The sequence below is a fragment of the Lepidochelys kempii genome, chromosome 2, assembly GCF_965140285.1.
Source record: "Lepidochelys kempii isolate rLepKem1 chromosome 2, rLepKem1.hap1, whole genome shotgun sequence".
Taxonomy (NCBI): Eukaryota; Metazoa; Chordata; order Testudines; family Cheloniidae; genus Lepidochelys; species Lepidochelys kempii.
The window spans coordinates 212,222,700-212,366,878 of record NC_136381.1 but is presented as its reverse complement, the minus strand read 5'-3'; the positions used below and the strand labels follow the sequence as shown (position 1 = coordinate 212,366,878).

The 144,179-nt window shown below is 43.1% G+C and overlaps 1 protein-coding gene across 1 annotated transcript; it reads right to left on the bottom strand.

Annotated features, from left to right (window-relative positions):
- Positions 1 to 76,998: 76,998 nt before the first annotated feature.
- MACC1 (MET transcriptional regulator MACC1) lies at positions 76,999 to 131,703 on the bottom strand. Its single transcript, XM_073329538.1, has 5 exons — positions 131,627 to 131,703; positions 99,960 to 100,083; positions 96,165 to 98,212; positions 91,549 to 91,737; positions 76,999 to 77,337 (listed from the first exon to the last, which is right to left on the bottom strand). The coding sequence occupies exons 2-5, from the start codon at positions 100,072 to 100,074 to the stop codon at positions 77,125 to 77,127; spliced, it is 2,565 nt and encodes an 854-aa protein (XP_073185639.1). The 5' UTR covers positions 100,075 to 100,083; positions 131,627 to 131,703; the 3' UTR covers positions 76,999 to 77,124.
- Between the last annotated feature and the right edge of the window lie 12,476 nt (positions 131,704 to 144,179).

The following is a 144,179-nucleotide window of genomic DNA, read 5'->3' as shown; positions in this document are numbered from 1 at the left end:
GTTAAGCAGTAACAGACTTTGAGTTTGGAAAGCACTATATCAGTACTAAGTATTACACAAGTTATATTTCAGAGCTGCTTCTGTTGTACCAATAAAATAAAAACCAGCAGGATCTTATTAAAGGGAAAAAGGCAAAATACCACATTTATTGTGAATACAGAAAGAATCATAGTAAGCAGTTAGTTATAGCTATAACATTCCATTCAATCTCATATTTATTCACACATTCATTCATACACACACACACACAGGTTCTGCAAGGTTGTTAGCATAGTTACCAGCCTTAGAGTTGCTCATGCCAAGCCACTGGCCAGGTGGCCTGGACATGAGGAGGGAGCAGGGCCTTGTCAGATGCTCATCTGATGCTCCTGGAAGTTGGTTTGCAGAATCAGACCCCAAAATTCTCACTTTTTAGAGTCTATTTTTATAGGAATTTCTTCCTATGCCAGTCTATGGGAATTGCTTCATCATGCTGTTGCTGAATCAATCAGCAGATAGCACATTCCTGACGGCTCCAAGATGTTATCTTGTTCTTTGGTTCTCCCATTCTTGAGGCTGTTGGGTGGATTCCAGTCTGCCCTCCGGGTGGGGTCCTCTGGTTATTTCCACTTGACACCTTCTTCAGCCGATGGACACTGGATTCTTAGGCTGGCACCTCCCTGATCATTCAGTTATTATCCACACCAAGCATCCATCCACATACATCCTCTATCTCTATTTTAATCACAATTGTTAATACAACAAAAGGGTGGGGAGTCTCTGGGTGCTGTTTCTGTTGTTAGAGTATTGCTTTGAGTCTCTCTCTCTTGTGAATTGCTTTGAGAACAGACTCTGTCTTAGAATGTACTAACACAGTTAGCAGCTTGCAAGTTTCACACATAGAGGGAGAGAAACAGTACCAAAAACCAAGAGACCTCTTAATTAGTAATACCCTGGAATTTAAACTCTGGGGAATCAAACTCATTTGTGATTTTAATACAGAACTTCTTTAATATGATCCAACACTTCTTCAGTCATTTCGTTTTATAGGCAATGCAACCAGGAACATGGCTTGGCTAGCACTGTAATTTCATTTCCAGAAACACAAACTTGGGTGTATGGGTATCTGCGGGGATGAATATCAGTGGGCAACCGTGATTATTTTCTGGACAGTTTCTGGACAGTTCATTGGTGTACTGAAAAAGCCCTTTACCCTTTGTTAACTCCTCCCAAGACATTTTTTTCCCCACATTATTTTGCTGCCTAATGAGTGGTCTGTCTGTTTGGCTGACTGAATTATTTGTTCTAATTTGCTGAGACATTCACTCACTTTGGGCCAGACTGTTAATGCTCCATGTGTGGATGCACAAGGAAATTTAGGCGTGGGATGGAAGAGGGTCTAAAGTGTGTTCTGCACACACTGCCTGAAAGCTATGGATAATCACAGTCCCTGCCCTCAGAAAAGCACAGAAACTGCTTGTGCACTCATGGGAGCAAAACTCACCCCCAGGGAGAGGTTTGAACTGGTAGGGAGGTAGGGCTCTAACTTTGCACCAGGCATCTGCCTTAATTTTGAAATTTCTCGACTCTTGAGCGTGTAATGAGCAATTGTTACATTTGCTTAATGTAGATTATTTTAATGATATAAATATTTTCCACGTTATTATTTTATCACACGTTTCCTGCACAGGTTCACATTAGTGCACCATAACTTTCAAGGACAGGATCTATAAAGAGACATGGTATCAGACATATCATCCATCAGCTAATGCCTATGGATTCATAGTAATGTTGTAAGAAGCATCTGTTTAGCATCTTTCATCTGTTCTGTACATCATATTTTAAATATATACTGACGGAGTCTCGTATATTTATCGCAGGATCTCACGTTCCTCATACCTCAGTAATTCGTACCCCATTAACCTGCAAACTCCACAGTTTGCTCATGAAACTCAGTGGTAATTTTCCACTTCTAAGAAGATTTCAAAGATGAGTGCTGTACTGAGTCTAATATTACTAAGACTTCTTTCATCCCACCAGTTGTAATAGTTAATTTTATTTGTATTAGATTGAATTGGATTACATATTCGGCTTGATTCTGCTTCCATTGAATTTAAAGGAAAAATCCCCACTGACCTGATTTTTCTTTCTTTTCCCATCAACATATTACAACCTAAATTCCACAAAGTAAATTGGGATTTCCAGCAACCCCAGCTGCATTGCAAAGGTTTGAGATTTATTATGTATCTTGACAGTGAATTGGTGTTTACTTTAGATTATGCCTAAACCTCCTGAAGTCAATGGCAGTCTTTCTGTTGATTCTAATGGGCTTGGATCAGGCCCTTAATTTTTAGATAATAAAGGGCTGACTCCCCCTGGGGAAACACGTTAGTTGATTTTGCCAACCAGCCAACTGGGGTGCAGGCATTTGGGCTAAATCTAGATAGGCTCCTATAGAAGTCACCATTAAAGATATTGTCTATAAATGGTTACCGCACTGTGGTATATGAGACATTGCCATTGTTTTCTATTCTAATTACATGGAAACTCTAATGGTATTTCAGAAAAAAGGTGCAGTAATAGCTGGTAAATGTTGAAGTTTTAAGGGTGAATACTATAACTTCATGAAAATCAACCATGCTTTTTGCCTGAACAAAGATTGATTCAGCTGCTGTTTATAAAGTTAGTTCCCAGTCCTGGATAATTTACACGAGCTAAACTTTACACATTTGAGTAGTCCCATTGAAATCAGTAAAATTAAGCAGGTGTGTAAGTCTCTGGAGAATTGGGGCCCTATTTTGAGGATATGTGAAAGCTGCTTCGATTCCTTTTTCTGACCGAAAATCCATGCCTAAGGACAAATCTTTTATCCCAGTTTCTGATGCTCAAGATGGAAAATAGGACTTTAAAGTGCTTTATAGGATTCCATACATACTCCCTCTGCCTGGGTTTCTCTGAAGCTAAACAAGTCACAAGTGCTTATGTGAGGCTAAAGTCATGCTCCTCTTTCTCTCTCTGACACTCACTTAGATTTCATGCTCACAAGTCAAAAGAAGGCAATTACCACCATTGATTGAACGTTACTCTAGTGTGATTTTTTTTTGTGTGTGTGACCACGCAGTTTGATGGCACCATTTCTTTTTAATGCTGCTAAATACCTAGCAGCAGTGGGCTCATGAAGTAAGAGGCTTGAATGCCAGAGTCAGACTCTCTGGTGACTCACTTGGTGCACAAACAGCTTACTGAAAAGCCTGCTCTAGTTTTTAGACATTCATCTCATTTGCTGTAACTCATTCCACAAACAGTCCAGCTGTCCCTCTCCCACTTCCCTGATAGCCACAAAACTTTAAAATGAACATGAAAGAAACACACAGGACAGACAATATGGGCTATGCATCTCAAATTATGTTCTTTAAAATAAGCATTAAAAAGCCTAGGCACTGGGAAATGTATCATCCCTGAGCATGACTTTACACCACATTTAGAGCGATCTACATCTCTGGGGTGGCTTTATGTCTCATATATCACAGAATACTATTTATTTCTTTATTTATGGAGTGCCACAGAACAGCACATCACAAATATGGGGAAGATAGTCTAACATAAATACAGTATATAAGATAATCATCCCAAAGCAAGAAAGCATAGAGAGTCATAGCCTGCTCCAAAGCCACAGGAAATGAGTGTAAAGATTCCCAATGAATTAAATGGACTTTGAATCAGGGCCATAGGAAAGGATAAGATCATGGTTACTAAGTGATGAGATCAAGATTGGAAGGCTATGAAAAAGCATTGGGTTTTAGAGGTTAGTGAGGGAGGTCATTTGGACATTAAGAAGGCGATTCTTCCATGTGTAGAAAGTAGCATGAAAATCAGAATGGAAGGAGAAGACAAAGGGAGTAGTCGCAATGAAACGTAAGTCAGAGCACAGGGAGCACGAAGGGAACTATTTTGTTTGAAGTGGGAAACTGGTAAATAAAAGTAAAAATAAATAAATAAATAAAAGAGTAAAAGCTTTCATGAAAGTCATAAAATCAGGCAGCTTTAACTCTGGCCATTTTATTTAATGCAAGTAATACTCAATTCAACTTTAATCCTGGTCTCAGTGAAAAACCTGTTCGTGAAATGATCCAGAATTCTATGAATGTATTTATTTTAATCTAGTGACCAAATAGTTTGGATGAACAATTTTCAGCCCACGGGTTCTTCACTAAATGTTCACTTTTACCCTTTGCTGTTCATGGTATTGACTGGTGATCTGTATTTCTGCTCCTGACTGGCTAACTGAAACTTTCTAACCTTCCTAAACTCTTTGCCAGAAGATATCATTGAGGCCAAGAGCTTAGCCGCATTCAAAAAGGAAGTAGACCTCTATATGGATAACAAGTTATCCAGAGTTATAATAATAAACATGAATTTACATCCATTTGGCTTGAAGACACTGTTACACTGCCAGAATGGTCTAAAGGGGCCTTAGTGAAAATGAGGCCTCTTAAAAACAATTGAAAGGTACAAATCCTCATGCTTCAAGGTTAGAAGGTAACTTTTGCTGAATCTTCTTCTGAAGTATCTGGTGCTTGTCATTGTCAATCATAGGCTACTAAACTAGATGGTCTACTAGTCATATATAGAATGGCTTTTCCTATGTTCCAGGTGTTAAAGATATGGATTTCTAGACTAATACGCTTCTGTGCTAAAATCTGTGAAACTGGGCAACAACTTCAGAATGTCTGAATATGCTTAAATACTGACAAATAACAAGTATTATAGGCTTATGTGTAAACAACAAATGCAACATTGTCCTTTTCTTCATGAGAATAGTCACAAATCAGTATTTTTACTACCCAGCCAGCTAAATCCAGAGCATATATTCAATTTGCCCTTACAGAAGGAGAACATTTTTCACACAGACCCCTCAGATAAGATACTGTTTTTTCTACTTTGCATTTTTACTTGTTGTCTCCATAATTCTCCCGCCTACACCCAAACCCACACACAGTCCTCAGTGATCTTCTCTGTGAAAGTGAAAATAAGAACGGCCATACTGGGTCAGACCAATGGTCCATCTAGCCCCATATCCTGACTTCTGGCAGTGGCTAATGCCAGGTGCTTCATAGGGAATGAACAGAACAGGTAATCATTGAATGATCCATCCCCTGACATCCACTCCACACTTCTGTGAGTCAGAGGCTAAGGACACCCAGACCATGGTGTTGCATCCTTGACCATCTTGGCTAACAGCCATCAATGGACCTTTCCTCCATGAAAGTGCATTGAAAAGCAACTTGGGAGTTAACAGTAAAGGGGTTAGTATTGTGAGGACTGTTCCCCTGCCAATACAGGCCCTATGGCAGCAGGACTGTTCTGCTAGAAGAGGGGGTGATGTCAAATTTTGGGAGATCACATACCAGGGATGAATGGCACAAACTGCATGGCAGAATGCTCAGCTTGTTCTTTGCACAATAGTGTGCAGATTAGTTTGGGAGCAAGGTAGGGGTTGGGTGGTGCTGAAGTCCCACCAGTCCACAGATCATCTGGTCTTTCCCCATTGCAGGGAGGTGTTTCTAGGGTGATAGAGGCTACTCCAGGCAGTTAGACAGGAATGGACTTTGCAAAGCAGTTCCCCTGATGCTCTGCAACCAGGGAGCGAGGATTCCTATCTCTGCAGTGCCCATGAAGGATACCTCAACTGGATGCTGGGGAGAGGATTTGCCTCTTAATGCTCAGTATAATTATATTTACCTTGGAAACAACTGTGAGCCAGTTGTGTTCTACCAATATTTCCCCTTTCCCCTCCCCCCAGTAATAATTTTTATTTTCTTTGACGCTATATCAGCCTTTTCTGAATCAACCCTCACGTATTCCATCATTCCATGCTCCATTGGGTCTGCATCTGTAGTGAAAATGCAGGCTTGGGGGGGGGGGTGTTATACTTTTAGAATTAAAACAAAAAAGCAAACAGTGTATGAGGTAACTGGTATCCAAATAAGCCCAGCTTTTCTGCTCAGTCTTACTGGCTGCCATCCTTATACCTTTTATGTCTCTCCAAAGAGACCCAAGACTCCAAGAACAACATGCCTTATGTCTGCATTAAAACTTCCTCCTTTCCTGACTCAGCTGAGTTTATGGACCCATTGACCAGTTTTCAAGTTAACCTGTTGATTCTTGTAATGCTCTGTGGAGCTATTTGGGGCTTTTAGGGGCAATTTAGTCAAAGGAATGTATATAATACATTTTATTTTAGTATTTCTCTCGCACTGCTTGTCATAATGTCTGTATACATGTGTATAGGGGATTAAAGGTGACACTGGAGCACATGTATTGAAGTGCAAGTTATTTAAAAACTGTCCTTTTCCCCGCCATGCATGCTGTGATATACTGTGATTTATCATCTCTTTGTGGCTATCCCTTATAAGGCACTACTGGTTTCCTGCGGAAGTGCTGAATGAACTGTTGTCTGATGAAAAATCAATTTAAAATAAATAACAGCATGACAACAAACAGGAGACGCATTATGCTGACAGGATGTAAATGTTATGTATGTCTCATTGGTCAGATCTTCTTGGCATGAGTTTATTGAGAAATGGCCTTTAAAAGGCTCAGCAGAGCAGTTCAGTAGCTGAAGGTGTGGAGGCTGCTTTTTACTATCTTGGGTCTGCAAAACCATGCTAAAAAATATCACTGGAACAGATCCCCTCACTAGATTGCTGGTACTTCCTGCCTCTGGCTGGGACAGAAATTCATGCAGCCTTTCTTATGGTATTTTGGCACTGTAGTCTCTGGTCCTGACTAGAACTTAAGTGTATAGGCATATGAAAATTAGGAAGAGAGCTGAAGCAAACCTCCAAATAAAACTCCCCTGAACTTCAGACATTTGGATCTGGATCTGAACTACACATCTCAGACCTTCTCCAACATATCTGGGAGGAAACAAAAAAGAACAGGTGAGTGCACAAGTTCCATTAGCCTTTGGATGGTGTAGCCCACTCTCCTTGCAGTGTCTGGCCAGCTCCTGCAGCTCATGCAGGAAGTGTAGCATGGCCCCACCTTTTCCTTGTCTCGCCTTTGGGTTGGATATCACCTTCTGGGATACAAAGGGGGAACAGCCCCTTGCGTTCATGAGCATAGGGAGTGTCATTGACCCTAGCCTTTAAGCAGGCTGGGGGTATGTAGGGGAGAAAGACTCCTTGCACCTTCCCCTACACGGACGAAGGCCTGGTGCAATCTGACCCTTAATAATCCCCACCATCCTTCTTGTTCCTTATATGCAATTATTAAGAAATATCATAACCATATGGAACTATCTTTTAGTACCAGTAGCAAAGCTTTTGAAAATGCTATCCCCCAATAGGCCTAAAGAATTACCTTAGGAGAAGAAAACCCAGAATTTAGACCAGATGATATTTCTTTGTGCTTAATTTTACTATACTATTTTTTTGACTTGGTAGCAATGTCGCATATAGAAGCAGTGTACTTCTGTGTCAAGTTTCCTGGCATGTCACAAAAAGTCTGTTTTGTTCAATAGTATATCCCTTAAAATAGAAAGCAACAACATATACATTATATAGGAGACAGAGACCACATATGCTGTTATATATTCATATTTAATTACTGTGAATGCTGGAAGTGTGTGCATGTAAAACAAATGGGAAAATTAGCATGCATGCAAATTAATAACCCAACATTAACCAATATTTTTATACCTCCCCTCCCTTTATGATTTCTGGTTGGAATTTTACAGGGGTAAACACATTTACTATTAGCTTCCCAGCATTTAGATTCTTATTTCAAATAACACCTCTACCAAGTAAGCTCCAATGAAATTTTACACAGTGGATATTTGGGGCCAGATCCTCCTCTGGTGTAAATGGGCACAACTCCATTAAAGTCCACCGAACTTGCACTCTGCACCAGAGGAGGATCGGGCCCTTATAAAATGGCAGTTGTAATAGTCTCCACACTAGGAGTCAGCCCTGCAATCTCTGCATTATGTGAGTAATCACCACTTATGCAAGCAGTTCCTTTGAAACCAGCAAGATGACTCGTGTGTGTACTTAGTACTCAAGTAAGGAAGGCTTTGCAGGATTGGCCCCAGACTTGCAATATCGAACTGTTTACATCAAGAGGTTGCTGAGCAACAGGTTGCAGCTTTGGGCAAGATTCTAAATGGCTGGGGAGGTGGGATTTGGAAAATGCCAGCTTGCGTAATGTTTTATTCATCCTTTCAAAAAGATTGTTTCTCATTATTAGTGGAAGAGAGGTGTAATACCCCCGGGGTTTGTCTTGTTAGTATTCCCCTGCAAAGCCAGATGAGGGCTCATCTAACTAGTCCCACTTCAAACAGTGACTTCAGGAAAAAAGCTGCCCCCAACATCTTTCGGTCGGAGCTCTTGTTTTTGCTCGTTCTCATGAAAAGAAGCCCAGTTGAGGTCATGACACTTTTTGAGCCAGTCAGACACAGGGACTTCCCCAAGAGAGGAGTAAAAGGCTGAGAAGCAGCAATGCTGTGGTTTGGGAGAGTCAGATAAGGATGTCCTTGGGAAATGGATTGCTCAGACAGAGCTCTCAGCTTATCCTCTGCAGATGCATGGAACCCACCATCCCAGGAAATCAGAGAGGTGAGATCCTTAACAAGACAGAGGGACTGCTTGATACTACCCCTTCTCAGAGACACCTTCTCCCAGCCAGGGAGACAGAAATGGTAACTGGAGCTGAGTAACCACCTGCCATGATTCAAAGTAAACTCCACATTCTCAAAATCACAGAGATTCAGTGAGATAACTCTACTGTAATACTGCTTTGTGTACCCTCTTGTCTAGCTGGAGTCCCTAATCTGTGGTAATGGCCCCCTCAGCTACAAGTTAGCCAATATCTGCTGGCATAAGAGGGCTGTGAAATGAAAGGAGCAGATGTAGGGGCATGTCTGAGGAACAGGGAGGGTAATAGAAGCGCATTTGTGCTCCAGCTATTCTCAGCTGCTGTGATGACCCCTTGGGACTCATTGCAGCTGAGTGTAAGTTACAGCAGCTTTCAGGCTGCTCAAGCAAAAACCAGATCAATCTATCACTGACCCCAGACAGCTGCAAAGATGTCAGACAAACCTTTAGGACTTCCCCACACTGCTCCAAGCCTGAGAAATGGGGCCCAAGATGGGGCCTTACCGCATAATGGGCTCACTCCTGAGCTCTGCTTTGGTCCCTTTGTCTGTTCTCCTATTGCAAACAAGGCTGATGGTTGGTGTGGGGGAATCTCTGGCTGTTGGAGGGCTGACATAAAACTTCTTGCAATTGTGTTCCTTCGCACCATCCTCCCCCATTCACTGGATAGAGGAATCACAGCTGGAGTTTAGTGCACTTTAGTGATATTCAGTTGGCAGAGCAGTCCTCTGGGGCCATAACCAACCAGATGTAGCTTACAGTAACCCTGAGGAAGCTCAACATTGCAGCAGGGCAAAAATGTCCCCAAATAGGCTTCAGGATCATCAAGCCACAAACAGCTCCTTGGTGTTCCTCTCTCCTCTGCCGGCGATCCCCCTTCCCCCCCCCCCCCCCGTGCCCAGTTTGAAGCCACTATATTACGAGTTCACTTATGTGTAAGGGAGATCCACTCCATGGGAGTGATTTGGGAGAAAGACTAATAATATAAACCCCACAAATATAACCTATTTCCAACAGACTTTTGCATAGTTTTCTATTTTCAGTTTCTTAGACCTATTTAGTTTTAAAAGACATTTGAGATGGACTGCCCATCTTCTGTGTGGTATGTCACTCACTGTTGTCTAAGCAAATGGTGTGTAACACACTCTGGAAGAGCTCCAATTGACACAAAGCACAGCAGTCTGTCAGTTTAACACATCAGCTCAGTACTCCACTCTACACTGATTCTCCACTGAATTTAGAGTGCAGTACAGGGTCTCTGTCCTGGTATTCAAAGCCCTCTATAATATTGACCCAAACTTATCTGGAAGGCCACCTCTCTCTCCATGGCCATAGCCTCCCATGACAGGTATGTTCTACTGTGTACAGGTTCACGAATGCCCGAGACAGAACTTCTGTCTGCCAATGAGTGCCATTGTCCAGGAGAGACAAAAATGACTATAGATTTCACTGTGTTTGGAACTAAATGCAAAAATTATTTCTTCAGCTTAGCTTTCTCTCAGTAAGTTTTATACAGTACACAGAAATCCAACTATTTATCTTACAGAATGGGAAGGAAAAAAGTGTGTGAGAGGGGGTTGTTAGTTCTATTTTTAATTATTTGAAGTGCTCAGATCCTATAACGACATAGATAAGGTTACTCAGAAAACATAGTATGTGGTATTAGGGTGCAAATCCTAAGAAGAGAAACTATTGTTCTTTCCTGGCATTATTGAAAGGGTCAGATTGGCTTTTGGGCATATTTACTAGTTGTTGACCTTGGTATTGTAGCAATTACATGGAACTTGGAGAGAAGAGCACAGGTTGCAAGAGAGAAGAGTTTGGAGGAAGCACCAGGAAGTCAGTCTGTGTGGACATGGCTAGAATGCTAGCTACAGTTGCATCATCTCTGTAAATAGTTCTCTTAATAAAGAGCTAGTTTAGTTTTACAAGCATGGAATCCTTCCATGTGTTACCCAGCATGAGATTCAGAAAGATTCCACCTAACCTGACTAGCTACAAGTGTAGTGGTCATTTTGGTTGTGATTGTTATTTTCATTACAAAAATTCTCTTAAGACTTCCTTGTTGTGGATAGGTTTATTTTATGGATGTCCATCGGAGGAGACTTCTAATTGAAATAATGCTGAATGGCACAGTATGTGTTTAAAGGAAACCATAGTTGATGAGATGTCTGTCAATTATTTGCATGTGATAGGGATTTTATTCAGTTTCTTAAAAAAATATTAATGTAACACTTTTTCACCATAGAGGTTACATGTCCAAATCAATTTGCGGGTGAAAACAATAAAACATTTTCCCATGTTTTTTCTCTTAAGCTATTTTAGTTCATTCTTATGACAGAAATGATTTTCAGATTGTCAGGTTAAAGAACAAATAAGAAAATGATTATGTATCAGTTTTAAATAAGTGCAAATATGCATAGAATGGCTGTGCACTCTTCATTGTAGGTGGCATGAGAATGTCATCTTTTTGCTCAGCATCGTGTGCTTAATCAGAGAATAATTGAGTCCAACAATTCCGTTCTGCATAATGGTAACCCCTGGAAACAAATCAGTGACACACAGTTTATCAGATTGTTTAGGAGCTGCTGAAATGGTACAAAATATGCATGAACCATACTATGTGCTCCACTTGGAGTGGTCTGCTTCTGGTCTTCCAGAACAGTTGTTATAAACATGAAAGTTAGAAGATACCAGGTTGACTTTAAGCCAAACTCTGCATCAGCTATTCAGATGACTGATGGATAGTTTAGTGGATTGACAAAGGGTGTAGTGCCCTTCACTTGATTTAGGTCCAAGGTGAATGAAAATTATTACTCTCCAATGGACAATGGGTGAATTATTTGAAACAAATGGATGATGTGATCAGTCCAGGTTCCAAGGAGCAAGTGTCTACATCAAAAAAGGCACCATCGATATTATCACCATTGTTGACCCTTTCAGTAGAGAGGCCAAAATCTGAATAGGACTAGAGACTGAGCTACTCTCTCAGCTCCAGAGACAACTCCTCCTGAACTGGCATGAGCCACTTTAGGAACTTTTGAAAATTTTACCCAAAGTGACTTTTGACCCTAAGTCCCATTTTCAAAAGTGGCTTATGCTCTTTGGAGCCTAATTCTCATTCAAAGTTATGACCTGTACGCTCATAAGTGCCCAAGTCGCTTCTGAAAATGGGACTTGGGTGCTTTTGAAAAAATTATCCTATATTATTATTTTGTTAGTTTGGTTCTGAAAAACTGGCTTGAAACTGTCCAAGGCAGAAGATAAAAGACTGTCACTGCTTCAAATAGCATGTAATCTAACAGAAAGGCATAGATGACAAGAGTCATTAGGAAGACCAGAAGAGAGAATAAATTACTTTGAGGAGGCATCTTTCCCAGACTCCTCTAAAATAAAGTCTACATGCTATGTACAGTAAAAACTTACAGCTTTCAAGGGTCTGGCTTTATTAACCAAGACTGTAATAATAAGAATTCAAACTTTAGTTCAAATCTTCTCCCCAAACCTGACCTTCTAGGATCCTACCCCAGGTCCATGCAGCTCATACCCTAGATCCTCTCTCTCTAGAGAAAGACTCCCATTTCCTCTATATACAGTTGGGATAATGAGCCCTCTGCCTCAGTGAGTCAGCAGAACCCACGGTCCCTTTTCACAACAGAGCGAGGTGCCTCAGGCATGCACTTCCAGCCTGAAATAGTCACATTTTGGAAATGCACAACCTGTGGGCATGATAAAGAGAAGTTAGGTTTTAGGAAAATTGAAATTAGGAGAGGATGGTGGCTTGGGAAACAAGGTTTGGGAGGTCACTTCTTGCCTGGGGTAGCACAGAAAAGGGCACAGAGACAGGAATCGGAGAAGGAAGTGAATGGGGCATCAAGAGAGGTCTCATTGGAGAGGCCTTGGAGATGTGATGAGATAAGACCTACCATGTAATTTAGGACAGTAGGGCACGATGGGCAAACTTGCACTACAACTGCTCATGTAGTATCTGTTCTGCTGTCTCAAACAAGAGTACATCTGCACTAGGTCTGCTGCATTCAGGGCCCTCTGGGTCGAGAGAGAAAGAGAGAGAGCAGGGCTGTCAGAATTACCTTTGGACAAGAACTTCTTACGATAAAGGATGAAGCCAGAGTGGAGGCCGGTGAAGTACTCACTGGCATCTATGCTTGTCAACAGAGATTGGAGAGGCAACATTTTCATACAAGGAAACAAAACTACCATGGTCAACATGAGAAATATGATGATTCCTTATTAGAGCATTTCAATTTGCTGTGTGAGAAAAAACTCATAAAAGAGGCTCCTTGCTAATTGTGATTGGCTTCACTTTTAATATTGCTCTACAAAAGCACATTACACCAGAGAACCCAGATCACCCTCCTTCTGGATTCATTTTATAATGCACTGAATCAAACTGACTGGCTTTATAGACAAACTTACTCAATGTCCCACATCAACCCCTGGCTTCAGGGGGCTGTGTCTACACTACGTAATTTTACCAAAACTTCACCTCCAAATAGCACCAACACATTAATTGACAGAGCTGCATTGATGCTAACCCTACAGGTGGACACGGGTGAGCCAGGATTGTCTTGACTGAACTAAATCAAGCTTAATCCCTGGATTAGTTCCTCTGGTACATGCACTCACCCTCGTCTATGTTTAAGGGTCAGCACTTCTGCAGCTAGTTACACAGATTGCTGAATTGGGGCCATAGGCGCTGACTCCGTGGGTGCTCCCCCAGGGCCAGAGAACCCATGGGAAAAAATTAGTGGGTGCTTAGCACCCACTGGCAGCCAAGCTCCTCCCCTCCCCCCAGCGCCTCCTGCCCATCAGTGGGAGGCGGGGCAGGGTGGGACCTTGGGGAAAGGAGTGGAGTGGGAGAGAGGCCAGGGGAGAGGTGGGGTAGGTGTGGGGGCTTGGAGGAAGGGGTAGAGTTAAGGCGGGGTTGAGGCGGGGGTCAAGCAGCCCCCCCCGTATAGAGAGAAAGTCGGTGCCTATGCATCAAAGTGCACTACAGAACTTGTATTGCATGGCAGCATGGGCCACATGACAACTTAGTGCACGGCAAACTAACGTGCTATAGATTTACACCCCCATTTGCTGCGTGCTAAGGCTCAGTATAGACAACCTCTTAGTCTCTTTCTTTCCTCGTACCTTTCAGAAATGCTAAATTCAATTCAGCCCTTTAAAATATTTAAGAGGCTTAGCAGAGATTTCAGACACTCTTGATAAACTGAATTTCTGATCTACACGGATCCATTTAATTAAAATGGTGTATTAGGTAAGTAGGAAGATCAGCCAGCAGGAGACATCCAAAGAAGCTACATCTTCAGTGCCTTGGGAAAACTTATCAGAGGGCAGGGGAATGCAAACAGTTACTCCAGTCCTCAAGCCAGTGAAATATTTTTCAAGGCATCATAAAAATCTCTTAGACTAATATTTTAAAAAGTGATTAACAAGGCAAAAGTGTTTCTCGGTTTTTGTATCTACAAAGATAAGTAATGAGAATTTCTAACGGCAGAGTGAACAAGTGAGGAGTTCAGATATACACCTGCCTCCTGGAATAACTTCCACAGTCTGCTGAGTCAGCTGAAGTTCCTGTTGCCACAGTGAATTCTATTTTTAGAAATGTTCAGCACATTCTGCAAACCATTTTGTGAGTTCATTTCACCTGTGATGCTAAAGCAACAACTGGCCTGACCCTGGGCAGTTCTGCACACCAGATAACTAATGTTTTAGCAATAGTTATATGGTGGAAGATGCTTTAAGTCTTTTAAAAATAGGAGCAAGTATACTGTAGTCAAGGAGACAGTAATCTCATACGATGCAGAAATGGAAGTGCAGTTTTTAAGTGTCTCCTTACAGGCAACACATAGGCTATGCCACTGAATTTTTAATGATGTTACTCTTTTTCCTCTTTTTAATTCTTGGTTTGGGTTCTATGGCATGCATTGGTGCTGATGTATTTATTCCTTATATTTGATTTTCTGTACAGAGCCTGCCTGGAGTGCCTTGAGGGAGTGTGGGAAGAGGTGCTTTACAAATAATATTAGCATCAAATTAGTCATTAGTCAACAACATCTCATAAATGTGTTGACCCTTTTAGTAAATTAAACAGCTCTAATCCAAATGAGAAAATTAAAGTGAATACACAAATGCTGTAGAAATGAACTAGTAAAACAAGAATCAAGTATTTCAATGAATTACTTGAATCAGTATCTCACTATTGGGAGTTATAATAATTCTTCTAAACAAAACCTCTTTGGACAGTGATTTTGGAAAACAGTTGTAGAGAATTCATTGCATTGACTCTCTTGTGTGTGTTGTCCAAGGGCATTCATTATTGGCTAGCTGAGGCCCTGATTTGATCAGCCAGATACATAAGCACATGCTTAACTGGGAGCATATAAGTATTCCCATCAGCTTTAAAGGTACTACTCATGTACTTAAAGCTAGGCTTGTGCTTAGGTGCCTTGCTGTACTGGGATCTTTGGCCCAGATCCACAAAGATATTTATCCATCTAACTCCTAGATTTAGGTGCCTACATCTCTTTTTAGGCACCACTGTGATCCACAACACTCTTGCTCATCTGCCACGTAACCCTGTAGGTTCATAAACATACTTCGTTCTAAGGTTTTGCAGTAAAAATTCCCTAGGCATTCATGTTTCTGCCCCAGGCCTGTGCGCTGACACCTATCTTGTGTCTACGCTCCAGCACGGTCCACAAGCCAGGGGAGATGGGTGCTCCTCCATCTAACTCACATGCAGGGCCTGATCCAACCGGCATGCTCAGAGGCCACCTAGATTTATAAAACTGATGTTGTGGGGGAATCCTCCCCTAATCTTTAGTGCAGCGGTTATGGTACTCACTCAGGAGCTGGGAGGCCCCCACTTCAAGTTCCATCTCTGCCAGACAAGAGATTTGAAGGAGGATCAGTGGTTTGAGCATTGGCCTGCTAAACTCAGGGTTGTGAGTTCAATCCTTAAGGGGGCCATTTAGGGATCTGGGGCAAAAATTGGGGGATTGGTCCTGCTTTGAGCAGGGGTTGGACTAGATGACCTCCTGAGGTCCCTTCCAACCTTGATATTCTATGATTCTATGATCTGCTATGGATATTTCTCAATTTCACCAATTGGATTTGTTCTACTTTAAATTAATTAAATATTAATAGGGCCAGAGACAGCATGAATGACTATGGTGAAGGCAATCACCTGAGAGATGGCAGCTCCCTGTTCAAATCCCTTCTCATTAGGCAGAGGGTGGACTCGAACCAGGGATCTCCCACAGCCTGGATATGTACTCCTGCCAGTGAGCTAAAAGTTATAAAGTAGCATCTGATGGTCTCTGAGCACACCTACAGGATCCGGCCCTGATGATGAGGATAGGGTGACCAGATGTCCCAATTTTATAGGGACTGTCCTGATATTTGGGGACTTTTCTTACATAGGTGCCTATTACCCCCCACACTCTGTCCTGATTTTTCATACTTGCTATCTGGTCACCCTAGATGAGGAGCACCTATCTTCCCTCAGCTTGTGGATCACTAGCAGAAATAGGCTCCTCCCTGCAGCCTGGACTCCATGAAAGGGCCAAGATTTAGCACACACCCCTCTTGTCAACATCTCCCATTGGCTAGTGTGGGCTGCTCTCCACCTCACTTGCTGGCTTTTGTGATTCACATTTTAAGGTGCCTCTCTCTCCCATTCATTTTATAGGAGCTGTCATTGTTCCTGTGATTTTTCTAGGTGCCTAAAAAGTTAGTCATTGTAACACTGAGCATTGTAACACCTACGTTCATCTATGATCTGGGTCTTTGTGCCTAAATCCTGTGATTCGTATTTTTTCTCTCATGTGTCTAATGTATTTTCAGCTTGTGAAGCATACTGAATAGACACCTCAATACCGGTGCACAGGTAATGTACAGCATAGGAAACAGCAGTACAGGCTTTCTTGTATCTCTATGCCATGCTTCTGACAGTAAGACAGTAGCTCACTCTCCAGACCCATTTAAACCTTTGCTGCCACTGAGATTGCCAATCAATGGTGGTTATGGTTATTAATTTTACCCAAACGATAGAAAAAGTAAATACTGCCACCTTAAGAATTAGAGGCTGATTCTCCTCTCACACTGGTTTAAATCCAGAGTAACAACAGCAGAGTTACACTGGTATAAAACCATTGCAAAGGAGAGGAGAATCAGGACCATAACTTTCTTGCAGAGGGTGTATAATTCTTGGAAGTAGATAACTGTAGCTACAGTGGAACTATATAAGGTCCTCAAATTTATGTAGTAATTAAGTAACTAGTTCTGCTAGGATCTGATCCAGCTCACAGATGAAATCAATGAGAATCTTATCAAGTTTAATAGGAGTTGGACAGGGCTGTTAGGGAATTTCTTTAGATAAAGGCAAATGAAAGTTTAACCCTTGCTTTGTTACCAGTGGATTGAAGAAGCACCACATTACTAAGGAAATCATTAAATTTCTTGTGCTTGCAGTCAAAGATTGAAAAAACTCTAAATATAAGAGCTAAATTTAAAACAGGAGCAAGATTGTTATAAGGACTAGGTAGAGAGTGTTAAGAACACAGGGACGATTTTGAGCTGTGGTTATTTACAGCAGCTGAGAATCTGGCCCATAAATATGTTTTCTTAAGAGCTATGTTAAAGCTGAGTAATAACAAAGTCTACCTCCCTAAAACAGCTCTGTACAAACTTGTATGCTTATACTTTATTACTTCAATTATCAAGTGGCACATGTGGCACAGTGTTACAGGCAAGAGCACTGTAAATCCAGTCGGAGCACAGAGCATCTCTTGTGCATTTACTGAAAACCATTCCATTCCATCAGACCAGCATATTCACAATGCTAAATAAAATCATCCATGGTCTGTAAACCACCAACGCATTTGGAGAGCAGCAAGTAAAATCAGTGCAACACAACTGAGAGTGTCTTAGCCATAGTGTCCCCATTTTAAATCTAGAATGCGTCTGGCATATTTATTCCCAAACAGTTTTATTTGCATATCCCCTCCTCTACAAAACCAACCGGCTGTATTAATTAGCTGATTCAAAAAACAAACAGAAACTTAACATGGGAGCATAATGAGCACAAATTAATAGCACCATAATAAAAAAAAAACATGAAGTGTTCGTTTCAACAGACAGCTGCAAGAGCAAAGGAGTCCACTTGTTTTGAAATTCTTCCTGAACATTGTGACTCATCTCCCCAATCTATCTCAGGGACAACCATATGTGTGTTTGTGTCTGAGGTCAAGAGCCAGTGGCTAATCCATATGACTGAAACAGTGTGATGTGTTCAAAGGAATAGGCTATCATAGGGACTAGCTATGTGAAAATGTCTTTTTTTCTTTTCATCATGTGTCTCTTGTAAAGAGAGGCAGACAATAATCCTCTCTGACTACAGTCTCTTGAATCTTTTTTCTTCTGGTGGAGGCAGCTTCATATTCCTGATCCAGATACCAAATCTGACCTGCTGTCTTCATTCTGTGAAAAGAGCATGTAACAAAAAACTAGTAGACAGCGCGCCTCGCAGACCAGCTACCCTTTCTGACATGGAAAATAATACTACTGATTTCCACACATGCCTTGCATGCTAAGACTGCTATGTATCTCAAGGCGTTTTAAACAGTTGACTGTGCAGTAACTAAAGATACAGGCCCTGATTCAGGAAAATGCTCTTACTGAGGAAAACACTTAAGCATTTGCTTAACTCCTTTCCTGAATAGGCATGGACTTAGTCCTCAGTCCTGCAGGCTGCTGAGTTCTGCTAAGAGAAACACAGAGAGGCAAACAATTCATCCTCTAGGCAAAGAGGCTTCCATTTTGTGCATGCTCATTCACACAAGATGCTGACTCCCCTCTGAGAGGTGTTGAGCACACTGTTCAAGGTATGTGAGTGCACCTCTCTGAAATGAATCCTGGTGACTAACAGGGAAGTGGACATTTTAGTGGATAGAGAGCGGGGATAGCCAGGGTATAGCTGCAAAACAAATTATGTGCATATCATGCATTTTTAGGATTTTCCTTCTGCCAAAAAAGAACAGTGGCTCACTTGAATGTGGGACGCATTTAGAAGAAATTGGTGATAGCAGAGGTAGCCATGACAGTCAGCCACTGGTGCAGAAATGCACCTATTGTTTCGACTGAGAAAACAGTATCTGGGTAGAGGTGCACCAATCACCACACACCTGAACCCTTTCTGACTGCATAGGTTCAGAGTTCAGGGAGTTTAACATTGCCCTAGTAACTTTGCTCATGTGAATGCAGGTATCATGATATTTTGGTCTATACAATTCAATGAAACGTTCTGAGACAGCCTGTGTTTCAAAGCAATCTTATTTTGCAGTTCTTGGGTGCTGCTTGGTGGGGCAAAGTGCTACGGCTTTGTAACCAACTTATGATGGGTGAACCTTAACAAACTGAGAGCTCAGGTTGAGTTTGGATAAACACCTAGAAGTTTTGGACACTGATTCAAAGCTTAGTCTCACAATCTTGGGTCCACTATGTGGGGCTGAAAACCGCACCTTTCCAGTTCTCTCCTCTTCCTTTCGGCTGTGAATATCACAAGATTTGCCTCTTCTTGTTCTATTTCAGTGCAGGAGCTTCCACTTTCAGACAAATCAAGAAAGATGCAAAAATGAAAAATGATGGTGTCAAGGTAAGTAATTTACCTGATTTTTTTTTTAACAAAAACTCATATTCAGGTTTAACTTGAGTTTTGGGACAACAGTTTAAGACTGTTCTTGTTATTGTATCACAAAACTGTAGGATAACTATGACTAGCTATGGCTGTTTATGAAAGGAAATATGTTCTAGTAGGTGAAGCGTATGACTGGACATTACAATAATAATTACAAGGTGTGGGTTCTAGTCCCAGCTTTGCCACAGATGTCTAGTTATGATATGGGAAAACCTATAACCTTTTTTTAAATCCTAACCTACTCAGTTGTAAAATGAAGATACTACTACTTACCTGCTTCACAGATACGATAAGACCTGATCAAATGCCCCCTGAAGTCAATGGGAGTCTTTCCATTAACTTCATTGGGCTTTGACTCGAGCCCATAATGCTTACCTCCCTCTCTGAAAAGTAGTGTATTTATTTCATTAGTATTTGGGAATATTTGTATGATAGATAATACCCCTTTCTATAGCACCTTGTTATCTATTATTGTTGGAAGCTACTGAAGTTCCCAAGTTTGTGCAGTAAGTAAGAATCTATTGAGTGCCACCAGAAGATTAAAAGGTATAGGTTCTTGCAGAACCACTGGCTGTCAGTTAATAAGGTCATTTTTCTTTCCAGGGAATATAGATTTTCATCCAGTAAAGATTGGTTTTTTTTTATTTCCTCACAATGTGCTGTAGTGTGAACTACTTGGAAGGGACAGAACTGGAACTTACAAGAGTCTGTATTTTATGCACTTCTTAAAAATTAAAATGGCTGCTGTAACAAGAATAATGTTTAGTTCATTTTCCACATGATTTGATTTGAGGAAATCTAACTTGTATGAACTTGTTATATGACTGTGAATCATAACAGAATCCCTTTCCTTTCTTCTATTTTATCTCCAAATTGACACTCATCCCCACTTTCCCAATGATAAATCAGGTCAGCTTTTCGTTCTGTGGCCTTCTATCATCATTGCCCTTCCTTGTTTCTGCCATTCTTAGCAGGTCACCTCCAAAAGACAGACCTTGGTACCCTCCGATGAAGTGAGCTGTAGCTCACGAAAGCTTATGCTCAAATAAATTGGTTAGTCTCTAAGGTGCCACAAGTACTCCTTTTCTTTTTGTGAATACAGACTAACACGGCTGTTACTCTGAAACCTGTCAATATTTAGTGTTTAACTCCATTCCCCTGCTCCTGAATTTGAGTGATGTGGGAATCGAGGCTTTCATTTTAAAGTCTCTAGTGCTCATGACTACAAAGAAAAGCATGAAAATCTGACCTAAGTGCAGCATAGGGTTTTCAAGGGACTCAGGCACCTAACCCCCAGACTTAGGTGCTTAAGTCTCAGGTTGAGCACCTAAGTCCCAGTTTTGGCTCCACCGCCATCCACAAAACTCCTGCACATCCACAACCTGTAGGTGCCTAAATTCACTTAGCACGTAAGTTTTTAGGGTGAGAGTTACCTCAGTACCTAAGTTTGTTCTGCCACTGGGCATATACTGCTGCCTCACTCTAGGTATCTGGACACCAAAGTGATCCACAAACCAGTTGGAAGATAAGTGCTCCCCATCCTGAGTCATGTGTGGAGCCTGATTTAATAGGTGTGCTAAGAGACTGCCTGCCAAGATGCAGCCCTCATCACAGGAAAGCTGAGAGAGTAACGACTCAGATTGTGGGGTCATGTGAGATGAGATGCATGTCAGAGAGTACAAGATTTAGTAGACATGAGACAAAGACTACGAGGAAGATCCGGGGGGGGGGCGGGGGGGCGGGGGGAAATGTGGTTTGAAATGCAGAAGGAGTCCGTGAAGAAGGTTGGTGTCAGCTTAGAAGATGCACTTGACAAGAATGCTTGGAGATGAAGAACAAGAGCTGCTGATCCCAACTAATGGGACAAGATGATGGTGCAGAAGAAGCTGGCCTTTGTAATATTGAAAAGGAGAAATCTGTGCATGGAGGGAAACTCTGATTGTGCACTGAGTCCACCCATAGAGCCCTATATAAACTAGTTTTCTATTCACTGTATAAAAGGATGCAAGTGATGGAAAACATCCTGATGTTCAGAAATCCCACAAACATAATACATCAGGGATAGCTCAGTGGTTTGAGCATTGGCCTGCTAAACCCAGGGTTGTGAGTTCAATCCTTGAGAGGGCCATTTAGGGATCTGGTGCAAAAATTGGGGATTGATCCTGCTTTGAGCAGGGGGTTGGACTAGATGACCTCCTGAGGTCCCTTCCAACCATGAGATTCTATTTGCTATACTTTAGTTTGGATTTGCTGCATAAACAGTCCTTAGTCCTGGGGCAACAAACCAGATTTGCACTAAACAGAACTAGTCAATCACTGAATGCCCGCTAGATGTTATACCATGCTAGCAACTCTCTACATCATATGAGTGATTGAAATAATCCAAAATAAATAAGGATTGCACTAGATATAAGTGTATTTTGGAATTTGGTTATGGTACATACTGCATATAACTCCTGTGATATAGGAAAGAAGCTGAAGGAAAGTGGAGGACTTAATTTGTTAACATGCCCACAACATTCTTATTTTATTATCTAAATCATTTAGTTACACTTAAGCGAGCACACAAAGGCAAAGAAAAATAGCTAAGGAGAACAGATTTGTAGTTTCCCTCATCTGTATTGTTACTGAACTTGACAGAAGAAACAAGGGTGAGTTAAGGCCCATCTTCATTAGTGACTTACCATTTGCCTTAAATACTGTGGTAAGTAGTTGAATAACTTTATCTCCAGTATTTTAGATATTCTCTATAGTATAGTTTAGATAATATTGAGATAAACATATTTATCTGACGAAAAATTGAGGGTCCAATGACGAGGTAACATTCTTCCAGGGCTTGTAGCATTGTTCCATAATATGGCCAAAAAAAGAAACAATCCATGGGTAAAATCAGTGGAATTAATTCTGCAGCATTAATTCCTATCTTCACTCTTGGCTCCTGCATGGAGTAGAGGAGCACCGCACTAGGCCATGAGACAATGGCAGCATGGCTGCTGATCCAGCTGTGCTTCCATGGCATTGTACAAACACCTATTTAGAGCCTATCCATGCCCTGAAGAACCTACAGTCTAAATCAGGGGTTCTCAAACTGTGGGTCGGGTCAGGACCCCAAAGTGGGTCATGATCCCTTTTTAATGGGGTCACCAGGGCTGGCGTTAGACTTGCTGGGGCTTGGGGCTGAAGGTGAAGCCCAAACCCCACCACCTGGGGTCAAAGCCCAAGCCCCACCACCTGAGGCTGAAGTCAAAGCCAGAGGCTTCATCTCTGGGTGACACGGCTCAGGTTGCAGGCCCCCCACCTGGGGCTGAAGCCCTTGGACTTTGGCTCCCATGCCCTAGGGTGATGGGGCTTGGGCTTTGCCCCCTGAATCCCTGCCCAAGCTGGCAGGGCTCAGATGGGCTCAAGCTTTGGTCACCCCTTCCTGGGGTTGTGTAGTAATTTTTGTTGTCAGACAGGGCTTGTGGTGAAATGAAGTTTGAGAACCACTGGTCAAATCAATGAGTCAAAGAGTGGGAGGGGAATCAGAGGCACAGAGAAGTGCTGTGATTTTCCCAGTAGGTCAACGGGACAGATAATAACACCAAGTTCTCGTGAGTCCTAGGGCCAGTGGCTGATACACTGGAACACACAGCCTATCCAGAAGCAGTCATGTTGTTAGTATATAGCACAGAGATGGTCTAAAGCCACAAAAAGCAACTTAGAATCCAAACTTCATCAAAATTCAGAAGGATTCAGGTTCAGGATTCTGGTTTGGATCACTCACTACTCCATTATTCACAAATACAAATTGAATTTAAGGATTTGATCCACAGCTCATTGAAGCTAATAGAAGTCTTTGGGTCAGGCCCTTACACTAAATTACATACCTTTTGTGGTAGCTCTATACATTTATATTGTACTTAATTTTATGAGGCTGGTGTTCAGGACATTTGTTCAAGGCTAAGTGATGATTGATTATGGCTTGGGTCATCAAGGCAAACAGAGGAAGATTTGGTAAGAGGTTAAAAAACTGAAAGGTGAGACAGAATCCTGAACAAGGATTCTGATTTTGTCATCCCCTTCTCTCATGACTTCTTATTCCACTGAAAGATTGCACATGCTGATGATTCCCCATCTTCCCATTCTGTATTTACTCCTTGTAACAGGTTCCATTCACCTCTGGAGCACCTTCACCTGGCTGCTTTGGGGATTAACTCCTTGCAGGTCCACCACCCCTTTCTGCCACTCATTTGCATGCCCTGCTGCTTCTCTCTCTCTGCAGCTCAGATGCTGGCTCTTTGTGGATTGGCCCTCCAGTCAGGTCACTATAGTGCACCCCTTCCAGAGTATCAAACTTCTATCAGATGATTGTCCCACTGTCTGGTCTGCACTACTTCCCTCAGTAGCGTGTAGGGGAACCCAGGCCCACCCACTATTCCAGGTTCCAGTCCAGAGAGCCTAGGTCTAGCAAATGGGGTCTACTTTCTCCCAGACCCTGTTGCTCTTTCCCTAGACTCCTTCATACATCTTCTAACTCCCCCCTCTCTGGGTTTAGCACCCCAAACTCCCTTTACCCATAGAGTAACTGCAGGCTGCTTCACTCTATAGCCCCAAACACATCTTTCTTTTCCCAGGGAGTGACTGCAGACTACTTCCCCTCAACCCCCTTCTTAATGCCAACTTCCTGGCTTTAGACCAGCCCCACCTGTTCCTTCTCTGCTAGGCTCTATCTTCAGTCAGACTTTCAATCCCTGAATCAGGAGCAGCTGACTCTCTTACATTGACTTCTACCTTTCCCAAGCACCCGTTTGTTGTCCAATTTACTCTTTCTTCTCATGTTTCCTTCATTCTGTTCCTGATCCACTACTTCCCATCCCTCTGGTGAGCCAAGCTTTGATTGTCCAATAAGAATTATTCTTGGAATAAGACACTATAGTGAAGATAAGCTTGGGCTTAAGGGAGATGGGCTTACTCACCATTTAAGAAAAGAAAACAGCCAGGAACCAGACAGACCACCTGGGATTCTGTAAATAATTAATGTGCTAATAGACATGACTGGGAGAAGTAATGTTTGTTCAAACAGCACCCAGGAGGACCTATGCCTTTTGAGATACTAGCACAAGGTGATAACAACACACCAATTCAGAAGGAGTCTCTGAAATAACGAGGTAAGCAGAAGGAAATTAAAATGTTCCATCTGAAGGGATACTGACCTTAGGGAAGAAAAGGGGAAAGTACACTGGAAGACAATTTGTTGCTGGAAATGGGTAAGGGTAAGCTCATGTTAGGTGGGTAAGGGTAAGCTCATGTCCTATGAAAACTTTAATACCCTGTCAGGAGACAGAACAAACGACTAGCCCCTACTGCCATTCATTCTCTCACTCATGCCAGCTGAAGTAGTGCTCCTAAGCCTGGCCGCAGGCAGTAAGCAAGATTCCCAGCTATTCTCAAGGCTTCTAGGCCTGGCAGCCAATACTCCCATACTGTCTCCCCTTTTCATTGTTTCCTCATTCTGATGTGACTCACAGTGAAGCACAGAGGGAGAAATAGGAGGCAAGCACTACTGCTTCATAGCTCTGAATAGTAATACCTTCTCTCCTGGCAGGGAGCCTTGGTATCTGGGAGACAGAACTAAAGGGGTTACAGAGAAAATGCTGAGGGGGAGAGAGAGAGATGCTCCTGAGCAAAGAATGAAACAACGCTGAAGTGGGAATGAGAGAGGGAAAGGTAGGGGGGGAAATGCTGCAAGTACAAAAAAGGAGAGGAATGGTCTTATGCTTAATGCATGTGACTGAGGCCATGTCTACACTACAAAATTATGTTGACCTCACTTGTGTCAGCATACTCAGCCCCTGGTGTCAGTGGTGCATGTATTCACTAGAAGCACTTGTGTCAATTGTACTGTCAGTGTGGATGGCTTCTGAAAGCCAGTATCAGTTGACATAAGTAGATCCCTGTGCGGATACAAAATGTATATCCACGGACATAAAGCAGATAACTGTGGAGTTGCAGGGCTCTAGTGACAGCGGCAAAAGCAGCAGCATGTCGGGCCACTGCTTGCAGGAGCCAGTGCCCAGCCCAGGCAGCTCCTCTGGTGTGGCTATACCGCCCTGAGCCATGCCCACTGGGTGGGCACCAGGTTCACAGGGGACTCCTGTCCGGGAGCGTGCAAGCTGATCGCACACACTAGCATGACCAGTGAGCCTGGTGCCCACCCCAGTGGGCAGGGCAGGGGGCAGTACAGCCAAGCTGGAGGAGCTGCCCAGACTAGGCGCTGGTTCTATGCTTCCTAGCCCAGTCACTGTCCATGGCATTGCTGGTCTTGCTCGTTGTCGCTAGAGCCCTGAGACTCCACGGATATAAATTGTGTATCCGCGCAGGGCTCTAGACATAAGCAACACAGTGTTTACACTGATGCTGCCTCAACCTAATTACATTGACTGTGACTGTATGCTGCTCGGGCAGGTGGTGTCACTAAATCAGTGTAAAGAGGCACTTATGTCAGCGGGAGCCAAATTTAAGTGAAGACACTTCCATGGCTAAGTCGATGTAGGGCAACTTACATCAACCTAACCGTGTAGTGTAGACCAGGCCAGGGAATCAGGACTCCATCACAGCTCTGGCACTGACTTGCTGTGCAACAATGGATAAACTGAGTAAACACAACCTTCCCCATCTTTAAAATGGAGATAATATTGACCTGCCTCACAGGTAACTGAACATGCCTATTCCTTGGTTGGAAGTATTAGCGTTAAATCATCAGTATTGAATAGGAAGAGGCTTATTCGCTTCACATGCTCAGATCCACAGATGTCACTTGAGGGGCTAAAATTTGGCAACTATGCACAAGTATGCACCCATCTGCCATTGAAAGCAAATTGCTAGCCTGCCTCACATTTTTAGCTGAATCTCTCCCCATAGTTAGAAGTAAATTAGGGGTGGGTTTGGCTGTCTAGAAGATTTCCCTATTTCTGGTGGAGTTCATCCCTATCTGACCTAAAACCAAACCATCCATGACAGGGTTATTTTTATCACTGATAACTTTTATCCCAGGCTCACAAAGGTACTTCTGAAGAGCAAAACTGTCTTTGCTAAATAATTGCTATCTGATTAAACCAGCTGCAAACTGTTCATGGGGAAGGATACCTTTTTCAAAAAGGCTTTATTCCCCTCCTTCTATACTAACAAATTGCTGCATTCATGCACTGCATCCCAAATTCTCTTCTTCATTAAACCAGTGCAAATTCACAGTATTTCTAGTAATGTCAGTGGAGTTAGACCTGTGTAAATCTGGAGTATCTGAGATCAAAATCAGGCCTTATGTGTTCTTTTAAATATTTGACACTGGCTTTTTATTTCCAAAAAACACCTAACTAGATCACGTATGCATGGATTCTAAAAAATTAGTTATTTTGTTAAGTGTTTTCCTAGAAGTCAAATAGAATTGATACCAAAATGAGGTTCCACCACTTGTGTGAAATGTTTGCAAAAATACACTTGTGCCTAACGGGCCTATTTCCTAGATCACTTTGGCAGGTCTGTATTCTTTAAACATCTTATGATAAGCCTATGTAAAGCTTCATTCTGTAATAGTTAAGAACTCCAGGAAGAACCTAGATGTAAAGGTGACAAAAATGCATAAGTGTCTGTGAGGACAGGAAAAAAGAACATCCCATTAAAAAACCCCGAGGCAACTGCTGAAAATGCTGCCCGTTAAAGACACTGTTACCTGGGAGATAATTTTGCAGAGCTTGACATCCAGGAGCCTTAGATTACCATACAAAGAGACAGGTTTCAGAGTAGCAGCAGTGTTAGTCTGTATCCGCAAAAAGAACAGGAGTACTTGTGGCACCTTAGAGACTAACAAATTTATTTGAGCATAAGCTTTCGTGGGCTATAGCCCACTTCATCAGATGCATAGAATGGAACATATAGTAAGAAGATATATATACATACAGAGAACATGAAAAGGTGGAAGTTGCCATACCAACTCTAAGAGGCTAATTAATTAAGATGAGCTACTATCAGGAGGAGGGGGGAAAAATGTTTGTAGTGATAATCAAGATGGCCCATTTCAGACAGTTGACAAGAAGTGAGGATACTTAACATGGGGAAATAGATTCAATTTGTGTAATGAACCAGCCACTCTATTCAAGCCCAAGTTAATGGCATCTAGTTTGCAAATTAATTCCAGTTCAGCAGTTTCTCATTGGAGTTTGTTTTTGAAGCTTTTCTGTTGCAAAATTGCCACCTTTAAGTCTGTTACTGAGTGTCCAGAGAGGTTGAAGTGTTCTCCTACTGGTTTTTGAATGTTATGTTTCCTGATGTCAGATTTGTGACCATTTATTCTTTTGTGTAGAGACTGTCTGATTTGGCCAATGTACATGGCAGAGGGGCATTGCTGGCACATATCACATTGGTAGATGTGCAGGTGAACGAGCCCCTGATGGTGTGGCTGATGTGATAGGTCCTATGATGGTGTCACTTGAATAGTTATGTGGACAGAGTTAGCATCGGGCTTTGTTGCAAGGATAGGTTCCTGGGTTAGTGTTTTTGTTGTGTGGTGTGAACAACGCTTCCTTAGCTCTTGTCCCTTCTTGCCCCTACTCTACTTGCGCTCCATTGATGACATCTTCATCATCTGGACCCATGGAAAAGAAGCCCTTGAGGAATTCCACCATAATTTCAACACTTTTCATCCCACCATCAACCTTAGCCTGGACCAATCCATACAAGCAGTCCATTTCCTGGACACTACTTTGCTAATAAGCGATGGTCACATAAACACCACCCTGTACCAGAAACCTAGTGACCGCTATACTTACCTACATGCCTCCAGCTTCCATCCAGGACACACCACACAATCCATTGTCTACAGCCAAGCTGTAAGATACAACTGCATTTGCTCCAATCCCTCAGACAGAGACAAACACCTACAAGATCTCTATCAAGCATTCTTAAAACTACAATACCCACCTGCTGAAGTAAAGAAACAGATTGATAGAGCCAGAAGAGTTCCCAGAAGTTACCTACTACAGGACAGGCCTAACAAAGAAAATAACAGAACGCCTCTAGCCGTCACCTTCAGCCCCCAACTAAAACCTCTCCAGCGTATCATCAAAGATCTACAACCTATCCTGAAAGATGATCCCTCACTCTAGACAGACCAGTCCTTGCTTACAGACAGCCCCCCAACCTGAAGCAAATACTCACCAGCAACCACACACCACACAACAAAAACACTAACCTAGGAACCTATCCTTGCAACAAAGCCCGATGCCAACTCTATCCACATATCTACTCAAGTGACACCATCATAGGATATAATCACATCAGCCACGCCATCAGGGGCTCATTCACCTGCACATCTACCAATGTGATATATGCCGTTATGTGCCAGCAATGCCCCTCTGCCGCGTACATTGGCCAAACCGGACAGTCTCTACACAAAAGAATAAATGGACACAAATCTGACATCAGGAATCATAACATTCAAAAACCAGTAGGAGAACACTTCAACCTCTCTGGTCACTCAGTAACAGACTTAAAGGTGGCAATTTTGCAACAGAAAAGCTTCAAAAACAGACTCCAATGAGAAACTGCTGAATTGGAATTAATTTGCAAACTAGATACCATTAACTTGGGCTTGAATAGAGACTGGGAGTGGCTGGGTCATTACACAAATTGAATCTATTTCCCTATATTAAGTGTCCTCACACCTTCTTGTCAACTGTCTGAAATAAGCCATCTTGATTATCACTACAAAAGTTTTTTCCCCTCCTGCAGATAATAGCTCATCTTAATTAATTAGCCTCTTAGAGTTGGTATGGCACCTTTTCATGTTCTCTGTATGTATATATATATATCTTCTTACTATATGTTCCATTCTATGCATCTGATGAAGTGGGCTGTAGCCCACGAAAGCTTATGCTCAAATAAATTTGTTAGTCTCTAAGGTGCCTCCAGTTCTTCATACAAAGAGAAATAGGGGCTAGGAGTTGAGAAAGGAGTGGATCTCTAGCACCCCAGCCTGGTGTGTTGTTTTAGAACTACAATCTCTCCTGCCCCTGCCCAAGCCCCTTAGAAATCAATTATGAAACTGTTTCAAATCGGGGGGAAAAAAAATCAGTGACATGTCACTGGTAATTGGTACCAGGTCATGTATTTTGAATAGTCTTTCAGGAAAGCCATTTTTAAAGCAAAAGTAACAATAGAGGGAGGGCAGAGGGATGTTTAGCATAGTTGCCAAACAGGGTGTTCTAACTTTGTATGTATGAGACGGCTTCATGGAACCTTTGCATGAAATTTCAAAAGTTATAGTGATATTTATACTGCCATTGTCTTTGAACATATACTTTTAATCCTCTGATTTACAGATGACCTGACTCTGCTGCTGTTTACATAACCACTGTAGAATAAAACTTGGCATACAGAGCACCAGGCCAGCATTGATTTCTCTCTGGATTCCACAGAGCCTTATTCCATTGCTGATAGCTTAAATTTCATTCTGCTTCTGTCCTCATGCCTCATCCTTTCATTGTTTGGATCATAAATTTATTATAGTCAAAGTTCCATCTTTGCGAAGGAGGACAGAGACGGGAACTAGATGCCTGATCTAAATGACACGTAAGTAAGTCAGGAATCATTCCATGAAAATCAGTGGAATTACACTTGTTATAATCTGGGGTAAGAGAGAGGGTTAGGCCTTAGGGACCAGGCCATAGTTCCACAGATATCGAAAGGGAGTTTCGTCATTGAGTGCAATAAGACCAGGATTTGGCCTTTTGTAGAGTGCTGTGTATATTTGATCATTCTATATATGACCCTATATGAATTATATAAATGCTTTGCACTTCTGTAGCACCTTCCATGGAAGGATCACAAAGCTCCTTCTAATATCTCAGAATTTCTCCATTTCCTTCACTTAGCACTAGAAAACACAGAGTTACTTTGTGAATAAAAGACTGAGAGAAGGTGAACAGGTAAACGGAGCCTTCACTTCTCTACCCCTGACTCATGAAGCACCTTCGCTTAGACTATGGGAAATTCAGAAACTGACTCAGTGATAAATTACATGGTATCTTACCATTTTATTTGAGTATTTTAAAATACGTCTTCAGTCCTAGCATATCTCATGCACAGGGTTGCACTCTGGAGCAGCTTGGGATAGGAAACTTGCACTGTGAATGTAAAGTTCTGTTTGCCAAACCAGACATTAAGAAAAGGTGACTAACAGGAAGGATTTAGGAGTATTTGTGGCACCTTAGAAACTAACAAATTTATTTGAGCATAAGCTTTCATGAGCTACAGCTCACTTCATCGGATGCATCCAGTGGAAAATACAGTGGGGAGATTTTATATGCACAGAGAACATGAAACAATGGGTGTTACCATACACACTGTAACGAGAGTGATCAGGTAAGGTGAGCTATTACCAGCAGGAGAGAGAAAAAAAACCTTTTGTAGTGATAATCAAGGGGGGCCATTTCTAGCAGTTGACAAGAACGTGTGAGGAAGAGTGGAGGGGGGTGGAGGAATAAACATGGGGAAATAGTTGCAAATTAATTCCAATTGTATGTTTTTTTAGTCTGTGTATATAGTGATTTCCCTTTGCACGAGGTAGCCAACTTTAGGATTAGCAGAGGGTCATTTTCAGTTGGAATCAAAATTTGACAGACTTCTAATGCAATTTACTTATTTATGAAATGTACACATGTCCTATTCACTTTGACCAGAGGGGACTAAAAAGCCCACAGGCAACCCCACTTACAGAAACCTTGGCCAGGGTACTGCCTCCAGTCCTGTTGCCGAGAAACGGGTCCCTTCTCCCACACACAGCGTCAGATTGTGCTGTGCCTTTTTGAGACTCTAAAAGGGGATATTCACAATACTTATTTCTGAAGGTCGTTCACTTTAAAATATTTCTAAAAGCTCCAGTAGTAAAGGTTGCTGATCTTACTATTGATCAGCCTAGTTTTAACTAGGTTTGCAGAAATATCCATCAGGTAAATCAACAAACATGAACAGTATACAAGATTTTTGTTTTGTCTTATATTATATCTTATAGCATGGTTTAATATGAATTGGTAACATGGGCTGAGCAAAGTACTTACTATTTATGGGGTGGGATAATTTAGCAGCATAGGGTCCAGTATCAGCACAGTAAAGGATACTTCTGAAATAGCCGCTTAGCATTATCTCAGCGAGAACTGACAGTTTTATAGACTTCTAGAAAACACACCTTTACTTCTTTGCCCAGCAGCACTACAGAGCCTTCATAGATCAACAGGCTAGAAAGAAAATGTGAACGAGAGTGTTTTGGCTAAACAAGAAAAAAAAAATTGTGCAACCAAAACCAATAGGAATAAAACAACACATCTTACTTTGACAACAATGTATTGCTTAATATTACTGTAAATTCACATATACATAAAGTCTAGGAGTTTTTCCCTTTGTGCCTATGTACATTAATAATCAACATTTATATTATAGTAATCACAGAAGACTGGGGTTCCATTAGGTTAGGCTCTGTACAAACACAGATAAAGAGATTTGAATATTACAGAAATGTGTATAATAGGTCAGTATACAAATCTTTTAAATTTCATGGAGTTACTGCATCTTTTCACTGATCAGACTGTAGCCCAAGGAATGTGTTGTTTAGGAGGAAGGTATGTCGAGTCTTACTAACAAAGATCTATGGGGTGGAAGAAGGGAAAGTGAGGCACGTTCTGTTGTATTATACCAAATTGCTTTTAACAGCATTAGGGATAAAACAGTAATCATAATTTACAGTTGTCTATAGCACCTTTCAATCCAGGATCTCAGAGCACTTGAATTTATAGATGTTTTAGGAAGAAAGGACAAGTAGGATCCTCTATTCTGATCTCCTGCATAACACAGACCATAGAATATCACCCAGTGATTCTTGCACTGAACCCAGTAATTTGTTGCAGACATAACAGATCCTCACAAGATCCCTGTGAGACAAGTAATGTCACCCGCATTTTATAAATAAGGAAATTTAGGTACAGAACCTTGACTTGTTTGCTCAAAACATTCTGCAAGCCAACTGAAGAGACAGAAAAAGAACCCAAAACTCTTGGATCCTAGTCCTATGCCTTAGCAACTAGACCCTGCATGTGGACACCATTACATTTTCATGCTATACAATGTAGTTTGATTTAGTCCCAGAAAATTGTTTCCTTGTTTTACCTGCTCCAGTGCTAGAAGTTATCATTTGCAGTGTTGTTGTAACTATGTTGGTCCCATGATATTTCTCATTCACTTTCTTGGGACACAAGATAACCTGAGACACTGATGTGATGAGGAGAAATGCATTTCTCAAATGTGCTCATGCCCTTGACATATTTAAATGTGACGGGTACATTGGAATGGGAGGTCCGGACACTCTACTGTGCGTGAACCTTTATTCTGATTTCTGTTTTGAATACTGCATAATCCTAGTCGTTCTCTGAATACAGAATGCTCAGACAGCTGAAACATGCCAGAAAGAGATGGAAAGGGAGAGAGTTTTCTATTCGTGCCTTGGAGAAATGAGAGTATTAAGGAATTGTGAGGGAGAAGAATCTCACGGTTGAGCTGTGAGAGCTGAAATATGTACTCAGTGTTAAATGTTTGCAGTCACGGCTAGTCACTTCCCACCATCTGCTTAGAAGGTTCTGTTGTTCATCTCCACAGACCACTAACAAGCCAGTGATGAAGAAGGTGAGCCCGCAGGATGGCACAGGGGAGGGACAATTGTATGCTGAGTACATTCTTTCCTGGTCTTATGATTTAATAATGCTCTCTGCATCACCGGGCAAAAATAACAAGGCACAAATAAAGAGAGGACAAGTCAAAGAGCAGCAACAATAAAGTGAGATAAAATGAGGATTCAAATAATAATGGGACACTTTTCTTTTGAGCATCACTCCCTAGTTTATCAATCTCTCTATAGTACTGTTGGCAGTACTGCTTCTAGGACCAGTGAAACACCCGTAGCACTTCCAGTGAGGGCTAAGCTGAATGTAGTTATTACATGTTAGTGTGGGTAACAACAAGCAATGGGGTGGGGGAGGGAATCCTATTAAAATTTAATTCAAATTATTTATATTTTAGAATAAGTTTTTGTGTCCATCACATAATAGCCCTAAAAAATAAAGTTTCCTAATCTGCGTCATAGCAAGGGGTCCTTGTGGCATGCTTCTGGATGGTCCTTCTTGAAGTTTTTTGGCTTGGAAATGTATATTTAATTAAGTTAATTTGCTGTTATCACTATGTCAAAATGCCAACATGTTTAAAAAATCCGAATCTGGAGAAAAGCTTAGGGATTTGCAGAAGACTTTGCTCTTCTATGAAAGATTGCACAAAATTAGGAGAACTGGAAAATAAGGCCAAGTTGTGTCACTTAGTTAAGCAGGGTAACAAAGGAAAACGTCATTTTGCCCTCTGAAGACATATAAGGTCCTTGTTCCTACAGAAGTCAGTGAAAACACTCCCACTGAGTTCATCGGGCTTTGAATCAGGCCCAGAGTGTATAGATGTAATATCTGTGTCCCATTCACACACTTCTTTATGCATAATGTTGAACAGCTGATGAACCATCAGAGCAAGCCTTTAAATGTGTATTATGCCAACATTCATCCAGCCCCTCAAATTCTTGAGAAACCCCTATTGTAAGCATGAGTGAAGACAGACTGGTGAAAATAGATCTGTGTCGAATTTCTCTGAAACCACCAAATGGGGAAAAGTAGGAAATAAGTCTATGGGTTTATTCATCACTTCACACATTTCTAGTCACTTGAGGTGAGACTGCTGAACTTTTTGGTATAATGTGATTATGTGTGAATGATTTCTATACTATTATTGTTCAAGCTAGAATATAACTATATCATTGATTTTTTAAATGCAAAGACATCCTGTCATAAATATAAAGGGAAGGGTAAACCCCTTTGAAATCCCTCCTGGCCAGGGGAAAGCTCCTCTCACCTGTAAAGGGTTAAGAAGCTAAAGGTAACCTTGCTGGCACCTGACCAAAATGACCAATGAGGAGACAAGATACTTTCAAAAGCTGGGAGGAGGGAGAGAAACAAGGGGTCTGCGTGTCTGTCTATATGCTGGTCTTTACCGGGGATAGACCAGGAATGGAGTCTTAGAACTTTTAGTAAGTAATCTAGCTAGGTATGTGTTAGATTATGATTTCTTTAAATGGCTGAGAAAAGAATTGTGCTGAATAGAATAACTATTTCTGTCTGTGTATCTTTTTTGTAACTTAAGGTTTTGCCTAGAGGGGTTCTCTATGTTTTTGAATCTAATTACCCTGCAAGATATCTACCATCCTGATTTTACAGGGGGGATTTCTTTATTTCTATTTACTTCTATTTTTATTAAAAGTCTTCTTGTAAGAAAACTGAATGCTTTTTCATTTTTCTCAGATCCAAGGATTTGGGTCTGTGATCACCTATGCAAATTGGTGAGGTTTTTTACCAAACCTTGTCCAGGAAGTGGGGTGCAAGGTTTTGGGAAGTATTTTGGGGGGAAGGACGCGTCCAAACAGCTCTTTCCCAGTAACCAGTTTTAGTTTGGTGGTGGTAGCGGCCAGTCCAAGGACAACGGGTGGAATATTTTGTACCTTGGGGATGTTTTGACCTAAGCTGGTAAAGATAAGCTAAGGAGGTTTTTCATGCAGGTCCCCACATCTGTACCCTGGAGTTCAGAGTGGGGGAGGAACCTTGACATGGTGGCATAGTGGTGGGATTAACCTGAAATCATTTTGAGATCCAGTTGAGATTTTTTGAACTAGAAATACAGATTTTAAAAAGGAAATTTTTTTTCCTTTGGAAAGGAAGTCCAGAAAGCAGCTGAAACTGAAAGCAGCTTGTTTTTTCTCTGCTTTGTGGCCAAGCAGAGACAAAAGGGGATTATCTTTGTGAACTGCAGGTTTTCTTTGCCTGGAGGCAGGGTACTTAACTCCTGCAGGGAAATTCACAGTCTTCCAACCCAGAGTTTTTTTTTTTCTTTTCTTCCTAAAAGTAAATAGGGGGTGTGTGTTCTACCCATTTGCTTTTTCTTTGGGCTGGGTTTCCAAGTAGTTGGAGGTTTTTTGCTTTAATTTGGGCCCAGAGCAGAGACAAGGGAATTGTCTTTTTCAGTAGGCTGACAATCACTATCAGAGAATAGGTATTCTATTCCAGCACAGCAAAATTTTACAGCCAAGTTTTGTTTGTTTATTTCTAAACCTCGGGTGTAAAGTTAGTTAAAAACAGAGAGGTTAGAATGACCAAATCCGCAGCTCGACTACAGCTGGAATTAGCCAAATTTCAGGCTGAGGAAAAATAAAGAGAACATGAAAGACAGATAGAACTCATGCGGCTGAAGAAGGAGGAGAAGGAAGAAGAGAGGAAGCATGTGAAGGAGGAGAAGGAAAAAGAGAGGAAGCATGTGGAGGAGGTGGAGAGGATAAAGGCCCAGCAGAATGTACCAACAAACCCTAGCAATCCTTCTCCAGGTACCACTTCCCATCCCAGAAAGTTCCCCACCTACAAGGCAGGTGATGATACTGAGGCCTTCTTAGAAAACTTCGAAAGGGCCTGCCTTGGGTACAACATCTCTACTGACCAATACATGGTAGAGCTGAGGCCGCAGCTCAGTGGACCCTTAGCTGAGGTGGCAGCTGAAATGCCTAAAGAACACATGAACAAGTATGAACTGTTTAAATCCAAGGTGAGAGTCAGAATGGGGATAACACCCGAGCAGTCTCGTCGGAGGTTCAGAGCCCTAAGGTGGAAACCAGACATGTCATTTACCCGACATGCCTACCACATTGTGAAACATTGGGATGCCTGGATATCAGGAGCAAGTGTTGAATCTCCAGTAAATTTGCCCTTCCTAATGCAAATGGAACAATTCTTAGAGGGTGTTCCTGAGGAAATAGAAAGATACATCCTAGATGGGAAGCCCAAAACTGTAATCGAAGCAGGAGAGATTGGAGCCAGATGGGTGGAGGTGGCAGAGAAGAAGAGAACTGGTCGCAGTTGGAGCGGAGACCAGAAGGGACCACCCCAGACCACACCCTATTACCGGGGGCCGCCCAAAGCCCCACCTACCTCCCAAAGAACCCTCCAGACACCTTACCGTCCCACCACCCTGTTCTCCAGCAACCCTCCTTGCCCCAGTGACCCGTCAGCTGGACGATATTTTAAATGTAACGAGCTGGGGCATGTAAAGGCCAACTGCCCCAAGAACCCCAACAGATTACAGTTCATTGCACCGGAATCACACCAGAGGTCCACAGGCCCAGATACCTCCCAGATACCCTTGGAGCGGAGGGAAACTGTGAGTGTGGGCGGGAAGAAGGTCACCGCGTGGAGGGACACCGGAGCACAAGTGTCAGCTATCCATGCTTCCTTAGGGGACCCCAATTTAATCAACCCAGAGATCCAAGTGACGATTCAACCCTTCAAGTCCAACTCTTTCCATTTGCCTACAGCCAAGTTGCCTGTCCAGTACAAGGGCTGGTCAGGAACGTGGACTTTTGCAGTTTATGATGATTATCCCATCCCCATGCTGTTGGGGGAAGACTTGGCCCATCATGTGAAGCAGGCCAAGAGGGTGGGAACGGTCACCCGCAGCCAGGCTAAACAAGCCATGAGGCCTAGCTCTGTTCCGGAAACTTCTATCAGGACCCGGTCAGAGGTGATGGACCCGGACCCCAGGCCAATGTCTGCAACAGCAGTAGTGGATCCAGTCCCAGAGACCCAGACGGAACCAGTCCCAGAACCGGAACCAGCCGAACAACCAACACCAGACCCAGTGTCAGCACTGAATCCAGTACTTGCAACCTCAACACCAGAGGGCCCTACTGAACCTGAACTGGCAGCAGCCGATAACCCTACACAAGAGGCTCAGCCGGAGCCTGAATCCCAACATAGTGCACCAGCGGAGAGCGGTTCACAGTCAACAGAAACAGCTCCATCCCCTATATCGCTTCCAGAGGGACCAAGCCTAGGTCCCCAATCCAATGAGGAACTGATGTCTCCAGCATCAAGGGAACAGTTCCAGACTGAACAAGAAGCAGATGAAAGCCTCCAGAGAGCTTGGACGGCGGCACGGAGCAACCCACCGCCTCTCAGCTCTTCTAATTGATCCAGGTTTGTTGTAGAAAGAGGACTTTTATACAAGGAAACTCTTTCTGGGGGACACCAGGAAGACTGGCATCCTCAGAGACAGTTGGTAGTTCCAACTAAATACCGGGCCAACCTCTTGAGCTTAGCCCACGATCACCCTAGTGGCCATGCTGGGGTGAACAGGACCAAAGACCGTTTGGGGGGGTCATTCCATTGGGAGGGAATGGGCAAGGATGTTTCTACCTATGTCCAGTCTTGTGAGCTGTGCCAAAGAGTGGGAAAACCCCAAGACCAGGTCAAAGCCCCTCTCCAGCCACTCCCCATCCTTGAAGTTCCATTTCAGCGAGTAGCTGTGGATATTCTGGGTCCTTTTCCGAAAAAGACACCCAGAGGAAAGCAGTACATACTGACTTTCATGGATTTTGCCACCCGATGGCCGGAAGCAGTAGCTCTAAGCAACACCAGGGCTAAAAGTGTGTGCCAGGCACTAGCAGACATTTTTGCCACGGTAGGTTGGCCCTCCGACATCCTCTCAGATGCAGGGACTAATTTCCTGGCAGGAACTATGAAAAACCTTGGGAAGCTCATGGGGTAAATCACTTGGTTGCCACTCCTTACCACCATCAAACAAATGGCATGGTGGAGAAGTTTAATGGAACTTTGGGGGCCATGATACGTAAATTCGTAAATGAGCACTCCAATGATTGGGACCTAGTGTTGCAGCAGTTGCTCTTTGCCTACAGAGCTGTACCACATCCCAGTTTAGGGTTTTCCCCATTTGAACTTGTATATGGCCGTGAGGTTAAGGGGCCATTGCAGTTGATGAAGCAGCAATGGGAGGGATTTACACCTTCTCCAGGAACTAACATTCTGGACTTTGTAACCAACCTACAAAACACCCTCCGAACCTCTTTAGCCCTTGCTAGAGAGAACTTACAGGATGCTCAAAAAGAGCAAAAAGCCTGGTATGATAAACATGCCAGAGAGCGTTCCTTCAAAGTAGGAGACCAGGTCATGGTCTTAAAGGCGCTCCAGGCCCATAAAATGGAAGCATCGTGGGAAGGGCCATTCACGGTCCAGGAGCGCCTGGGAGCTGTTAATTATCTCATAGCATTCCCCACCTCCAACCGAAAGCCTAAGGTGTACCATATTAATTCTATAAAGCCCTTTTATTCCAGAGAATTAAAGGTTTGTCAGTTTACAGCCCACGGAGGAGACGACGCTGAGTGGCCCGAAGGTGTCTATACGAAGGGAAATGTGGTGGTGGTGTGGAAGAGGTGAACCTCTCCATGACCCTTGGGCGTATGCAGCGACAGCAGATCCAGGAGCTGTGCACTAGCTACACGCCAACGTTCTCAGCCACCCCAGGACTGACTGAACGGGCATACCACTCCATTGACACAGGTAATGCTCACCCAATTAGGGTCCAACCTTACCGGGTGTCTCCTCAAGCTAAAACTGCTATAGAACGGGAGATCCAGGATATGTTACAGATGGGTGTAATCCACCCCTCTGAAAGTGCATGGGCATCTCCAGTGGTTCTAGTTCCCAAACCAGATGGGGAAATACGTTTTTGCGTGGACTACCGTAAGCTAAATGCTGTAACTCGCCCAGACAACTATCCAATGCCACGCACAGATGAACTATTAGAGAAACTGGGACGGGCCCAGTTCATCTCTACCTTGGACTTAACCAAGGGGTACTGGCAGGTACCGCTAGATGAATCTGCCAAGGAAAGGTCAGCCTTCACCACACATCTCGGGCTGTATGAATTTAATGTACTCCCTTTTGGGCTGCGAAATGCACCCGCCACTTTCCAAAGACTTGTAGATGGTCTCCTAGCGGGATTAGGAGAATATGCAGTCGCCTACCTTGACGATGTGGCCATATTTTCGGATTCCTGGGCAGACCACCTGGAACATCTACAAAAAGTCCTTGAGCGCATAAGGGAGGCAGGACTAACTGTTAAGGCTAAGAAGTGTCAAATAGGCCTAAACAGAGGGACTTACCTTGGACACCAGGTGGGTCAAGGAACTATCAGCCCCCTACAGGCCAAAGTGGATGCTATCCAAAAGTGGCCTGTCCCAAAGTCAAAGAAACAGGTTCAATCCTTCTTAGGCTTGGCCGGTTATTACAGACGATTTGTACCGCTCTACAGCCAAATCGCTGCCCCACTGACAGACCTAACCAAAAAGAAACAGCCAAATGCTGTTCAGTGGACCGGAAAGTGTCCGAAGGCCTTTAACAAGCTTAAAGCGACACTCATGTCTGACCCTGTACTAAGGGCCCCAGACTTTGACAAACCGTTCCTAGTAACCACAGATGCGTCCGAGCGTGGTGTGGGAGCAGTTTTAATGCAGAAAGGACCTGATCAAGAATTCCACCCTGTAGTGTTTCTCAGCAAAAAACTGTCTGAGAGGGAAAGCAACTGGTCAGTCACTGAAAAAGAATGTTATGCCATTGTCTACGCTCTGGAAAAGCTACGCCCATATGTTTGGGGACGGCGTTTCCACCTGCAAACCGACCATGCTGCACTGAAGTGGCTTCACACCGTCAAGGAAACTAACAAAAAACTTCTTCGGTGGAGTTTAGCTCTCCAAGATTTTGATTTCGACATCCAACACATCTCAGGAGCTTCTAACAAAGTGGCTGATGCACTCTCCCGTGAAAGTTTCCCAGAATCAACTGGTTAAAATTGTCCTTGAGATGTGGAAAATATTGTTAGTCTTTATGTACTTGGTAGTATATTTAGAGATGCATGTGTCTTATTAACTCTGTTTTTCCTAGAGCTCCAGGAAGAAATCCCAGCCAGTGTTTCACCCTAGCTGAGATTTGGGGGGCGTGTCATAAATATAAAGGGAACAGTAAACCCCTTTGAAATCCCTCCTGGCCAGGGGAAAGCTCCTCTCACCTGTAAAGGGTTAAGAAGCTAAAGGTAACCTTGCTGGCACCTGACCAAAATGACCAATGAGGAGACAAGATACTTTCAAAAGCTGGGAGGAGGGAGAGAAACAAGGGGTCTGCGTGTCTGTCTATATGCTGGTCTTTACCGGGGATAGACCAGGAATGGAGTCTTAGAACTTTTAGTAAGTAATCTAGCTAGGTATGTGTTAGATTATGATTTCTTTAAATGGCTGAGAAAAGAATTGTGCTGAATAGAATAACTATTTCTGTCTGTGTATCTTTTTTGTAACTTAAGGTTTTGCCTAGAGGGGTTCTCTATGTTTTTGAATCTAATTACCCTGCAAGATATCTACCATCCTGATTTTACAGGGGGGATTTCTTTATTTCTATTTACTTCTATTTTTATTAAAAGTCTTCTTGTAAGAAAACTGAATGCTTTTTCATTTTTCTCAGATCCAAGGATTTGGGTCTGTGATCACCTATGCAAATTGGTGAGGCTTTTTATCCAACATTTCCCAGGAAAGGGGGAATGCAAGTGTTGGGAGGATTGTTCATTGTTCTTAAGATCCAAGGGTCTGGGTCTGTAGTCACCTAGGCAAATTGGTGAAGCTTTTTACCAAACCTTGTCCAGGAAGTGGGGTGCAAGGTTTTGGGAAGTATTTTGGGGGGAAGGACGCGTCCAAACAGCTCTTTCCCAGTAACCAGTATTAGTTTGGTGGTGGTAGCGGCCAGTCCAAGGACAACGGGTGGAATATTTTGTACCTTGGGGAAGTTTTGACCTAAGCTGGTAAAGATAAGCTTAGGAGGTTTTTCATGCAGGTCCCCACATCTGTACCCTAGAGTTCAGAGTGGGGGAGGAACCTTGACACATCCCTAGAACAGATTGTTGTCAGAATACAACAGAAGAATGCAATTTATTTGGATGAATTTGTCAGAGGTTAGGTGTTCTAGTCTTGCTCACTTGTCAGCATATCAATCTCAGCGGCTAAGTGACCTGTGATTATGGGCTCATCTTCTATTACTTGAAGGTGAGTGGGGGAGAGGACATAACTTACTGTGTACCACTAATTCCTGTGATGACTAGGATGCAATGTAAATATGAGGGAAGTTGAATCACTCTATGGTTTTTAGATCCAGAGTGATGGCTTCAAAGCTTTGGCTTTATGGCTTCAAAGCCATATCTTCAGATACAAAATGTATGCAAAAAACTCCCCTCCAACTCCAGAAAAACTCCTGAGTTCCAATTCTAGAAACCTTTTTTATTCATATTAGTACTTCCATAGCACCCTAAGCACCTCTTGAAGTCAATGGGTGCTTCATTTTCTCAGCACCTCTAAAAACCAAGCCCTATGTGACTTGCTCCAGGTAGTACTGTGAATAGTAGAGCCAGGAACAGAAGGGGGAAATGGTTTTATTAATTTGTTGGCGTGTTTCTGTTATATGGGATCACATAATAGTCCCGAGTCTGGGCAGAATGGTAGCAGGCAGACTTTGTGTGGCTTTAGGGGATGGGATTGAAGGGAATTATCACAGGTGCAGCTGCTCTGCAGTGCTCCCCTGCAGGGTCAAGTGTGGTACTGCAGGTGCTGCCTTCATCCACAAATTCTGGCTGTCTGCTTGGAGCAGGGTGGTCCATACCATAAACTTAGCGTCAGACTCCACACAGCTGAATAAAAATACCAACCTCAGAACTTGGCTATCCACACCTTAAAATAAACAAATCCTCAAGGGCAAGTGCTTAGCTGCAGCTGATCTGGCCCTGAGGCTCTGGGCTGGCACTGAGCACCTGCTACTCTGTCCCTGAGATGGGGTTGCCAACTTTCTAATCACACAAAACTGAACCCCCTAGCTCCACCCTTTCCCTGAGGCACTGCCCCTCACTCACTGCATTCTCCCTCCCTTGGTGGCTCGCTCTCCCAAACCTCACTCACTTTCACTGGGCTGGGGCAGGGGGTTGGGGTGGGGAGAGGGTGAAGGCTCTAACTGGGAGTGTGGGCTCCAGGTTGGGGCCAGAAGTAAGGAGTTCAGGGTTCAGGAGGGGCTCTGGGTTGGGACAGGGAATTGGGGTGCGGGAGGGCATGAGGGCTCCAGCTGGGGGTGTGGGCTCTGGGGTGGAGCTGGGGATGAGGGGGTTGGGGTGCATGGGGGGCTTCAGGCTGGGGGGTGGGGCTAAGGATTCGGAATGTGGGAGGGGGCTGCGGGTTGAATCAGGGGGTTGGGGTGTGGGAGTGGGCTCCAGGCTGGGGTGGGAAGGGCTCAGGGCTGGGGCAGAGGGTTGGGGCTTGGGATTGGGATTGGGATGTGGGCTTACCTCGGGTAGCTCCCGGTCATAGAATCATAGAATATCAGGGTTGGAAGGGACCCCTGAAGGTCATCTAGTGCAACCCCCTGCTCGAAGCAGGACCAATTCCCAGTTAAATCATCCCAGCCAGGGCTTTGTCAAGCCTGACCTTAAAAACCTCTAAGGAAGGAGATTCTACCACCTCCCTAGGTAACGCATTCCAGTGTTTCACCACCCTCTTAGTGAAAAAGTTTTTCCTAATATCCAATCTAAACCTCCCCCACTGCAACTTGAGACCATTACTCCTCGTTCGGTCATCTGCTACCATTGAGAACAGTCTAGAGCCATCCTCTTTGGAACCCCCTTTCAGGTAGTTGAAAGCAGCTATCAAATCCCCCCTCATTCTTCTCTTCTGCAGGCTAAACAATCCCAGCTCCCTCAGCCTCTCCTCATAACTCATGTGTTCTAGACCCCTAATCATTTTTGTTGCCCTTCGCTGGACTCTCTCCAATTTATCCACATCCTTCTTGTAGTGTGGGGCCCAGAACTGGACACAGTACTCCAGATGAGGCCTCACCAATGTCGAATAGAGGGGAACGATCACGTCCCTCGATCCATTGGCCTTCTTGGCAACAAGGGCACACTGCTGACTGATATCCAGCTTCTCGTCCACTGTCACCCCTAGGTCCTTTTCCGCAGAACTGCTGCCTAGCCATTCGGTCCCTAGTCTGTAGCGGTGCATTGTATTCTTCCATCCTAAGTGCAGGACCCTGCACTTATCCTTATTGAACCTCATCAGATTTCTTTTGGCCCAATCCTCAGTCAGTGGCGTAGCACGGCTAAGGCAGGCTCCCTGCCTGTCCTGGCTCCGCGCTGTGCCCTGGAAGCGGCCAGCAGGTCTGGCTCAGAGGTGCGGGGGAGGGGGGGCAGGAGGCTCTGTCCGGCTCTCACCCCCAGGCACCTGTCCCCCAGCTCCCATTGGCCGCGGTTCCTAGCCAATGGGAATGCAGAGCAGGTGCTCAGGGCTGGGCCAGTGCACAGAGTCCTGTGCCTCACCTCCCCCACCTCTGAGCCAGACCTGCTGGCCACTTCCGGGGTGCAGCGCGGAGCCAGGACACTTAGGGACTAACCTGCCTTAGCCCTGTAGCACCGCTAACCAGACTTTTAATGGCCTGGTTGGTGGTTCTGACCGGAGCCACCAGGTTCCTTTTCAACTGGATGTTCCCATCAAAAAACAGACACCTGGAAACCCTACCCTGAGAAGAAGCTGGCAAGTCTTCTTAACTGGCCTGTTGGCTCCTAACTGGTCACTGGTTGCTCTTGGCCCTTCTAGGCCTCTGGAGGACTAAGTCTTGTTGGGAGTCAGGCCTGAGCAGGGGGTGTCATAGAATCATATCACTGGAAGGGACCTCAAGAGAGGACTAAGGATTGTCTAGACCAGTGGTTCTCAAAGCCGGTCCGCCGCTTGTTCAGGGAAAGCCCCTGGTGCGCCGGACTGGTTTGTTTACCTGCTGCGTCCGCAGGTTCGGCCGATTGTGGCTCCCACTGGCTGCGGTTCGCCGCTCCAGGCCAATGAGGGCTGCGCAAAGTGGCAGCCAGTATGTCCTTTGGCCCGCGCTGCTTCACACAGCCCCCATTGGCCTGGAGCAGTGAACCGCGGCCAGTGGGAGCCGCGATCAGCCGAACCTGCGGACGCAGCAGGTAAACAAACCAGTCCGGCGCACCAGGGGCTTTCCCTGAACAAGTGGCAGACCGGCTTTGAGAACCACTGGTCTAGCCCATCCCTGACAGGTGTTTGTCTAACCTGCTCTTAAAAATCTCCAAAGACGGAGATTCTACAACTTCCCTAGGCAATTTATTTCAGTGCTTAGCCACCCTGACAGGAAATTTTTCCTAATGTCCCACCTAAACATCCCTTGCTGCTATTTAAGCTCATGACTTCTTGTCCCATCCTTAGAGGTTAACAAGAACAATTTTTCTCCCCTCTCCTTGTAGCAACCTTTTATGTACTTGAAAACTATTATCATGTGTGTGTCCCCTCATTCTTCTCTTCTCCAGATTAAACAAGCCCACCTTTTTCAATCTTCCCTCATAGGTCATGTTTTCTAGACCTTCAGTCATTGTTGTTGCTCTTCTCTGGACTTTCTCCAATTTGTCCACATCTTTCCTGAAATGTGGCAACCAGAACTGAACACAGTGCTCCAGTTGTGGTCTAATCATCACAGAGTAGAGCAGAAGAGTTCTTCTTGTGTCTTGCTTACAATACTCCTGCTAATACATCCCAGAATGATATTTGCTTTTTTTGCAATAGTGTTACACTGTTCACTCATATTTAGCTTGTGAACCACTATGCCTTCCCAGATCCCTTTCTGCAGTATTCTTTGCTAGGCAGTCGTTTTCCATTTTGTATGTGTGCAACTGATTGTTCCTTCCTAACGTGGAGTACTTTGCATTTGTCCTTATTGAATTTCATCCTGTTTACTTCAGACCATTTCTCCAGTTTGTCCAGATCATTTTGAATTTAATCCTGTCCTTCAAAGCACTTGCAACTCCTCCCGCAAACTTTATAAGTGTACTCTCTATGAGTGAAAAGAAAAGGAGTACTTGTGGCACCTTAGAGACTGACAAATTTATTTGAGCATAAGATTTCGTGAGCTACAGCTTGCATCCGAAAGCTTATGCTCAAATAAATTTGTCAGTCTCTAAGGTGCCACAAGTACTCCTTTTCTTTTTGCGAATACAGACTAACTCGGCTGCTACTCTGAAACCTCTCTATGAGTGTACTCTCTAAATCATTGATGAAGATATTGAACAGAACCAGACCCAGAACTGATCCCTGCAGGGCCCCACTTGATCTGCCCTTCCAGCTTGACTGTGAACCACTGATAACTACTCTCTGGGAATGGTTTTGCAACCAGTTATGCACCCACCTTACAGTAGTTCCATCTAGGTTGTATTTCCCTAGTTTGTTTATGAGAAGGTCATGTAAGACAGTATCAAAAGCTTTACTAAAGTCAAAATATACCACATCTACCACTTCCCCCCCTCCCCACAAGGCTTATTACCCTGTCAAAGAAAGGTATTAGGTTTGTGTTACATGATTTGTTCTTGACAAATCCATGCTGACTGTTACTGATCACCTTCTTGTCTTCTAGGAGTTTGCAAACTGATTGCTTAATTATTTGCTCCATTATCTTTCTGGGTACTGAAGTTAAGATGACTGGTCTGTAATTCCCTGGGTTGTCCTTATTCCCCTTTTTATAGATTGGCACTATATTTCCCTTTTTCCAGTCCTCTGGAATCTCTCCCGTCTTCCATGACTTTTCAAAGGTAATCACTAATGACTCAGATATCTCTTCAGTCAGCTCTTTGAGTATTCTAGGGTTATTTCATCAGGCCCTGGTGACTAGAAGACATCTAACTTCTCAAAGTAATTTTTAACTTGTTCTTTCCCTATCCTACCTCATTTTCATTGGTGTTCACTATGTTAAGGAACCAATGCCTTCATCAGGGGAGCAGAGAAGGCCTGATAGACCCTGTCACAGGAAGATCTTTCTTAGTTCTTGTTCACATTCACAAGGACCCATGAAAATAGTATATCACTCTATATGGTACTTTTGAGGTGTTGGCATCCGATGTCAGCATACAATCTGTGTGAAAATGGGAAAACACAGAGTAGATATAAACTCTGACATTAGAGGGACTGGAGTGCAGCATCTGTAGAAACAAGAGGACCAGATCCATAGACCTATATTGTGACACTGATGCCCTCAGTTGTGGTGGAGATAGTGCGGAGGGATCATGCTGCAGCTAGAGTCCCCAGAAAGAATTCTGGCTGATCTGGGCCAAGAAGTGAACTTTGCACTTGGTGTGGAAGGAGGGGAGGTTTTGATGGTCCTTATTTTCTGGGAGAAGTTTACTCCACAGCTTTGGGCCGGCCCCCAAGAAAACTATGTCTTCTGCACAGACAAGCTTCACCCTTATTGTAGAAAATTCCAATGTGCCAGAGGAGCAAAGCTTGCAACCCCCTCTTTTACACATTCTTTTAGATATCCTGAGCCCAGACCACTGAATTCTTTGAAGATAAAGACCAAGACCAAGACCTTGAACTTGACTCAATATTTTGTGGGTAGCCAGTAGCAGAGGACAGGTTTGATGTCCTCGCCATAGCCAGTGGTGCTGAGGAGATGCATTGCAGCATTCAATACTAATAGGAGTAAACTGTATGTTGAAGGTTTCACACCTAGGTATATCACATTGCTTGTTGTTCAGTGGGGAGGTGACAAAAGTGTGCATAACTGAGGCCAGATCATCATCCAGCAGGATGGGATGGAGACTAGCAGCCAACCACAGTGGTAGAATGTGTAACTTGTGGATGCTGCTATATGATTGCTGAGCAACTGTGAGAATCCAAAATCACCCTAAGTTTCCTGGCACCCTCTTTCCTTGCATCTCCACTCCAGTCCCAACAAGAATTTGTCCCATGTGCTATGACCGGTAAAGGAGTTACTCAGTGTAAAATGATCATTGGAAAACCTGGATGATTTATTCCTAGCAAGATGGAGGAGAATGTGTAACAATGGAACTAAAAAAAGATATTGATGTGAAAACTGAGGTAGATAATGAAACTACCTTAAAAATACATAAACCTTGCTTAATGATCACATGTATCGCGAAGGAACTGGGCACAGATCCTCAAAAGTATTTAGGTGCCTAGCTCCCATTGATTTTTATGGGTTAGGTGCCTAAATATCTTTGACAATCTGGGCCCTAGTCCACTTTTATCTGCTGTGGCTTGCTGCACTGAGATAAAACAAAAAGAAAAGGAGTACTTGTGGCACCTTAGAGACTAACCAATTTATTTATGCTCAAATAAATTGGTTAGTCTCTAAGGTGCCACAAGTACTCCTTTTCTTTTTGCGAATACAGACTAACACGGCTGTTACTCTGAAACCTGAGATAAAACAGCAGAGAGATTGTGGTATGAAGCAATTTACTAGAAGAGCAAACTCTTTCAAATTACAACATTGATTGAAAGTGACATTTACAAAAACAATGTTTATGTATTTATTTTTAAAAATTTATTACTCCCTGTTTGGATTAGTTGGGAAAGTATGTTTGCTTTCATAAAATTTGTTATGGTCACAGTTTAAACTTTTTAACCACAAGCAGTGAGAAGAGCCAAAAACATTTTCCAAACCACTCTAATTATGTAATGAAAGTTGATGTGATGACTTTGGAAAAGTAAATGTGGTGCTATGTCAGAGGCAGGTGGATGCTCATTCCAAGCCAGATCCTTGAATCAGCTGGATTTAAAATCTAAGCTTTAGCACATGTCCTTTCTAAGTTTCAGGTTCCAGTGAATAGCCCATTGTATGCTGTGGGTGGTACTACTATTCACCAGATAGATTCATGTCTACTGGAGAGACGCTGCTGCTGGTGCCAACACTCAAACCTGAGCACTCTGGCCTTATCCCACCATGGTAAAGGACTGAAACACACTCATTAATATAATACTGAGCACTTACCTGTACATGCTGCATTAACATTAATTCTTGGTTTTCCTAAAAAGTAGTTGAATACTATCCCAGAGGTCAGGGAAACTGAAACAAAGAGATTAAGGGTCCCAGGGCCACTGAAGAAATCAGTATCAAAGTCACTATTACAAGTCAGAAGTCCTGGGCCCCTGTTAGACCATTACTACCACCCTTCTCTATACCTACCATCAGCAGTGCATGAGGGAACTTGAGTTTTCAGTTATTACCGGACAATCTTTCTGCAGTTGGGATGGGTTTCTTTTAGTTCTATTAAATCTGAGTAACTGGATAAGGATTATGCAGCTGCAGGGGTAAAGCTAGGAAAACTCACTCTTTCCATTGTTAAAGGAAGCGATCATATTATAAAAACCATTGGCCAGGGTATTAGCTGTTTCCAGTGTCCCCTGGGTGGAACTAAGGGAGCCTGGCACACAAAGCCGGTTGCAGATCCTCAATTCTGGGGCTATTTCCATGCTAGCTGCTGAAGAGTTTAGAGCAGACTTGGGATTGTTCAAACTATGCTGCCTGTGTATGGCTTCTGAAGCCAAGAATAGTCATAGCCAATTAGTACTCAGGACATGTCACTGCATACCTCGTCACACCTCCTACCACAGGAGCTACATGAAATGGGGATGTGTAGAAGTTGGATTGAGGAGATGTGTCAGTTTTCCGGCTCCTTTGCCAATGTGAATAGAGGGAAAAGAAATCTGTATGGGGGCGGGGGAGGAATGGCAGGGAGCCACAGCATGCTTCTTTCTTCTCAGCCCCCGCACCATGGGGTCAAGACTTTGAGGTCTCGAGCACGGGTGTACCAGGATGGGAGAGGATAGAACCAAAGTGATGGTCAATCTCTGTGGCATTGTACTCACTGACAAACTCACTTATAGACCTGCACAATATTTTACACAGAAGATTTTCTCATCAGAAAATGTTATGAGTTTTTTTTTTTCATTTAAATAAATTTTCCCCAGAAAAGTGTTCTTTTTGATTAATTTTGTCAATTTTCTAACTGGGAGAATCAAAATGAAAAAATCTCAGGGCAAGTCAACATTTCAACATTTTTCCTTTCAACATGTTGAAATGGTTTTGTCCTGATCAAAAATGCCAAACAAAAAATGTTGACATTTCCAATGAGAAATGCTTTGGTAATTTTTGTACTGAAACTTTTCAATATTTCAGCTTTCTGTTCTAATTCAGAACAGAAACTAATTTAAAAATTTTCCATGGACCAAATTCTAATCCCCAACCAACTCTGCTCACTAGTATATCCCATAAGTTCTGCCACTACACTGTAAACCACCTACTCCTCAAGGGCCAGGACAGCTACTTGGGTGAGGCATGGAAGCATGACTCCAGAAAATTCCTGCAGCTGCTGGGGCAGGACCTAGGAAGCACAGCAGAAGAATTAAGCATAGAGACAACTGCACCACCCTGCACAAGAATTCCAAGAAGCTGCAGGATTTCCCTCTGAATATCAGAACCTCTGCATGTTTGAGCCTCACCCCAACTCTGCTCCACTGGGGGAAAACTCACATGCATCTAATAGAACAATAGACAGGAAATTCCACAAGCTGAAATCTGCTGAGTTTCTGTCTCTTATGTGGGTTTTTCCTGCAAATGAATTATTTTGTCCATTGAAAACATTCTAAACCCAATTTTTGGTGTAAATTATCTGACTGTGCCTCTTGTAAATTAACTTCTCTGTGAATCGCTGATTAGTGCAGATTTCTAAACCAGAGAAAGCAAAAAGAGAATAAAGAAAAGGAGTACTTGTGGCACCTTAGAAGCTCATGCTCAAATAAATTGGTTAGTCTCTAAGGTGCCACAAGTACTCCTTTTCTTTTTGCGAATACAGACTAACACGGCTGTTACTCTGAAACCTGTCAAAAAGAGAATAGTGTGTTTTAAGCCTTCTGCTGCTGTTATGAGTATCAGTACAACCAGTATTAATAATAGTCTCTCTAAATTTGAAAATAAAAATAAAGTTTTAAAAAATAATCATAGTTTGTTCACCAACCATATATTTTTCTGAGCACAATATGCCTTTGATAAACATTTCTCCCGCAATTACAACCATCTCAAACCAACAGGAGTAGACAAAGATGTTGATTTTTTTCACAAGTTTTGATGTTGATTCTACCTTTTGACATCCACTCACAAATTTAAAGAATGAAAGCCTAATGGGACATACTAGTTTGACAGCTGATGATTTTTATCAGCCAAAATAGGATTTATGAAATATCATGTATTTTAGTTTTCATAGGTTTTTTTCTGATCCAAAAACAGAGCTTCCATAAGAATCTACTATTGACAGCCTTCAGATAACTTTTAGAGATATGAATTGATTTAATATGAAATAAAATGGTTCTAAATATCATGATGAGGCCTGTCAGGTTAATTATATTTACATAACACCACTATACATGATCAATACAAAGTTCAAATTTAAACGTAGGTCCCAATTTGGCAAAGTATTTAAGGATGCACTTAAGTTCCATAGCTTCCATTGAAGGCAAATCACTTACTTAAGTGCGTTGCTGAATTGTAGTCTAAATCTTCAGAATTTTCTTGTGAGTTAGCTACATATTATACCCATTTCACAGATTGCAAAATGTCTCGCACATGCAGTCCATGCTACCTCTCTAGAATGACAGATGAGAAAGATTTATAGAACAACTGAGGGGGGCGGGAATCAGTAAATTATCTTTAAAAATGAAAAGCTTATATCAAAAATGGCAAAAGCAGGTACCTGGTCTGTCTGATGACAATTGCTAGAATAGTGGGACAGGAAATGCTAATCCAATACCAACAATATGATATAAGGGGAAGTGGTGTATAGAGAAGAAGAACGGTACAGTGGTTAATCTACAAGCCTGGGACTTGAGCTAGATTAAATTCTTTTCTCTATCACAGATTTCCTGGATGACAGTGCACAAGTCACTTAAACTCTCTGTGCCTCATGTCTCCACTTGTAAAATGGGGATAATACTACTTCCTTACCTCATGGGGAGGTGTGAGGTACTCAGATACTAAATGGCCAATACTAGCAATGGAAGTATTATGGATAAGAGAGTCTGTATTGTTTTCCTGGTTAGACCATATCCATGCATAAGTTTTTCCAGGTACCACCTAACTCAGCAAATCATCCTCATGGAATAGCTCTTATTCAAACTGCTGGATAATACAGACAGCATAAGAGACCTCTATACATCTCATATACTGGGGACAGATTTCAGTTTAGAGGAAACTTTTATTACTGTTGTAAGGCCCTGAAAAATGAGTTTCCAATAGAAAGGTTGGCTCAGTGTTAACTTTGTGCTATGAAATCAGTACTGTAATACAAAGCCAATGATGGAGACATCACCTTTCCCAACCATCCCTCGCTACCACAGAATATACTGCACAGCATAAATGTATCATTTACTTTATAAGAAAGATAGTGTTGGAAAAAAATAATTAGATGGAATAGCTACTTTGAATGTGGCTTTTTGTGAAGGGGAAGCAGAGGCACCCTCCATTTGAGGATGGTCTGATCCTCTTCTTCCAACTTAACTGGCCAATGGAATGCTATTCTAGTGATACAAGCCATCTTCTCACCCTTTGTTGCTGAAGTCATCACTTGTGCAATGTTCTGCCAGTCTAGAAGGCAAAGGACTAAGATCAGAATATTAACTTGGAACTCCATGTACCTCTCAGTGGATTGCCTCCAGGCCACTGGGCCAACCAATTGAGTCCCAGTACTTCAGTAGCCTATTTAAAATGATTTGGTGGGTTCTCAGTCCAGTCCCTAGCAGACAACTGAGCCCCATTTTTGACATTCTTGTTGGAGAGCCTAAAGACTATGGAAGGTTGAGCTCTCTTCTTTCCCCTAGAGTTGGGCCCTCTAGGCCAAGGTTGAGGCACCTGGGTGAGGGAGCAGGAGGAAAGCTTCCTGTCTTATCACATGCTTTACGTCTACTGTGAATAAAAAAGATAAAGTCTCTAGAGCTGTCCCACAAATTAATTCAAAATGGTTCTTGAAAATAAGTGTCATGGACCTCACTGAAAAGAGACTGTGCTGACTGGATGACACAGTGGGTCAGAAGGAGAGCCCTTCATGGTGTGATTGCAGCATGGGTGTCCAAACTCTGCCCAGACCAGAGCCATATTGCCAACTTTCCAGGAGCCTTGTAGGAATCTAGTGTGGTCAAGCATAGCAACCAAGAAATAAAGCTCAACCTGTATCATCTTGGACTAATTATTTTCCTTCAGGCTTAGAAGGGTTTGTCTGGAGAGCCATAAGTGGTTGGATGCCTATAAACTAAAGGGATTTTTCATACTGAAATAGGACTAGTGTCTCTGGACACGTACAGAGTACCAGGGGAATTACATTTTCACTAAAAGAACGTGATTACAAAACAGTTGAAGGTTTGTTTGGATGAGTGGCAGCTGAATTAACATGATAAGTCATTACATAAACCTGCACAACCTCTGGGGCAAAATGACTAGTCCATTTCAAACTTCTCCAATACTGTCACTCAATACAGTGCAGGGATACTAAGCACAATTAGAGGGTGCTGCCGAGGGCTAAACTACGCTTAACCCTTTAGGGCTGAAAGCCAGGCTTTCCTCATGCAACTTGTATTAGTATTGCTCGTGCAAGGTCAAGACCCACTATCGTTGAGGTGATTTATAATGTGTTCTTTCCACTGTCAAACCCTTTACTTGATAGAAATAGTGAAAATGAATGGCAACACTGGCAAAATACAGGAAATACACTGGCAATAAAGATGTCATCCTATTAATTAGGAGAGTGGTGCCTCTTTGTTAGACGAGAGGATGTGTTATATTAGCTATAGGAATATTCAAAATTCGCATGACTAATTAAATATACTTCAGTCAGAAAGGCAACTATCTTTCTACAAAGTCTCCATGAACAAATATTGAATTTCTTCCAATAACTGAAAAGGAGTACTTGTATTTCCAAACATTGATATTTCAGCAAATGCTCTTTTTTTGATAGAGCTATTTAAGAAAAGGGAAAAGGGAGTACTCAATGGTTTTATTCACATCATGTCATCAAGAAGTTTTTCTGTATTTCTTTTCACTAAAATTGCAATTTAACTTCTCATCTCTGATATATATTTGTTAAGCTACACTGTGGTTTAATGTCATTTCAATATCAGATAAGTAAATATTAATATAATTCGTTTGACAAATGTCAGTTAAAGAATTTTAAAGTTCTATATGAAATTCATTATGATATACTTAAGGGAAAAACCATTAATCTCAATGGGAATTGTTTTCCTATGTCACTGAGCTGCTTTCAGAAATCCCACCCTTAGGCACCTAAACATAGATTTAAGAGAATAAAGACATATTTGGAGCCTAAAAATAGGCTCTTATTTTTGGCCTACATGTATCATTAATGGTTTAGTAATCATTCTCTTTGCAGTCTCTAATCTCATTAATGAAAACACTTACATTTTCACCGAGATTAGTTTACTAACACTCTTAATCTTTTTGCTTACATTTTCTCTTCTGCTTCCTAAACTGATATGCTCTAGTAATTTAGTATTTAGGTCTAACCCATATTTCTGTATAGCTGACAGAGTGGGTGTTTTATTACACGTAAACCTCTACTTTCTTGCTTATCTTCTGATTCATCAGACAACATTGTTGCATCATGCAATGTATTTTTACATTTTTTTTGTGGTGGTGAATAATATTTTCTTCCTCACAGAGATGTCTTTCTATATTCTCCATGCAAATATTGTCTATGCTTCTTTACTGATTTCAAAGAAAGTTTATAAAATCTTGTCTGAATTTTTTGAACATGCAACTGTGCAGTTTCTTAAACGATTTTCATGATAGAACATAAGTGCAGGCTATTTGGGAAAGCATATTTCTGTTTTGTTTCTATGATGTTCCACAAAGTAACTACCAAAACCTTATGATAAATTTCATTGTATATTATATAATTTAATTAATAAAAAATATCCATTATCATTTTTATTAATCTCAGAGGGTTTGGAAGCATTCGCTCTGTAGCACAACCCTGTTAGGTTTACATAGTACCTGGATTAGGTATTGCCAACCCCAAGGTTCAAAAGCCATGAGTTAGGCCTCAGAAAATCATGAGATTGGTTGAAAAATTGGATTGCTTTATATTTACCTTCTGATTTCTGAACCATTAGCATGCTCTTGACTCATGTTTTCAAGCTCTTCTCTGCAATTATGTGGGTTAGAAATTTACTCATTTAAAAAATGAAATCTGAGATTCTCACCTAATCACATGCCTCCCGGAGCTGGGATGTTACCAAAAAACAAAACCAAATATTTCAAGACTCATGACATAATCGTGAGAGTTGACAACACTATCTCAGCAACAAAGTGAATGCTTCCAAACCCTCTGAGATTAATAAGAATGATAGGAAAGGACTTTTCTCCCACTGTTTGATTCCTACTGTGTTCAGGGATCTGAGTTACTACAGAGAATTCTTTCCTGGGTGTCTGGCTGGTGAGTCTTGCCCACTTGCTCAGGATTTAGCTGATCGCCATATTTGGGGTCGGGAAGGAATTTTCCTCCAGGGCAGATTGGCAGATTTTTCGCCTTCCTCTGCAGCGTGGGGCACAGGTCACTTGCTGGAAGATTCTCTGCACCTTGAAGTCTTTAAACCACGAGTTGAGGACTTCAATGGCTCAGACATAGGTCAGGGGTTTGTTACAGGAGCGGGTGGGTGAGATTCTGTGGCCCTGCGTTGTGCAGGAGGTCAGACTAGATGATCATAATGGTCCCTTCTGACCTTAAAGTGAAACAGGACTTTATGCATAGTCTTTGTAACCAAACAAGATTGTGCCCAAGAAAATACCTCACTCCATTAACAATTTCTCCTCCTAACTGGAATGCCCTGCAACACCCCGAATTTGGCTAATCACAGGGTGCCCTGCTTCAGCAATCGGACACAATTGCCTCTATCAGAGGGTTACAAAAGTGGTTCAGAGGCACATTGCCCCACCCTGTAAGTTTGGACTGAGCCTTTCTTTGCTGCACCTCATGGAGGCACAGCACAGAACCTCAGCCATGATGTATTACGTAGATAACATTTTTGTTACCTCTTTCGACCCATGTGCTTAGCCATGAGTCCTGTTAAGTGGTGCATAGGCATTGTACTGGCTATTTGCACAGGGTAAATTTCATCCCATATACATTTCCCTTTTGCTTTTCTGGCATACTGGATATCCTTTGACCTGTTTTAGACAGCTTTGTTTTATCAAATGAAACAAATGAAGTAATCTCATGACGTGAGTGTCTACTAGACTGAGTTACTAAATGTATGAACTACTCCCATTAATGTGTGAATTTATTTGTAAAGTTGATCATCCAAAAAACTCCAGTGCAGCTTGGATATATACACTAAAATACAAAGTCACTGTACATCAAAACATGCCTTCACTCCTCAGGCCAGACTATGATTCTTGGGGATCACTGTGTATCTGGTTAAGATGGAGTAACACAAAACAATCTGAATCGGCACCAAGATTTGACATTATGTCTCCGGTGATGGAGGAAATGCATGCTTTCATTTCAACATGGCTAGATACAAGATCTTCTCCACTATTTCTTAAGAGGGCCCATAAAGTATTTATGGCCCTAGGCATTTATCAGTGTAATACTTTATTTTGAAATTATCAGAAAAGGAATGCCAGGTTTCCTGGTCTAAGGGAGTTGAGCCTGCAGTAAGGACAATGTTTTGCTCTCTGAAGCAGAAAAAAATCATTGCTTGTTCAAAACTTAGAATATAACTTAAATCACTATTGAGGTCTGTCAGTTCAGCAAGTCTGGCAATGTGCCACTAAACTGGATTGCAAATCTGGGTAATGCGCGAAATATGGTTTATATTCTGGATTGTGAAATTGCCTGGCAGCAAAACAAAAATTCAGTGACAACACGATGCAAAACCGTGAAAAGATAGGTGAGCCACTGAATAAAGTACCAACAAAATTCAAGTTCATCCATCCTGAAATGCAACACAATACACTTGAAACAGCACTGCTACTCTCACTCAATCCCTGCTGGGATTTTTGGTCATATCACAAAACTGTCACACACATTTTCATTCAATCTTGTATACTTGGCAGCCTCTGCTGAGACAAGATTTGGTTAATGCTGAAGTTAGCTTTATAATACATCTCACTTTTGGAGAGAATGCTCCTTTCAAACCAGAAATCAACAAAAGGTTCTTACATTTATGTCCATGATTAGTGTCTGGAAAGTGAGTTTAAAAGACACTTGTCTAAAATAATGAAAACGAATCAATTCATCCCTTGATTCAGAGTCACTCATTAACTTCAATGATTTTTACTTTGCATTATGGCACTGACATCAATGGAGTTACACCACCAATGAATTTGACTCAACATGTCTAATTTACTCGGGTCTTGAAAAATAATCAGATATATGAGCTTGCTGCTAAATATGCATCTGGGTATGTGAATAAACTAGGCTATGGGTGACTGTAATGTAAATACTTCATTTTTTCCATCAATACTTATTTTTCAAAATGAGAGAGTTAATTATGTTCAACTTAGATTTCAAAAACATTTCTGCTCTAAATGATGTATAAGGTGTCATTCAAATGCATCCATTTTTACCCTTTATAAATAATGCATGATTAATTCATGAAGTTTGCCTTCTCAAATATCACCTAATCCAAAATATCACTTACACTTAACTGTGCAAACAAAAAGATGTTTGTTATTTGTGATTAAAAGCAATGAGATAAAGGATTTTTACTGCATTGTATAGATATTATAATGAACATCTCTGCTAAAATTATGGAAGATTGTCTGACATTTAAAAAATTCTGCTAAGTGGGTACTTCTTGGCTGGAACACCCATACTCAGAAAGGCACTGACGCCATCACAGAATATTTTGGCAAGTATGTCAATTCTAGAACTGTAAACTTTATTCATATTCACAGTTCTTGTGAATGTTTTCAAATGCTCTAGTATCTCTTCATTTCTGACAGCAATAGTTCTTCTGTGTGTTTTTTTTTGTTTTGTTTGTTTCTCATAAACAAAGCCAACAAATAGTTTCCATTAGAATGACCTTCATTTTAGATTAAAGCAAGAAAGCCCCCCAAAAAAGAACATTCCCGTGCAAAAGCGCATTGTGTGATTGTCTCTTTTAACAGTCTGCATCACCATGACCACACGGGTGTAATTACAGAGTACGAGAGGGAGAAAGAAATTAAGAGATGAGCTGGGCAAATAATTCACAATGAATTGTCTGCAGATAAATAGACTGAGTGTTTTTTCCAAACTTATGTATTATTAAAAAGTATTCCTTGAATAATTAAATAATTCTAGGTCTCTACAAGTTAGTAGCAGCGAGTTGCTAGTATTCAATACTGGACGTTCAAGCTGTGTTGATTGAACCCAGGTCACTTGCAATGATTTTGCTCCCTGATTGGATGAGCCAGGAATCAGGTTTACAGTGCAAGTATTCATGATTATGAAATTTGAATTAAAAATATATTCTGCAATTTGTGTTTAAAAACTCACTATGTCATTGCTATTAAATCTCCTGCTTTCTGCAAATAAACTAGCCAAACACAAGTAAGATGTGTACATGGTCAAAAGAAATTTGTTAAAAAACTCTATAGATCTCAGAGTTTTGTTTTATTTTTTATGGGATTTGACCAGCTCTAATCATTAAAGGTGTTCTATTGAGAAGGGAAAATATTACAGACATATACAGGGCAGAACAACTTCTCGACTTAATAGTAAGTATTACTGCATAGATGGACAGAGAGTAAATAACATAGGTTGATTTATTATTCTACACACAGGAATGGATGGGTATTTCCAAGACAGAGAATGGGATTTCCCAAGCTGAGTAGAGGTTTGAGACCTGTAGACCCCAATCCCAAGCCGTGCTTAGCATAGCTCAAGGAAGGAAAGGAAAGGAGTAAAGTAGATTTGTGTGGACCACCACGTGGCCCTTGGATTCTGAGGCGGTGTGGAAGCCAGTCTTGTCCTTCGTGCAAGCTAGAACAGCGAAAATAATGCTCTAAATTATGCCTGGCTGTTCTCAATGCCAAGGGAAATAACTGGAATGTAAAGGTGCCCCAGCCATAATACTTTTCTCATAGGAATGCACCTTATACCAGGAGCCAAGAATGGGGGAGGAGGATGGATGGAGAGTCACAGCAATGTAGCTACAATGGTGCAAGAGGTGCAGTCATGCCGAGGCCCACAAGGTTATGGGGGCCCAACAAGATGGAGCAGCAAGCCAGCACTTCACCTGGTTCACGGGGTCACAACATGCCTCACTCAAATTTGGCCCCTCCATCAGACAGAGGGGGTGTCGGGCCAAACCTGAATGGCACTGTAACCCTCTGTGCCAGGTCACAATGCCACTCATCAGTCGAATTTGGCCCATGCTGCGTGAGTGCAAGATGGGAGCAAGTGGAGTGACTGGGCCACCACGATTGAGAAGAGCTGCACTAGCCAAGGACAGCAGCAGAACACTGAGTATGTGTGTGCGCCAGGGAGTGGTCAGTCTGCTTATGCAGTGGTGGGTGAGGGTCTGGGGTAGAAATGTTTGTGGGCTATAGGGCCAGAGATCGGGTTCCCCAACCTGTTCTTTCACCCAGGCCCTCTAGGACCTTTTTACACTAGGGGGGAGTCAAATGGTTCTGTCTACAGCTGGAGCTGGGGGGTGATTCCCAGCTCACATAGACATGCTTGCATTAGCTCTCATCAAGCTAACATGCTAAAAACAGTAGTGTAGCCAGGGGAGCATGGGTAGTGGCTAACCGCGGCCTGGGCTATGTGTGCTGATTACAAGCCCACCTGCTGCTGCTCACCACTACCGGTGCTATCCTGCTTACAGTACTATTCTTAGCACGCTAGATGGATAACAGCTAGCACGAGTATGTCTATGCGAGCTGGGAATCACATGCCCAGCTCCAAGCATTGACCTAGCTACTGGGCCAGCCGCAGGCGCAGACTTTCTTCTGTCTGGATGGGTGCTCCACCCTGCCTCCATCCCAAGACCCCTGCCCCAAGGTCCCATCCTTGCCCCACCTCTTCCCGCCCCCGCTCTGCCCCTCGCCCGAGGGCAACCCACCTTCACTCGGCCTCTTCCCACCCCCGTTCCCCCCAGCACCTCGTGCCCGCTGCCAAACAGCTGATCGGTGGGTGGCTGGTGGGTGTTGAGCACCCACTAGGTTTTTTCGGTGGGTGCTCCAGCCTGCGGAGCACCCACTACAGAGTCAGCGTCTATGGTACCAACTATATGCTACCAAGGATTTTCCTTGCACAAAGGGAATTGACAGGTAGCCACTATGCTGGTTTTCTGCCTGCTTTGCATTGCTGGAGCCAGGATTAGAATCTGGCCCAAGGTAAGGAATCCTCAAACTTCCCCAGGTGGTTCCTGTATAATTATAAAGTTCAGTTTCAGAAAGAAGTGAGCTAAACTAGGTCAGAGAACTTTGGGTCCTTTTCTGGAGAGGTGTTTTTGAGATACACCTGACTGTTCCGATTCTCTCTCTTAATCCTGACTCATTGCTCTGATTAAAGATAGCCAATTCCGAGTCTGGTTTTTATGAAACTCAGCTCATTATTTTGGTCCCATTAGGAAGCTTATGGCATTTAGTGGAAAATGTCAGTGATAATTTTGAAAAACTGAAATTCCTGCAGTACTGCCAGTAGAAGAAATACATCATCTAAAGTGTTCCAGTCTAGTTAAAATATGACTACATCTGTTATATGAGATTATATATGGCTCTGCTCATAGTTTAAAGATATTTATAAGTAGAAAAAGCAGTCTTTATTACACTAGATTCTCTGACAGTCAGTTTTACCATCTGATATGAATTGTACTTGCTGCATAAATCACTGGGATTTTCATAATGTGTTCTCTTTGGGCTGTGTAATTTATACTGGGGATCAGATAAAGCCCCAGTTTTCCTGGGATTGGAGGGCTGCAAAGGTGTCTGAAGGATCCCTTCCCCCAACCCCTGACTTCCAGCCCTGGACTGAGTGTAGCTCAACTGGGCCAGAGAATCTCAACAAAGGGAAACAGGAATGGTTACACTTCAGCTTGTTGGGGCTTAGGGTATACAATTAGAGCTGATCGCAAAATGGATTTTCTGTCTTGCCAAAACTTTCAAGTTTTCAAGCATGTCTCTGCCCCACATCAGGACAAAAAGCCAAAATTTGAAATTGTTCATTAAATGAAATCCTCCTACCGACCCTTCCCCCCCCCCCCAAAAAAAAGCATTTGGGGTCAGTCACAATGTTTGTTTGACAAATTCAAAATGTTTTGTTTTGATTTTTAACCCTTTTTCAGTTTTGAAACATTATTTATTTCAAAAAAGAGATTTGAAACAAAACAGTCATTTCAAAATGAAAAGTCAAAAATTCTCATTTTGAAAACATTGAAAAGGGACATTGTGGAAATACGTTTTTTTTTTCAATTTTTTTCTAAACAAAATTTCATCAAAATCAATACTATTTTGAAAAAAAAATCATTTTAATCAAAACAGCTTTTTCTGACAGAAAACTGGTTTGATTTTTTTTCTGACCAGCTCTCGATACCATTGTCTTTGCCAGGATATGTTGTACACTTTACTGAGACACGAAGCACACATTTCTGCAAAGGAAGAGAGAAACTCCCACTGCTCCTGGGGGGCAGATCTTGGTTACATTCAGACCATGGGAGCTGTCTGGAAAGAAACCCAGGCAGGTAGTTAAGTGGGCTGGCTTCCTGCAGGAGCCTCAGCTGCAGACTCCTTTTTGCCCAGCAGGGGTCAGATCAGCCTTCTTGGCAGAACCAGTCAGCCCTTTGGAAGGGGGCAGGTGGAAGGTTTGCTGAGGCTGTTGCACTTGGCAGCAGCAGACACCACTCTCTGTTCCATCCCCATCAAGCAGCTGGAAGCTGGGACGATTGGAGAGAAGACTTTGGTATCCCCTCTAGGCTGAAAACTGGTGGGGGACCATGTCCCCGAGTCTTCCTCCAGTGAGTGTGACTGTGGTTGTTAATATGGAGACAGAGTTCACAGCTGTAGGCTAGTTACATGCCTTCTCCATTCCTTGGAGTTCTGAAGTTTTCTTGAATCCAACTTTTCCAAAGTAATTTAATTTTTCAGTGATGCATCTTTTCACTGCTATTCTTGACAGTCTTTAACAGGCAGTTTCACACCTTGTGTTTCAAAAAGGCATATAAAGATCCTTGTGCTAGTGAGAGATTTTGTGACCTCCATATGTTGAGAGAGCCTAATATTGCTTGTAGGGAGAAGTGGAACTATATTAGACACAAACTAGCGATGATGACATCTTAAACATGGGGGGTTAAGTTCTGTTCATTGAGTCATAGAGTTTAAGGCCAGAAGGGATCACCAGGTCATCTGATCTGGCCTCCTGTATATCACAGGTCACAAACACTACCGAGCACCTGCACACTAAACCCAATAACTAAAATTAGACCACCAGATAGCCATACAATAGTTTAGATTATGGGGGGAGGGATAGCTCAGTGGTTTGAGCATTGGCCTGCTAAACCCAGGGTTGTGAGTTCAATCCTTGAGGGGGCCATTTAGGGATCTGGGGCAAAAATTGGGGATCAGTCCTGCTTTGAGCAGGGGGTTGGACTAGATGACCTCCTGAGGTCCTTTCCAACCCTGATATTCTATGATTCTGTGTGGAAACAACTCCCTCCCCCCCACACACACCTTATCTAAAACTTGTCTGAATTATTCAACCATGGAAAGTGCCAACCAAGCTCTGGGAGCTTCTGTCCACAAATAGTGCCCTCCTACAGCAAGCCCTATGTTCTCCTATTCTTGTAGTGTTGTCATCTTGTTAGGAGTGCCTACTCTGCTAGCAACAATAGGGATCAGCCTGCTTGATCTATCTCCACCATTCTGATTCACTCTGGTGGCATCTTCTGCAGAAACCAATGCTGCTCCTTCCTCCTCTGGAGCTGAGGAACTCAGTAACCGTTCTGCTGAGCTCCTCTGATCTACCTAGTTAGCATTTAAAAGACTCTACAGTGCACCAGGTGATCTCATCAAATAACTCCTTCCAGTCCCCTGATACTAGCACATAAAAGCAGGAGGATGAGTAGGAATTCTACTCCCAGCTCTGCCAATACAGTGCTGTGAGACCTTGGGAGATCATGTAACTCTTTGAAACCCTGGGATGAAAGATGCAATATTACTGCAAAATGGTAGCTGACAGAAATAATGAATATTAAATAAAAAAGTATTATCACATTCTTTGGCATACATCTTTTAGTGGTAAAAAGAAAAGGAGTACTTGTGGCACCTTAGAGACTAACAAATATATTTGAGCATAAGCTTTTTTTTTTGTGGATACAGACTAACACAGCTGCTTTTCTGAAACTTTTAGTGGTTTAGCCAATGTACATGAAGGGCCTGATTCCCTTCTCGCTTGCATGAGTTTGAGACTGGGATAATTCCGTTGGCCTTGAACCTTGTATAGTCATTGACACCTGTCATAAATATAAAGGGAAGGATAACCACCTTTCTGCATACAGTGCTATAAAAATCCTTCCTGGCCAGAGGCAAAACCCTTTCACCTGGAAAGGGTTAAGAAGCTAGGATAACCTCGCTGGCACCTGACCAAAATGACCAATGAGGAGACAAGTTACTTTCAAAGCTGGAGGGTGGAGGTGGGGGAACAAAGGTTCTGTCTGTGTCTGTGATGTTTTTGCCAGGACCAGAGCAGGAATGCAGGTTAGAATTCCTGTAAAGGGCTAATAAGCAATCTAGTTAGTATGCGTTAGATTCTGTTTTGTTTAAATTGCTGATAAAATAAGTTGTGCTGAATGGAATGTATATTCCTGGTTGTGTGTCTTTTTGTAACTTAAGGTTTTGCCTAGAGGGATTCTCTATGTTTTGAATCTGACTACTCTGTAATGTATTTCCCTTCCTGATTTTACAGAGGTTTTTCTTTTACTTTTTCTTTAATTAAAATTTTCTTTTAAGAACCTGATTGCTTTTTCATTGTTCTTAAGATCCAAGGGTTTGGGTCTGTATTCACCTATGCAGATTGGGGAGGATTTTTATCAAGCCTTCCCCAGGAAAGGGGGTGTCGGCTTGGGGGGATATTTTGGAGGGAAGACATCTCCAAGTGGGCTCTTTCCCTGTTCTTTGTTTAACACGCTTAGTGGTGGCAGCATAAGGTCCAAGGACAAAAGGTAAAAGTTTGTACCTTGGGGAAGTTTTAACGTAAGCTGGTAAAAATAAGCTTAGGGGGTCTTTCATGCAGGTCCCCACATCTGTACCTAGAGTTCAGAGCGGGGAAGGAACCTTGACAACACCTGTGCAAAATCGGTGTAAAATGTTACCATTCTGAGCTGGTAGCATTTGAGATCCACTTTGCAGAGGTACAAATAGTTACAAAAGATTCAAAGCCATGTGGAATCTGGCTCATTGACTTCAGCTGACTTACTCCTGATTTTCACAATTTGGCATAGAGGACCAAATTCTCTGCTGATGTAAATGGGCAAAACGCCACTGAAATTATTTACACCAGCAGAAAACGTGGCCCACCATTTGCAATGTCTACTCTCTGTCCACACAAGTAAAATCCCTATGTCATATGGGCTATTTATAAAAGATATACTGAACTAGGCATTCAATTTTAATTCTGCTGGAACTTCTTACCCACAGCCATATGGTTGCATGCACAATTTAACATCCCTCAGTTGCCTTTAGACTGAACAACTGTTACCATTGTGGTGTGAAACTAAACTATAATTAAATGATCCTAAAGGTTACGCTACACCCCCTCCATATTCAGCACACTGAAAGTATTCTGAAATGTGCATCTTTTATCATTGTCCTTTGTTTCCCTGTAAGGCAATGCTGGGGATTTCTGCATAAGCTCCTATGAGTAATTCTAACTTTTGTCTAATGCCAGGCAAGTATTGATGCACAAAGGAGAGTGAGACCACAAGGATACAACCTAAAATTAGTACTAAAGTAAAAGCTAAGGAAGACATACACCTAGGGTAAAAATCACCCCTGTACCGAAAGTGGAGCACAAGGCTAGGCACCAACCAAAGCCTCAAGATAGGCCTTAAGTAATTGCCTATGTTTTGTGCTTGCCCTCGGCCTGCGGTGAATTTCACCCTTGGTGAAAATGATAGCCTCCATCCTTCATGTAAGGAGAGCAAGTAAATGCCAACATTTTTCATGTTAGTCCTTGTCACAGGGTAGCTGGTCCCTGGGCCTAGACCAAGCCCAGAGCCCCTGGACCAGAGCAAGTGAGCTCAATCCAGCTAATTAAAAGGGCTGAGCTACACCTGAATCTATAAAAGGGCTGCTAGTGGGCAGCTGGAGGAGAAAGAACTGAGAAAGGCTAAGCTCTGGGGAGGGAAAGCCATGCTGGGATGGAGCTAGCTCCTGTATTCAATCCCTGGGGCAAGGAGCCAGGGGCTTAGGGAAGCTGCCCTGTAGCTACTGCTCCAGGAACGGAATAGAGCTGACTGAAGCTAAGGGACTGCCAAGAGCTGGGGTGCCAGAGACCCCTGGCAGGGGTAGCTCTGTGACCAAGGACGAAGTTAAGGCTGTTTTCTATTGGCTTGATAACCTCTGTTAAAGAAATAAACCTCCTTGACTGAGATTGGGCATGGCAGTGCATGCTTTGGAGATGGGGAGAAGCACTGCTCGGTGACTGTCCTAAATGTCGTTCAAGCTAATTTTACGAAACACACCTATAAAAGGAAATTTTAATAGAAATATGAGTAAGATGCAACATGGGAAAAAACAGTCCCCTTGTGTTGGGCTTCAGATCAGAGAATATTTTAGAAAGGAAGGAGTTAACAGCAAAGCAAACTGAATGTTACTGAAAAATGATTAGTGAAGATCGTGTGAGCTCTGCTCTAAGGTGCATTATTTCAAATTGCATCTAAGTGCATTGAGCTCTTGGCCTTCTGCAGCTGACATCAGATGGACATTTTGCAGTTCGTTACCTAGTCTATGTCATAGATGTATGTGTCCTAAAGGAGTCTAGCCACATCCATTCAACTTACCAAAACCAACAAACGAATAATAATGTAGCTGTGAGTATCCGCTGGGGTTTGCAATAAAATTCCAGTGACAATCTCCACAGCTTTAACAATGCTGCAGAGTACACTTCTGTTCTAGGAAGTGGAGTAGGGTGATCATTCTGTTCATGCACTGCTTAAAATAGAAGCATGGCTGCAGCCAGCATCTTCAAACCACAAAAAAGTAAGCCATAAGTCAGCTTAGCTCCATTGAGATAGGCTGATTTACATCAGCTATGGATCTGGCGTACTATTTAATCTTCTGAATAGCCATGTGAGGTTGCTGATTAAACTTTATTATTTTTATTTTAAAGACATACAGTTTAATATTCTCAAAAGTGGCCTCTAACACAAGGGTGCATCCAGGGGTGAGCTGGAGCCGGTTCGCACCAGTTCGCGCAAACCGGTTGTTAAATTTTGAAGCCGTTTTAGAACCGGTTGTTAACCCGCTTCCCTGCAGGGGGCGCTGAGGCTTTGATGGGCTCCGGACTGGAAGTGATGTAATTCCTGCTCCGGCCACCAGGGGCGCTGCGCTGCGGGAGCCATGTGGGCTGCTGCCTGGCCCTGGCACAAGCCCTGTTGCTGCTGCTGCTCCCCTGGCCCAGGGGCTCCCGATGCTGCCTGGTGGGTCCCCGGCTGCTCTGCTGGGCCTGGGCTGCGTCCTGCTGCTCTCCCCATGAGTACCCACCCCCCTGCCCGCAGCCAGCCCCTGCCTCCAGCCACCCCCTGCCCTGCCTCCAGACACCGCCGCACCCCCTGCCTCCAGATACCCCGCCACCTCCGCCCGGCCTGCAGCCAGCCCCTGCCACACTCCCTGCCCTGCCTCCAGCCACCCCCGCACCCCTTGCCTCCAGCCAGCCCCTGTCTCCAGCCACCCCCTACCCTGCCTCCAGACACCCCCGACCCCGCCTGCAGCCAGTCCCAGACACCCCCCCTGCCCTGCCCGCAGCCAGCCCCTGTCTCCAGCCACCCCCGCACCCCCTGCCCTGCCCGCAGCCAGCCCCTGTCTCCAGACAGCGCTGCACCCCCCTGCCCTGTCTCCAGCCAGCCCCACACCCCCTTGCCTCCAGCCAACCCCACACCCTCCTGTCTCAAGTCAGCCCGGCACCCCCTGCCTCCAGCTAGCCCTGCCCCACGCCCCTGTCTGCAGCTGGCCCCACGTCCACTGGTGCCCTGCAGTTCCCAGGGCAGTAACCCTGCACACCTGTTTCAATGAGGGGGGCAGAGAGCAGCTGGGACCCACACATGTGCACACCCTAGGGTGACCAGACAGCAAGTGTGAAAAATCAGGACAGGGGGTGGGGGGGTAATAGGAGTCTATATAAGAAAAAGACCCCAAAATCAGGACTGTCCCTATAAAGTTGGGACATCTGGTCACCCTAACATACCCCCAGGGAGTGGTGGGGACCCACACATGTGAAATGGAGCTCATTTCTAGTTCAGGCCCATCTTTTTAAAAAATAACTTTAGGCAGGGTTAACATACATCCGTATTTTCCCAGACAGGTCAGGCTTTTTGGTTCTTAAATCGCCGTCCAGGAGGAATTTTAAAAATTCCTCCCAGGAAAATACGGATGTATGGTAACCCTGTTGGTACAAAAAATACATACTGGGGCACATCCCTTAAATCAGAACTTTTTATAGGGAACCGGTTGTTAAGATTTTGGCAGCTCAACACTGGGTGCATCTATTTGTGGGTGCCCAACTTTAGACACCTAGGCTAACACTTTCCATTTGGATGCCTAGAGTTAGTTATCTGAATACATATGCTGACACCTAAAGAAGTGGCATTTTTATAGGTACCGAGCACCTGGAGCTCCTGTTGATCACAGGGAGAGCTGTAGGAGCTCAGCCCCTCTGAAAATCAAGCAATGGGTTAAAAAAAAAATCAAGCAGAAGGTTAAAAAAAGTCCACTAACTTTGGGTGCCTGGTTTGAGATAGCTGGGTCAAACTGGGCACACAAAATGAGTGGACACTTTTGGAAAGTATTGTCCTAGGTGTCATGTGCAAAGCCACAGAGGGAATCAGTGTACAGCTGGGAATAGGACTCATGAATCCCCGTCCTAAACCCACTAGATGTCTTTCTCTCTCATATACATACATATACATAATGTGTGCACACATATCCCACTAATCTAAATTAGATTAGAATCAAATCTACAGTGCTCAAATCACTGTTGCAGGATCACTAATGGCTAATGGCAAGGAAATAACACAGTGATGATCTAAAGAAATATGACAGCTGTAAATTAATGGACATCTGTGACCTTTCTGCATAGACAGGGAGAGAGAAACTACTGTAATTTATAGGACACTTTACAGTTGGATTCCATATTTGCTTCAAGGGCTCTTGTCAACTGTATTTCACCCTCAGTTTGTACAGTGCCTAGCATGATGGGACTCTGATTCTGACTGAGGATTCTAATACAAATAACACTAAAGTCCTTTTAAATATTGGTCTAGGTTACCTTTTGACCTTGTACAGCTTTGTTTTTTCAGCAGCTGACTACAAAGCTCAAGAACTAGTTCCTAATGTTCTTTCCCTGTTTAAATCAAAACTGAAGAGGTACTTATTTTTCCTGTGTTTTCAGTTAGTTTGGCATCGCAGCCTGTATTATTCCACTACTTCAAGACATCTTGGGATAAGGTGGCATTATGTAAAAATGCCTAAATAATAATACCTAAGGGCCAGATCCTTTGCTATTATAAATCAGCATAGATCTATTGATTTCAGTAGATTAATTTTAACTAATTTTAACCAGCAGAAAATCTGGCCTTAAATATTTGGGGCATGTCTATTTAAGAAGACTATATTCCTTTGTAAGAAGTTTAGGGGTGTCATATTTTGTATTTTATTTTCAATATTATATTGGCCTTTCTCGCAATCAGCTGCATACACACAAACACAGCCACTGCATGTATCTTCGGTGGTATTTGACAAGGCACTGACTTATTTATTTAGTTTGCAGTAGCCCCCAAATATTTTCTAGATACTTTCCAAACACAGAGCAACGTATTGCCCCCAAGGAGAACACAATCATAGGCAACATGATCACAGTGCTTGTTGCTAGTTTCACGTTTGTTTGCTTGTAATTTAAAAACTCAATTCCCCTCCCCTGCTGGTAACCGAGTCCTTCAGCTTCCCATGTACAACAATCCACAACTTCAGTTCCCGTGTCCAGCCACGCCTTCCTCCCAACTTTCTATCTCCTCCCTCTGCGTAGATGAGCAGTTCACACACATGAAAGTAATAAGTAACTGATTTAGTTTTTTATAAATATCATGGTAAATGTGGGTCTTCAAGATGGAGTTGGACGAGATCCAGAGGGGTGTCCCATGTATTTGGGGTGGTGTGGATGAAAGTGTGGGGATGGCTGTGGGAGAGTAGGGCTAACAGGCCAATGAGACAGCAGCATGCGTGATATGAAGGGGGCAGAAGGGGGTAAGGTGGGGGTGGTACAGAGGACAGTAATTAAAGAAAAAGTTGGATAAGAGGGAGTGGTAGGGTCATGTACTCCATTTATGGTAATAATACAAATCTTGAACTGAATGTTATGGAGAAGAGGGAGCCAGCAGAGGAATTAAAAGAGGGGAGGGACATGACACAGTCAGAATGGTAGACAAGGAAGGAAGTTTGAGATTCATCGTGCTGTCTTTTTAGTGGCTATTGGCTACTGCTCTGTGGGTACTTGCAAAACATGAATAAGACATAAAATCACAAGCAGGATTATGCAAGCTGAAGTCTAAGGTTCCTGCTGGGTTACTGTAACAGCTTATACCAAAGAACAGAGCTAATTGACTTGATTGAAGGGAGTACTAGCCACAGATTAATATTTTACAGAATCATGTGGCAGCCACACAAGGTTAGAAAAAGGTACCTATATTTTTTTCATTACTGCAAGTATGTGTAAAATCCATAGGGTGTCTTCCATTAAGTGACACACAGAAGGAAGAAAATGTCTCCAGTATGATGAAGAGTCAGTCTGGTTCTCCTCATTAATTGGTGATTTCCTAGAGAGAATAAATGTGTCGATGATAATTTCCTCCAAAATCCGGTTGTTTCGCAAATTTCTGGTAAACCATAATAAATCTTTGTCATCTGGGCATCCTGTTTTTACCACCACCATTTTATTTCACTGCCTACTGCCATGCATTAAGAAAAGTGGACTACACTGGCTTCTTTTAAGCATTGGTGTAGATACTTTTCTTATTATTATAAATCTCAGGGATGTGCAGCCAATATTTTAACCAAGCACTCCCACAAAATACTCTCCCTTACTTTGTAATAAATCCTGCATCCCAATGGTGCACAGAAAGGAGGAAAGGAACTGGGGAATACTAAATTCCTTTTAAAAAGAGAGGGAAATGAATGTTTTGAATGTAAGGTTTTTAATTTAGGAGATTTATATGTGCGTGTGTAGGGTTTTTCGTAAGGAATTTAATATTTTGTTAGGAGGCGGAGGATATTGTTCTTAAAGTGCAACCACATACTGTATTTCCTAAACTAGATGCTTGAGTTTAAATTATGTGGTAATAGAAAGGCAGCAGAATACAGGACAATATAGGTGCTGTATTCTTAGAATTTTAATAGATACAGTGAAGTCTCTCATTATATCATTGAGATAATGCAGGGACAGGTCAGCCTTGGCTTATACACATTTCTTCTAATGAGTCCAGTCTACATTCAATGGGAGTGAGCCAGAAGCAATATTCCAAGTTAATGGACAACCCTGAGGCCAGAAATAATTGGAGTTGAGAAAAAATATCTGAAATGCAGCTACCATGGTTGGAGGCCCATGTGTGGGCCCAATGCAGTGTGAGTGCTGTGCTTCAGAAAATGAGATAATGAGGAACTGTAGTTAGCATGTCACTTTGGGGTGTCACTTCCAAAAAGGACAATCTCTGAAAACAATGTTAAAGCATCTTTCCAGTACACCATACCAGCTATAAATATCTTGCTGGTATGGCGGACCGGACCGGACAACCCTACTTGCAGTGCTGCTTATAGAGTCATCGAGTCATGGAGTTTAAGGCCAGAGGGGGACCACTAGATCATCTACTCTGAACTCCGGTATATCGAGGCCACCAGCACCACTCAGCACCCACACACTAAACCCAACAGCCATAATGAGACCAAAGCATCACAGCTCATAATCAGAACTGTTTAAGAACTAGGCTTTCCGATGTGAGATTTCCTTCCAGATTTGTCTCACCGGCTTAGATCTCCCGCATGGAGAACAGCAAATTATGGGGACTCCATAAAGAATGTTCAAAACGATGTGATGCACCTGAATGTATTTCATATTTCATCTTCACCTTTTATCCTGAGTCCACCATACCTCCACCCTGTACAGAAACGGGCTTGTGGAGTGTGTATATATATATAACATAGTACAGTAGTCCTTGTGTTATTTGTTAAATTAAATACTTCACCGCCATTTAGGATTGAAGTGTAGACAAACTTGCTGTATATGTCTGCTAAAATGAACAACAAACTGGTCAAGTAATGACATTTTAAAATTGTCATAATTAGGTTTCAGGGTTGAGCCAGTGCTGCATGAGGCAGTTCACACCACACAGAACTATTGTTTCCTGCACCTTGCAGAGTCAGGAAGACAACACATCTTTGGTTTACACTTTGTTCACATTTGCCGTTATCTTCAAAACCATGTGGACCAGCAACATATATTTGTTAACAAAATCTGAGATTCTAGGGCACAATTCTGTGGTAAAGGTGGATTCCACAGCAAATTCCATGGTAGACACAGAGTCCTGTCTACAATACTACATTTAGTCTATTGTTTCAGAAAGCAGTATTTTTGCTTATAGTCAGAGGTACAAATTATAGTTGTTAACCTAGTAGCAAAAACATTAATATGTGTCACCAACAGAGGTGAAGGTGCAGAGTATTTCCTTTTTTAAAGGATGAAGTATTACTGTCATTCCCCTATTACTAAAAGGGTCTGCAATCTCTCACCCTGTGACTATTTTTTAAACATCCTGTTGATCCAATGCAAAGATTCCAGTGTACGCAGTCATTTTCCCTTGTTTATTAGGTTTAAAAATACATACTGTAATTGTTTTTTTAAAAAAGCTCAGATAAAAAAGAAATGGTTAACGAATACAAAATCACAATTTTTCTGTACTAAGAATGATACCAGAAGGACTTTATTCCTATAATTGGTGCCTATTTTCAGACTCGTACTGACAGCAAGTAAACTATTAGGAAAAAAATGGTTATCATTACTCACATCTGATTAGCACTGGCTTTATGGATCTAAAATTATTGTGAAACTTCTTCAAAGACTCAGATAGCTTGATTCTCCTCTCACACCAGTGAAAATCATGAGTAGCTGCACTGAAGTTAATGGGAGTTAAACTGGCGTGGAAGGAGGAAAACAGGCTCAGAATGTGCATCTGTCACATGCTGTTTGCAATGTTGTTGTAGCTGTGTGGGCCCAGGACAATAGAGGAAAAACGTGCGTGAGGTACATTTCCCACACAAGAAAAAGAGCTCTGTGTAATCTCAAAACCTTGTCTCTTTCACCAGCGGAAGCTAGTCCAATAAAAGATATTTGCTCACCCACCTTGTCTCCCTGGCACATGTTCTATTTTTTAAACCCTATGGGCCTGATTCTCTGTTCACTTGCCCCTTGTGCTGAAATTTATACTGGAGCCAAGTGGATGTAACATTTTACTATAGTGTTTTATTCTCATTTAGCATAAATGTCAGCGACGACACAAGGTGCAAGGCAGCAGAGAACTGGGCTCAGTGAGATTCAGTTAAGAATAGAATATTTACACTGTGACTCTAAACAATTAAATGTTTGTAGTATGGAAGATTTCAGCTGACCTGACAGCTTACTAAGAAGAAGCTCAGAAATATGTAAGAATCAAATAAACCTTATTTGGGGGGTGAGAAGCTTGTGGAGTTTGAGTTTCTATAATCCTCCAGCTTTACTATTCAAACCGTTAAGCTTTTACAATAGGAATTTGCATTATAATGCAAACCCAATACTTTTGGAAAAACCACTCATGCCAAGTCCCACTCACTTGCCTGTCCACATCAGAAAGGAGGGTGGAGGTCCTTGTCCTTTTCTCTTGTCCCCAGAGAGCAGGGATGAAGATGGCTGGGCCCTTAATACTCACCCACATCATACACCTTGCTACTATTCTATTATCTATGCTGTCTTCTGTGGAGTGGCTTGTGGCGTAGTCCCCTCACTTATGTTCTCTTCATGGAGCAATCTGATTTTTCCTCCCTAATCTTCTGCTTTCAGAGGAATCATCAAGGAGGCCTCCCCACCCACTCAAGGAGAACATCTTCTGAGGGTGAATAACTTGTCTTCTGACCGCTTACCTTGTAGCTGCTAGATTGTGAAACACTCCTTCCTGTCCTGCTGCAGAGGCCCATTAAATACTGTGGGGCAGAAATACCTCAGCACTGGCCTAAGGGAATTGACTCCCAGGTTCAGGAGGAAACCTGCTCCTGTGTGAGTCATCTGGGAAGAGTCTCCCTTAGTCCATTGCACTGTGGGAGTGTCTGCCCTATGAAGGGCCACTACAGTAGGACTGATTCCCATTCTAACCCCCAGATAGGGCAGGAGCAGGCCCCCATCTCAATAAGACCCTCTCCTTGCAAAAGGGGGTGGAATATTGAATTCTTTTGCCCAGTGATGAGGGAGGCTAGGTTAAAGCCTCTTTTCCACTGAAGACTATAGAGGTGAAAGGAGTTGGCTAACATTCCCAGACTTCTCATTGCTCAAAGACAATAATGACAACAAAAGAAATGGGGAAAGCTGGGGTCTTTGAAGGATGGTAACTAGGGAGGGGATTTCTTCTCCTCGCCCAGGAGCAGGGAGAGGTTGTTGTTTTCATCCTTCCCCACAGAGACCTAAGAAGGTATGTGAGCTGGCTCATGAGAGAGCAGTTCTCCTCTCCTCTCCTCTCCCCTCCACTCCATTCCCCTCAAGAGAAATCAAGACCAAGAGAGTTTTCACCAGTCATATGCTCCTAACTCTATGCTGCTGCTGCTGAAAGCAGCTGTTTCCACTCTCAGCAGAACTGGCATTTTGTGGTTTAAAATATTTCAGCAATAAAATGTGGAGTTTATTCTGTATTATTTTACACTGAGCGTAGGCTGCTAAAGTAAACAGAAGTATTGCACAAGTGCACATTTCATTCATATGGGGAGAAGTACAAAGCAAAAATGAAAGTGGAATTAGCAAATAAAGGCCACAGCTGCAGGCCCCAGAGCACAACCTAATCGGACAGAATATAAACAAACTTCAAGGGCCAATCACATAATATCACAAACTGAGGAGCTGACTGACTCAATAAGTCAATATTTTGCTAAATAATTTGGGCCAAATTCAACTCTAGTTTGAGAGTGTCACATTTCATTGGTGGTGCAGGGCTAAAATCAGAGGAGATGGTATAGCAATAGTAGGAATAACATCAAAACAAGCCAACCTCCTTAGTGATTTCCTGGTCACTGTGATTTCTCTGTAGCGCAGAGTTGCCCTATCACAGGAACTTTTTTCCCCAGCATGCCTCTTTTTGGGGCTGGCCCTTTAAGCTTGACAGAACCAAGCAGCTGGAACCCTGAAGTGGCCATTTGGTAACTCATAGCTCTGGGCTGCATTTTTCTCTCTTCTAGCTGGGAAGCAACTCTTATGATTTCCTTTTTCATTATTATTATTATTATTATTTATTATTGCTGAGGAAAAAGCAACAGCATTGGCATTAGTGATAAGAAGAAATGCAAAAAATGGCATTGAAATTGGAGATATGTGCAGTGCAGCAGAAGTAGATGTAAGAGGACTTACGTGGTGGTTGCTGCCAGGGGAATAGCAGAGAAGCTGAACAGAGCTTGACATCAAAGAAGGGGTTATGTTCAGGTGGCATATTCATCTCTAGGTGTCAGAAGGCACTGTGAAGTGCAAGGAGTGGTGTGGTTGAGTCAAGTCAGTCTGCTTTTAGGGAGTGTAAGGAGTAGCAAAGTACTTATTCACCCCAATCAGTAGCAAAGACATTGAGCATGGGTCGGTCAACCACGGCACCATAATGAAATCTGCCCTTAGCAGGACTGGCGGTGAGCCATGCTGAAGTAGGAACCCCAGGAGGCATTCTGGGAGATGTAACCAGAATCCTTCCACAATGTAGGAGCCCCTCACTACTCTTTAAGAAGGTACTGTGTGCATTTTCACACACCTCAGCAGTGTAAGAGGGAAAGAGGACATTGGCCATGGCCCGTCCCTTCCTCCCCTCTGCTTAGGGGGTTCATTGCCACCTGTGGTACTAACAGGGAACAATAGCTGGCCCCTGCATAGATGTGCAAGGCAATGGGGAAGCTCTGCAGTACCTTCTATCCCCAATTCCTTGTGCAACTGCACAGAGCCAGCACAGTGTGGGTGTAAATGTCTCTTTGGGACACAGAAGGCTACATTACATAGTCCGTGTATTCAAATTCTATTTTCATTCCTTTGATCACCACAGAAGATGCTTTTTTGCATTAATACTTAGTGAACCCAATTCTTTGCTCACCCTAGTGCAAAGCAGGAGTAACTCTGCTGAAGCCAACTGCATTACATGAGTGCAAAGTCAGTGTAAGAAAGGTAATCAGGCCTTGAGTATTTAGCAAAGGTCTTCTGGGTTTGTGCCCTATCCTCCCATCCAAAGCTCTTCCTACCTAGAGACTGTGCAATGGAACTTGTTAAAGAAAGGCCCAGGAAGAAAAAATGTAAATGTGCTATTTTGTTCTAGACTCATCATGTAGAAGGACGTTACTCTCAAATGAAGCAATTAAAGAACCAGCTGTGCCCTGAGATGTTCATGCACAGCTCTGAGTAGAACTTGGCTTTGTCTCTCCAGCCACCAGCTCTCAGGCTTGCTTTTCAACCAGACCACTGCTGGCAAACAGTGAGTTTGCCAGTTTATCCAAATGAGCCTTCAGGTGCTCCTTTACCAGAGATGCTCTGTGAGTTATTTGCAGGTTGCTTCTGTTTTTACCACTACCTTCCTGCTAACAAAAGTTTGGTTTTTTGTTTGTTTTAAATGCCACCCCATTTACCAGGAATTATTTGGTTGGACTGGGGTTGTTACACAAACCAGTGTTATCCATAAGGTGGTGCCACGTTTACTGCAGCTTGGTTCTGGCCACTGGTCAGACTTCATTTGAGAGTATCTATGCCAGGTTATTTCAGAGCATGTAATCAGTGGAAATCAGGCACGTATGAATTGCTGCAAAAATAAATCATAAATGAACCTAACTGAAACCCTTTTTGTTACCAATAGGACCAGCACATACCTTTCTTGACAAAATACTAGCTGCCTCTCTCTCCCATTTTCCCTCAGTAATGGCACAGATGAGAGTTATGTACAATAATGGCATATACATTCTGTCTCTACCCACCAAGCCACTCTTTTCCATTCAAAATAGCTATATAAGAGGCAGTGGCTTATATACAGGACCATCTGATGTGGCCACCATTCTGATAACTGCTTGGTATGTATCAGCCTTTTTTATCTGATTCCACTCCTTTTGGGGAGCATGCAAAAGAAAGATTAGTAAAATTCCACTGTGCATCATGTATACAGACTTAGTGATACAAAATATAGTGAGCTATTTCTGCATCAATATGCCAATTTTTTCCAGATGTGGCCACCAATTTGGGTGCCCTTCTCTCTGGGTGCCCAATTTAAGACACCCTGGCCTTTACAGAAGTACTGAGCTCCTGTTTAGAGCTGGTTAAAAAAATTCTGACAAAACATTTTTGGCAGAATTTGTCTATTCATCAAAATGGCAGTGTTTTGTGGAAAAGGTTCAATTTTAAGAAACTCCTGATGGATTCCAGGCATCCTGATTTGGGGTGAAAAATTCCAAAAAATGTCATGGAACTAATATTTGGTTTCCCAGCCAGCTCTACTGCCATTGACTTCCATTGGCGTTACAAGAGCTCACCACACCTTCAGTCTGATGTTCAGATATCTTCTTCTGGACACCCCAAACCCAAGAAACTTGTAGTGAGGCCCCCAATACTGCAACTGATTATGAAAAGGCACAGCAGTGTGAACATAAGAACGGCCATACCAGCTCAGACCAAAGGTCCATCTAGCCCAGTATCTTCTCTTCTGACAGTGGCCAATGCCAAGTGCCCCAGAGGGAATGAACAGAACAGGTAATCACCAAGTGATCCATCCCCTGTCTCCTATTCCCAGCTTCTGTCAAACAGAGGCTAGGGACACCATCCCTGCCCATCCTGGCTCATATCCATTGATGGACTTGTCCTCCATGAATTTATCTAGTTCCATTTTGAACCCTGTTATAGTCTTGGCCTTCACAACATCCTCTGTGCTTGCACGGAATCCCATTGACTCCAATGGGTCTTCCAAATGAGCTCACTGGCTGATCCATGTGTTGCAACTTGCAGGATTGGAACCCAAATTGTCACTTTTGAAATTTTGGGGCATACTGAGTGAATACTATCAGAGCAGCCCAGAACATGTGGGGCTTAATTGATCTCAAAATAAAAAGTTGGCTTTATTAGAAGCTATAGTTGTGGTCTTGTGAATTTTTCATTTAGGAATTGGTCCATGGAATTAAAATCTTTTCAAGGACCTAATTTACCTCCTAACTCCAATTTCTCCCCTGCATGGTCCTCAAAATATTATTCTGCAAGCCCTGAGGGTCCTTCGGGTAAATTGTGTTCCATATGGTCTGTGCTGTAACACATATAAGTGCAGAAAAAATAAGCTAAAATGAAAGGATCTGTTCTCTTTTCAAAAATCAGGGTCCTAAAAATAATTGAAGTGTATAAAAATCAACACCATAGTTTCCTAATAGATAGTCCATAAAAGAATTTGGGATTCTAGTCTTCCTCCTTCTTGGGGAAAGCATTTGCCCTCAAGGTCTCCATGCAGTTCACTAGAATCAAAGCTCCAGTTAACTCTCGCCACTGTTTGGTCAAAGGGTTTTTCATTTTGTCCAAAGCCGACTGCAGGTCTTGTAACACATCTCTGTAGCTGTCTCCATAGTGAGCGCCCCATGTGTACAGAAAATCATATGCAGGTTTCCACATCATCTGCAAAGAATTTTTTTTTTAATATTAGGAGAAAACAAAGCAACATACAATGGCTTTCTAGATCTACTATAAGACTATAGTAATTAAAAAGTTATAGAAAAGGAAACAAATTAACTTTTGCTCTTTGAACACATTGAAGTACTTTCCCATGTAAAGCAGGTTCAGATAAAAACTGCAATGTCCCATACATGCTGTCAGCTTTTCTATAGATATGGACGTTTTAGTGAAATAAGTAGCAATAAAATGATCGTGTCCCTTTAAATGTTGAATCTATCAAATGGACAACCATATATCTGTCTGAATAATTTGTACCTAGTATAGTTACAAGTAATGCAAAATATCACTAACAGTGAAAAGATGGGGAGGAATATTTTCTTGTTTCACTTTAATGTATGCATTCAATAGCATTTTGCACATGGTGAACTTCATTATTCTGTGGATGGTCAGTTGCACTTGTCTTGTGAATCAGAATTATGGTGTCTCCCTCATGCACTGCTCAGATTGGAGCTTATATACCTGCTTTGCCAGAGAGTGAGAGCAGCAGAAAGGCTGAAACTGAAGAGGCAGCAGGCAGGTGAGTGTCCAGAAAAGAAGAAAGGGGGGGTAGCCCTAAGCATATTTGGAATTTTGCTCTCTGTGGCTTTGATCCTAGAAACACTGAAGTCACTCGTGCGTAAAGGGTTGCTTATAAATATCAGCAAGGGAGTAGAAAAACCTTTATAAAAACTTAAAATAAAAAATCAGGACATATAATCTATCATCAACTTCTATTAATTTAAAAAAATTCAAGTTGATAGTACCCCTTCTAAAGTATTCCTTAATATTTAGTTCATGACAAGCAGAGTTTATGGGGCATTTGAAGTCATTGGTGCTATGACAATTTTCACCAGCTGACGATCTGTCCCTACATCTTTTAAAGTGCTGATAGACACTCGGGGGAGGGAAGCTCCATCTCTGAAGGACTTCCAGATCAAATTCCCTCCGTTAGCTTGGTTTACAAATAAAAAAATTGTTTTCCAACTGCTACTTCTGCAAACTTAACCTGGACTGTGAAAGTCGGGCTGTGTTCTCTCTGGCTTGCTGATCATCATCAGTAATAAAGATTCTGCAACTGGAACTTAGTTAGCAATTGCATAGCTGATGCATAAGGCAGGATGGAATCCAAGTCTCTTTCCCAGAGGTGCATTGGCTCTGCTGTGTTAATGGGAATATAAAGCTGCAGTAAGCAGATAGGACTCTGTGTATATACAGATCTGTTGAGTAAGAAAGGCTACGCCAAAATGGTACTTTCTGACTATTCCTGCACTTTAATAGGGTTTTATTGTAGGATATTGTTACTCCTTTTTGACCAAACCAGCTAGCCAGGGTCCTGAGGGTTGTTCTCCTGGGGAGGAGAAATTGAAGATAGACGCAATCCCATTTATTTACAAAGACTGTACAAAGGACTGATTCCCTGAACACAGCAGGAATCAAACCACAGCAAAGACAGTTTCTTTGCTCACGGCTCCTGCCAGCACTTTAGCCCAAAAGTTCTCGCTCAACCTTTTCTCAAGAGCATCAGTGCTTCTGTGGCTGTGTCCTTCCTTAGATATTTTTAAGGTCAGGCTTGACAAAGCCCTGGCTGGATGATTTAGTTGGGGATTGGTCCTGCTTTGAGCAGGGGGTTGGACTAGATGACCTCCTGAGGTCCCTTCCAACCCTGATATTCTATGATTCTTTCTGCTACTTCTCTCACAGAGACACACACCTCTACCAAAAAATCCCCAGAGAACCCCCCCCCCACCCACATAGCGCTATTTCTGGCAAGCCTTGGGTGTCTTTGTGTTTTGGGTGAAGGCTCCTATTGCTTCAGCAATCCAGTTCATAATAATATTAGTAGTTCCTAGCTCTTATACAGAGCTTTTCATCAGTAGATCTCAAAGTGCTTTTCAAATTATCGCCATTTTACAAAAGGGGAAACTGAGGCACAGAAAGAGGGCATGACTTGCCCAAGGTTATCTTGCAGGCCAGTGGCAAGGCTGGGAATTGAATCCAGGTCTCTTGAGTCCATAAAGGAACTTAATTGTTTCCTGCATTTATCCCATATGAAAGATGGCTCTCTCTCTCTCTCACACACACACACACACACACAGTTTCAATGAGCTTTAAACCAACCTAGCACAATGTTATCAGGTAAAAATTTCAGGCAACAAATAAAAAAATCTTAATTGGGTTTTTGTTTTTAACTCTGACCATATGCTCTAACATGCTGAAACAAAGAATTTATTAACACCATCATGAGAATAAAGATACTCATTTATTTTATTTATAGCTATCCTAAGAAGCTCATCACTGCAGAATCGTATACGTGCCAAACAGTTGCTGCATTCCTGGTGCTTAGGTAGCAAAAGCAGCCAGAAAGCTGCTGCAGTGGGCAGTTGGGGATTCCCATGATATAAGGGAATTGCTGGTATTGTGCAGTTAGCTATGTTGGCTCTATGCCAGCCTCTCTGGACTAGGTGGAGGGCCAGAGTGTGGGAAAGGTTAAAAAGATGGGGCTGCAGCATGCTGTAACCAGTAATCCTCATTAGCTTTGGGGAGGGAAGGGAAGGGCAGCATTGCAAGCAATGATAGAGCAGCCCTTAAGCAGCTCTGACTTGTGCCAGAGGCTAGTTATGGCCCTGGGCAGCCAGAGGATTGTTAGAAAGGTGGGTAGGAGAACAGTTTGCCTTTTCCTTCCCTTCAGCTGTGCTGAGCTCTCCTCCAACATAGCTAAAGATTTATCCCATCCACGCCTGCATTATCAAACACTGTGGCAAAAGTTCAAAACGGTTGTGTAAATTAACTCTGTAATGAATTTGTTAGAGTTACTAACTCAGCTGCTGTCTGCATGCAAAAATCTCTACTACTACTACTGCTACTACTGCTGCTACTACTGCTTAATGTTTGCTCGTTCAGCGCCATCTCCACTATTAGCTGAATGTGTCAATTGGAGGGTTGAAATGATTTGAGAGTTAAGCTTGCACTCTTCACATCACACGGGAAAGCTGAAGGTTCCAAGCGCTATTTTAAAAAGTTCTCGGGATCTAAAAACCAAAGTGATCCAATCCAGCCACCCCATCCAGCCAATCCAATCCATATAAGATCATTAATAAGATGCAGTCCTATAAAGCTTTAAAGAAAGAGCCTTTACAATTTCACTAAGCTGTAATGATGAAAGCACAGCAAGTCATTGTGTATGTGCCCAAGAATTCACTGAGGGGAGGAAAACAAATAGCTAATCTTTCACTCTGAAAAGTGAAATTGAACAAATGTGGTCCACACAGCATCTGCTTTATAACAACACATGTTTTTTTGCCAAAGCCCTTGGATAGGGTCCATTACAAGGAGATATTAAGGAAACTACAATAAGGTCTTGTCTACACACAAGCTTGCACTGGTTCAGCTACGCCAGTGCAAATCCCTGTGTGGACATACATTGCTTTAAAAATGCCTATGTTGGTTTAACTAAACTGATATAAACCAGGTTTTTAATCAGCTGAGGAATGCCCACCAGCATTGCACTGGTTTGAACTAAACCAGTTTTAAAACAACATCTTTAATTAGTGCAGTTTTGTCAGCTGACCTAGAGAAGTCTCTTCACTGCTTGGTGCCTCAGTTTCCCCATCTCTGAATGGGAATAATGATACTGACCTCCTTTGTGTTGTCCTGATGACAAGAGCTGTAAGAGGTATCATTATTATTATTTATTTGTATGTCAATGAGGCCTAAGTGGTCATATAGTGAGAGGTGATCTTTCATGGATTGAAGTGGCCTGAATGATTATTCATTACAAATATTAGTTTTGAATTTAAATACATTGATGCTTTTTTCATTATCTAGCCAATGTTACAGGTGGCTAAATAGTATTCAGCAAATAATCGATTCAATTAATGTTTCCTGTTAATTGTCCAGTTATTATTCACAAATCATTCCCCATCCCATGTCCAGTTATTGAGCCAGCTACAGTCATGAATTAGAAACTAGTTATGAGCGAGGACTCCAGGTTGTAATGCAGTGTTTTGTATCAGGAGTCTCTGATATCTGTGAAGTATATTAAGAAATAAGTATTAGCAATCATTTTAGAATAAGTTGTAAGATTGTGATAATATTGTAAAGATACTTAGGGTGAAATCCTGCACCTACTGAAATTAATGACAGTACATTTTCATCCTGACCTGATTTTTATATGTATAATTCCATGTATGCATGTAGAATTTTGTGAGCACAAAATTAGAGGCCAGTGTTTTAAATTTTTTTCACCGTGTGACAGTTGGACACACCCTAAGTTTGTTGACTTTCAGAGAAGGAACCTTTAGCAACCCCACTCTCGTTCCCTAGGTTTTTCATGAGGAGTTGATTATAGAAGAATAAGGGTGTTAAGAAGAATTGGATTTAGTCCTACGTTCTGGTGGGTTGTAAGTCTTTTTTGGATTGACACTGTTTCCAGCTAGATATCTTTGCATTTGTACCTTTAAAATATTGTATACTGGCTTTTTTAATACACAGTCATCTAGGATGGATCTTTACTCATCCCAATAAATAAATGATTAAACAAACTGATAGACAGGTGTAGCTTTTTCTACAATGTTCTTTTTTTTTAAAATATATGTTGCTATTTTTATGTTGCAAGTAGCTACACTATGTTTGCAGCAGCCAGCATCGCTGAACAGTAGAGAATTTTGTATGTAGTTTAACATCAAGAATATACAAATCTCTTGAAAATAAGAGACGTGGGTGTTGAGCCAACTTAATGTGTGTGTGTGTGTTGATGCGCTTCCTCGCGTGCGCCCTCTCCACCCCCCACCCCTGCTAAACAAGGACAGCTATTTGTTTGCAGTAAATATTTCATTTGATGTTTCATAGTGACAGTTTAATATTATTGGGATCTGCATCGAAGTTTGACTAATGTCTCTACATGCTGTCACTATAGCCAGAGAAGGAATAAGACCGTTGTACAATTTAGTTCCTTTTTGTGTCAAATAATATTCTCCATATAATGCAGGCTACAAACTAAATGTAATTTTCCTTCTAAAATTTGAAATGTATCTTATCAAAGTCACAGTCTGCCAGTGTTGAAGCATAGGCCTAGCCATACAAATGAGAGCAGCAGCATACATTTGAAAACCCAAAGGGCATTCTTCTTACACTTTTGATGGGAACAAGATAACTATTACATTTCCCTAAGCGTACGTTCAGTTGTTGACAGTGAATCTAGTGAGAAATGTTTATTACACCTCCCAACATTACTTGCATTGTGTCAGATTTGCTTGGATGCGAGAACAACAACATAATCAGTTAAAATAAAATAACGTAGATTTTGAATTCCACTTTGGGAAATCATTTAATATAAAAATGACAATTTGATGATGTCTCCCAAAGATGTACTGATTCCTTGGTAGTGCAAATGGAAAAGAAAAATAATATATTGAATAGGTCATAAATTACTACTGTGTCTTGTGTCTGAAAAGGAGACCTCAGACCTAAATAGTCTTAAGGCAGCAATCTAGGTTTTGGCAGCTTTCAGGCTCCAAAAAGTAATTCTACCCAGGGACTGAGTGAGCATGAGTAAGTTCAGTCGAATTTAGCCATGTTAGGTCAATTTTAAAATGAAAGCATCCACACAACCAACCCCATTCCATTGACTTAAAGGCCTCTTAAAATCGACTTCTGAACTCCTCCCCAGCAAGGGGAGTAGCGCTAAAATCGACCTTGCTGGGTCGAATTTGGGGTCGTGCGGATGCTAATTGATGGTATTGGCCTCCAGGAGCTATCCCAGAGTGCTCCATTGTGACCGCTCTGGACAGCACTTTGAACTCGGATGCACTAGCCAGGTACACAGGAAAAGCCCCAGGAACTTTTGAATTTCATTTCCTGTTTGGTCAGCGTGGCGAACTCAGCAGCACCGGTGACCATGCAGTCCCCCCAGCATGGAGCGAACGGGAGACACTGGATCTGATTTCTGTATGGGGAGAAGCATCTGTGCAGGCAGAACTCCGATCAAAAAGAAGAAATGCAAATATATTTGCCAAAATCTCACAGGGCATGGTGGAGAGAGGCTACACCAGGGACACACAGCCTTGCCACATGAAAGTTAAGGACCTCAGGCAAGCCTACCAAAAGACAAAGGAAGCAAATGGTCACTCCAGGTCAGAGCCCCAAATATGCCACTTCTATGATCAGCTGCATGCCATTCTAGGAGGGGACCCCACCACTGTCCATGGACACCTGCAAGGGGGTAGTCTCACGCAACAGGGAGGAGGATTTTGTGGATGAGAAGGAGGAGGAGAATGCGCAGCAGGCAAGTGGTGAATCTGTTCTCCTGGGCAACCAGGACCTTTTCATCACCCTGGAGCCAATACCCTCCAAAGGTGGGATCCCTGACCCTGAAGCTGGAGAAGGCACCTCTGGTGAGTGCACATTTGTAACTATAGTACAGGGTTTAAAAGCAATAGTGTTTAATGTTTAATTTGCCCTGAAGAATTGGGATGCATTCGCAGCCAGTACAGCTACTGGAAAAGTCTGTTCACATGTCTGGGGATGGAGCGGGAATCCTCCAGGGACATCTCCATGAAGCTCTCCTGGAGGTACTCTGAAAGTATTCTGGCATCATTGCAGCACAAAGCATGGAAGTGAATGGTCCTGGGTTTTGATCACATTCAAGCAACATTCGGTCTATATCTTTCTGTGTTAGCCTCAGGAGAGTGATGTCATTCATGGTCACCTGGTTGAAATAGGGGAATTTTTGCAAGGGAACAGTAAAAGGACCCGCTCATGCTGGGCTGTTTGCGCTTGCCTAAAAGGGATCATCCTGGAGAATAGCCACGCAGTGGTGTAGGGGGAGATGTGTGCTGCACATCCACCCAAAAACTGCAACTCCTCCTTTTAGATGTGAAACCCCACGCATTGCTTGCTATGGGAAAGGATGGCAATGCAGTTTGAAAACATTCCCACATGTTATGCATAAGAAGCCAACCCCACATACTCTTTGCCTTACCATGGCTGCATGGAAACCGAATTCTGTTGCCCAGCCATTTGTGATGTGTCACCATACCGGCAGGTGCTCAATATAAAAGGCAAAATGCAACCTTGTACCTAAAGCACATGTGCTGTCTGCTGTGAATTACTTGATTCACTGTGAAAGAGTCTCCTTTTTGTTCTCAGAAATGTATCATCTTAAATTTTACTCTCCCTTTTTATCTCCCCCCAGGTGCAAATGTTTCTAGGCTCCCCCATCATCTCCGTCCCTGAGGTTATCGCAGATTAGAAGGCGAAAAAAAACGCACTGGCAATTACATGTTTTCCGAGCTCATGCAGTCCTCCCGCACTGATAGGGCACAGCTGAATGCATGGAGGCATTCAGTGTTAGAGGCTAGGAAGGCATTAAGTGAGCGCGAAGAGCAGAGGCAGGAGGCAATGCTAAGGCTAATGCGGGAGCAAGCGGACATGATGAAGCATCTGGTGCAGCTGCAGGAAAGCCAACAAGAGCACAGACCCCTGCTGCATCCATTGTACAACCACTTGACCTCCTCCTCAAGTTCCATATCCTGCTCATCCAGATGCCCAAGAATGCGGGGCGGGGGGCAGGGGGGAGAAGGAGGCTCTGGGCACCCAGCCACTCCATTCCAGAGGATGGCCCAAGCAACAGAAAGCTGTCATTCAAATAGTTTGATTTGTAGTGTGGCTACAATAAGCAATATGGCCTTGTCCTTCCCTCCTCCCCCACCCCATCCCACCCCACCCCACCCGGGCTACCTTGTCAGTTGTCTCCCTTTTTTAAAAAATTAATAAAGAAAGAATGCATGGTTTCAAAACAATAGTTACTTTATTTCAAAGGGGGGAGGGTTATTGGCTTACAGGAAATTAAAATCAACAAAGGGGGCAAGTTTGCATCAAGGAGAAATACTCACAACTGTCACACTGAAGCCTGGCCAGTCATGAAACTCATGTGAAGCACGCCTTGCTGTGCTCTTCTAATCACCCTGGTGTCTGGCTGCTCAAAATGGGATGCCAGACGATTTCCTCAACCTCCCACCTCACCATAAACATCTCCCCCTTATTCTCACAGTTATTATGGAGCACACAGCAACCAGCAATAACAATGCGAATGTTGGCTGCACTGAGGTCTGACCTAGTCAGCAAACAGCACCAGCGAGCTTTTAAATGGCCAAAGGCACATTCTACCACCATTCTGCACTTGCTCAGCCTGTAGTTGAACTGCTCCTTAGCACTGTCTAGGCTGCCTGTGTACGGCTTCATGAGCCATGGGAGCAAGGGGTAACTACTTGGGTCCCCAAGGATAACTATTGGCATTTCAACATCTCCAATGGTAATTTTCTGGTCTGGGAAATAAGTCCCTTCTTGCAGCTGCTCGAACAGCCCGGAGTTCCTAAAGATGCGAGCGTCATGCACCTTTCCTGGCCATCCCACGTTGATGTTGGTGAAACATCCCGTGTGATCCACCAGTGCTTGCAGCACCATTGAGAAGTACCCCTTGCAGTTTACTTAATGGTTGGCAAGGTGGTCTGGAGCCAAGATAGGGATATGCGTTCCATCTATCGCCCCACCACAGTTAGGGAAACCCATTGCAGCAAAGCCATCCACTATGACCTGCACATTTCCTAAAGTCACTACCCTTGATAACAGAATGTTAATGATTGCATTGGCTACTTGGATCATAGCAGCCCCCACAGTAGATTTGCCCCCTCCAAATTGATTCCCGAGCTTCCACAGGGTATCGTCACTTGCTTCTCAGCTGTCAGGGAAGCTCTCATCTTGGTATTCCTGCACTTCAGGGCGGGGGAAAAGCAACTCACAGAGTTCCAGGAAACTGGCCTTATGCATGTGAAAGTTTGCAGCCACTGTGAATCATTCCATACCTGCAACGCTATGCGGTCCCACCAGTCTGTGCTTGTTTGCCAGGCCCACAATACGGGTTCCACTGTATCAACCAGCCCCACTGCCACCATGATGTCCCAATTGCCACAGCCCATGCTTTCAGGAACATCTGTGTCCATGTCCTTATCAAAATCGTCCTCATGCTGGCATCTCTTAGCCCAGTTCCACATATACTCCAGGATAATGCGTGAGGTGTTTACAATGCTCACAACAGCAGTGGTGAGCTGAGCAGGTTCCATGTTTGCTGTGGTATGGCGTCTTCAGGAGAGCAGAGTTGCAGCGGAAGTGGTGGATGACGGATGCCATGAGAATAGATATTGATACAGAACGACGAGAGGACCTGCGAGGTGGATTCATGGCACCAAGACAGCAGAGTTGCAGTGGAAGTGGTGGATGACGACAACACGGAGAAATTTGCTATTGAGACTGAGCTCATTTACAAGAGCAGGAGAGCAGAGCTGTAGCAGAAGCGGTGGAGGATGACGGTTAGCAGTCGTACTGCACCGTCTGCTGACGGCAGCACCCAGGGCACAACAGCTGAGCTGAGTGGGCTCCATAGAATCATAGAATCATAGAATATCAGGGTTGGAAGGGACCCCAGAAGGTCATCTAGTCCAACCCCCTGCTCAAAGCAGGACCAATTTCCAGTTAAATCATCCCAGCCAGGGCTTTGTCAAGCCTGACCTTAAAAACCTCTAAGGAAGGAGATTCTACCACCTCCCTAGGTAACGCATTCCAGTGTTTCACCACCCTCTTAGTGAAAAAGTTTTTCCTAATATCCAATCTAAACCTCCCCCACTGCAACTTGAGACCATTACTCCTCGTTCGGTCATCTGCTACCATTGAGAACAGTCTAGAGCCATCCTCTTTGGAACCCCCTTTCAGGTAGTTGAAAGCAGCTATCAAATCCCCCCTCATTCTTCTCTTCTGCAGGCTAAACAATCCCAGCTCCCTCAGCCTCTCCTCATAACTCATGTGTTCCAGTCCCCTAATCATTTTTGTTGCCCTTCGCTGGACTCTCTCCAATTTATCCACATCCTTCTTGAAGTGTGGGGCCCAAAACTGGACACAGTACTCCAGATGAGGCCTCACCAATGTCGAATAGAGGGGAACGATCACGTCCCTCGATCTGCTCGCTATGCCCCTACTTATACATCCCAAAATGCCATTGGCCTTCTTGGCAACAAGGGCACACTGCTGACTCATATCCAGCTTCTCGTCCACTGTCACCCCTAGGTCCTTTTCCGCAGAACTGCTGCCTAGCCATTCGGTCCCTAGTCTGTAGCTGTGCATTGGGTTCTTCTGTCCTAAGTGCAGGACCCTGCACTTATCCTTATTGAACCTCATCAGATTCCTTTTGGCCCAATCTTCCAATTGGTCTAGGTCCTTCTGTATCCTATCCCTCCCCTCCAGCGTATCTACCACTCCTCCCAGTTTAGTATCATCCGCAAATTTGCTGAGAGTGCAATCCACACCATCCTCCAGATCATTTATGAAGATATTGAATAAAACCGGCCCCAGGACCGACCCTTGGGGCACTCCACTTGATACCGGCTGCCAACTAGACATGGAGCCATTGATCACTACCCGTTGAGCCCGACAATCTAGCCAGCTTTCTACCCACCTTATAGTGCATTCATCCAGCCCATACTTCCTTAACTTGCTGACAAGAATACTATGGGAGACCGTGTCAAAAGCTTTGCTAAAGTCAAGAAACAATACATCCACTGCTTTCCCTTCATCCACAGAACCAGTAATCTCATCATAAAAGGCGATTAGATTAGTCAGGCATGACCTTCCCTTGGTGAATCCATGCTGGCTGTTCCTGATCACTTTCCTCTCATGCAAGTGCTTCAGGATTGATTCTTTGAGGACCTGCTTGCCATGATATAGCATCTACATGGAAAAAAGGCGCAAAACGATTGTCTGCCATTGCGTTCCCGGAGGGAGGGGCGACTGACGACATGTACCCAAAACCACCCGCGACAATGTTTTTGCCCCTTCAGGCATTGGGAGCTTAACCCAGAATTCCAATGGACAGCAGAGACTGCAGGAACTGTGTCACCGCTCCGTAAGTCAATGCTAGCCATGGTAGTGAGGACGCACTCCACTGACTTAATGCACTTAGTGTGGACATATGCAAACGACTGTATAAAATCGATTTCTAAGAATCGACTTCTATAAAATTGACCTAATTTCTACTTTCTCGATGCAAGAATTAGTCCCTCTGGAAAAGGGACTTTCAATCTCACTCACAGTGTAGACCTCACTTCCTAGAGACTGCAATGTGGACCATCTCATTTGCAATCATGAAGGTCATTGCCCCACATGACTGAAATTGTAGAACATCCCAGTAGCAAGTACACACACACAAAATACAGTTTTGGTATATTACTAGCTGTTGAGCATCTGGATACAAGGAAGAGAGGTAGCAGCTTGTGCCGAGCCAAATCTCTCTGAGGACAACCGGCATGTGCTCTATAGACCAACAGTGGTCCATGGACCACACTTTGAGAACAGCTGCTCTAGAAAAAGGATTGAGGTACATCGATGACCAGAAGGGGATATTTGATAGTGCTTCTACACATAGTACACCTAAGGATTTCATTTTCCATGGCTGCCAGTGTGGCAACTGCCACAAACAATGCATGTGCTGTTTTTAAAATTTACACCAAAGGAAAGGTGTTTTTGTCACCTAGTTAATCTTTCATTTTAGTACCATGCATGGCCATATGGGCTTTATGAAAATGGGCACCCTACTTCTCTTTAAATGGTTTATTCTCTATCATTTTATTTAGTATTTATATAGCACCATAAGTCTGCATGGCGCTGGAGAGAAATTAAAAAGTTCTGTTTCTGCTCTGAGTTACACAGGGGAAAATCTGAAGGAACGCCATGGAAATCAATGGATATATATCCATGGAGGCAAAAAAATAGAATCTGACCTATTGTCCCTACCTCAGAGAGCTGACAGTCTGGGTTATTGTCAACAGATGAAGGGAGGGGCAGGAAAGAGAAGAATAAGCACTATAGCAAGTCAGATGCTGAAATATGATGGACATTTAAGTTGCCTGTGTAGTCGTTAGTGATTATTTTCTGTTTGGTTTTGGAATTTTAGACTGAGGTAAGGCAAAAGTGGAACAAACAGTGCTGGGGCTGTTCAGTGGAAAGTTATTGGGGGAGTAGGCACTAGCAGTGGAAAGCTAACTAAAAGAAGTGGGTTTGAAGAAGGATTTTGAAGGACAGAGAGGATGCATTCAAGCACATACAGGGCAGGGAGAGCACAGCTATAGAGACATGAGGAAGAAGAGGAGGCAAAGGGAGCAATGAGGCAAGAAGAGTGGGAAGAGTCTGGAATGCAACTTGGGAAGTAGGTAAAAAACAAGGGCGGAGATTCAGACAGCAGCAGAATCATTCAGTACCTTGAAAGTGAGAACAAGGAGGTTCAATTTGATACAGATAGAAACTGAGCCACTCAAATGATTTAAAGGGTTGGAGTTACAAGATCAGCATGGAAGGAAAGGATGATCATTCTAGCCAACATGCTGCAGATAGAACAGAGGAAAGAGGGGAAGGATCAGGGATTCTAAAAGGTAGGTGGTGCACACCAGGTGTGAGGGAGAAGAAACGAGGTTGCTGTCAACAAGATGCGAAGAGAAAAAGAAAGAGAGAGGAGCAAAAAATGACCAAAAATTGTGAGCTTGAATGATTGAGAAAAGAGTGGAGAGTTCAGTGTTAATGAGGCAGTAGAGGAGGAGTGATGAATTCAGATTTTACCATGGACAGTTTGTGGAAGTACCAAGATAGCAAGACAGGAGGAAATGCCAGAAAGATGGGGAGAGATGGGAGCCTAGACAGGGAAAGAGATCAGAATGGAGAGGCAGATTTGAGTATCTGCAGAGGTGCGAGAGTATTTTCATGAGGCTGTTCAGGAGGAAAAACTTGGCTGAGAACAGAATCCTGGAAATCATCGACTAATAAGGGCAAGTAGGAGAAAGAGGATCCACTGAATTAATACTCATCCATGAAGTACGAGAACCAAGGAGTTATGGAAAGTGAAGGAAGGAAGGAGGGTCTAAAGGAGATGTGGGTGTTAAAAACATGGTGTTAAAGACACCTGAGAAATGAAGAATACTTCACTCTTACTTAGCATTTTTCATCTACATAGCTCATAGGCTTTATTGAGAAGTATCATTAGGCCCATTGCAGAGAGTAAAACTAAGGCACTGAGACTTGCCCAAGGTCACAGAACGGGACAGGAGGGTTGCAGAGTTAGGAATAGAACCAGGTCTCCTGAGTCCCAGTCCAGTTCCCCATCCACTAAGCCATCCCTCCTCCTCCCTTAGACCAGTGGTTCTCAACCTTTTTCTTTCGGAGGCCCCCACAACATGCTATAAAAACTCCATGGCCCACCTGTGCCACAACAACTGTTTCTCTGCATAGCCAGTAGATTAAAAACCAGGGCCAGCATTAGGGGGTAGCAAGCAGGGCAATTGCCCGGGGCCTTATGCCACAGGGGGCCCCACGACGCTATGTTGCTTGGGCTTTGGCTTCAGCCCTGGCCAGTGGGGCTTGGGCTTCAGCTTTCTGTCCTGAGCCCCAGCGAGTCTAACTCAAGCCCTGCTCTCTGGTTTATTTTGGCGGACTTCCTAAAACCTGCTAACGGCCCCAGTTGAGAACCACTGCCTTAGACTCAGAAAGTAAGTGGCTTTTGTTAAGGCCCTTTTCTGTGGGGGAGAGCAGCAATCTCACTAGGAGGAGGGGAGATCAAGAAAACACTTGAATGAAAGGCAGAAGTTCTCTGGGAATAGATAATCCACCTCAGTAGCTTTGAAATGAAGCAAGCCCCAGGGAAGATGAAGGAGAGTGAAGTGAGGGCTAACTTGGGCAAGGAAACAACATGCTGAAGATAAAGGAAAGGAGCCAGAGGTGACTGATAAGAGAGAGGGAAGGAAAAAGGCTGATTATGAGGGAGGAAGAGTGGGTCATGGAGTGGAGGAAATAAGCTGAGATTTAAGGTGGACAGAAGCAAAGATTTCAAGAGTTTAATCTATTTATTATTTGATTACAGTAGTTCCAAGGGCCTCTATTGAAATTTCTAGGCACCCTATAAACAAATAGTGAGAGATAGTCCCTGCCCTGAGGAGTTCACAGTTTAAATAGGGAGACAATCAAAGGAGGGAGGGATGGACTGCACAAGGATGGGGAAGAAAGGCTCACACAGTATTTGCACATAGAAAAGTGTGCTGTAAACATTTTAGCAAGGCTGTGCAAGTAAAGAGCAGGAAGCCTTACCTCCAGGGCAACTTCTCCACTTCTGCCTCGGTGAGGTACTTCATAAGCCTCAATTTGTTGTTTTGTGAGTCGCGCTAATCTTTCTGCCAGCTCTCTCCAGCATTTGCCAAGCTTGACAGCCGAAGTCAAAAGGACAGTGTCCTGGATAAGACGTGCTACTAATCCTTGGCAATCTAACTTCAGAAGTGCCTGCAGAACAATTTTTAGAATCAAGCAGCTTGGTCAGTATTTGAGAGCAAATAATTATTGTTTGTTCCTGTAACTATCCAGTAGATCTTTTCAAACGTTAAGTTAGGCTAAACCTTTTTAGGTTCTCTATAAAAAAAGTAACCGTGTTTACACCTTTGGTACAAAAGGGATAGCCAATATTTTGTATAGGAAAGTTGCCCATAATCTCAAGAAAAAAACTAAATTGGCATCCCATTGCTTCAGCATTCCAGCGTCAGCTGAATTCTGCCAAGTTTGAGGATCCTGAAGGGAAAATAGCTTTCTCCAACATAAATATTTGGGACCTAAAATTTAGCTTCATGAACCTTAAAAATGAAATCAGAGGATGGTTATAATAAGGTGTGGTCCTTGTTCCACTTCTTTTCCAGAAAATCACTGATTACATTGGCCAGAGCATTTTAATTTCATCCTTCTGAATACTTGATAATTTGCTGACTATGATTCAAACTTACAAGGACACAAAAAGGGAAAACAAAACGTGTTATTTGGAACAAAGCAAATTAAAATGGTTCCAGTAGAAAAGTCCTGAAATGAATACATGTTATATTTCTGCTTTCTTATTGGCTTAGATTAGAGCAGGGTGAAAAATAACATTTTTTTCTGCAGAAAATTTTCTATGGACAATATCAACTGTTCAGTGAAATACCAAAAACCAAAATATTGCACCAAAAATTTAAGTTTTTGGTTTTCAGATGTTCAGTTTTTCTGAAAAAGTATCAACATGTTCTGCAGAAAGCGGATAATTTTTGGAAAATTTTGTTTAGCTAAAACCCCAATTTTCTGTTGAAAAACAGTTTTGAGGGGAAATTTTCAATGGGGTGCATTTTGTGGGACTGAATGAAACCCCTGATCTGTGCTGCCAGACCTTTTATGAACAGGAGTAATTTGACACAAATAGTAATAGTGTTCATTGCTAGTTGCAAATTTCATACAGAATGATTATAGCTCTGGTTCTGAAGTCCTTACTCAGGCAAAACTCCAACTAAAAGCACTGTGAATTTTGCCTGTGTATGGATTTCAGGACTAACATTCAGATTACTAAATAAAGCACCATTATGAATTTTACACTTTACTGCTTTAAAGTTCCTGCCTCTATAAATAACTTTGTATGTTCCTTGTTGCATTGAATGGCATAGGGAAGGGGCCTGACAAGTTACAAATAAAGGTCCAAATCCTGAACCCCCAGACCAACATACGAATACACAGGCTTTCTGTGAGGGGCTGGGGGCATGGAAACCTCCTTTTCCCTCGCACCTCAAAGAGCATTGACATAGCTGACCCAAAACTGCCACCTCACTCTCAGACTTCAAGTAGCATCCAGCCCTTCTTCTCCCAGGGTTTTCTGGAAAGCTCATCGGCATATTAACAAAATAACTTGCCATATTGCTGCCCCTCCTGCTCACCTCGCCTATTAAATGCTCTGATGCATTGCTGTGGAGACAGCTACAGCAGAACATTGTTTCACAGGGAGCTAGTGGTTGGTCGATCCCACTTTCCCCTGACCTCTGCTCAGACTTCTTTCTTCCCCACATAGCAGAACTGACAGTGTTACCACAAAAAAAAAGGAGTACTTGTGGCACCTTAGAGACTAACCAATTTATTTGAGCATGAGCTTTCGTGAGCTACAGCTCACTTCATCAGATGCATATCGTGGAAACTGCAGAAGACATTATATACACACAGAGACCATGAAACAATACCTCCTCCCACCCCACTGTCCTGCTGGTAATAGCTTATCTAAAGTGATCATCAAGTTGGGCCATTTCCAGCACAAATCCAGGTTTTCTCACCCTCCGCCCCTCCCCCCCACCACACAAAGCAGGAGAGTGAGTTTGTGGGGGGGGGGGGTCAGAGGGTGAGAAAACCTGGATTTGTGCTGGAAATGGCCCAACTTGATGATCACTTTAGATAAGCTATTACCAGCAGGACAGTGGGGTGGGAGGAGGTATTGTTTCATGGTCTCTGTGTGTATATAATGTCTTCTGCAGTTTCCACGGTATGCATCCAATGAAGTGAGCTATAGCTCATGAAAGCTCATGCTCAAATAAATTGGTTAGTCTCTAAGGTGCCACAAGTCCTCCTTTTCTTTTTGCGAATACAGACTAACACGGCTGCTATTCTGAAACCAGTGTTACCACAGTTTTGTGCCCTCTTTGCTGGATGGGAGTCATAGGTTTTGTCCATCACATTAGATTTAGCAGACTTTAAGTTGTGCTGCGCTGGTGCATATCCAGAGTAAACTCCCCTGAAGTCAGTACAATGGAAAGCAGAGTCTGGCCCAGGATGTCTAATCTTTTTGGCTAGCTGGATAGGTCTAACATATTGCTCAAAATACAAATGCAATTTGTACGTATGCTCTGTTGAGCAGCACTGGACCCTGGCTGTTGAAGAACTGGGATTTATCTCATTTTAAACGTTAAAAAGACCTTCCCGTAAGTGGCATAGGTGATATTGTATCTGTAACTGTAGCTTTTATAAAGGCCGCAAGCCAAATTGGCATTTCAGAGCTGGAAATCGTACACCATTCACAGATAGGATATCTCCTTAGTCCTCTGATGTTTTATCCTGGCACGTATATACATTCCCCGTCTTATAATGAGGTCTTCACACAGCTCTGTCTCCATTTGCTAGGTTGGCTAGTTACCCCTTTAACTCTTCTTGAACCCAATTCATTTTTATATCACCTCCTGGGACAGGGGTGGCCAACCTGTGGTTCTGGAGCCACACGCGGCTCTTCAGAAGTTAACATGCGGCTCCTTGTACAGGCCCCGACTCCAGGGCTGGAGCTACAGACGCCAACTTTCCAATGTGCCGGGGGGTGCTCACCGCTCAACCCCTGGCTCTGCCACTCGCCCTGCCCCCGCTCCACCCCTTCCTGCCCCCTCCCCTGAGCCTGCTGTGCCCTCGCTCCTCCCCCCCAGAGCCTCCTGCACGCCACGAAACAGCTGATCGGGAGGTGTGGGGAGGGAGGGGGAGATGCTGATCGGTGGAGCTGCTGGGTGGGAGGCGCTGGGAGGGGGAACTGATGGGGGGCTGCTGACGTGTTACTGTGGCTCTTTGGCAATGTACATTGATCAATTCTGGCTCCTTCTCAGGCTCAGGTTGGCCACCCCTGTCCTGGGACGTTAAGAACTTTACTCGGTTTGCAAGTGGCTGCTGCTGCCATCGCCTCTGGGCGGTGTATTTATAGGAGGTCCTTTGGAATGCTGACTTTTCAAAGGGAATGGATTAGTTATGTCAGCTAGCACTATAAGTGTGTCTTCAGAACTGGAGTGGCTAAGGGTATGTCTACATTGCAATTAAAACACCCCCTGCTGGCTCATAGTTCAGGCTATGGAGCTGTTCAATGGCAGGGTAGATATTCAGGCTCAGGCTGAAGGGGGAAGGCTTAGTAGAAAAGCCACAGCTGTGAATTCATCAGAGAGCCATTATTATAACAAATATAAAACTTGGTCCTAAATAAGCCTTGTCTGCTTATCAGTCGAAGGGCCCCAGGCAGTAAGCTCAACTCCACTTTTTCTTGACTTAACAGAAACATTGTTGTAGATATGCACATTTTCAGATCTAGATTACATGAGGATCATAGGGTTTGTAATTCAACCATTCACCTGAAAGGTTGAAGTACAGCAGTTCTTGAAGAAAAACATACTGAATCCAAGACTTGTTCAGCAAATTGCAAGTCTTCCTCATGAAAATCTGAACATAAAAATAACTAAATGAACATCTAAACATCTAAACATCTAAAAATAACTGTAATGACTTATTTGCCTTTCTTTAAGCAGCAGCTACATGGATTATCAAGGTGTGAGACATGGTAGCTTTATACAGAAAATCAAGTCTTCAGTAAATATACCATGTTTTCCTTGCCTTAAAAATATAAAAAAATTCTAAGCAGCTAGTTTATGATAGGTTTTGGTTTGCAAAAGGATCTGGAACTTTCACCTGTAGGTCACTGGTTCAAATCCAGACTGGACTGATAGTTTAAAAAAGTTCCTAATAAAGCAGTGTTTATAAAACACTACTTTTGTGATAGAAAGTGTGGGTTTTAGTGGGGTTTTTTTCATACAAAGTCATGGTTTTTGTCATCCCAGCCAGCTCTCTACTGAGCAGTACTCCTCTAATTTTTACAATTTTGACCCTATATGGGCTGGATCAATTAACATAAATTTATGTGGCTTGTATTGAATATTGTATTAATTTATGTAGAGTATCTGCTTAAATTTTTTAACTTGAGTGCTTACAGTTTTCAGTTACTGTATTCATACTTGCAAAGATTCACAATACTGTACTAATGTAGTATCATATTTCATTACTTACAATCATTACTGGCAAACAGTACTCATTTACTACCAATGCAAAACAGATGAGTCCACTTGAGCAGTACTTACAACAATGAGCTCATAAAGAAACTGCCTTCTGGGTCTGTTAGCATGGCAATCTTCCTTCAATTTCTTCACCACATACGCGACTCTTTCTGATTCTTTATCTGCTGGTACCTCACTGAAATCATCCAATGACATATGTGAATATCCTAGCACATCAGCCAAAGCTTTCCAGTTGTAAACTCTCTCCGATACCGTGGATAGGACTAAAGAATAGATATATGTCAATTTCTTAAAAGGCAGTGCAATTTGTTCCAGAAGATTCCTGGTTGGCAGCACGCTATCAGTGATATCTATAGCTTGTTCTTTTAAAATCACTTTTACATTTTTACAGTGCACTAGACCAATCTTTCTGCGAAGAACTCCCACATACCATTCTTTAACTTTAGTTTGTCCAATGGCTTTCACTTTATCTTCACCGAGAAACGCTATTGTGTCCCCTTTAAAATACTCTAGTAAATAGTCAATCTTACTTTGACGAAGCACAGATTTCAAGGCCACTCCATAGCTGGTAATATTTAAAGTCTTATCTTGAAACTTGGGGTATTTAACTGTCGGTGTCAATAAAAAAGGAGCAGATTTGATTTCTTTGCGTTTCTGTAAGTGGTTTGGCTTACTAGTCATCCCAGTTAATTTTGGAGCTGGATCGGGAGTTGTAATAGGGAATTGGGTCACTAGATTGTTGTTTGGGCCCTTAATCTGAACTAGGAAAGTGAACAAATGCATTTCCCCAGTTCCCAGTACAGAAAATGGAAACTGCAGGTGGACAACTTCACCTGCTTTCAACTGCCCTTCTTTAATTTCTTTGCTTTGATCTTCCATCTTCACTTCAAAATCAGGATCACGGGATATCAAAGAAACACTTAGATCTTGTGGCTTGTCAAGTAAAAATGTATGCTTTCCCCACCGATTAAACACCACTGGTGGCATGCTCTTTCCACCCTTTTTAATGTCACAAACTGTGAGTTTTTCTGGAATGTAGTTATGACCAAAAACAGTAAAAACAGCAGTGAAAGAAGGATGAATATGTTTGGGCCCATAAATTCCAATGCAGAGGTTTCTGTAGATGTATTCCCAAACAGATGTAGCCAGAGACTGAATTGGGTTTGCTTGTACTGCAACCACTGTGTACATCACATGACTTAGGTCTGTCAACTTCACTTGTATGGTATCTTTGTAAAGGTAGCAGTTGTGTAGCTTTTCAAAAGGACCTTCTTTGTTGAGACTATAAAACCCCATAATTTCAGTCATAACTTGACTGAAAGGATCCTTCTTCACTTCAGCTGCAATTTTCATTTCTAGTAAAATGGCTTCCATTGTGTTGAGGTTACTTAAAGTAAGTTCTATCAATGGGCTCACAGTGCTTGAAAGATCATGATTAAGTGATGGGGGAGGGTTCAGAATAGCCCGTAAACCAACCTCTTGGAATTCCCCAGGTGATACATGACCCTCAGGGATGTGAACAGCGATATCCGAGTCAGGTAGCTGCACTGAACCCCCTTCATGATTCAGTTTACAAACTACATGAGTTTCTGTAGGTTGTGTTTGTGCCCATCCTGGACTATGACTCATCACATCCAAATCTAGACAAGATCGGGCCAGCTGTCGATGACTCAACCAAGCCATCTTGTAGGCTTCACGGTCATTTTGAAGCCATTCCATGTCTGCAGCTAAAATCTGGCCAGAGGATGCTGTCTTGTCAGGATCAAATCTTTTGGCATCTACAATGTCCAAAAGCTCAGAGACACTCTTCGATTTTCCAGATTTCCCTGCTGAAGCCTTTCTTAGAAGATGATCAATATCTAGCTCATCACCTGATGAATCAAAAGAATCCCTGTTGCTTGAATCTCTGGAGAACAGATAGGGGTCTTCTTTTAAGATAGAAATGTGTTTACTGTTCTTGTCACTGTTACTTAACTGAGCTACATCATATACAAATGGGTTGGATGCTGACAGATCATTCCGGAAAGGATTAGTCTTGGAATCAGTGTAAGCATGTTGTTTGAACACCTCAGGCCAGTCAATGATTAAATCCAATTTATTCTCTTTGTCATCTGTTTAAAAAAAAATTGAGGTAATTATTCCTATCCACACCCAAGCCCTATTTATTGGACAAAATGGGCCAAATTCATCTCTGCAGTAAACCTATTGATGTACTTACAGTACACTAGGGCTAAATTTATCCCAAGTTAAAATTTGTATAGCTTGTAAAACATGCAGGGTCAGTTTATACCTTCAAATTGCTTTTAAGGTTTTAAACATAACCAACAGAGTGTCAATCATGTGTTAGGATTAAAATTAGGATTAAAGAAGCAATATTAACAAAAAAGCACCAATAAATTAGTCCTTATAATAGGGCCTGATTTTGCAAGGTGTGGAGTATCTGCAGCACCTGCAATTCCCAGTAATATTAATGGGAGTTGAGGATGCTGAGCTCCATCAGGAGCAGATCCTTAGACTGTGTGTTCTAAAGAATGTCGTCCACTAGGAAAGGTCATTGGCATTTTTGGCCTAGTGGCTTGCTGTGTGCAGAAATACAGTGGCTGATGCTTACATTTTGGAAACTACCATGTCCACATTGTAGAAAAGATCATACAACATTCAGGATTCCCTTTCTTCCTACATCTTAGAAAGGTTATTGTTAATTTCATTTGGTTTCAGTCTCAGAAGAATGTGTTGATGTTTTCACTGTAACAATTCATAACTCTCACCGCTATAGATTCAACTACTCATTTTAAATTTGGAATCAACTAAAGAGTGAATTTTTCATTTGATTATTTGAATAGTGAAAAGGAGTCAAAAGTAGAAAAACTTTGTTTCCTATATTGACAATATTTAAATACCCTTTTAGATTGAAATATGTATTGTTAACAATAAAATCTATTTTACTTATATCTATTTGTTATGGATGGATCTGTTTGTTAATTACCTTTCGTTTAGAGCTCATATAAAACCAAAATCCAAATGAATAAATTTGCATGATGACAACATATGCTGATTAAAGACTCCATTGCATGAGATGCTCATCACCCCTGCAAGGAACTGACGGAGTGATTTCAACTCCCATTGCCTTATACAGGTTTTCTGCATGCAGAGAATAATATAAACAGCAGGAGACGGGATTCTTCCTCCTTCCCCATACACAGCCTGCCAGTAAAGCTCCTTTATCTTTATTTAAAAACCAATGAAAGCAGCAGCTCAGCCTGGTTTTATTTCTCTCTTTCAGCACACCCATGCCCCTCCCTTAATGTTGTCCCTCCCTATAGGTTACTGTTCCATCCCTAAGGTTACTGTAATTCTTGCAAGTTGAGCAGTCATTATGCCAGCTTCACTCAGCATAGGAGAGGAGTGGCGTAGGGTGATATGGAGCTGATTACAGCTTCCTGATTCTCAGGATGAGGTCTGGCCCCAGTGGTACTTACAGCTGCTGCTGGACAAATATTGAGGTAGCAGCACTGATGTAAGATCCTTAATAGATCCTATACTCCCTTTCTCTCTCCCCTGACATGCCCCCTATACTGATGGCAGTAACGCAGACCTGGATCTGGTACAATAATACACCGCAGAATTCCCCTATACCAAGGGGGCATTCTGCTAGGCATTGGAATTAGAATATGGCCCATTACACGCTGCCTGAGTAGTGCAAAGGAAACGTAATACAAAAGAGAAGCTGTCCCCTTGTATTTAAGGCAACATACGTATGAGCACAGTAGTTCTAGCTTGGATATTGACACCAATGGGAGTTTTGCCTGAGTAGAGACTTGCAGGTGTGTTGGCCCATTGTAATAAATATTAACAGACCTGACAACTCGCAGCTCGTTGAAGGTTTGCTCTCGTCCAAGTCAATCACAGTTCCTTCGGATCTACTCCGTGCTATCTCTCCAGTGTGAGAAGAAGCTGTTCTGCTAGCGGACATTTTTTCCTCCTAGGAAACAATAGGGTATGTTAGTGAGTGTACAGTTTGAGAAAAGGGAAGCTACTGAAGAATACTTGAGCACCAATCCTACAATGAGACACGTGGGAGACTCTGAGGTTTCCTCTTGGGTGCAGGTGTCTTCCCATGTGCATCACATTGCAGGACTGGAGCCTCAATATGTAAATTAAAAGTAAAAACACTACATTAAGCCCCCAATCCAGTAAAGCAGTTATGTCCCATAGGTCATGAGTGTGCTTTGCTGAATTGGGGCTGATTGCCACACAAAAAAAATCCAATAATTTCAACTTACTGTGTCTCTAAGGAAAAATATTTTTAAAATAAGCCTTTTACTCTTTGCATAACCATCCCAATCCCTGTTTGGAGATAGGATTGAATAGAAAAATATTAAAAATGAAAAGCCACATCTGTCCATTCCCCTGCCAGTTTCAGATAACCAGCTTCCCCCCACTTCTGCTCAGCTGTTCTTTTTATGCATTTCTTTGGAGTGGACATCCTATCAGATTGTCCTCTTAGTCAACACTAATGTAAATCAGAAGCAAGCTCCTGTCACCGGGTGTCTGGCCCTTGTAAATGAAGCAGGTCCAGCACCCTGTGCCAGAACAGGCGCTCCCAGTCTAGCCAATTAAAAGGCAGGCAGCACCTGGGACTATAAAGGATCAGGGAGAAGCTGAGAGGTGAGTCAGAACTACCTGAGTGAGTCAGGAAAAGGGAGGAGAGAGAGCTGCCTGGGAGTAAGAGCGCAGCAGGGGAGAACTGTCATTGATCAGGAGACTGTAGGAGGGGAAAGGCAGAAGAGCAGCAAGAGGGGTTTGCTTTGATAGCTGATTTCCCCAAGCCAGAGAGCCAAGGCTGGAAGGCTGAAGGCTAGAGAGCAGTAGAAGGAGTTGCCTGCTGACATCTCTGACCTGGAGAGTGGAAGCAGAGGGCCAGAGAGGGTTGTGAAGGCAGTGGAGAGGCTTACCTACTGATGACTCCATGCTGGAGAGCTGGAGTCAGAGAGGGCTAATGGACCAGGGGGAGCGAGGGATGCTCCCCCAGCAGAGAGGCTGTGGATGTACATGTGTGGAGAGAGTGGGAGTGCACTCCAGCGGGGGTGACTGTCCCGGCAGAAGGACAGCAGAGGACTGTCAAACTGCCAGGAGTGGCAGAAGCCATCAGAGTACAGCCTGTGGGGCACTGAGGGAACTAGATGTCCTAGGATTTTAAGGACAAATGCACAGCGGGTGATAAATGGACAATGCTTTGGGGACATGTGTTGTGGAATGTTTGTAATAAGCCAGACCAGGAGAGGTATTACTTAGGCAGGAGAACCTTGCATAGAGAGTTACTGGAAACTCCGAAGGAGGGAAGCTGAGGCAGTCACGCCTGTTGTGCCACAGGCAGGTGCTCTGGGTGGGGCCACTCTGACACCCCCGTTATAGTCAATGGACATATCCTGACCTAATCCCAGTATAAGTGAGACAAGATTCAGCACCCCCTCTTCTTTACACTGGTTGGGATAGCTCTGCTCCTTCTCTGATGCCATCTGAGTGCTCAGTCTTAGCAATCTGCCATAGCCGGCCAAAGGAACCAGATAAACTTTACCTAGATGAAGGAGGCCAGCAAGATATGCATTAAAGAGCTAATCCCACCCCTCTTCTGCAGCCAGGGGATTCTGCTGTCTGGGGAGCCAGTACCCTGCTGCACTGTGTGTGCACATGGGCTTATTAAGGTTTTGAGAGCCGAGGGAGGGCAAGAGGAGTATGAAGTACCTGCAGTGCCCCAAGGACTAGAGAGAAGAGCTGTAAGATGTAGTGTTTCCTGGGTGCTGGGGGTTGCAGGGTAGACTGGGGTATCTTGCTACATCTTTAAAAGGAACAGCAAATGCAGTCCTGGTGATATGTACCATGAGGTGGGGGAGCTAGAAATATGAAGGGGAATCTCAGCTTTCAGTTAAATCAGCATAAATTCTATCCCTTTTCCTTCTGGAGAGACGCCTGGAGATGTAAACACAGTGCTATAGTTGAAAAAAAAATAGCAGCGGGGCTCCACAGCAGCAATAGGAAGCCGGGGGAAAATGAACAATCCCCCCTTCCCCCCCCACACACAGATACACCACATACCCTAGAGACTCATTTTACATAGGAAGTCTGTATAGCCAAGGATCACCTTACTAACCCTCTCCAAAGCCTCAGGCTGGTTGTGTGTGTAGTGGGATGATGGTGATGGACATGAGCCAGTTAAGTTTAAGGCAATGGCCAGAATCGTTCTCCGGGCCTATCTCAAAATACTAAAGCCAGCTCTGCTTCGGGGACTGATGGACTGCAGGCTGTCCCCCTATACAGGAGCAAGAGTGACAGCTAAGCAGCTCTTCTTCCCCCACATCTGCACAGACAAGATGTGTTGTGTTTGCTTTCTTCCGTGGCTACGAGAAAGTGGGAGCCTTGCATGTCTGGGTGTTTGGCTATGAAACTGCATGTAACACATTAATTGAAAGGTTTCAGAGTGGCAGCCATGTTAGCCTGTATCCGCAAAAAGAATGAGGAGTATTTGTGGCACTTTCGAGACTAAATAAATGCGTTAGTCTCTAAGGCGCCACAAGTAGACATTAATTGAAAGTGATGCTAGGGGAGATATTGGCACTGCCTCGACTCGGTTTACACTTCATTTCATGGTGCAACATACTACGGTAAAATACAGATTGCTTCGTCACAAGCGCAGAGCATCATTTTTGTTTTTAACCAGCAGGTACCACAAGCTGCAGGTGACAATCTGTTCCCAAACGGATGTCTGCAGAGGTCATGAAGCATTGCTGACGTTCAGGTTTGCCTGTCATCTGAACAGCAGCCCCATTTTCAGATTCCCCTGCCTTGTCTGAAATCAAAACTACAAGACACATTTGGGGCCTGACTCACCTCCATTTTATCTTGTCAACCACTGATGTATCTCCATTGAAGTCAATGGATCTGTTCCTGATTTACACTGCTGCTATGTGATGAGAATCAGGCTCTTAGTCTATAAAAGGAGTTAGATCTGCTTGTCTGTTGTTAGGTCCATTATATCTATTTGAGATTAGGGCACTGGCTACATTAACATAAGAATCATCTGAAATAACTGAACTGCCCAGCTACATTTGATATGAATACTCAGTGGGGTTAAGAAAGGATGGGGTCGGGGGAGGGCAAGGGAAGGGGGAGTTAAACTAGTCTGAGGTCTGCCAAAAACTCTGTTCTAGACTTAGGGACTATTGACAGTGTTAAATCTCTCTCTCAAATCATGAACAAGTGCTTTATAACCTGCGAGTCTTAGCTTTCCAAAGTTATAAAGCATTTATTCTAGACCTGAGAGGCTGTTGAAATACTGAACCTTAAACTCACAATTCTCAATACCCTCATGCTTTTTTTTATTTTTTCCCCTCTCTCCTCCACCTGAATTCCAACGGGAGTTTAGTGTCTCCTATATCAAGAATTGCTCATACCAGAAATCTTAAACATGGAGCTTGGAATCCCAGCTTTCAGAAGGTATAAAATGTTAATCTCCAACTCTAGCAGTTAATGAGAGCTGCATTGCCTGATTGCCTTCTATGATGAGATAACTGGCTCTGTGGATATGGGGAAAGCGGTGGATGTGATATCCACTTTAGCAAAGCATTTGATACGGTCTCCCACAGCATTCTTTCTAGCAGTTAAAAAAGTATGGATTGGATGAATGGACGAAAGGGTGGATAGAAAGCTGCTAGATTGTCGGGCTCAATGGTAGTGATCAACAGCTTGGTGTCTAGTTGGCAGCCAGTAAAGTAGAGTGCCCCAGGGGTCAGTCCTGGGGCCGGTTTTGTTCCACATCTCTATCAGTGATCTGGATGATGGGATTAATTGCACCCTCAGCAAGTTCACAGATGACACAAAGCTGCGGGGAGAGGTAGATATGCTGGAGGGTAGGGAAAGGGTCCAGAGTGACCTAGACAAATCGGAGGATTGGGCCAAAAGAAATCTGATGAGGTTCAACAAGGACAAGTGCAGAGTCCTGCACTTAGGAAAGAAGAATCCCATGCACCACTACAGGCCGGGGACTGACTGGCTAAGTGGCAGTTGTGAAGAAAAGGACCTGGGGATTACTGTGGACGAGAAGCTGGATATGAGTCAGCAGTGTGCCCTCATTGCCAAGAAGGCTAACGGCATATTGGGCTGTATTAGTAGGAGCATTGCCAGCAGATTGAGAGAAGTGGTTATTCCCCTCTATTTGGCACTGGTGTGGCCACACCTGGAGTATTGCGTCCAGTTTTGGTCCCCCCGTTACAGAAGGTATGTGGACAAATTGGAGAGAGTCCAGCGGAGGGCAACAAAAATGGTTAGGGACTGGGGTTATTTAGTCTGCAGAAGAGAAAAGTGAGGGGGTATTTGATAGCAGCCTTCAACTACATGAAGGAGGGTTCCAAACAGGATGGAGTTCAGCTGTTCTCGGTAATGGCAGATGACAGAACAAGAAACAATGGTCTCCAGTTGCAGTGGTCGAGGTCTAGACTGGATATTAGGAAACACTATTTCACTAGGAGGATGGTGAAGCACTGGAATGGGTTACCTAGGGAGGTGGTGGAATCTCCATCCTTAAAGGTTTTTAAGGCTCGGCTTGACAAAGCCTTAGCTGGGATGATTTAGTTGGTGTTGGTCCTGCGTTGAGCAGGGGATTGGACTAGATGGCCTCCTGAGGTCTCTTCCAACCCTAATATTCTATGATTCTATTAAAAGCTTGCCCGAATTGAAGTGCAAACTAAAAGCCACCTTCTAATCTGAATACTGTGATTTCAAGGTCCAATGTGCCATGACCTGCCAATGCTAAAAAACACTTTGGACAATAGAAAAGCTTCCAGAGGTGAGAGTGTATAGATTTGTCAATGTGCATTAATTTTTATTGTATAATATCTGTGCCCCAAAATGTTCAAACAACATAAAATACTTTAAATTTATAATTTTGTTAGCTCCAGGGCTTATTCATTAAGGGGCCAGATTGTCAATATCTTACACGGGTGAGTAACTATTCATGAGCACTTCTTGAATAAGGGCTTCACAAGCTAACACAAAATAAGCAGCACAGAAAAACTACAAGAAACTACAGACAGTGCAATGTTTAGGAGTATTAGCATATTTATGCATTCGTTTATGTATGAAAATTGGTCTAAAAGTCTATAGTACAGAAATAAAAATCAGTATTAAACATTTCAGCCTTAGCTGTGATTACTTAGCTCTGAGCTGACAGACGTGCCAAAGTCCAAATACAAATTTAAGAGCCCAAATAAAGGAAGAGCAAGACACAACATCACAAATCAGACAGATGCACAGTGGCTAATTGCTGTAAATTCCACCCATCCTAAAACAAAAGCCTGGGGAGATGATGCACAGTGGAAGTATGTTGACATCATGGATCTGACAATAGTATCACATACAGACTGTTTATAATGCTAGTAAAAACTGCCAATGGAACAAACCAGTCCCTAAAGATTCCCTTTGGGATCTCCTTAAAATAGCCATGTGATGCCTTCATTATTCACGACTAAACTAGTATGAAGACTGTAAAAACAGAGACTCAGAAGGAAAAAGACTCCTGTCATAAATATAAAGGGAAGGGTAAACCCCTTTGAAATCCCTCCTGGCCAGGGGAAAGCTCCTCTCACCTGTAAAGGGTTAAGAAACTAAAGGTAACCTCGCTGGCACCTGACCAAAATGACCAATGAGGAGACAAGATACTTTCAAAAGCTGGGAGGAGGGAGAGAAACAAAGGGTTTGTGTGTCTGTCTGTAGTCGTCTTGGCCGGGGACAGAACAGGAATGGAGTCTTAGAACTTTTAGTAAGTAATCTAGCTAGGTATGTGTTAGATTATGATTTCTTTAAATGGCTGAGAAAAGAATTGTGCTGAATAGAATAACTATTTCTGTCTGTGTATCTTTTTTGTAACTTAAGGTTTTGCCTAGAGGGGTTCTCTATGTTTTTGAATCTAATTACCCTGTAAGATATATACCATCCTGATTTTACAGGGGGAATTTCTTTATTTCTATTTACTTCTATTTTTTATTAAAAGTCTTCTTGTAAAACACTGAATGCTTTTTCATTGTTCTCAGATCCAAGGGTTTGGGTTTGTGGTCACCTATGCAAATTGGTGAGGCTTTTTATCCAACATTTCCCAGGAAAGGGGGGGGTGCAAGTGTTGGGAGGATTGTTCATTGTTCTTAAGATCCAAGGGTCTGGGTCTGTAGTCACCTAGACAAATTGGTGAGGCTTTTTACCAAACCTTGTCCAGGAAGTGGGGTGCAAGGTTTTGGGAAGTATTTTGGGGGGAAGGACGCGTCCAAACAGCTCTTCCCCAGTAACCAGTATTAGTTTGGTGGTGGTAGCGGCCATTCCAAGGATAACGGGGGTAATATTTTGTACCTTGGGGAAGTTTTGACCTAAGCTGGTAAAGATAAGCTTAGGAGGTTTTTCATGCAGGTCCCCACATCTGTACCCTAGAGTTCAGAGTGGGGGAGGAACCTTGACATGGTGGCACAGCGGTGGGATTAACCTGAAATCATTTTGAGATCCAGTTGAGATTTTTTGAACTAGAAATACAGATTTTAAAAAGGAATTTTTAGGAAGTCCAGAAGGCAGCTTTGAAACTGAAAGCAGCTTGGTTTCTCTCTGCTTTGTGGCCAAGCAGAGACAAAAGGGGATTATCTTGTGAATTGCAGATTTTCTTTGCCTGGAGGCAGGGTACTTAACTCCTGCAGGGAAATTCACAGTCTTCCAACCCAGAGGTTTTTTTTTTTTTTCTTTTCTTCCTAAAAGTAAATAGGGGGTGTGTGCTCTACCCATTTGCCTGGAGACAAAAGTGGCAGGGTTTTTTTTTAGGATTTTGATTTTTTTTTTTTGTTTGTTTTACAAGGAGCACAGGTTTGAAAAGAAATTTTTTTCTTCTTTGGGCTGGGTAAGCAGGTTTCCAAGTAGTTGGAGGTTTTTTGCTTTAATTTGGGCCCAGAGCAGAGACAAGGGAATTGTCTTTTTCTGTAGGCTGACAATCACTATCAGAGAATAGGTATTCTATTCCAGCACAGCAAAATTTTACAGCCAAGTTTTGTTTGTTTATTTCTAAACCTCGGGTGTAAAGTTAGTTAAAAACAGAGAGGTTAGAATGGCCAAATCCTCAGCTCGACTACAGCTGGAATTAGCCAAATTTCAGGCTGAGGAAAAACAAAGGGAACATGAAAGACAGATAGAACTCATGCAGCTGAAGAAGGAACAAGAAAGGGAGGCAGAACAACACCAAGAGGCTGCCCACAAGAGGGAAATGGAGGCAAGGAAGCATGTGGAGGAGGAGAGGGAAAAAGAGAGGAAGCATGTGGAGGAGATGGAGAGGATAAAGGCCCAGCAGAATATACCAACAAACCCTAGCAATCCTTCTCCAGGTACCACTTCCCATCCCAGAAAGTTCCCCACCTACAAGGCAGGTGATGATACTGAGGCCTTCTTAGAAAACTTCGAAAGGGCCTGCCTTGGGTACAACATCTCTACTGACCAATACATGGTAGAGCTGAGGCCGCAGCTCAGTGGACCCTTAGCTGAGGTGGCAGCTGAAATGCCTAAAGAACACATGAACAAGTATGAACTGTTTAAATCCAAGGCGAGAGTCAGAATGGGGATAACACCCGAGCAGTCTCGTCGGAGGTTCAGAGCCCTAAGGTGGAAACCAGACATGTCATTTACCCGACATGCCTACCACATTGTAAAACATTGGGATGCCTGGATATCAGGAGCAAGTGTTGAATCTCCAGTAAATTTGCCCTTCCTAATGCAAATGGAACAATTCTTAGAGGGTGTTCCTGAGGAAATAGAAAGATACATCCTAGATGGGAAACCCAAAACTGTAATGGAGGCAGGAGAGATTGGAGCCAGATGGGTGGAGGTGGCAGAGAAGAAGAAAACTGGTCGCAGTTGGAGCGGAGACCAGAAGGGACCACCCCAGACCACACCCTATTACCGGGGGCCGCCCAAAGCCCCACCTACCTCCCAAAGAACCCTCCAGACCCCTTATCGTCCCACCACCCCGTTCTCCAGCAACCCTCCTCGCCCCAGTGACCCGTCAGCTGGACGATGTTTTAAGTGTAACGAGCTGGGGCATGTAAAGGCCAACTGCCCCAAGAACCCCAACAGATTACAGTTCATTGCACCGGAATCACACCAGAGGTCCACAGGCCCAGATACCTCCCAGATACCCTTGGAGCGGAGGGAAACTGTGAGTGTGGGCGGGAAGAAGGTCACCGCGTGGAGGGACACCGGAGCACAAGTGTCAGCTATCCATGCTTCCTTAGTGGACCCCAATTTAATCAACCCAGAGATCCAAGTGACGATTCAACCCTTCAAGTCCAACTCTTTCAATTTGCCTACAGCCAAGTTGCCTGTCCAGTACAAGGGCTGGTCAGGAATGTGGACTTTTGCAGTCTATGATGATTATCCCATCCCCATGCTGTTGGGGGAAGACTTGGCCAATCATGTGAAGCAGGCCAAGAGGGTGGGAATGGTCACCCGCAACCAGGCTAAACAAGCCGTGAGGCCTAGCTCTGTTCCGGAAACTTCTATCAGGACCCAGTCAGAGGTGATGGACCTGGACCCCAGGCCAATGTCTGCAACAGCAGTAGTGGATCCAGTCCCAGAGACCCAGACGGAACCAGTCCCAGAACCGGAACCAGTTGAACAACCAACACCAGACCCCGTGTCAGCACTGAATCCAGTACTTGCAACCTCAACACCAGAGGGCCCCACCGAACCTGAACTGGCAGCAGCCGATAACCCTACACAAGAGGCTCAGCCGGAGCCTGAATCCCAACATAGTGCACCAGCGGAGAGCGGTTCACAGTCAACAGAAACAGCTCCATCCCCTATATCGCTTCCAGAGGGACCAAGCCTAGGTCCACAATCCCATGAGGAACTGATGTCTCCAGCATCAAGGGAACAGTTCCAGACCGAACAGGAAGCAGATGAAAGCCTCCAGAGAGCTTGGACGGCGGCACGGAGCAACCCACCGCCTCTCAGCTCTTCTAATCGATCCAGGTTTGTTGTAGAAAGAGGACTTTTATACCAGGAAACTCTTTCTGGGGGACACCAGGAAGACTGGCATCCTCAGAGACAGTTGGTAGTTCCAACTAAATACCGGGCCAAGCTCTTGAGCTTAGCCCATGATCACCCTAGTGGCCATGCTGGGGTGAACAGGACCAAAGACCGTTTGGGGGGGTCATTCCACTGGGAGGGAATGGGCAAGGATGTTTCTACCTATGTCCAGTCTTGTGAGGTGTGCCAAAGAGTGGGAAAACCCCAAGACCAGGTCAAAGCTCCTCTCCAGCCACTCCCCATCATTGAAGTTCCATTTCAGCGAGTAGCTGTGGATATTCTGGGTCCTTTTCCGAAAAAGACACCCAGAGGAAAGCAGTACATACTGACTTTCATGGATTTTGCCACCCGATGGCCGGAAGCAGTAGCTCTAAACAACACCAGGGCTAAAAGTGTGTGCCAGGCACTAGCAGACATTTTTGCCAGGGTAGGTTGGCCCTCCGACATCCTCACAGATGCAGGGACTAATTTCCTGGCAGGAACTATGAAAAACCTTTGGGAAGCTCATGGGGTAAATCACTTGGTTGCCACTCCTTACCATCATCAAACAAATGGCATGGTGGAGAAGTTTAATGGAACTTTGGGGGCCATGATACGTAAATTCGTAAATGAGCACTCCAATGATTGGGACCTAGTATTGCAGCAGTTGCTCTTTGCCTACAGAGCTGTACCACATCCCAGTTTAGGGTTTTCCCCATTTGAACTTGTATATGGCCGTGAGGTTAAGGGGCCATTGCAGTTGGTGAAGCAGCAATGGGAGGGATTTACACCTTCTCCAGGAACTAACATTCTGGACTTTGTAACCAACCTACAAACCACCCTCCGAACCTCTTTAGCCCTTGCTAGAGAAAACTTACAGGATGCTCAAAAAGAGCAAAAAGCCTGGTATGATAAACATGCCAGAGAGCGTTCCTTCAAAGTAGGAGACCAGGTCATGGTCTTAAAGGCGCTCCAGGCCCATAAAATGGAAGCATCGTGGGAAGGGCCATTCGTGGTCCAGGAGCGCCTGGGAGCTGTTAATTATCTCATAGCATTCCCCACCTCCAACCGAAAGCCTAAGGTGTATCATATTAATTCTCTAAAGCCCTTTTATTCCAGAGAATTAAAGGTTTGTCAGTTTACAGCCCAGGGAGGAGACGACGCTGAGTGGCCTGAAGGTGTCTACTACGAAGGGAAATGTGCTGGTGGTGTGGAAGAGGTGAACCTCTCCATGACCCTTGGGCGTATGCAGCGACAGCAGATCCAGGAGCTGTGCACTAGCTACGCGCCAACGTTCTCAGCCACCCCAGGACTGACTGAACGGGCCTACCACTCCATTGACACAGGTAATGCTCACCCAATTAGGGTCCAACCTTACCGGGTGTCTCCTCAAGCTAAAACTGCTATAGAACGGGAGATCCAGGATATGTTACAGATGGGTGTAATCCGCCCCTCTGAAAGTGCATGGGCATCTCCAGTGGTTCTAGTTCCCAAACCAGATGGGGAAATACGTTTTTGCGTGGACTACCGTAAGCTAAATGCTGTAACTCGCCCAGACAACTATCCCATGCCACGCACAGATGAACTATTAGAGAAACTGGAAAGGGCCCAGTTCATCTCTACCTTGGACTTAACCAAGGGGTACTGGCAGGTACCGCTAGATGAATCTGCCAAGGAAAGGTCAGCCTTCATCACACATCTCGGGCTGTATGAATTTAATGTACTCCCTTTCGGGCTGCGAAATGCACCCGCCACTTTCCAAAGACTTGTAGATGGTCTCCTAGCGGGATTAGGAGAATATGCAGTCGCCTACCTTGACGATGTGGCTATATTTTCGGATTCCTGGGCAGACCACCTGGAACATCTACAAAAAGTCCTTGAGCGCATAAGGGAGGCAGGACTAACTGTTAAGGCTAAGAAGTGTCAAATAGGCCTAAACAGAGTGACTTACCTTGGACACCAGGTGGGTCAAGGAACTATCAGCCCCCTACAGGCCAAAGTGGATGCTATCCAAAAGTGGCCTGTCCCAAAGTCAAAGAAACAGGTTCAATCCTTCTTAGGCTTGGCCGGTTATTACAGACGATTTGTACCGCTCTACAGCCAAATCGCTGCCCCACTGACAGACCTAACCAAAAAGAAACAGCCAAATGCTGTTCAGTGGACCGGAAAGTGTCAGAAGGCCTTTAACAAGCTTAAAGCGACACTCATGTCTGACCCTGTACTAAGGGCCCCAGACTTTGACAAACCGTTCCTAGTAACCACAGATGCATCCGAGCGTGGTGTGGGAGCAGTTTTAATGCAGAAAGGACCTGATCAAGAATTCCACCCTGTAGTGTTTCTCAGCAAAAAACTGTCTGAGAGGGAAAGCAACTGGTCAGTCACTGAAAAAGAATGTTATGCCATTGTCTACGCTCTGGAAAAGCTACGCCCATATGTTTGGGGACGGCGTTTCCACCTGCAAACCGACCATGCTGCACTAAAGTGGCTTCACACCGTCAAAGAAACTAACAGAAAACTTCTTCGGTGGAGTTTAGCTCTCCAAGATTTTGATTTCGACATCCAACACATCTCAGGAGCTTCTAACAAAGTGGCTGATGCACTCTCCCGTGAAAGTTTCCCAGAATCAACTGGTTAAAATCGTCCTTGAGATGTGGAAAATATTGTTAGTCTTTATGTACTTGGTGGTATATTTAGAGATGCATGTGTCTTATTAACTCTGTTTTCCTAGAGCTCCAGGAAGAAATCCCAGCCAGTGTTTCACCCTAGCTGAGATTTGGGGGGCGTGTCATAAATATAAAGGGAAGGGTAAACCCCTTTGAAATCCCTCCTGGCCAGGGGAAAGCTCCTCTCACCTGTAAAGGGTTAAGAAACTAAAGGTAACCTCGCTGGCACCTGACCAAAATGACCAATGAGGAGACAAGATACTTTCAAAAGCTGGGAGGAGGGAGAGAAACAAAGGGTTTGTGTGTCTGTCTGTAGTCGTCTTGGCCGGGGACAGAACAGGAATGGAGTCTTAGAACTTTTAGTAAGTAATCTAGCTAGGTATGTGTTAGATTATGATTTCTTTAAATGGCTGAGAAAAGAATTGTGCTGAATAGAATAACTATTTCTGTCTGTGTATCTTTTTTGTAACTTAAGGTTTTGCCTAGAGGGGTTCTCTATGTTTTTGAATCTAATTACCCTGTAAGATATATACCATCCTGATTTTACAGGGGGAATTTCTTTATTTCTATTTACTTCTATTTTTTATTAAAAGTCTTCTTGTAAAACACTGAATGCTTTTTCATTGTTCTCAGATCCAAGGGTTTGGGTTTGTGGTCACCTATGCAAATTGGTGAGGCTTTTTATCCAACATTTCCCAGGAAAGGGGGGGGTGCAAGTGTTGGGAGGATTGTTCATTGTTCTTAAGATCCAAGGGTCTGGGTCTGTAGTCACCTAGACAAATTGGTGAGGCTTTTTACCAAACCTTGTCCAGGAAGTGGGGTGCAAGGTTTTGGGAAGTATTTTGGGGGGAAGGACGCGTCCAAACAGCTCTTCCCCAGTAACCAGTATTAGTTTGGTGGTGGTAGCGGCCATTCCAAGGATAACGGGGGTAATATTTTGTACCTTGGGGAAGTTTTGACCTAAGCTGGTAAAGATAAGCTTAGGAGGTTTTTCATGCAGGTCCCCACATCTGTACCCTAGAGTTCAGAGTGGGGGAGGAACCTTGACAACTCCTTTCAAAACTAAGAGCTATACTGAGCTCTCTATAAAGAGTTCACTGCAATAATGCACTGAGACAGTCCTGTGATTTAAGCATGTTATTGGTCATCAGCAGTGTGGTAAGAAGCGACAGTGCAGGAATGAATGCTGAGTGTGGGAGCCTGAGGAGAGAGAAACATACCGGGCTGGAGTAGAGGGAGCAGGAGGGGAAGGGGCTGACATCCCGCTGGATAGAATCATGTGTAGCAAGCAATGGGAGCTAAGCATTTCACTGTAGATACAAAGTGAAACATAAAGTGACAACATTTAATGGTGCAGAGAACTATTTGTATCGGCACACAGTGAGTACTGAGCAGAAACTGAAATGTGGAGGTTGGGGTGAGATTACCCTTGCAAGTGATTGGTGAGAGAACCTGAGAGAGAGCCAGGGGAAATGGTTCTGTACTGTATGAGGGCAAGAGACACATTGGTAGGTGATATACTTTTAGCCCTAACAGTAAGGTATCACCTGACTCATAAGAGACTTGAATTGGGAGCTTGCAGGGATTCCAAAAGTCTTGCCATAGTAACAGCTGAGGGAAGAAAAAAATGCATTAAAGGAAGAGAGAATAGTCCCAAAGTAAAAAATTCATGAAATTCTAGAGAACACAGAAAGAGGTGGCTTGTTCAGCACATGGTGTTTTGCAAGATGTTCTGCTTCTACAAATCTTTGAATCCTTTTAAATTAAATTGTGAGTTCTTCAGAATTATCGCTACCAAAGACAACATGTCCTGCCACGGTTAAAATACTGGTGATAAAGGAAAAAATAGCTTCCCCCATCACTGACTCTGCACCTAAAACTACACAGAGTATGTTCACTTGAGTGGCACCATAGTGTGTTTGAGAGTTACAGTCAAGATCTTAAAAATCCACATTCTAGAACAGCAAGACACTAGAATCCTACCTTTTATTCAAACTTAACTCTGTTTGGCCTTTTTTCAAAAGCAGATTGCGTTACAGCAACACTTTCCTGTAGTAGCTCTTTTCAGCACATTACACCATGTATTAGCATGTTGCTCCATCTCACCACCATTCTAAAAGATCCAGGACTTTTTTAATAGGGGGAGGGTCTGGGCATGTGCAGAGACAGGACAAGCAACCAAAGATGACAGAGATGAGGCTAACTCACTTCAGTCATCACCTGGTGGTGAATGAAGATCTGGCTATCAAACCTCCTTGATAAGCTTCTAATTACTTCTGGGAATGACAGTGCTGATGGGCAGCCCCAGGCATTAGGTCTATCCACTGATGAAACAGGTAAGTACTGGTCCCATTTTAAAGATGGGGAAACATAGGTAGAAAGGGTTAAATAAATAGACTAAAGCCACAAAGGGAGTCAGGATTAGAGTGCAGGAGTCCCTTCCTATATTACTCACTTAGTCCACTAGACCACACTGATTCTCACAACTGTAAGCTGTACCCTGAGGCCATATTAGCTGTTCTGGAGAGAGGCTAGTCCTTCCCAACTGTGAATTGATCTGCACTCTTCCCAAAAAGAGACTCATGCTGGTGCCAGAGGCTAGCCCTGGATGGGTCTCAGTGCGGCCCCATAAATAAACTGTGGTCTGAAGAGAAAAAATAGCGACATGGTATCAACAGTAGCAACTGACATCCTCAAGGCTGATTTTTCAAAGAAAAGAGCTCGAGGCTTTTTTTTAAAACTGAAAGATGAGATTATCCTTTATATTTCTAGGTCCCCAAAATCAAGAGGGAAGCTCTGTCAATGGGCTTCCTGTCTCCCACAGGCTGGATTTTGGCAGGAGAAACGATACAATTCCCTACCACTCATCAATTCACCTGGTGTGATTTACAAAAGCCCCCACAGGGTAAGACGATAACATTTTCCAAACAAAGACAAACCTGGGTTGAGCAGTAAGCTAGTCCTTCACAGGGGATTGACGTTTATGCACTCCACTGAGCTGCATGGTCATAAACATAATTACCTTTGTAATTTAACTGCTCATATCAGACAAAAAAAAATCTTGACTATTTCAACATTAAAACATTCCTGCCAGCCCAGACTAGCAATCGTCTGAAAGAATTACACTTCCCATGTGTCGTTGCCGGGACCGCACGTGCAGTGGCAGACAAGGTGACACGGAATTCACTTCTATACACAGGCCACTGCTTCAGTCACTCACTGCCCATTTCAGGCAATTTTAATTTAAAACACTAAAGATAATGCAACTTAGTGCACTGTTAGAGTGGGGTTTTAACCCTTGCATTACTACTATGATTTGTATACATCTTTATTAAAGTTGGGTGCATTGCACACTTGTGCAGCATGTCTTGCTACCATACAGTTGTCACAGCCAAGGGTTGGGCCTAAAGTGCAATAGTTTTCACAATGGGACATAGCCTTGAGCTTTCCAGGATGGTGGATACCAGACATGCCTCTGAACTGACATGTCAGCTGTCAAGTAGAGAGATGGTAGCCTGATGTAGGAAGATATTGCAGCTATGCACACCTGACACACAGACATATAATGCAGAGTAAATCCTGGAGCAATTCCACCTCTGGTGTAACGCCATGTGGTTAGGAATGTAATAGGTTTCAACCATGCATTTTCACCTGATTGTGCACTGGTGGCATCTCAGGCTTGCTAAAGGGAGGGACAGGACAGGCAGTCAGGGTAATTGGCATGGGTGGGCTGCTCTTTCAGTGTGATTGCTCAGGAAAGAACAGCAGGACTCACATCTAGGTATCTGAATTCCTTCTGTCCCATGTGCCTCTGTACCAGATGAGGAAAATTTCCCAGGAAGAAAGAACCAGTGAACTTTGGGGATGCGTAGTGCCCTGTACCTCAGTCTGATGTTGGTCTTCTACTCAAATGCAGAGTTAAGTCAGTGGTTGGGACAGGAGGATTAAGTCTGGCAGCTCTGAGGCTGTGTCAGTCAAGCTCCCAGGAGGCTGTCACTGAACAAACAAGCCAAGATGAAATCATAGTTGAATGTGGGGAGGAAGAAAAATGTGTCCCAAGCAAGCACTCCTTCAATCTCTTCTGGAAAATCTGATGGACTGCGGGGAGGTGGTACTTGAGAGGGCACATTTGTGGGAAGGAAGAACATCCAACATGCGATCACATGTCATCAGTCAAAAAATCATCTGCAACAGGAGTATAGTCCCCTTAAATATGGGAGTGGAATTCAACCTTTTGGCCCATAGAATCCTCTGGCCCTCATCTGTTGTCAGTTGGAAGAGGTGATGTCCCTAATTGTAGAAGAAAACAATGTGGTATAATTCACTGATGCAGCCATGTGATGTGTGTCACTCTAATAGTACACTGACTACTTGATGTACTCAGGGGAGAAGTCACAGTGCAGATTACTGTATGTGACTGACAGTGATAGTATTTTCAAGGAAAGAATGATGCCTGTTTGTGTATATTGATCTGGTTCAGCTGAAGACCTTGTTTAATAGTCCTTTTATCACTGATATTTTGGAAGTGCAGACTCTGAACCCAGTATCAAAATGAGAACTCTTATCCCCATGACACCTTTGGGGATAAAACTGTACAAAGCAAGCATTTTGCTTATTCCCCTGAATGACAATTATAATGATGCTTGATGCTTGGTTGTGGCTTTTCTCTGATAATGAGACTTGGCTTCCTTTGGAAGATCTGCCTACATGTTGTTAATAAAAGGACTGATCGATTATCCATTTGTTTTCCTGCTAGAAAAATTGACCCTTACCAGTGAAAAGTTATTATTTTTGACACACTTTGCAGTTGTGGAGGACGGAAATTAAAAAATGGAATTCTTAGGGGCAAAGCTAGGTGAGGAGGGAAAGCAAATTCAACTATCCATGTTATTTTTCTATAAACCAAAACCAGAACCATCATTATGTAGCAGTGTTTTCTTCATGGAGCAATTATACAAGCTTTAGACAAGCGAAGATCTGCTTCTGTCTGTCATACAGGATTCATGTTAAACTGTCAATTTCTCACTTAACAAAGAGCATGTGAAATCTCTGAATCCTGCTTTTAACTACTTACTACCAGAAGCACTGCTCACAACTTTGGTCTGTTCCTACTAGATTAAGGTGACTGGCTCTCTGCTTCTCATTAAAACACTGCTTTTTTAGCGCTCATTCACAGGAATAGGAATTACGTTAGATCAGATCAGCGAGCTACCCAGTTACAGTGTTCTCTCTCTCTCTCTCTCATCACAGCCAGGACCGAATATTTCAGAGGAAAGGCAAAAAATCCTGCGGTGCCAATTAGGGACACACCTGCCCGAATGGGAAGCTTCTCCTTAAGCCTGACTTTTAGTGGTAGTTTTATATCCTGAGATACGAAGGGCTCATAGCCCTTATTATATTTTAAAAATATCCTCCCTGATCTAATTGTGGATGTTCTCATTCTGCAGTCCTGTTTTGAATCTTACTAAGACCTTGGCCTCACTCTATCTGGTATCTTGCAGCAAGGAGTTCCATGGGGGTGAATTGTTTTGGTTTTCCAAAAATATATAGTACATTTTTTAGTGTTGTTGCCTTCCCATTTCATTGACTGACCTCTTGTTCTAGCATGATGGAGAGGGAATTGGCAGCACCTGACTTGTCTTCTCCATACCATTTGTCATTCTGTACAGCTGTTCATGTCCCATCTTATCTAATTTTATGCAGCAGTTATGAAAGGGCTATAATTCCTGGCACTATGTCCCCACTTTTCCCCTTCCCTCATACCCCTGTGCTCTACCAACCCTCATTCCCGGCCCCCCCCCGCAACATATTCCTGCACCCCAAAATACTCATGAAGTGGGGGAGTTATCTGTGCCCTCCAGTGAAACCACTTAGCACTTAGCCCCAGTGACACCCCTTCCTCTGGATGATGTTTCACATCAAAGCTAGCAGTGCTGGTATGACAAGCCTCCTGTGGTTCATATGATGAGGTGGTAGGGGAAGTGGTCTGCCTTTCCCCTCTTCAAGCCCTTGTTATGCCCCGATTGGCCCACGCTACTCACCTTCCTGAGCACCCCCAGTACCACCCCATGCAGAGATCACTCTATTCCTAACAACCCTGGCCCCGCACATGCTCCTATACGTCCCTCCTGATGTCCTAACCCCGTTCTTCCCCTGCTTCCGTGCTGCCAAATCTTCCTCTCTGGGCTCTCTGTTGAGCCCCTCTAGTGAGTTCAGGAGGCCATAGGAGAACAGAAGTAGCTGACAGAGCAGCAGTTGTTCAGCTGTGACACCTTCTGGCAACCACTGCACGCAGCAGCAGATCCCTGCCCAAGCAAGAAAGCTCCACCTCCTTCCTCCTTCCCAACTTCTTTCTGTGTCACCAACCTGGGAGGAAGTTCTGGTTCTCTTTTTCCCCAGCCAATTTGTGTGCAGGCGGCTTTGGAGAAGTAAGGAGAGTCCTTGTAACCCCCTTTCTTTCTTCCTTTTTTCACACACAGTGAAAGTAAGAGAGCAAGTGTGTCCTGGAGGGGAGGCAATACTGTGAGGGAGGAACTAGTGAAGTGGTAGAGTGAGAGGGATTGCACTCATGCATTTCACTCACACAGTAAAAAAAATAATAATAATAGAAGGAATATTATGGTGACAGCAAAATAGCCTCCTTTTGTGTATAAAATGAGTCAGTTAAATTGGGATGAAGCGAGTTCCCAATGAATCATCTGGCTGACCAGCCCCACACTCCTGAAACTAACATGGTGCATAGTGATGTGACTTCACTGGACAGGAGTTTGAGAAGTTTGGGGTGGGCCAAAAATTTTAGCAAGCTCACCCCAAAATGCTGTGTGAATTAGCATTTCAAATAACAGGAGGTCAGACCTGATGATCCTCCTGGCCTTAGATACTATGAATAACCATGCAGTGAATTCTCAGGAGCCAGGTTCAACATGCTGTGGTTTATAACCCTCGATTCAAAATATGTGCCCAGTTTTCCACTTCATTCATTCTGTGTCAGACAGCTTTACTATTTTTCATCATGACTGAAATTACTGCCTCCCAAGCAGAAGATGAGGGCTGCAGATCACTAACTCTTAAACCTCGTCACTGGATTTTTAGTATCTGTTCTCCAGCTTTTTTATCAACTGTAGACAGTCCTGCACTATATCAAGACATCTGCACAGTAAATCCATCTTCACAGGTAGAGCAGTCTCCTGAAAACCACGAACCAAAATTTTGGGGGCCTCATCCTTCAACAAGTTTGGTGCCTCTTGCAAGAAGTAGGCATTGAAGGCGCTCATCATCTTGCAGGATTAGGTCTGTGAAGAGGATGCAGCACCTTGGCCGGGCTAGTTTATTGTTACACCATAAAAGTACCAGTGTAGCACATCCTGAAGCATCCCAAAACACTCTGCTGGTAGGTAACCCAGCTCAGACACAGACACCTCTAGGGTGAAATGCAGCAGCTACTTAAGGTCAGTATAATGGTTAATCCCCACCCCCACCAAAAAAACAATGTTGGGAAGAGCTGGTTGGGAACTCAAAATTTCTGTTCTGTGGGAGATTCCAACAGTTGGTGGGGGGGGAGGGTAGGGAGGGGGTAGCAATTGTTCCCAGTCAGAATGAAAAAGCTAAAATTTTGAAATATCCCAAGAAACAAACCTTCTGAACATTGTTTTTATTTGGAACCATTGAAATGTTTCATTTCAGTTTGTTTAAACTTTTATATTAATTATATTAAATAGAAGATACACAAATAATAAAATTAATATTTTGCTATAAAATTAATCTAAACATCAGAACAAAACAGTAGTTTTCAACCAAAAATTGTCCACTGAAAAGGTTTCCAACCAACTTTTAGTGTCAGGAGTCCTCTGTTGGATCCCTGACTTTGCCTCAGACTATGTGTGTGTAAAAAGGTTGGCTGCCTCTCACATACACCCCCTCTGGTGGCCAGTGGAGGTTCTGCAGTACCCAGCCTCAGTTTCCTCTCTTGGTTTATTTAAAAAAGAAAAAGCACACAAAAAGCTTTCACAACTCCAATAAGAGCCCTTCTTGGGGTCTGATTTTATTAAAACAAAGTTCCAAAACAAAGAGAGAGTCTTCCATATACAGACATAAACTGGGCACAACCACTCCTTCCTTAGGTACTCTCTCCTCCTACTCTCTGAGCAGCTAGAGAAGATGCAAAGCCTGCTCTGCCTTCTTCCCAACAGGAAAACAAAGAACTTTCAGCTGCATCTTCCCCATCCACAATTCCCTTTCTCAGGGACCTCTGCAGGAAACTCTCCCAGCAGCTTCATTCAGCAGTTCCACCCCTTTTGACTATCTACCGGCATCTGCTTTTTAGCCCCCTCAGAGGCCTGGTTTAGTCACATGACTTGCTTCATTCTCTCCAGTCCACCTGGGGAGGCAAATCAGCTGTATCACAGGTGGGCTGACTTATCTCCCTTGGAAGGGCCAGACACCCTGTAACAGTTCATTATCATGGACAAGTCACTTAAAATAGGCATGTCTTTACTACCCTGCAGGGGAGCTATGAAGTTAAACTGATGGATATTTGTAAATCATAAGATCCTCCAGTGGATAGAGGATAGAAGAGCTATTACTATATAACAGCACACACAAACACTACACAACTCTTTAAGATGAGTAGTGAAGAAGAATACTGTCAAAATGAAATCTCAGGCAGAATGTAGTTACTCAAACTGAAGGCTAGGCAGCACTCTTACTCTGGAAGCATCATGGATTTTCCTTGGAGGTCTCTCATCCAAGTATTGACCAGGCCTGACCTAGCTTAAAGTGTTAAAGCTGTTAAGATCACATGTCTGTAGGCCATCTAGATGCTTCAATACAGTGAAAGAAACTTAGCCCTGCCCATAAAAGGTTGAGTATGTAATGTTCTGAGTTATAACTTGATTTAATATTTTATGTCCCCACGTTCTAACTAGGCCACTGGCTTCAGAAGCATGGAGCATTGGTAAGCAAGCCATCAGTGACACCATGTAAAAATATCTTTGTCCTTATTTAATGCAAACACACACTGTTGCCAACTAATAATGCTTTCAGCTAATCTAGATTAGACATATCTTTGCAAAGCTATTTTACATTGCAGTTATTCCTACTCATACACACAGCATCTTGCCAAAAAGATTAACAGTTGAATTTGTTTTAACAGGAAAATGCAGAACTAGATACATGAGGTCAGAATCTGTTCTGTCACAGTGGTGCAAATTCACATGAACTCCACTGACGTTAGTGGAGACTCACCAGTGGTAAATGAGAGCAGAACTTGTCTCTGTTTCTTTCAGTAATCAGTACACGGAATCAACACTGTCCGTGCAGACAGGTTACCTTTTTATCTCAATGGTATTCAGAGATCAGTACCAAATCTCTAAGGCTTAAATTCTACCCTATGCCTGAATTACCTGCGCAGGGGGAAAGTGAGAGTTGTTCATGGATTCTGAGGCCAGAAGGCACTGCTGTGATCATCTAGTCTGACCTCCTGTAGAACACAGGCCAGAGAGCTTCCCCCAAATGATTCCTGGAGCAGATCGTCCAGAAAAAAACATCCAATCTTGATTTTAAAATTGTCAGTGATGGAGAATCCGCCACGACCCTTCATAAATTGTTCCAGTGGTTAATTACTCTGACTGTTAAAAATGTACACTGTATTTCCAGACTGAATTTTTCTAGATTCAAATTCCAGCCATTGGATCATGTTATACCTTTCTCTACTAGAATGAAGAGGCCGTTATTAAATACTTGTTCCCCAGCTAGATACTTATAGACTTTAATAAAGACTTATAGACTTTAATAAACACTCCTATGCCTGGAGTAGACTGAAGGACAGTGGGGGGAACAGAGGCAAAAGTTGCTGCAGTGCCCCAACCAGTAGGGGGTGTGTTGGGGTAGCTATTTTGCTACAGCCCCAAACTGAGAAGAATGGTGCTGAGCACTATAAATATCTGGCCCAAAATGACATGTTCAAGACCACTCAGGAAATCTGTGGCTGAGCTAAGAATTGACAGCAGCTCTCTTAAGTCCCAGTCCAGCACTTTAACCCCAAGAACAACATTCCTACCAGGATCAGGTCCTCACTGAGACCTGTACAAAGACATACAAAAGGTACATCTACACAGCACTGAGCTACTAATAGTTAATTGTGTGGGGTACATTCAGCTGATCTTGATGGATGCTTCCTGTCTAGAGAGAAAGGCAAGACACTATTCCGCACCTTCTCCCAACCCTTCACCCCCAAGTCCTACCAATGTGCTGTGGAAGAACATTTCTTTAAATCCATGCAGATTGCAGACTCACTGAGGCCAGGACTGTGTCTTAGGGTGTATCTACATGGCAATTGAGAGATGTAATAATTCCCAGCTCTGGGAGATGTACATGCCCCAACTCTGCTTGAGCTAACTTGCTAATAAGAGCACTGTGCCCACAGCAGTGCGGGTGGCATCTTGGAGTAGCTGTGGCCACTACAATCCTGCCTCACAACCAGGATACGTACTCAGATGACTAGCTTAAGCCACCACCTTCACTGCCATGGGCACAATGCTACATTTAACATGCTAGCTTGAGCAAAGCTAGCATGTACATCTACCAGAGCAGGCAATTACCTGCAGGCTAAACTTAAGTCTATTGCTTCAGCTGGAAACTCAAAACGTTTCAGCCTTTTGTTACGTCAACAACGCCCCCTGCCTTAGCACAGGCTTTGCCAAAAAATAAATACAAGCAAACACACATGCACTTGACTAATGGATCAACGAAAGAGCTACTTCCCAAATGGTTATCACTGGGAAACTTATCACTGGGAAACTTATTTTTTAAAATTACTTCATTTTTTTAAAACCTGGAAGTGCCTTTCAAATTCTCATGATTCATGTCTAGGTGAGCTGTTACATATTACATCCCACGGAGAATATAATCCAGCATATTTGTACTACCACTCAATATTGCTAATCAATGAAAACTAGTCTTTTTAAAAAATCAAACAATTTTCAGTGCAAGTTAGCAAACGAAATCCAATTTGTAAATCACTTTGAGCATTACTGATTTAAAAATAAAAGAAGATGGACAATTTTTAAAAGCAAACCTACAGTTGTGTTGCTTTGTATCATATATATCTATTGTATGACATCTAAATTCTGCAGTGACCGGCACTCTATAAGAAGATAGCCAGTGCTACTTGAATAGAGCAGGACTCAATAGATATAATACATGCTTGAAAACATAACAGGAGCTTGGGGAAGGGATTTGGAGTGACAAATCATCAAGATGTTGGATCTGTGTATTTATGCATTTGCTTGAATAAAGAATTCAGCTTAAACCTGCTGATCGCTTGTTTGTTTCAGGCAAAATGCAGCATACAGAAAAGAAACTTGTACTAAAGAGAATTTCTTGCAGCTTTTAAACAGTACATTTGATAACTGGGTATAGAACTTCCCTATCAAAAAAGTTGGTTCAGCCTTAAATTGGTTGTCATTCTGTGGGTGTCCTTTGCCTTGTAGTTATGTGCTACTATTGATTCATGTGCAAAACTTCCTTTGAAATAAATGACTGATTTTAAGGTGTGGCCAGTGGAATCTAAAGCTGATTCAAAAGTTTACTCTTTAAGAAAAGAGTGCCTCCCATTGGCATGCAAACTGAATGCTGAGTTTAGCATTCCCTACTACCCTGACTCAATCACAGGGCCTGTGGAATGGTAGATAGTCACTACATAGAGGGGAACTCCAGGGAGTAGATTTACAGAGGAAATTCCTTATCCCCTCCCAGGTTAGCCAGGCTCTTCTGCCTGAATTTAGCCAGCAGCCATACCAGAGCTCATTTAAAGGTACAGGCAACCCTCAACTGCCCCCAAAAAAACCTGGACTAAAGCATAATTGTCCCACTGTAGGATGCCAGGTGATATTTTTTTAAATAGATTAAAATCTGAGCTTGTTTCCTATTACATGGCTGTAAAGCTCTTCTATTAGAGTAACTGTGTGAGTGGACTGGACAGCTTGGGAAATTGGAAATAAGGTTTTCACATCTGTCTGGCTGCCTTGACTTCAGTTTCAATATGATGGCTGTTTGAGACCGCTAACTCATTTCTAACAGGTCACCAGTCCAGATCAGGAGTCTACATTAAAAAACGCAGACTCAATAATCTCAGTAGGGAGGAGGAGGATTGACTGAGCACAGAGACTAAACCCTGTTCTCCTTCAGATCACTGAACTTTCACCCCTGATGATGTAGCTTGCACCATCTGAACTGTACCAGTTCTGTGAATAAAATAGAGGATTCTAGACTCCAAGCCTTGTCCAACAACTGCCTTTAGAGAAATACTATTAAATTGGGACTAATGGATCCTAGGGTATAGGTGCACATATTGTGATGAGTTCTGGGCCCCACACTACAAGAAGGATGTGGAAAAATTGGAAAGAGTCCAGCGGAGGGCAACAAAAATGATTAGGGGACTGGAACACATGAGTTATGAGGAGAGGCTGAGGGAACTGGGGATGTTTAGTCTACGGAAGAGAAGAATGAGGGAGGATTCGATAGCTACTTTCAACTACCTGAAAATGGGTTCCAAAGAGGATGGCTCTAGACTGTTCTCAGTGGTAGCAGATGACAGAACAAGGAATAATGCTCTCAAGTTGCAGTGGGGGAGGTTTAGGTTGGATATTAGGAAAAACTTTTTCACTAGGAGGGTGGTGAAACACTGGAATGCGTTACCTAGGGAGGTGGTGGAATCTCCTTCCTTAGAAGTTTTTAAGGTCAGGCTTGACAAAGCCCTGGCTGGGATGATTTAATTGGGGATCGGTCCTGCTTTGAGCAGGGGGTTGGACTAGATGACCTCCTGAGGTTCCTTCCAACACTGATATTCTATGATTCTATGATTCATCCACTCTGCTCCTCTCTCATGCTCAGATGTTTGGTGTTGGAGGAGATCATGTTAAAAAAAAAAGTGCTCCTTAACAATTTTTCTCTAAATTATTAGTCCATGGGTAAAACTGCTTCCCCTTAATTATATAATCTTGTGCAGGCTTTAGTGCTGGTGATGCTGGAATGTTTATATAAATTTATTCCCCTTGAAAAATATCCAAAGGTTCGGTATTGTGAGAGTCAGGGGGCTGTCATGAGGACATAGAGCTTGTCACTGATAGATTGAAGGGTTGATTCTAGCCCATATCAATAGTGACCCAAAGTTGTATTAATAATATGGTAATGCTAATAATTTGCATGTGTATATAGTGCTTTTCCAAGTGTTAAATGATAAAGCTGTTGTTGCAGCTGTTCTGTGGTCTATGAAATGAGTTGGTTGCCTCAATACAGTTCCTCGTGGACAGGCACTGTTGCTTACAGTGTGAGCTAAAAGGTAATAGCTAAAAATGTTCCCTTCTTATTCAGAGTTTGAGGCAAACCAAGGCAGCGTAGACAATGTATCTTTGTAAGTACTTATTAGACTCCTATCACTAAAGTGCCTGAGCCCTCACGAACATTAATGAATTTGCCCTCATCTTCCCTCAGGCGGGGAAGTATTATATGCCCATGTACTCCCCGGGACAAGGCATGCAGAGATTAAATACCTTTCCCAGAGTCACCCAGGAAGTTTGTGGCAGAGCCAGGATTTGAGCCAAAATCTCCGGAGTCCATCTCCATTTTACCTGCTCTCAGGATAAAATGGGGATGATAGCATTTCCCTCCCTCACAGTGCTGTTGTGAGGATAAATACATTAAAGCTTGTGAGGTGTTTGGATATCTCAGTAGCAAGGGGCACATAAGAACTAAAAAAAAGGTTCCTTATTTTAAAAACTGTAAAATGAAACTGCAGCACACACAAGTGAAGCAGTAGGTCACTGTAAAATGGATATTAAGAAGGCAAGAGGAATTCTCAATTACGGATAGGCAAAAACTCAGGTTTTTAAGTACAACAGTCTTTCAGCACCTTTTAGACCACCAGAGAGTAGGGAACAATCAGTGAAGATATGGAGGCTACAGAGAACGTGAATTATTTCTTTTAATCTATCTTCACTGTACAGGATGGCTGAGAAATTCTCCGGTGGTGCATGGGGTAGTTAAACAATGGTGTAACTACAATGGTGCAAGTAGTGCAGTCATGCCAGAGACCACAAGGTTATTGGGGTCCTACCAGAGGGGCTGCCAGGGAGAGTGGGGCTCACTGGTCCCCCAGAGTAGCGGGGAGGCTGGGAAAGGGGGCACCCTCCAGCCAGGGCAGCCCTGGGCATGAGCTGCTGGCAAGGATGCACAGAGAATGCATGGAGGGGGATCACAGTAATGGGGGATGAGCAGGGATGGGGGGCACCCATAGAGATGGAGCACAAGGTAAAAGTATCAGTTGCTTTGTATGAGGAGGGGGAGGGTTGGCAGGGGGCTAAATCAGAGTGGGTGACTGGGGGGTTGGAGCAGAACTGGGTAGAGTTGGGGATCTGGATCGGAGCTGTTGAGGGCGGGGGAAGGGAGTTGGAGTAGAGCTTTGTGGGAGTTTGCTCCAGAGCTGGGGGAATAGGGATGGAAGGGAGAGCCTGGAGCAGAGCTGGAGGGGACTGACAGGGAACTGGGGGTGGGCTTGTGGGGGCCTGAAACAGGGCTGAGGGGGGTGGATCAGGGCAATAATGGAGCAGGAGGGGAGTTAAAAGAGCCTCAGGGATGTGATTAGATTGGGGCTGGGGGAGATGAAGAAACTAGAGAGGAGTTGAGGGAGAGCTGGGACAGCTGGAGCAGAACTAAAGAGGACTAAGTGGGGATCTGGGGGAGCCAGTAGATGGGAGAGCTGGATTGGGACTATGGTGTAGCTAGGCATGAACTGGGGGTCAGGAGGAGCAGGGAGGGTGTTTGATTGGGGCTAGAGAGGAGCTAGGCAGAAGCTAGGGGGTTGGCGGTTGGATTGGAGCTATGTGAAAGGTAGAAGGTGGTAGATTTTGGAATCAGGAAGAGGGCCCTTAACCTGTTCTGGGCCTTGTTTATGCCTCTGAAGTTAAAGCTGCCCTAAATGGGATAGCTGACAAAGGCTCAGGCTTATTATTGGGGAATCTTAGGGTATGTCTACACTACAATTAGCCCTGGGACCCTGCAAGGTGGGAGGGTCCTAGAGCTCAGGCTGCAGCCTGAGCCTGAATGCCTATACCACAATTAAACAGCCCCACAACCTGAGCCTGAGGCAGCTGGCATGGGCCTACTGCGGGTGTCTAATTGCAGTGTAGACATACACTTAGGCTAGCATAGAGCCAGAACAGTCAACTATGTCCTCCATCTCAATATACAGGGGAGGAGAGGCTGAGGCTGACCATGCTATGTTAAGGCCGTCCCTGCCAGAAAAACAGATTCTTTCAAGCCATTACATGCTGGTGCAGCTTGGAGCAGCCAAAGGCTGCTCCCACTTGTGCCAGGGGCTGATCCAGACCTCAGTTCCTCCTAGAATCTGGGATGTGAGAGGTGGTGGACCTGTTCCAGTTCACCTGAGAATTCAGCCCTTGTGTTTTAAGGGGATCCTATAGTGGAGTGATATTTTGGGGAAACTCCTGAATTTTAATGATTCTGGGCCTTGTTTTATCTTAAGAAATTCTATTGACAGTAGAGTGCCCCAGCACATGGGCTTGTTACTCAATATATCTACATCTATTCAGAATATACATATACTTTTAAACTCTGGAGGAAGAGGAGGAGGAGGAGGAGGAGGAGGAGGAGGAGAAAAGTGAGATGGTCATATTTAATGATGACCCAAACTATTTAGGTTAATTAAAGCTCAAAAAGAGGTGAGTAATTCAGAAGGGCCCAACACAACTAGGTAACTGAGCAACACAGAAGATTAAATTCACAGCAGATGAGTGCTTAGAAAGGCACTTTTGAAAGCAACAAATTAAATTACTGATACACACTGATGGATTCTGAATGAACTGTAACATCTCAGGAAAAGTCAAAATGTCATTATGAGCAATTTAATGAGGGTATTTGCTCAATGTGTAAGTGAATAAGATGTTAGGCTGTATTAGAAAGTGGACAAAAATAATAAGGAAAATATTATAGAGCCATCGCTGTAGACAAATTGATGTATAGCCCTATTTCACTGTAGAGTTCAGTTTCTGGGAAGGACATTTCAGAAAACACACAGCAAAAGCAGAAAACATACAGAAACATATATGAAAAAGGATGAGAGTGGAGAGAGGGGGTTTCCAGATCAGAAGATATTTTAAAGCAGTGGTTCCCAAACTAGGGGTGCCGCTTGTTCAGGGAAAGCCCCTGGCGGGCCGAGCTGGTTTGTTTACCTGCCGCGTCCACAGGTTCGGCCAATTGCAGCTCTCACTGGCCTCAGTTCGCTGTTCTCGGCCAATGGAGGCTGCGGGAAGCGGTGCGGCCCAAGGGACGTGCTGGCTGACCTTCCTGCAGCCCCCATTAGCCCGGAGCGGCAAACCACAGCCAGTGGGAGCCGCAATTGGCCACACCTGCAGATGCAGCAGGTAAACAAACCAGCCCGGCCCACCAGGGGCTTTCCCTGAACAAGTGGCACCCGTAGTTTGGGAACCACTGTTTTAAAGAGACATTGAACACAGTTCTTCATGACTTAGGCTACAATTTTGTCATGGATGTTTTTAATAAAAGTCAGGGACAGATCACGGGCAATAAACAAAAATTAACAGAAGCCATGACCTGTCCCTGACTTTTACTAAAGACATTCCTTAACAAAATGGGGAGGACAGAGAGTCCAGCACCCTGCCCCACAGCATGCCAGGGCAGGGAGCTGCAGCCCCCCTGCTTCTTGCCCAGTGGCTGGGAGGGACACCTGACCGCAGGGACACCTGATTTCCGGCTGCTCTGCAAGGCTGGGAGCTCAGGGGTCTCCCGCTGGAGCTGGGATCTGCGGGGTCTCCCACTGGGGGGCAGCTAGGGAGCTCCAGGGGATCTCCCCAGCCCTGCAGGGTGGGAGCTGCCAAGCTGGGAGAGGGTATCCCCCATGCCCTGCAGGGCTGGGAGACTTCTGCGACCTCTGTGACATACTCGTAGCCTTAGTCATGACAGTAAGAGCTCCGTGCATCTCAAGGGAGATATACTCTCAGAGTTGAGGGGAGAGGTTGTTTTTTCCCTCCTCCCTCTGTGTTTTCCATTATGGGCAATAGCTTGAATTCCTACTGGTGCTCCATAAGAGCTGTGCTGATGGAAAATTCTCTGCAGAGCTGCTGACTAGATGGACTGTCTGACAGCTCAGGCCTGATCAAGCGTCTTTTCAGACAGTGACATCCATTTTTGTTACTGGGTGAGCTCCTTATGTTTCCCCACCCTGTGGGCCCTTGAAGTTCAAGAGTGGAGATTTGACCACAGAGATCAAGGCAAGAATTTATACCAGGATGAGCCAATGTAGTCCTTCAGGGAATTTGAACTACTATTTGGTGTGGAAAAAGGACTGAGAGGAGATATGACAGAGAATTATACAGAAGTGTGAATAGCAGAGGAAAATGTCAGTCAAATGCTCCCATTTAGCTTTCCATTAATAAAGGACAACAGAACATTAAACTTTAAAGGACAACACATTTAAGTAGATAATAGGACTTTGAATCCAATATATATTTAGCCTGGTTAACACAGTGTCACAGGATATTATTGTGGTAAATAACCACAATGCCAGTGCCAGTCCATTTTTTAATGTTGCTCAGGTAGATAATATTTTAGACCCTAAAGCAAAATGATTACCAGCTCTTATAATCCCCATTAACTCCCCCAGTGCTTCCCCCATGGTGTAGTGCTGTGCAATTAGATAGAACATGAGAGTTTTACACCTTCTACAGGAGTATCTGGCATTGGCTGTTGTAAATGACAAACTATCAGATTAGATATCAGACTACGTTCCAGTTTTTCATTGAAATCAGAAACTTTGACCAGTTCTACTCATAATGTTTTAGATATGCAAATATCCCTTCATTTTCTCTCAGTGGATTCCTTCTTTACTCTTGAGGATATTTAGCTTTTAGTTTTTTTCCTTTCCTTAATGTTCATATCTATACATTTTCTTTACTGCTGTTCTTTTGGCCTCTGAGATTTTTTTTGTTTGTTTCTAATCAGTATGATTCTGGGATTCTTCAAACTTTATTGACTCGGGTTTGTAACCAGGGATTTTCAAATGTGTGTGGGGGGGTGCAAAATGGTTATGTGGGGAGGTTGCAAGCTGTCAGCTCTGTGGGGCTGACAGCCCCAAGCCCCTAGTAAATTAAATCCCCCACCCCTGTTTTTAATTTATATGTGGGGGTCACACTTAGAGGCTTGCTGTGTGAGGGGTCACCAATACAAAAAGTTTGAAAACCACTTTTAATCCAAAGCCTGTTAAAGCCAATAGGAGTCTTTCCATTGACTCCAACAGACTTTGGCTATGACCATTAGAAGGCTAACAACTGAATAATGAATCATAGAATCGTAAAATCATAGAATATCAGGGTTGGAAGGGACCTCAGGAGGTCATCTAGTCCAACCCCATGCTCAAAGCAGTCCCCAATTAAATCATCCCAGCCAGGGCTTTGTCAAGCCTGACCTTAAAAACTTCTAAGGAAGGAGATTCTACCACCTCCCTAGGTAACGCATTCCAGTGTTTCACCACCCTCCTAGTGAAAAAGTTTTTCCTAATATCCAACCTAAACCTCCCCCACTGCAACTTGAGACCATTACTCTTTGTCCTGTCCTCTTCTACCACTGAGAATAGTCTAGAACCATCCTCTCTGAAACCACCTCTCAAGTAGTTGAAAGCAGCTATCAAATCCCCCCTCATTCTTCTCTTCTGCAGACTAAACAATCCCAGCTCCCTCAGCCTCTCCTCATAAGTCATGTGTTCCAGACCCCGAATCATTTTTGTTGTCCTTCGCTGGACTCTCTCCAATTTATCCACATCCTTCTTGTAGTGTGGGGCCCAAAACTGGACACAGTACTCCAGATGAGGCCTCACCAATGCCGAATAGAGGGGGACGATCGCATCCCTCGATCTGCTGGCAATGCCCCTACTTATACAGCCCAAATGCCATTGGCCTTCTTGGCAACAAGGGCACACTGCTGACTCATATCCAGCTTCTCGCCTACTGTCACCCCTAGGTCCTTTTCCGCAGAACTGCTGCCTAGCCATTCGGTCCATAGTCTGTAGTTGTGCATTGGGTTCCTCCGTCCTAAGTGCAGGACCCTGCACTTATCCTTATTGAATCTCATCAGATTTCTTTTGGCCCAATCCTCCAATTTGTCTAGGTCCCTCTGTATCCTATCCCTGCCCTCCAGCGTATCTACCACTCCTCCTAGTTTAGTATCATCCGCAAATTTGCTGGGAGTGCAATTCACACCTTCCTCCAGATCATTTATGAAGATATTGAACAAAACCGGCCCCAGGACCGACCCCTGGGGCACTCCACTTGACACTGGCTGCCAACTAGACATGGAGCCATTGATCACTACCTGTTGAGCCCGACAATCTAGCCAACTTTCTACCCACCTTATAGTGCATTCATCCAGCCCATACTTCTTTAACTTGCTGACAAGAATACTGTGGGAGACCGTGTCAAAAGCTTTGCTAAAGTCAAGAAACAATACATCCACTGCTTTCCCTTCATCCACAGAACCAGTAATCTCATCTGACCTTACTCCATTGGATTCATGAAGGCAAAACAGCCTCCTATAACACATTGGTTTATAAAATTGCACCATCTTCCCCCAGTATTTTCATGCGCCTTTCTAGGTTCTCAGTCTCTTCCCACCCTAATATCCAAGCACCTCACAGCATTTAAAATAGAAATAACAATAACAAAGTTAATTTAGAAAAAACAAAACACTTACTGTTATGGAAACAAGCAGCAACTGCTTTCGTTCAGGTCCAAATTATGACATTGTTTGGGAGGTTTGCAATGTATAAAGCGTGCCCATTTCCGTGCTGGCTTTGAAGAATGTCACTACAACAGGGTTAGGTTAGCTGCACCGCACACACCTTGTGTCTCTCAGGGCTTGTGAGCAACGCCCTCTGGGACTTGCAGTCCTTCTGCTGCTTAGCACCACCTGTTTAAACAGATTATGGGGAAAGCAAAAACTACATTACCCATAATTGCTTTCAGTTTATTTCTGATTATACCTGAAACCAGGAGAGCAGGTCTGGTTGCTGGAGTTTCACCTTAGGGAGGGAGAGAAAGAAGCAAGTGGGAAAGGGAAACTAATGTATCCTCAGTTTGTGCATTTGGAAGACGTTCTGTCTATATTTTTTACTCTCCTGTGCCATGCTGAAGGTATATAGAGCTCTCTGGAAGGGGCAGATGAGGGGAGTATTGGGATAAAGCGCTATTGTTGAATTTTAAAACAATTAGCTTCAAAGTAAATAATACAACATCCAAACTAGCACAAACCTGCATAACTGCTTCTGCGTCTATCTGTGCGAGAGACACACTCTCAGCTACTGAATGAGCTCAGCTAGGGGTGGCTCCAAAACCTTTAGTCATCAACTGAGGCGGAAATACAGACATATATTCCAGGAAAGAGAACAGAGCCTTTCTGACCCCATGTTCCTTGACAAAACAGACGTAAAGATTCCAAGAGTAAAATTTCATACATCGTCGCAACAAATTAATATATGGAGACTTTATTAGACGTGGAGATGAGTAAAATGTTTCAGTTGAAACTCTTTTCGGTAAAAGATGCACATTTGGCAGCACTGCAACATTTAACGCGTTCATGTGATTTTGCCCCATTATTTGTCACAAAAAACAAAAATTCTGAAAAAGTCAGAGTGAAATGTTTTGATTTACAATGACTTTTCACTTCAAAATTTCCTTAAGCCTTATAGTTAAAAAAAAAAAAACTAATGTAAGTAAAGCTTGAAACCAAAACACATTTTGTTTAATCAGAAACCATCTCTTTGATTTGCCAAAAATTTCGAAAACAAATTCTTTGTTGGGTTTTCCTAAAATTAATTTAAATTTTAATTGATACCAAACTGAAAAATCAGTTCTTCGCACACTCTGGTTGGAAGAACTTGGGGTGATGGGGTTCGGAAGAAGAGTTTGTGCCACTGAAAGTCAGAGCAGTCACACGCTTGAGTGGTTTTCTTTCATTAGTCCTTACTTCACACCCAGCTCTCACCCGTGGCTCCAAGTAGCTGCTAGCATGCAGCAGTGGCCACACTCCAGGAGTATGCTTTGGCAGACCAGGCAGAGGAGACCTTTTAGTCCAACAGATGGAAAAGCACTGCAGCCATGTTATGTGCCATACACAAGGTTTGGCAAGGCACAAAGATGTCTATGGCTATCCGTTGCACCTAATGATGTTTCCAGTCATTGCGACCTTTTGTGCCACTGGTTTTTGACTTCAACAACTGAGAGAGTGAGATTGCCTTTGTGTGCAATGGTATTCTAACTTAACACTTCATGCACAGGCATTCATGTATCAACCCATGTTGCTGCAAAGCCATCGTTGGATACAACAGGCAACCATACAGCTGGAAGAATGTACCTACCATATTTCAGTGCACTCAGGTCCAAATCCTGCACCTGGCCAGACCCCAAGTAAATAGTCTTTGAACAGGGGTTCTTGGCATGACTCAGAGAGGACGTAAATCTCCCATCCTGATTTATTATTTGTGTTCCAGCAGCACTTAGTGCAATCACAGCCCCATGTACTAGGCACAGCAGTCCCTGCCACCAAGATGTAAAATATAAATAGACACAACACAAAGGGGGTGAGAGAGGCAGCATTCTGACTGTTTCACAGATGGGGAATGGAGACACAAAGGGATAGTTTCTCACCGACGTCACACAGGAATGCTCGACAGAACCAGAAATTGAACTCCGATCTGTGTCCCAGTCCACTGTCTTGACCACAAAACCATTCTTCCTCTAATGAGTCTGCTACAGCAGTTGAGGAGAGGGATTTAGCTACTGAAACTGCATCTAGATCCCCTGACCATGCTGCCTCCCACAAGTTCCCCTCCACCTGTCTGTGATAAGTGCACAGTGCACAGTTTGCACTAGTGTCCTGCCCCTCCCCACGCAGCAGAGCTGCACCAGTTCCACTGCATTCATGGGCTATTTACATGGGTCAGAAGACTTGGCCCTCGGGGAGGGTAACTCCCTCATTTAGGGTTTTCTTTAATGTATTTTTAAAGTATCTCCCTCAGGCAAAGAAACAAATGTTCCTATTTTCCAGTGAGACATTTAAAATCTCACTCGTTTCTTTTTCAATCCCATTCCCTCAGAATGTCACACTGAGACAGAGCCCTAGAAGGGAATGAATCTGTCAATACCATATTCATCATGGTGACAGCTAAATATCTTATGGAACTACATAAGCTCAGCCATGTAGTTTATTAATGTTTTCTATGGATTTTATGGCCAGGAGGGACCATTAGGCCATTCAACCTGAATTCCTCTATATCACATACTAAAGAATTTCTCCCAGTACTGAGCCTAATAACTTGCATTCAATTAATTAATGGTGGGTCTCATCTTAAAACCCACTATCTAGAAAATAGGAGCCTCTAATCTACAACCACAGTTTGATTTACGTTGGATTTAGTTCTGAAATCATGTTTAATAAATCCCACTTGCCAGATGATGCAGCCCCTGGGAGGGCTCTGCTCTGTTCCCATGAGGAGGATGGTCAGAAAAATGCCCACAACAGCCAGGCAGGGCCTGGCCTTCTGCTAAGACTCTGCCTATGGAAATAGAAAGGGTTTTCTCCCTCCAGATCCCCTCTAAAGGTCTTGGAGATTAAGGGCCTTCAGGGAGAATTTGTAGTTGGAAATGGGCACTGCCAGTGGGAGGAGAGGGGAAATAATGCCAGCCATTTCTGCTGGCTTATTCAGAGCCATTGGAGAAGCAGGGACTGTTTGTCTTTTCTGTTCAGATTGTAAGCTCATTGAGGCAAGGACTGTTTTTCACAGTGTGTGCCCAGAATCTAGCACAATTAGGCCTGAACCTCAGCTGAGTCCTACTGATGCCATAATAATTAATAACAATAAAGGAGACTTTGTTCTCCTGAGTATCAAGCTCCATCCCTTTTTTCTGTCCTCCAGAATGATTTCCGAAGCTTCCATTTACTGACAGCCTTCACATGGCAGGCAGTTACTGTCCCACTCACCACTCCTTGTTTCTCTGCAGGGTCACTGGCCCAGAGCAGAAACGTTGCACTCCCTAGAGAGGCATTTTTAGACACTTTGTCAGTCCTTCCTCACATTTAAAAAACAAAACTATTGAAATCAATGACAGACCTTTGGATTGGGCCTTCAAGTCATAGTAAACAGCCTTCTGTCCTGGAAATAAATCAAAATATTTAATCAATCTGGTGTTTGTATTTTTTCAGTGTATTAATAAAGATATTAAAATACATCTCAGGTGTAAATATCAGTTAAGCATATTTCCCCCTGGTTTTGGAATTGTTCAATAGGGGTGAAAATTAACCCCTGCGGAGCAGACTTGAATATGCACTACTTCAGAGCCACTTAAGGTCTCACAATAGGGTTTATGTGGTGCATATATTTATGTGGGCACTCTGCACAGGAATGAATGAGTCCTGGGTATATACTTATATATACTTATATATACTTATTCTTATGAAACCAGTGCAATGTCTGCATGTGCTGGTGCTTTTATACTATTACCGGATGGAAGCTTACATTGCAGGTAGGTGTTTCTTTTGATTATTCTTGATTATCTCTATAAAAATCGATTTGACCAGTCAAGCTCCTCTTGCCACACACCATTGAAATCTATTCACCCGCAGACCATTTTTCTTTTGAAAACCAGTGATGAGACACTATTGCCTTTCATAAAGTTTGGCTCATTTCCTAAACAAAAATCTTCCATTAAGCAGATTTAGATCATTATCTCTCAGGAATGCTAAGTATTTTGTGGATAGTTAATAAGTGATTTCATGTGTTTGTTTAATTAACTGCTGCGTTTGTATACAGGGGAAACCCACATGCTGTATGTACATGCAGACAAAGCAATAGCAGATGTCCACTGATCCATCTGGCAACATATTTCCACATTTTTGTTTGCTAGACTGTGGCTCTGTTCAGATCTCAGATATGCTTTTGTGTATTGACGTCAATGGGAGATGTGGGTGAGGATTTCAGGGCAAAATGGGATCTGTGGGCTCAATTCTGCTCTTACAGCCTGAATTTTCAGAACAAGTATGTGAAGCACCTGAGTGACAAGAGTGGCACGTTATGGCCTTGTCTACATGGGTAAATGCCCAGCGTAACAATAGCTATTTTGGAATAGCTCCCCATATGGACACTCTATTGTGGAGTAAATGTGATTTTATTCTAGAATAAGTATTCCACATTGGAAGCAGATTGATGGCACTAAGTCACAGCCTGTGGCTTGGGCAGCCCTGCCATCAGTGGTGGCGAACCCTTTGAAACTTTAAGAGTGCAAGCAGCCACATTATGGCTGCTCATGTGGAGAAGGAAAAGGATCAGGATGCCCTCTGCCCAGCCAGGTGCACACACGCAGCAGCAGCCATGTTCTTACTCTATATTTGCTTATGACATACGCTACTTCTGTATTTATCAACTGTGCTTTTCTTTGGCTAATTGTACCCCAAATCAGTTTTATGAACTTGTTAAGAAAAAACTAAGAATACAGGTCCAAAAGTGACTGCCTGGTTACATCCATGAAACTACCTTGACAGTTCTGGGCAACAATGCAATTCATAAAGAGTCTTGGAGGATGGGAAAGCAAGACAAAAAATGATTTTTCAATGGATTCCATGACATTATATATATATATAGTATATATGAAAGTGATATAGCTGATGACCTGGCCAATCAGAAACTTAGGCTGGAATGACAATGGTTGAGGATATTGATGCCCTATCAAGCGAGATATTAGCTTAAATAAATGGTCAAAAGATGAAAGATCCTCTGATTGATATCAAGGCATCTTGGAAAATAGCATCCACCATCATGAGATTGCAGATGGGGCACAGTGCAGGAATGAAAATCCACAGATATGGGGCCAAGATATATCCACTCTGCAAGATGCATTGGGAACAGGCTTTAACATCTGCCCATGCTTTTGAATGTAATATTGTCAGGAAAGTGTAGATTTTTAGATGGGGCTAGGGTGACCAGCTGTCCCAATTTTATAGGGACAGTCCCAATTTGGGGATCTTTTTCTTATATAGGCTCCTATTACCCCACCCCCGTCCCGATTTTTCACATTTGCTGTCTGGTCACCCTAGATGGGGCACCTTGAATGAAGCCCTTACAAAGGAACCTGATATGAGCTGCCGAATTCATTCTCAAAATTCATGGCCTGACATGATAATCACAGGACAAGACAACAAGAACAATAACCAAAAGAAGTGAGGAGGTGGGAGCCAGCTTTAGACCAGCAAATGTTCTCTAATGTAAATGCAGTTTATACCAGCAAAAGAGTCCTTATACGTCATATCCGTCTCCAGGTGAAATAAGCTATACTGGCAAAAACACTTTTTATATCTGTGTCTACACTATGGCTTTTGCTGGTGTAGAAATGTTGCAAAAAAATCACACTCTTATATAGCATTACTAACCAGCAAAAGTTTCTCATGTAGACCTGGCCTTAGAAAAACTCCACCCACCCCAGCTGAAACTGCCTTCCTCAATTAACAATGTATATGACCTATCAGAAACCACTTTATTTGATGGGCAGACCAGGCTGTGAAATGCAGTTTCCAAGATGGCTGGGTCATTAAGCTTTAGAAAGGTGGATATGAAAGGTTGTTGTATCCTCCATGGGCTATCTCTTAGATCTTAGTTTGACAAACACTTAGGAAAAAAGGTGTCTTCTTAATACGTTACCTAACATGAAACTAATGTGAGGTAAAATCCTAGTGAAGACAAATCAGTTGTAGTTTTAACATATTATCAGGTCAACGTAAACTTAGGTTCCCTCTAGTATCTACCTTGACCTGCTAACACATGTGAAAATTACAACTACCTTGAGAGACATTAGAGAGACAAGGTGGGTAAGGTAACATCTTTTATTGGACCAACTTCTGTTGGTGAAAGAGACAAGCTTTCATGTTACACAGAGCTCTTCCTCATGTCTGGGGCCTGGTCTACACTACAGTTAGGTCGACACAAGGCAGCTTATGTCAACCTAACTATGTCAATCTACACTAAAATTTCACTCCCACCAATGTAATTGCCCTGCTATGCTGACTTCATAACTGCACCTCTATGAGAGGCATAAAGTCAATGTAGTTAAGTCAACGCAGTGTCAGTGTAGACGCTGCATTGCTTACGTCGACTGTTACTGGCTTTCAGAAGCTGTCCCATACTGCCAGTATAGTGAGTACAAGCGCTTTTGGTGAGGACATGCACCACTGACACAAGGAGCGTAGTGTGAACACACACAAGCGATTTAAGTATGTGGCAGCCATATGCTGACATAACTTAAGTCAAAATAATTTTGTAGTGTAGACATGCACTGGGAAAAGTACACCGAGTGTCACAGCTAAAGACAAGGTGGAACAGATAGTTTAGCATAAGTTGTTAACACGTATTCTAAGTTTTGAGTTTGTGGGTCCAGGTCTATAAGGAGCTTGTTTCTGTTGATGTCAGGGGGTTGTTTGAAGGCCAGAAGAGGGGGGTCAGGAAAGATTTTTTCAGGATATGGTCCCCGTTGAGCATGGGTTATAATTGTTTGATGATAACCTGTATGGGTTCCAGTATGGGGTGGTAGATGACAAGAAGAGGGGAAGGATTCCTTTCCCGTATTGAAGTAGGTTCTCTCAGGGTATTTCGGTAGTCCCTTCCATGATGCAATCTGCTTCTCTGGTAGAGTGTCCTTGTTTGGTGAAGGTGGGTTTGCGTGTGTTAAGGTGTATATCCCGGACTTTCTCCTCAGAGCATATTCTATGGCATCTGAGGGCCCAGCTGTATATAACAGATTTTTTGTTGTATTTAGGGTGTTTACTGGATCTGTGAAAGTAAATGTGGTGACCCATTGGTTTCTTGTATATAATAGCCTGTAGGGTTCCACTGTTGAAGCTGATCATGGTGTCAAGGAAGTTGATGCTGGTGCAAGAGTGTTCCAGACAAAGTCTGATGGATCGGTGGCGTTGCTGAAGTTATGGTGGAAATCTATGAGGGAGTTTAGGTCATCTGTCCAGAGGATGAAAATATCATTGATGTAGCTTAGATATATCATTGGTTTTGTGGTCCATTTGTCTTCATTGGGATTCTTACCATGTCAGTTACATGTTAGCTTACTCAAGGCAAGAGCACACCTTTTTTCCGGTGAAGACAAGGCCTTTGAGAGGAGCAGCAAGTCTAACACTTTTACAGAGGTAGAAAGAAAAGGAGTACTTGTGGCACCTTAGAGACTAACCAATTTATTTGAGCATGAGCTTTCGTGAGCTACAGCTCACTTCATCGGATGCATGCCGTGGAAACTGCAGCAGACTTTATATATACACAGAGAATATGAAAAAATACCTCCTCCCACCCCACTTATCTAGATAAGCTATTACTGGCTGGACAGTGGGGTGGGAGGAGGTATTTTTTCATATTCTCTGTGTATATATAAAGTCTGCTGCAGTTTCCACGGCATGCATCCGATGAAGTGAGCTGTAGCTCACGAAAGCTCATGCTCAAATAAATTGGTTAGTCTCTAAGGTGCCACAAGTACTCCTTTTCTTTTTGCGAATACAGACTAACACGGCTGTTACTCTGAAACCTTACAGAGGTAGGTAACTGGAAAACTGGTTTGGAGAATAAATAGGGGGTATCTTTTTTAAATCATGGGAGGTGTGGACCCAGAGTGAGAAGGGGAAAAATGAGATTTCCGAACACTGAAAAAAATTCTTTCCTTCTTGGGTCAGTGAGGGGCTTGGAACTGTGACGCTAGGGTGAGAGCCGGATAATGCGTTTTGAAATATGTATATATTTGTGTTTCCTTTCTTGAACTGAAGCTGAGAACAACTTGCCAATTTAGTTTACACATATTATAAATCCAAGTATGTTAAGCAAACTGCTTCTTTTTGTGTTTACTCTATATTCTCTGTTTCCTTAAAAAAAAAAGCATTCAAAAGAGGTTCTGCAATCTAAACCCCTTACTCTCATGTCAGTCAATAAAGCCCAAGCGAAGGTGCCCACTCCCCATAAAGGCTGTGGTGAGCAAAGACTCAGGGAGATGACAATGGAATCAAGGAAGAGTTGACAGTGGGGTCCCAATTCTTAGTGTTAGATTGCCCCCAAGTGTAACCCACACACCATCAGGGTGTGGTGTTCTGTCCCATTTACTGGTACTGAGACCACTTAAAGAGAGAGAGTTAAATGAGTCCGCTCTACAGTCTTAGCTAACAGGTAGTTGGCTTTTAGCTCATGTGGTAGACGCTCATGCACTAAGCTCCAAAAGTCCCTGGTTCAATCCCCACCACCGACAACCAGTGTCTGTCAGCGTTTCACAAGCATAGCAGCTCCTGTGGCAGAAAGACTGTGTTTTTCACCTGCTTTCTCACTAAATCCCTTGTCTTAATTAAAAGAGAGTGATTCATTTATACTAAATCACCACCACAAGTTCTCTTTTGGTGTTCTCTAGAAACATTCAGCTGGCAAGAATGTTGAGCCAAAGAATGGGACATGAGCCAGGAATTTCTCCTCTTAAAATAGCAATTGTTCAGTGAAGCAAAAGGTGCTGTGCTATTCTCAGCCCGATTGTCTCTTGTATTATCTTCTGATACTATGCGTCTAGATATAATTAGTGCATTGTTCCCAACTGCATACTGCTAGTAAAGGACAGATGATTAGAGAGCTCTTTTGGAGGGGAGATTCCATTTCAATTTCTTTAAAAAAAAAAATCAGGAAAAAGTCTATTTTTCCTTTTCAAACAAACTATCTAGGCACAGCAAGGGCAGTTTTTAGTAGAAATTAAGAACCAGAATCTGATCTCGTTGTAAATCCAGGGTAACTCCACTGAAATAAATGGAATTGCTCCAGTTTAAAGCCTTGATTCAGCAAAGTATATAAACACATGCCTAACTTTCATCACGTGAATAGTGAAATTTGGCCAGATTTTCAACAACTACAGTGCTGAGCTCTTTTGAAAATCTGGCCATAAGTGTCACAATGGGACACTTGTTTAAGTGCCTAAATGAGAGCTGAGTCCTTGAAAATCTGCCCCTGAGTTATTTAGAAAACCTGGATCATTGACGTCAGTAGGTATGTCCACATGGATATAAAAGACCCACGGCACAGCCGCGGCTGGCCCAGGTCAGCTGACTCAGGCTTAAAGGGCTCAGGCTGGGGCTCAGGCTGCGGGGCTGAAAAATTACGGTGTATACATTCAGGCTCAAGCTTGAGCTCAAGCTCTGGGACCCTGCGGGGGTGGAGGGCCCTAGAGCTCGGGTTCCAGTCCAAGCCCAAAAACTCCACTACAATTTTATAGCGCACAGCCTGAGCCCTGCAAGCCCAAGTCAGCTGACCTGGGCCAGCCATGGGTGTTTAACTGCTGTGTCCATGTCTATTAAAAATTGCCCTTGCTGTGTAAATGACTATTTGCTTCTCTTGTTCAAAATAATAGAAAGCAAACAATATGTATTTATCAGATAGAGTTTTATTTATTTATTTTTGAGCAAGACAAGTAAAATTCTGAAAAAATACAGTACTTTCATATTATTACTTTCTACCAGGTTCTACAATCTTTTCCTAAATTTACATAAATCACAGCACAATTATAATATCTAGAGCTATGAAAAAATAACTTGTATATTTTGATATGGTGTCTTTATTCTGCGGCTCTCAAAGCTTATTGCAAACAATGAATCACAACACTTCAGTAAAACAGGTAAGTATAACTGTTCATTTTACAGCTGGGTAAAACAAGGCATACGAAAGGCTAAGGCCGTGTTCCGCCAAGCATTTAAGCTTCTGCTTCATGTTAACTGTACTTTGACTTACTCACATGCCCAAGTTTAATTGCGTTGCTGAACTGGGGCCTAAGTAACTTGCCCTACAAGTCAGTGGTGAAGCTAAGGATGGAATTTGAGTGCTGACTTCCAGTCTCTTCTTGTCATCACTTGGCCAGATTTTGCTGTCAGTTACACTAATGTGTGTTTACTCAACAGAGGTAAATGGAATTATACCAGAGTTCTACCTGGGTAACTGAGAGAATAATCTTGTCCATTACATTTTTTTTTCTGCACAGGTACATGCCTACCACCTTAACTATTCATTAGTCATATTTACCATGTAGGTGCTTAAGCTAAGGAACTATAAGGAGTTGCTTTCAAATGTCAGCTTCAACTGAAAATAGGACTAAAGGTTTAAATAATGTACACTGGCTCCTGGTGCGGTCTTCTGAGGGGTCTCTGCTGCTCCTGATTGGCCCTCCTTAGTTTACCTTCGGTCAAGGCAGTTCTTGGACCCTCACCTCTAATTAAGTCTAGCAGTCTGCTTCAGTCTCTTGGCTGTGTTCGTGGAGGCAGTCTGGTGCAAGGATGTCGCCCTTTGCTGTCCGAGACCTTTCTGCCTTCCTTTCCTTCTCTGTACTGTCCCCTCTACAGCAGGCCTTGTTTCCTCTATTGGCTGCAACTATGTGTGTCTGCCTTTATGATTGGCAGCACTGGCAGCTGCAAGGGGTTGGGGTCAAGCTGCTTGCTCCTAAACATGTAAGGCTCTCCTCCCCCTTCTGTCTATGCTCAGTGTGGGGTTTATAGATCCCATTACAAATGCCAATGGCATGAAAAAGATGTATTCAGTTCTGTGCAAAGTTAGCATGAATCTGTAGAACAGAGTGATATTAATTTGTTTTGATAATATACACATCAATTCATAGATGAAATATCTCAGAGTTCAGTTACACTTCTTGTTTACTTTCCTAGATCATTAAATCATATTTATATCAATAAAGTAATTAATCAATTGAATTATTCTGTGCCTTTAACAGATGCCTTAAGTGCAGAATTGTGAATCTGATCCTCTTTTTCTTATCTTGCTCTTTTCACAATTGTACTAGTTACATAAAACAAGGCACATTATTTAACTTGAACGAGTATATCTATGGGTGCAGTAGCAGTGTAAAGAAAAGAAGAAAAAGAGTTCCTTTGATAAGAACACATTTAAACTATGTAAGAATTTAGATGTTGAAATTAAGACCCTGATTCAGAGAAGTAATAATTGCATGCTTAAATCCCTTTGAGTCAATGCAATTTAATCACGTGTTTAAAGCTAATCGTGTGCTTACGTGTTTTGCTGTATAGGGCTGGAAACATCTGACTTAATTTTTTAGATATATGCTTAAGTGTTTTTCTGAACACAGATTTAAACAACAAAGGGTATGTCTCAGTTCTACCAATTGCATGTCCTAAGTAGAAAGTGTTACAATCCTGAAAATAATAGCAATCCACCTGTTAAAAGTTAAACTTCCGAAAGGATTCACAAAGGAGATTCATTAATCTGTAATATACTAAATCGGACATTGAAATATTGTTTGTATCATGTGACTCCAGTGGGTGTTACTGATCCTTTGTGTATCCTAAATCTGGTGTAATTGCTGAAAATGGACACAGTTGCTGGCAGTACTGCTCTGTGCAGGAAAGTAGGACCTGATATAACTCTCCATTTGTGCATCTGGCCATGGAAGAGCTTCACAGGCAGGAGGAGATGTGCACGCTCTCTGCGTGGGACCACTGTGTTCCACATCTGGGTCTAGTAAGAAGAAAGTAACGTGCGCACGTCAGGTTTTCTGTCAATTTTGTGCTTGCCTGTGGTTTGAGTTTCAGCTGTTATGTTTGAGGGAGGAGGGATGGGCTTTTAGTATTTCTTAAAACACGATTTCCCAAACACTAGAAGAAAACCTGCAGCAAGCATATAACAAATAAGGCTATATAAGGACAGAGTATGCAAATCCCTACGTGGCCGAGCTGGTTGGGACAGGTAGCTAAGTCCACATTATTACTGCTTTTGAAGTCAGTGAAAGTAGTTAAGGTATCTGTGAGGACAAATTCTGGCCCATACAGTTCAGACATACTGCATCATGTGAAGTTACTGGGCAACAGTTGTTGCTCCTGGCCTCAGGATGAAGTAATTCTGGTATGCAGCCATTTGCATGTATAGAATGTAGTGAGGTTGATCTCTGACAACCCACACATGGTTTTTTCCTGCCCCACATGCAGGAGCAGACAGGTGGTACATTGACATTGGCAGGTAAAAATGGTGAACAAGCCTTAAGCAACCCACTGCAGCATGTGGAAAAGTCACTTTGTCCAGGTAGTTTGTTTGCACATGGAGTCACGGAAAAGTGGCCTGCAGTAGGAGAAATTGAACCATTGCAGCAGGTTTAAAACAAACAAAAGGAAGTATTTTTTCTCACAATGCACAGTCAACCTGTGGAACTCCTTGCCAAAAGATGTT

Coding starts and splice junctions, on each gene's coding strand:
- MACC1 (XM_073329538.1), bottom strand. CDS start 100,074: ATGTCCGCTAGCAGAACAGCTTCTTCTCACACTGGAGAGATAGCACGG. Junction 98,213..99,959: donor AACGAGCTGCGAGTTGTCAG/GTCTGTTAATAT, acceptor TTTTTTAAACAG/ATGACAAAGAGAATAAATTG. Junction 91,738..96,164: donor TTCTTTATGAGCTCATTGTT/GTAAGTACTGCT, acceptor ATTGTTCTGCAG/GCACTTCTGAAGTTAGATTG.